This window comes from Malania oleifera, chromosome 2 (genome assembly GCF_029873635.1).
Source record: "Malania oleifera isolate guangnan ecotype guangnan chromosome 2, ASM2987363v1, whole genome shotgun sequence".
In the NCBI taxonomy this organism is placed as follows: Eukaryota; Viridiplantae; Streptophyta; class Magnoliopsida; order Santalales; family Ximeniaceae; genus Malania; species Malania oleifera.
Genome location: NC_080418.1, coordinates 21,094,033 through 21,238,211, shown reverse-complemented (window position 1 = coordinate 21,238,211; position 144,179 = coordinate 21,094,033).

Below are 144,179 nucleotides of genomic sequence, written 5' to 3'. Positions count from 1 at the left end.
AGTAGCAGTAATACTTAACCTAGGGTCTGGATATATACTCATAAACCCAAATGCGCAGATAAATGAAATGTGCGGAAATTAAATTATGCGCAGCATTCACAGAATAACATACATGTCCAAAAATGTAAATTTTGGAAATATAAGCAATGCACACACAATATGTTATCGGGGTTCAGCCAATATTGCCTATGTACTCGCCTTGACACACCCGCACAAGGATTACACTATAAGCTCACTTAACGGGTGGAGCGGCACCATTTACAACTAGGTCAATTAACGGGGCTGACCTCAACCTACATGTAAGAACCCGAACCGTGATATATGGATTAAATAAATAAGAGAAATGTAAAGTGGTAAATTGAGCAGGCTTCGTCGACAAAGCCAGAGTTCATCGACGAAGGCGTTCTGATGTTCGGCTACGAAATGTAGGTGCTCGTTAACGAGGAGAAGCCAAGAGGTATCGAGAATCCGAAAATCTCAAGCTCGTCGACAAGGCCACTACTTCGTTAACGAGCTATCTTCATTGGCTCATCGATGAAGATGCCAACTCGTTGACAAGGTTGGCCGAGTCAAAGAGCTATAAATATCTTTTCCATTAGTTCACAGCTAAGAATCAAGAAATCTTCTCTCTCTCTCTCTCTCTCTTTTTTCTAGGAACTCGAATTCCACTATCTCTCTCTAGATTTCTTTGCCATGCATTGCTGGAATCATCGATCCGATGTTACCACGAGGATCAGGGAAGGATTCTCTTCAAGATTTGTGGAATGGATCTTCATTCCAAGCATTTTTGGGTTTCGACTCGAAATCGAGGTAAGGTTCGATTTTCAATTCTATTTCAGTAGTTATGTAGGGAATAAAATTGTGAGTATGCTCTGTACTGTGGTTTATAGGTTTTGGAAACTTGGTTTGCAATTTAGGGGCTGTAGAGTTCGGGTTTGGAATTTAGGGGAAAGGTAAGTGGATTCTGTTTATGTCGATTATTTTCGAAATCAGACTCGGTAGAATTGTGGTTCACAGTCCTGTGTGTGTTTTGGTTACTCATTTAGGGAAATCTAATGGGTAAAATTATGGGTTTTTCATGTTACAGTTTTGGGAAAAAAGGGGCATTGGGTTGCATCTCTGGTCTTATTGGTATTGTGATATATATTATGTTATGGGGATGACCATGCGTTGACTTGTCTAAACTGTATATTTTTGAAAAATCATGATTTTAGATTACCAAATGGGTGTGGTTTGTTTGGTTATATGAACATGCATGGTCGTGTTTTGCTGAAATGCAATAGAAACGGGGTTCCGAATTGTTCTAGGTTGTGAAAGAGTGTACGACTCTATATCCGAGGGTGTGAGCCTAATCGGCTTATCAACGAAGGGTGTGGATCCACCAGTTGTACCGGTACGATGCCATGGGAGCCTGGGGCTATGCCATGTGTCGGGGATGCCATGTAATGCGAGTCGACTTTAGGTCGAAAGGTGTGACGACACCTGGTTACTTGATCATGTGTGTGTACATGATATGCACTGTACTGAAACTGTTTTGTAAAAATACTGGAATTGCATTAAACTGTGTATGTTTTATGTCATGATAACACTCATATGCCACACACCGATATAGCCTGGATCCGCCTTACTAAGAGGTGTTTCATGGAAAGACCCGAAAATTTAAAAGGATTAAAATAATTTAGAAAAAAAATAAATAAATAAAATAACAGATAAATAAATAAAAGGAATGGCGTGGGAAAAAAGAAGAAAAAAAATTAAAAATAAAGAAATTAAATAAAATTAAGGTTAATTAAATAATTAAATAATTAGTTATTAAATTAAATATTTTTACATTGGATTTAAAAAAAAAACTAATTGAAAGATATGTGTATATATATGTATTATATATATAAAGTAAAAGTTAAAGAAAGTAAAAGAAGAAGGAAGAAGAAGAAAGAAGAAGGAGGACAAGAACAGACGCAGACACGCCCCCCCCCCTTTGCAAAATTCCTGCACCAACTGCAGCCACCTCCGTCTCCGTCTCTCTTCTCTCAATTTCTCGATGAGTTTGCAGTGGATCGGGAAACGGAAGGTGTTGTTAGATTCCTAGTTTCGTTGCCGACATTTCTACTAGAGCAGATTTTTCATGGGAACGACTTATGCACTACTCTCGGGGAAAGGTAATTTTTTTCCCATTTTCTTAATTTTGCTGTTAATATGCGGTTCAATCGACGATTAGACACCACCACGGGGTCCTAGTCGTCGTCGTCATCATTTTGGGGTAGGTAATTTTTCAATTGAGATTTTCTACGCCTTACTCCAAAGTGAGAGTGGGATTTGGTAATTTGGCTATATTTAAGGGCTTTATTATTTATTTAGAAATTATGACCCTAGGAAATATTTAAATAATATTTTATTCAGGAATAATTTATTGGAACTAGGAATTTAATTTCAGGATCCGGGTGAGCGCCGTAGACATCTTTTCGGGGTCTCTGTTGGCATAGTTCAAGAAACCAGGTAAGGGGAAAAGTATATATTAAATCAGAATTTTTGTGAATTAAATGGAAGATAAATTGTGTTATATGTACGTGTAATTTTTCAATATGGGTAAAATGCCAGCCATTTAAATTATATATATATTTTTAAGTTTAGGGCTGTTTATTATATATGTATATGCAAAAATGAACAGATGAAAGTGAAAAAATATTTTCAGTATAATTATATAAGAAATGAAAGATATTTTCAGTATATAAACGTTAAATGTTGGTTGGCTTATTTTACAAGCAATGTATGAATTTTACTACTAAACTATGTGGCATGAGATTCTGTGCAAATTATATGTTAAATGTATGAGATGTAGGTTAAGTAAGTAAAGCAATGAAAATAAAATATGATATGAACAATGTTGTATGTGTATGTTAAATGCAACCATGTAAGGTACAACAGCTGAAAGTCGGGTTAGCAAATTCTAGCGTATTTCTATGTGGACTAACAAATGACAGCTAAAGAGCGGCTGTAGTACAAATAAATGAAATGAAAATGTTATGAAATGAAATGACAAGGAATGACCATGCAATGAAATGAAATGTGAAATGTGAATGATACAAATGGGAAAGAGTCACTTAAAGTGAAATGCAATACAATGTTAAACCATGAATATGATCAAATGTGTATGCTTGAATAATGATAGAAAGAATGATGTATTATGATATTAGAAATATGTATGTACGTAGAACATGTTACAATTGAGCAAGGCGTACCTTTCGCCTGAGGGCTTGTTAAGTAAGGCGAGTGCACTAGTAGCTATAGATGTGACAGTAACCGCACAGCATACTAAGGCAGAGGGAACCTACTTGTATGGGCAGGTAGATTTCCCTATCCTTAGGACCTTCGTCGGTAAAATTTTGTATGAAATGTGTGAGTACGAGATCAATTTATCACTTGAGGGCTTACTGAGTAAGGTGAGTGCCCTGGTATGCTTTAGCTGCTACCTTTGCGTTGCCTAGGTATCAGAGTAGAGGGGTGCTACTTGTATGGGCGGGTAATCACCCCTATCCTCGGGTAATCTTGTGGGTTAAAAATTTGCATGTGTTTGATTAGGTTCAGGGAATGATTTCAAAAATTATGTTAACGATTTTCAAATGTTAAATAATATGTCATATATAAACTCATGTTGGCCACACACTGTTTTAATATATTGTTTCTTCCCTTATTGAGATGTGTCTCACCAAAATATGAATTTATCTTTTTTTTTTTTCAGGATTTCCTCAAGATCGAGCTTTGAGAGCTCGAGGTTTTTATAGCATTATTGGGAAATAGAAAAAGAAAATGGTATATTTCTATGTTAATTTTGGGAAATGTAAATATTTATGTTTTATGCCTTTATGTTTTAAAGCTATTGAGTAAGGAATGATTGTGAAAATACTAAAATGTTTTGGAGATATATGTAATTATGGAAATGCAGGTGATGGATGATTTATTATAGATTATAGTTAGAATTAGTAAACTTTGGTATTATGGTATATGGAGATTATGATTATGTTTTCTGCTACCTATGTTATGGATCATAATTTATCAAGATATGATCAGGTATAACGCGCCGGACCCGGATTTAAGGGTTCGGGGAGTTACATTTCACCCCTATCGTACGTACATGTTTTTAAAGTCCTTCGAGTAACCAGAACTAGCGTCCTTGTGTTGGGAGCGTAGTGGTCGATGTACTACGGGAAGTACTTGACTAAGTACTAGGACTGTATCAAGTGGTCTTTTTGAGGTTTTGGCTGACATCCGAGTTTGTGTTTTATGTTATGGAGCCTAGACTCCTTTGGTATAGACTCTGGTATAGGACAAAATATGTATAGAAAGACCATTTTCCGCTGTGTTTATGTATTGTTTATATATGTGTATAAGGTATATAGGAACCCCATAAGGTCAAACCCTTATTCATTGTGGTGTATCATTATTGTTTTGTATAATACAAGGACATGTTAAATTACTAATTCACCCCTAGGTCCCATTACCAGGTTCGGGGCGTGACAGCTTGGTATCAAAGTTAACCAGGTTGTTAAGTCTTGTAGACTTGGTTAGGCATAACTGTGTGTACATACCAAAGTATAGGATGTTGGAAATGGGTAGAGTAGGTCGAGGGTTGTTTTGTTGCTAGACAGGGACTCGTTGGCGGTGTTATGTGTTTTTCCTAGAATGACGATTTCAGTAAAATCACGGCAAACCATTGATGATTTTCGTGTTGGTGTGATAGGATAGACCTGGACCCATTAGGTGGTAGTTAACATGATTAGTTTTAAATGATTGTGTTAACTGTACGTGATGTAGGAGTACTAATAGATTCCTATCGTTTTTCAGAACGGAGCCCAAGGATAATAACCTGGGTAGTAGCTTCGAGGAGACTATGAGCGATAAGTCTCCTTTTGTGCCTTAAGGGTTGATGAGGTAGGTCAGCGGGAGATCAAGCAGAGTGTTAGGAGATGCGAACGTTCTCCTACTACTGTAAAGTGCACCATCGAAAGGTTCACACGCATGCACCCTCCGACGTTCTCAGGAGGACACAACCCAATGATAGCAAAGGACTGAGTTGAGAAGACCGAGAGGATTCTGGAGGTCTTACACTATACAGATAAGCAGAGGGTCCTCTATGTTACCTTCCAATTGTCTAGGGAGGCAGGGCGATGGTGGACAACGGTGAGTCTGCTGGAAAAGAAGAGAGCTACTCCTATGGAGATGACATGGAGTCGTTTCAAGGAGGTGTTATTTGAAAGATACTTCCCGGCTTCCACATGGACGTTAAGGTGGATGAGTTTTCTACTATGACTTAGGAAGATATGACGGTGCAAGGGCATGCTGCTCGGTATATAGAGCTATCCCATTTCGCGCTGTGCTTGATTTCGAAGGAGTACGAGATGACTCGGAGGTTTGAGAAGGGCTTGAGGAAAGACATCCGTAGGTTAGTGGGAATGCTACAAATTCGTGAGTTTTCGATTTTGGTGGATAAAGCCACTGTGATTGAGATCGGCATCCGAGAGGATAAGGTGGATTAGGAATCGAAGAAAAGACCAATACCTTCTGGTTCTCAGTCTGGATCTCTCCAAGATTCATGAATGAAGAATTGTCTATAGCTACACCATCTGGGAGTGTATCATTCTGCATAAGGATGTTGGAAAACTACCCAGTAGTAATTCAGGGAAGATTGCTACCGGCAAATCTGGTGGTCTACGATATGTCGGGGTTTGATGTCATACTGGGGATGGATTGGTTCTTCTCCAGTTATGCTGTGATCGACTGTCGTAGGAAGGTGGTAGTGTTCAAAACTCCTGAGGAGCAGGAATATGAGTTTGTAAGACCATGTGTGCGTTCGATGCCACAGGTTCTATCGGCACTACAAGCGAGGAGGTTACTCTTGGACAAATGTTTGGGATACCTAGCTTGCGTGAGGGAACCACCGTGGGAGGAGTTGAGGCTTGAGGATATTCGGGTAGTTAGCGAGTTCGCAGATGTGTTTCTAGACGATTTACCTGGTTTACCTCCGTATCGTGAGGTGGATTTCGCGATAAAGTTGTTGCCTAACAAGGCACCGATCTCTAAAGCTCCGTATCGGATGGCTCCAGTAGAACTTTAGGAGTTGAAGGAGCAATTACAGGAATTACTAAACAGGGGTTTCATTCGACCTAGTGTTTTGCCCTAGGGAGTTCCAATTTTGTTTGTGAAGAAGAAGGATGGGTCGATGCGTATGTGCATTGATTACTATAAGATCAACAAGGTGACTAACCGTTACCCATTACCTTGTATTGATGACCTCTTTGACCAGCTACAGGGGACACATGTCTTTTCAAAAATCGATCTACGGTCAGGGTATCATCAAGTGAAGGTTAGGTCTGAGGATGTGGCGAAGACTACTTTCTGAACCAGATACGGCCACTACGAGTTCTTAGTCATGCCATTTGGGTTTAAGAATGCTCCGACAGAGTTCATGGATCTGATGAACAAGGTTTTCTATGGGTATCTGAACCAATTTGTAGTGGTTTTTATTGATGATATTCTGGTATACTCGAGGAGTTTGGAAGAGCATGAAAACCATTGAGGTTGGTATTGCAGATTCAGAGGGAGAAGAAGTTGTATGTCAAGCTAAAGAAGTGTGAGTTCTGGTTGAATCAAGTCACGTTTTTAGGCCATGCGCTGTCTAAGGACAGTATCTCAATTGATCCTAGCAAGATCGAAGCTATGGTCGACTGGGTGAGGCCGAAGAGTGTATAGGAGGTTCAGAGTTTTCTAGGACTGGTAGGTTATTATCGTCGGTTCATGGAGGGGTTTTCTAAGTTTTTTGGGCCTTTCACTCGATTGATCAGAAATGGGGTGAAGTTTGCATGGACTAGTGATTGTGAGCAGTGCTCTCAGGAGTTGAAGCATCGACTGGTTACTGCTCTAATTTTGTCCATTCCTTCTGGGGATGATAGTTTTGTGATTTATAGAGATGCGTCTCTGAAGGGTTTGGGATGTGTGCTTATGCAGCAGGGTAAGGTAATAGCGTATACTTCTCGGAAACTTAAGGATTACAAAAAGAATAACCCTACGCATAATCTGGAATTAGATGCTATAGTATATGCACTAAAGATCTGGTGACACTACTTGTATGGTGTGCACTGTGAGATTTTCACTGATCACAAAAGCCTAAGATACTTTTTCACGTAAAAGGAGTTGAATAAGAGGCAGAGACGGTGGCTGGGGACTCATGACAGCTATGCTGGATGTTCTCAGTGGTTGCAGACGAAGGGAGTAGAGGAAAAGCAGGGAGAGGGAAAGAGAAACTAAGGGAGAGACAGAGAGGATGTAACGACCTGCTCCTTTTTCACATATTTTTTTTTTATAAATAAATTATCATTACATTATACATCCCAGCTCAGCAGGTCACAATCCACCTGGGCCCATGGGCACTAGGGATATAACAAAACATACAGCAGAAGCCTGCGCAACAGAAAATATAAAATCATATACATCTCATCATATTGTGCATAACACATACTAGAGTCACTACAATTACTATCTCACAGTATATACATCTCAAAAATGAAATCTAGGGACAATCTCCCACAAAACCTAACCGTCCCTACCAAAAACTTACCCTTCCAAAGAGGGCAAACAACTGATCTAGATCAGCGGGGCTTTTCCCGCTCTCCTATCAGGGGCTCCTAAAAAATGTATAAGATTTAGGGGTGAGACACCTCTCAGTAAGGGAAATAAACTAATACCAGTGTGTGGCAACATGAGTATTCTGTGTTCTACATATACCATACATAACATATTCAATACTGTTTATCAAATATGGGAAAACATATGCATATCAACACATAGCAGAATATACTGCATTTTCATAAACATATCTCATCTCATACACTAATAATAACATAAAACAATCCTGGTAGGTTAGCTGGCTGTTGTTATGTATTACCCCCACATGACTGGGTTGTGTGGCCCGAAGGCGGGACCTGACAATGGTTGGCTGACCACTGCCAAGTCAAACAGTAGTCTGTAGGTCCGATGGGTCTACCCAGACTGGTCCGTACACCAGGGGCGATAACAGCACACTTCTTGAAAATAACCACATCGACCATCCAATCTCACACCACTCCGTACAGCGGCGTTAACACAGATATCATGATCACGAGGACCATGTACACATAGCAACGGTACCGTGCAAGTGCTAGCCTAGACCAAGCCAACCAGGTTCTGATATCATATACATATACTAAAACCGTGATACATAAATATCTCATATCATTTATTTTCACATCAATCATATCATTTTACATATATACGTGTATCATGAAAATCATCGGCCCGTACGCTGGTATTACACATTTTAACATAGCACGGCCCATACGCCGGCAAATCACATAGCACAGCCCGTACGCTGGCAAACCACATAGCACGGCCCGTACGCCGGCAAATCACATAGCACAGCCCGTACGCTGGCAAATCACATAGCACGGCCCATACGCCGGCAAATCTCATCCACATAGCACGGCCCATAAGCCGGCAAATCACATATACATATAAAAATATCTCGGCCCGTACGCCGGTTTTCCATTATAGAAATCCATATCGTTCCCATTCCCAAAAAAACAGTATTTCACAACATTTTTATACTCATGCCACACTAAACAAATTTTCTACGTATTCAACATATAATCATTTAAACAGTATTTTCCAAATATAAATCATATATATAAATATATTTATTTTTCCTGAAACCAGATGCTATATATATATACATACATTATCTCAAAACAAAACTAGCTTAGTTTATCCCCTTACCTGATTCCTGAAAAGCCCCTAAGAAAATCTTCCCCGTACCCACAAGGTTCTCAACTCAATACCCTGAAAATGAAAACTCACAGAATTAAAGTTTAGTATTTTCGTACGTACAATATTTTCTATAACTACCACTAAGTCAAATTCGACTTAAAAAGTCTTACCTCAACTTAGGGACGATTCCCAACGTTCCCAATCAATACCCTGGAACTGAAAATTTCCAGTATTAAAGTTCAGTATTTTTACGTGTATATTACTTTCTTCAACTGTCAAAAATCCAAATATTGAATATAAAGCCTTACCTTGGATTTGGGATGAAATCCAACTTTGTTTTCCTGACGATCCGTTCCGGCAGACTTGTAGAGAACTTCGCCAGGAGCGTCATGGTGGTTTCGGTTTGTCGATCCGGCGTAAAACTAACCCGGAATCGAAGAGAGAGAGTCGTAGGAGAGAGAGAGAGAGAGAGAGAGAGAGAGAGAGAGAGAATGAACTCACATCCACCAAAAATCCAATTAAATTTGGATTTTACCTTCAAAGCTTCTTAAAGAAGCTTGTGTTAATTTAATAATATATATATATATATAATAAACCTTAAGTAAAGTAAAGTAAAGTAAAGCTTCTTTAAGAAGCTTTCATACCTTTTATATATATATATATATATATACACACACACACACACACACATATATATATATATATATATATATACATGCTTTAATATTTATATATATATATTTGTTCCTTATCATACTGCTCATTTTACTTATTAATTTAATTAATTAATTTTATTTTATTATTTTATTATTATTATTATTATATTTTTTTTCCGGTTACTACAGAGGATAAGAGGAAGAGAGAGCTAGGGGGAGAGATGACTGAAAGAAAGGGAGAGAGGCCAAAGAAGGAACAGAGCAAGGGAGCAAGAGTAGGGAAGGAGAAGAGGGATAGTTGAGGGAGAGAGGGGGTGCGGGGGCACCACCAGAAAAAAAGGGAGAAGGAGAGATTTAAATAGAGAAGGGAAGGGGAGCCCTAGTGAGTCCCAGCAAGCTGACAGTTCAACCCGACCCGACCATGCATTTAATCCTTTTTGTTTCTTTTTTTTTTTCTCATTTTTCTTTCTGCGATCACATCCAATTTTGACCTTCTTAGAGTCCGTTTCTCTCAAATATCAAAACACAAATATTGTATATAATCCTTTCATATTTTTCTAAAAAACGAATCATCCCAATTGGAGCTCGAATAGGAAAGTTATTCGCAAATTACGAACTAGTGCTAGTTTTGGCTCCAAGGAATTTTCCTACAATAAAAAAATGCCAAAAATTCATAAATTGCTCAATAAAACTCAAAAATTATAAATAGGGCATTTTTTAAAAATATTGAGAGTAATTAGGCATTTAAATAAAAATAGAAGCCCAAATGACCGGAATAAGATGCCTAATTACGTAGTTTTAACGCATAATCACACCCCCAACTAACATTTTTCTAGTCTCTTGTAAATAACGTGAATGAATTTCAGGGTGGTGCCCACAACTGTGAACTCCAGTAGTCATGAAATTAATACACATGCGACACAACCATACCATTTCACATACAAGAATATAACTGAATTTCACACATGATCGTTCATATTCAATGCATGCAACTCCAAAGTACGTCACTCATGCAAGTTTCATTATTTATATGTCAGTTAAGAACAGTATACTCCTATGAAGTTAACCAGTGACACAATTCAGAGTTAATGCAATCATATAAGTTCGAGTATAAACAGGTAAACTCTCGAGGTGTGTGTAATGTGTGTAACCCAGTACACCTAGGATACCAGTGGACACCTACAGAATGGTCGCTTTGACTCGGCCTAACTACTATACCCTCAAGAATACTCAAAGAAAATGGGTTCACTCGTCATATGTGAGGGGGAGTGTCGCGATCAAACATCCCTCATATTGAAAGGAACAAACACTAAGTATATGGAGTGGACTAGTCTGAGAAGGATCTAACCTATCTATGAGGTGTTAGGTCCTTCACCCTATCATCTTCTCACCTACTCGCCATATCCAACTGAGACCACCCTAGATTAACTTATTCACAAACTTGTCGTGAATACATCTGAGGCATTAACCGATTGAAGACTCTTCGTACGTGGAGAACATGTGTCGTGTCCTTGACTTTGTTTATGATATTTATATGGAGCAGGCATTAGGATTTTATTTCATGTGCATTTCTATTCTTTATTCTTTCTTTTACTCATTCTTCATTTTCTGTCTTTTTTTGATCAATTAGGACAATCATTACGCTTCTTTTGTTATCTTCATACCATCAATGGGAATTGAGCTCGAATAGTGGTCCATGAATTAAGTATATTTCTAGGGGTGGCTCAACTTTCACATCTTGAGTAGGTTACAAGACTTAGGTTTTTATCTCCCCACTAGATGTCACCTCTAGGCTAGCAAATCAAAAACAGAGACTAGTGTACAAAGAATTATCCAGAAGAAAAGGGAACTGAGTTCCATGAATTCTGATTTGATGTTAACACTCAAAAGGATGATAAATAGCTCAAGGATATCTCACAAGGTGTCATAGTCGCCACAGGTGTTCTCTCAGTGCCCACAGGAAACCCTAAGTGCAATGAGTCACGTGAATGTGTTTATTCAGTCCCGTGAGATGTCGTGTAAATACAAGAAATTATATAGCCAGATTAACACGAATGTACTACCAATCAATTCTTCATGGGGTTATGAAGTCATATAAAGAGAAACTACGCATAATTGACTCAAGTGTATAATTCTTAAGTTATATGCAAGTATGTAAAGGGTATGAGTCAGTGTTAAGCATGACATAACTCAGTGTAATTCCTCACTACTCTTCTTTTCTTTCCCTCTTTTTGAATTTTTTTAAATTAATATATAAAACCCAGTAAGTATACGTGCACAGTGTCACATGGAAATGCTCACCCCCCAACTAAAGTGGAACATTTTCCTCAATGTGAAAGCATAAGGGAAATAGAAAAACTATGCACGGGACAAGTAGGGCGTACCTGGGTGGAGAAGTAATGGGAAAAGGAAAACTGAACTACAAGAAAATGTACCTAAAAATTAATTAAAAGTAAAATAAGGTAAAACAAAATGAAAACATGGAAAAGAAAAACATCACAGTTGTCTAGCAGAGGCTCTAGAGGAATTTCATCTAGTGGGTGTAGGTCTATAAATTGAATTAAAGGGTCTCCAAATTTGAGCCACCACAATGGATTAGTCATCATACCTGCACAAAAGTCAACCTCAAATGAATTAATGCTCGTCAAAATACCAGACAATCTGCTTACCCTCTTTATCGGGTGTGCCAATCATCTTACCATTGCAGGAATTTGTTTCAGCATTGGACTCCTTGACATCTAATTTAGTCGAGAGTGACAGTTCCACGATTGTCAAGCTCTGAGTATAAGGTACCACAGGTTGATACTCCTTATTAGTATCAGTCTCCTCATTAACTAACTGCTCCACTTCTAGGCTCGATTCCTCTGATTTTTCTTCAACTTTATCTGTTTCAACTGTACTTTTAGGTGCTAGGACAACTGATTGTTCGTCAATGAGCATTTCAGGTTGGGGAACTTCCTTTCTGCTTCTCGAAGTAATGTCGGCCTCCACTATCTCAAGAGAAACATCATGTATTTTTTGTTGTTGCTACTGGTATTCTTGGGGGCTAGGCTGAGGTTCCACGAGAAATTCCTCTTTTTCTAAGATGTCCAACTACGTGCTCATTGCATTAATGGTATCCCGCAATTCATTTAAGACTTGAGTATGTTGAGTATACTAATCGATCTAAATTTGCGTGAATTGTTGGAGTAGCCATCTATGTAATGCTATCATCAAGGAGTCCTGACGATGCATAGCTCTGAGGGATCTGTTGTGGCTGATATTGAGGAGGAGGATTGTCTGGATAGTATATTGGCTCACATGTATCTCTACCACTGATTGTGCTGATAGGGTGTACTGTCACGGGTGCCTGATGGTATCGTGTATTCCACTGTGGGACACTCTCAGCTAGGTAATCAAAGAATGATAGTACTTTATCCGGATCCTCGCTGAAGGGTTCTCCATTGCACATGGTATGAACAAAGTGCTTGCAAACAGGGGTAAGAGTAATATAAAAATAATTAGCTAACCTCTATGGGTCAAACCCGTGATGTGGACAAGTACTTAACAGATCTTTGAATCGCTTCCAGCACGCCCAAAATATCTCGTCACCCTACTGCACAAAATGAATAATCTATTCCTGCAAAAATTGAGTTTTTTGTTAGGGACAAAACGTATGCATAATTTCACGCTCCATATCAGCCCAATTAGTGATAGAGTGAGGTCTCATGGAATGAAACCACATCTGTGACCCATCCTGCAATGAAGCAAGAAATAAACGCAGTCTAATAGATTCATCTGTTATAGCATGAGTGAAAACCATATTGCAGGTTAACTCGAACTCTAACAAGTGCTAATAAGGGCACTTAGATTTCGTCCTGTAGAACTGGGGTAGCAATGACGTCCTCCCGCACTGCATCCTGAAATCAAGCTCTTCATTAGGCAAAACAGTGGAAGAGGGTGCAGTGGTGTATTCAAGTTGCAAAAAGTCCATCATTGTGCGCGGTGCCAGTGTAGCCATATTTATTTTATTTTATTTTTTCAAAACTCAATTTTTTTTTGTTTCGTTTTTTTTTTTCATAAGACTAATTAAAATGATTGGAAAATGCTAATTTGAGACTAAGACTGACATTCCCTGGCAACGGCGCCAAAAACTTGACTCACTCGAAAAATAAGCAGCTCGAAAGCTATCCCAAGTATAGGAGTTACGTCATGTAATATTTAGCCCAAGGGCTAGATCGCCTCCTTAGGGAATGCATTTTAATCTCAAATTTTAATTTTTCCCAATCGAAATTAAAATGTTACTGAACTAAATTCGGATTCGGGTTTCTAATATTGGTTGAGACTTATTTTGACAAATTAAACGAACACGCGTTAACTAAATACGATAACTTTAAACACGAAACTAAAACACGCAATGGCAAAACTCATTCAAACACATACCCAAACGATAAAAACCAAACCTTTAACAAGAATCAAGAACTCGAACCAAAATCACAATTTAAACACAAATTCAAACAAAAATTTAACACTTAAATGATAACGAAACAGAATAAAAACACGAGCTTTAATCAAACTGGCCCTAACTAAATCGAGCTTCAATCAAAAATTAAATTTTAAAAGAGAAAGACAACTAATTGAATTTATAAAAACAAAAAAAAAAACAATTTTTTCCCTTTTTGTATTTTATTCTTTTTTTCTTTTATTTTTTTCTTCAAGAACTAAATCGAACTTTAATCAGAAAAAAAATTAACTCAAGCAATATTTAAGTCTAATGCTAATTTTAATTAAAAGAGAGATAAATGAATAAATAAACTTCAATAACAAAAATAAAATCCCTTAAACAATTATTCAAAATCTAAAATTTTCAATAAACTTTAATAAATAAATAAAAAATATTTAGTTGCAATAAAAAAAAAAAAAAGGAGAGAGAGAGAGAGAGAAAAGTGTTCCCGAGTATGGTGAGGCCGCACTGAAGTCGCAGGGAGCCTTGCTGCTATGATGGCTGAGGATGGTGGTTGGCTGCTGGGATCTTCGGTTGCTGTAGAGGAGGGCCTCGAGTAGCTGCTGGTATGGAGATACGGCTGCAGATGGTCTGGTGGCTACCATGGAGAATTGCAGAGGGCTGCCGGCTGGTGGCTATGCTAGTTCTGTGGGGGCTGTAGACGGTGGTTCGTGGCTAGCACAGCTAGGGACTCATGGCAACTGTGCTGGATGTTCTCGGTGGTTGCAGACGGAGGGAGTAGGGGAAAAGCAGGGAGAGTGTAACGCCCTGAACCCTTAAACCCGGGTTCGGTGCATTATATCTGATATAATCCTGATAATCCATTATATACGTAGCGGAAAACATAAACATAATCTTCAAATAAACATATCACTATAATACCAGAGTTCACTATTTCCTATCTATAATCCATATTATCCATTAATCACCTGCATTTCCATACATACACAAATCTCCAAAACATTTCAGTATGTTCACAACCATTCCGTTCTCAACGGACTTAAAACATAAAGGCATAAAATATAAATATTTACATTCCCCAAAGTATATAAAAAATATACCCTTTCTCTTTTACAATCCTCAAAAAGGCTAAAAACCCTTGAGCTCTCTAAGCCCAACCTCGAGGATGTCCTGAAAAAGAAATAATCATATTCGGGTGAGACATATCTCAGTAAGGGAAGAAATAATATATTATTATATAAATATCATTTTAATAACATTTGCAAAGCATTTTCATAAACATTAAAATCATTCTCTGAATCCAAACAATCACATGCAAGGTTTAACACATGAGATTACTCAAAGATAGGGGTGATTACCCGCTCATACAAGTAGTACCCCTCTGCTTTGATACTCAAGCAACCCAAATGTCACAACTAAAGCATACCAGAGCACTCGCCTTACTCAGTAAGTCCTCAAGTATTAGATTGATCTTGTACTCACATAGTTCAACAATAGCTTAACGGCAAAGGCCCTAAGGATAGGAAAATCCACCCACCCATACAAGTAAGTTCCCTCTGCCCTAGTACGTTATGCAGTTACTGTCATATCTAATGCCACTAGTGCACTCGCATTTCTCAGCAAGCCCTCAGGTGAAGAGTTTGCCTCGCCCAATCGTAACATATTTTATATACTTCTAATATCATAATACATTATTCCTTCTTATCATTATTCAATCATACACATCTGTTCATGTTCATAGCTTAAGCATTGCATTGCATTTCACTTTATGTAATTCTTTAACATTACATCATTCACATTGTCATTTCATACCATGTTATTTCATTATCATTGCATAAAATTTTCATTTCATTTCCTTCGTACTATAGCTGGTCTCTAGCCATCATCAGTTAGTCTATAACTCATTTTAGTTGTCATCAGTTAGTCTACACAGAAGTGTACTAGATCTGCTAACATGACTGTCTTTCAACTGTCTTACGTTTACGTGGTTGCATTTAACATACACAAGCAACATAATCCATTTCATATTTTATTCTCAATGGTTTACTTACTTAACCTGCATCTCATACGTTTAACGTATATTTACACTGAATCTCATGCCACACAATTTAATAGTAAAATTCATATATATATATTTCTCGTAAAATAAGTCAACCCACATTTAACATTTATATGCTGAAAATACATTTCATTTCTTACATAATTCATCAGAAATTACTTTTCACTTTCATCAGTTTATTTCCACATATACATAGCTAAATACGTGGTCCTAAGCTCAAAAATCATAGTTTTACATGGTTGACATTATAATAATTCACACCAAAATATACATATATTATAACATAATTATTACCTTTAATTTCATAAAATCTGCTTTAATATATAATTTCCCCTTACTTGAATTCTAGAACTACACCGACAGGAATCTCACACGGATGCCCGCGACGCTCACCCGAATATTGGTTCAAAAACCCTAGTTCCATTAAATTAACTCTAAATAAAATGTTATTTTAATATTTCCTATGGTCATAATTTTCAAATAAATAGTTATACCAACAAATATAACCAATTTGCCAAATTTCCCAAATCCTACTCTCTCTTTGAAGTGAGGTCTAGAAAACCCCAATTGAAAATTTACTCCAGCCAAAATGACGACGATCGCGACTAGGACCCCATGGTGATGCCTGGTCGTCGATTTGACTAAAGATCTAAGGAGAAATTAAGAATTTAGAGGAAATATACATTTCTCCAAGAGTGGTGTTTACGCTTCCATGACAAATATGCTCTAGTAGAAATGTCGATAACAGAGTTAGGAATCCAATGACACCTGCTGTTTTTCAATCGGCGCTCATTAGACCGACGAAATCGAGGAGAAAGAGAAGGAGGATGGAGGAATGAGAGAAACTGAGAGTGACAAAGAGATTTGAGAGCGTGAAAGAGAGGGCATAGGTCTATTAATTCCAATTTTGAAATTGGATTGTATGTTGCTTCCTTAAGAAGTTTTAGGTAAAAATATATATAATATTATATCTACTTTAACCTATAATATATAATAACTTTACATATATATATATATATCTTTATTTAAATTTTTTTCCACACTATTTCTTTTATTTGTTTATTTCATTAATTAATTAATTAATAATTACTCTTAATTAATTATTTATTTATTTTATTTTTTATTATTATTATTTTCATACTATTCCTGTTATTTGTTTATTTATCATTTTTTTTCTAATTATTTTAATCATTCTTAATTTTCCGGGTTACTACGGAGAGGGAAAGAGAAACTAAAGGAGAGACATAGAGGATAAGAGGCTGAGAGAGCTAGGGGAGAGATGACTGAAAGAGAGGGAGAGAGGCTGGAGAAGGAACAGAGCAAAGGAGCAAGAGTAGGGAAGGAGAAGAGGGATAGTTGAGGGAGAGTGGGGGTGCGGCGGCACCACCAGAAAAGAGGGAGAATGAGAGATTTAAATAGAGAAGGGAAGGGGAGCCCTAGCGAGACCCAACAAGCGGACGGTTCAACCCGACCTGGCCATGCATGGCCGAGTCACATAAACTTAATCCTTTATTTTTTTTCTTTTTCTTTTTTTCTCATTTTTCTTTCCCGATCATGGCCAATTTTGACTTTCTTGTAGCCCATTTCTTTTGAAACTCAAAAAACATAAATTGTAAATAATCCTCTCGTATTTCTCCAAAAATTTGAATCGTCTCAATTGGAGCTCGAATGGAAAAGTTATGTGCGAATTACAAATTAGTATCGATTTTGGCTTCTGGGAATTTCCTACGATAAAAAAATGCTAAAATTCATAAATTTCTCAATAAAACTCAGAAATTATAAATAGGTCACTTTGTTAAAATATTGAGAGTAATTAAACATTTAATTAAAAATAGAAGTCTTAATGACTTGATTAAGATGCTTAATTACGCAGTTTTAGCGCATAATCAAATACTCCAAGTAATCTTGGGCAACATGGAAATACCTTTATGAGCCTATAAATACATATTTTAGAAAATTAAACTATACCAAGAAATTAAAAATTTGTTCAAAAGCTGAAAGCTCTCTTACTGTCTCAAAGATCTCTCTTGCTCACTCTTGCAACTCTGAATTGCTGAAGAATTCTAAAGTGCTGAAAGATCCTTCTTTGAGTTCTAAACTACTAAATTGTTGATTCTCATCTAGAGAATAAATTTGGTGAAATCACTCTTGAGTTTCAATCTATTTTTTTTTTATATTTGATATTGAAGTATATAATGCTTTCAATTACACTAATATACTCTTTTGAAAGTGTCATTGTATGCAGGAATTATTTCTTGTCTCTTGTAGTTGTTGACGATTCAAGGATTGTTTGAATCGTTGGACCAAGCACGGGGTATCGCTTGGAGAGGGGGCTCTATCCTTAAGGAGGGATTTGTAAAGGTTTGCTCCACCTAGAAATGAGTGCTATAGTGGAATCCTTAGGTGGTATTGGCCTAAGGTGAGGACGTAGGCTGGGGATAAGTCGAACCTCATAAAAATCTTGGTCTCATTCTTACCATTCTCTTTACTTTCAGCATGTCCGTTCCTTAGCCCTTACATCATCAGACTAACGACTCTTGATACTAATGTATTATGATATATCTGGTATGTCTCTATTTTGCAGGTACATGTTGTATTCTTACCATTACAAGAGATGTATGCTCATCTGAATGATCCAGCCAATCGAGGTTCCTTGCATTGGACTCTTTTTCAATGGTTTGACCCTCTACATACTTGGAAAGAAAGATTGACCACTCTTATGGGTAATCATAATCTTTGGAAATTGGAACCAATTGTGGCATCTTCTGTTCACTGTATCATCATTCTGCACAGACTATATTTCTACAATCCCGTTCGAAAGCTGCTATGGTCTCAGAATCAAGCCTATGAATGGGACACTTAGTGCAATTTTCCCAGAACCTGGCCCGGTTACAAGCCCTCACTATTAAATTACTTCTGTGAAATGAATGACCTACAGTTCTATTTTGAACTCATTCATGCTATTCCAGATGTGATTCCAGCTCCAAAGCCCTCATTCGACAAAGATTATCTACAAAATCCTCATGATCATGATCCAATGGACACTGATAATTATCCTTTTGATCCTCCAACGTATCACCATCCGATTCATGGAGATATCATGGATGAGGATTACATCAACCTCAACCTCTCTCCATCACATCACATGTAGCCCCATATGTCTTCCACTTTATGTTTGTTTTATTTGTAAAGATGTTTGCCACCAAAGTCTATAATGGTGAGCCTTTTGGAAGTTTGTATGTGTTAAGTCAAAAGTTTCAGCTTGATTGAAAGGTGGTGGGTCACTCCCACACAAATGCAGCCGCCCATTTGCTGTCACCTTTTCCAGCTATCTCTTTTTAGTCAAAAGTAAATTGCTTTATGTCTCTTTTAATTGTTTGTGAGTTGTTGGCTTTGTGTGTAAGTTTGGGGTCTTATACCTTTATATAAGGGATTGCCTTCTCGTTCGTAAGGTAGAAGGAGTTTGTAGAAATAAAATCTTTGTGTGCTTGTGTGCTTTCTTCCATGGCTTTGTAAAAACCTCTTGTTAGCTTTACTGTGATCCCAAGAGGGGAGAGTGAAATTGGTATTTTTAAAATTTGATCGCTAGGTCAATCTCTTAACACCAATATATTCACAACAATATATTCACAACCCTATGGTCAATCTAGTGCAAGTAAAGTAAATATATACCAGAAAGCAAATAAAGAAGTTTAATCAATCACACAAGCACCAAAGAGCAGTAAAGGAAGGGTGACACGCAAAAATGTTATCGAGGTTCGGCCAATTGCCTACGTTCCCACCTTGGCTAACAAGCACAAGGATTACCACTATCACTTGCTCACTTAACCGGGTGGAGCGGCACCTATACAAACCAGGTCAATTAGCACAGGGCTGACCTCAACCTTTACACCAATTCTTACCGGGTTGGATTACCGCCCCCTCAGGCCACATCTAGAATCACTCAAATTTACAATCAAATGGTACAAATAAAAGTGTTTTCAAGTAAAGCAGATATTTATCCAAATGCATTCAATCACATACATCACAAATGATTTAATACGTAAGCTCAATGTGGTCTAAATAGTTCAACTCTCAAATGTATTTTCTATCAGTGTAATGAGTACGTGAGAGTGTCAACAATAATCCATGTATCTCAAAATGTTTAATCAAACGTGTTTACACAGAATAGTGAGTCTCAAGTATGTCAATCAGTAGGATGTTTCAATCACGAATATAGTGTATATGCTTGGTTTGTAAAAGCTATGTGATCTTTGTATTCAACAAATGATGTATACTTGAATAAATAATACCACAAAAATCAATATTACAAACACAAATATATCAATGTAAATCCCACAAGATATTTGAGTAAGTTTGAAAATATTTTTGCAAGCCAAAAACAAATACAAGCTTCCTAAGATATTGCAATGCAAATGCAATACTCAGAAGCTTAGGAGAGTCTTCTTAGGATAGGCTTATGAGAAAAGCTCCCTAAGAACACTTAGGTTTAACTCTCAATGAAAATTGATTCAAAACACTCAACAATGAGAGAAAACCTTTTAATATCAACACTCAATGCACTTACAGATGATATAGAGATTTGAAGAAGGTAAGTTTGAGTGGTTTTAAAGAGAGTATGAGCAGTAGGAAGAATTTTGGCTTGAGAGAAAATTTTCACTTTGTTTTGCTAATCTATTCCTAATTTTTCCAAATGAAGGGGTATTTATAGACACTCTATGAAATATAACCGTTGGGAACCTATTGGAAATTATTATGAAAGTTTAATGACATTTTAGCAAATTTAACTTCGTTTAAAATATTTTAACCACTGTAAAAATCAGGGTAACCCGAGAGGTCCAGTTGACAAAAACCTATTCAATCGACCGAAGTTCATATGGGTCGGTCGACTGGGCATATTTTGAATTAGGGACTCAATCGATAGAATGTACATGCCCGGGGCGATTTTTCCAATTTACTGAGGTTTGGTCGATCAAGCCATTTTGAATTGGGTGATTCGGTCGACCAGATAGTTGAGATTTCTCCCGAGGTGTAAAGACCCAGAAATTTAAAAAGATTAAAATAATTTGGAAAAAAATAAATAAATAAAATAACAGATAAATAAATAAAAGGAATGGTGTGGGAAAAAAAAAAGAAAAAAAAATTAAAAATAAAGAAATTAAATTAAACTAAGATAAATTAAATAATTAAAAAATTAATTATTAAATTAAATATTTTTACATTGGATTTAAAAAAAAAAACTAATTAGAATGATATATATAAGTAAGTAATTATAATATATATATATAAAGTAAAGTTAAAGAAAGGAGAAGAAGAAAGAAGAAAGAAGAAGAAGAAGGAAGAAGAAAGAGAAGAAGATGTTAGAAGCAGGCGGCAACCCCCCCTGGAACTTCCTGCGTGCCTGCGCGTTCGTCTCCGCCTCTCTCTCTCATTCTCTCAATTTCTCGATGAGTTTGCGACGGATCGAGAAATGGAAGGTGCTGTTGGATTCCTAGTTCTGCTGCCGACATTTCTATTGGAGCAGATTTTTCATGAAAACAACTTAAGCACTTCTATTGGGGAAAGGTAATTTTTTCTTATTTTCTCAATTTTGCTATTAATATGCAATTAAATCGACGATCAGACACCACCACGAGGTCCTAGTCGTCGTCATCGTCATTTTGACGTAGGTAATTTTTCAGTTGAAATTTTCTAAACCATACTCCAAAGCGAGAGTGAGATTTAAGAATTTGGCTATATTTAAGAGTATTATTATTTATTTATGAATTATGGTCCTAGGAAATATTTAAGTAATATTTTATTTAGGAATAATTTATTGAAACTAGGAATTTAATTTCAGGGTCCGGGTGAGCGCCACAAGTATTTTTCGGAGTCCCTATTGGCGTAGTTCAAGAAACCAGGTAAGAGGAAAAATATATATTAAATCAGAATTTTTATGAATTAAAAGGAAAATAAATTGTGTTATATGTACGTGTAATTTTTCAATATGGGTAAAATGCCAGCCATTTAAATTATTATTTTTTTTAAGTTTATGGCTGTTTATTATATATGTATATGCGAAAATGAACGGATGGAAGTGGAAAAATATTTTCAGAGTAATTATGTAAGGAATGAAAGGTATTTTCAGTATATAAACGTTAAATGTTGGTTGGCTTATTTTACAGGTAATGTATGAATTTTACTGCTAAACTGTGTGGCATGAGATTTTGTGCAAATATATGTTAAATGTATGAAATGCAGGTTAAGTAAGTAATGCATTGTGAATAAAATATAATATGAACTGTGTTGCTTGTGTGTGTTAATTCAGCCATGTAAACAGTTGAAATATGTTGGGTAAAACAGTTGAAATATGTTAGGTAAAACTACTGAAAGATGCAGGATAAATGTATGACAGTTGAAATATGCTGTGTAAAACGGCTAAAAGTGGTTGGGTAAATGTGTGACAGCTAAAAGGAGTTGTGTTAGATTCTAACGCATTTATATGTGGACTAACAAATGACGGTTAAAGAGCGGCTGTAGTACAAAGGAATGAAATGAAAATGTTATGAAATGAAATGACAAGGAATGACAATGCAATGAAATGAAATATGAAATGTGAATGATAGAAATGGGAAAGAGTCACTTAAAGTGAAATGCAATGCAATGTTAAGCCATGAATATGAACAAATGTGTATGATTGAATAATAATAGAAAGAATGATGTATTATGATATTAGAAGTATGTATGTACGTAGAACATGTTATAATTGGGCGAGGTATACCTTTCGCCTGAGGGCTTGCTGAGTAAGGCGAGTGCACTTGTGATGACCCAAAAATATATATACGATTAAAGCACAATAATAATAAAATAATAAAAATGGTCATTAAGTTAATATTAATATAGAAGTGTTTTTTTCTATAAGATCCTTGATTCCATGTTTGATGTCTAAGAAATACCTTGTCTAAGCGAGTGCTCAGAGACCATTGCGGCTCAGTCGCTCCCTGGAGGTCGGCCTGGTCAAAATGGAATTTCATAGGATAAATAGGATAGACATTGTTTGTACACGTAAATAAGTATATATACATAAAATAGTGTTTTGACAGACATAATTTGTAGAAATACATAATAAGATAATAATAATAATATAGGTATCATATGTGGGGTCCACATGAGTTTCGGAGCCACAAGACACTATTTATATACGTAAATAAGTACATAAAATAATGTTTTGACTTATATAATTTGTAAAAATATATGATAAAATAATAATAATAATATAGGTATCCTATGCGGGGCCCATAAGACTGTGTGGGGCCCACATGAGTCCCGAAGCCGTGTGGAGGTTTACACGAGTCTCGAAGCTATGTGGGGCTCATAAAATCGTATGAGAATTATTGGAATTATGTAGGATCCATTTGGGTCTCGAAGTGGTGTGGGGCTCACAAGACCATGTGGGACCCACATGAGTTTTCAAAATTTAAATTTAATTCTTATTCAAAAATAAATAATAAAATAAATAAATACTAAAAATGGTTCAAAATTAATAACAATGATAATAATAATGATAATAATGATTAAGAAAAATAATAAAATAATTAATTAACTAATTGATTAATTAATTAGGTAAGTGATTAATTAAAAATTTATTTAATGGGAATGGTGGCAAGCACTCCCATATGGCCTCTATTCCCATCCTATACTCAACCCATACCTTGCCCATCCCTTGCCCATTCTTTTATTTTAAAAAAATTATAATTTCACCCATCTTCTCACACTTTTACAAATTTCATTTCTTCCCTAAAATTTTCCTATAAATATGGAGCTCTCAACCTTCATTTTTCACAACAATTTTTCAAGGAAGAGAAAGATTAGTGAGTGAAAGAAATTGTGGTGGAGAGAGAATTTTTGAGTAAATTCTCAATCACCCACTCTTTCCGATCTCATTTCTTAGAGATAGTTACAGTGTTCGTAAGGAAGAAGGTAAGTAAATTTTGATTATGTTAGTTTTTTTTTATTTAAAATTCATACCCGAGTTTATTTTATAAGTAAATTTCAATTATGTTAATTAGTTCCACAAAATTTCCACGAGTTTATTTTTACGCATATTTAATTATATCAGTTTTATCTTTAATATACTCACACCTATTTTTGGGTTAAGAAATGTTCTAATCCCCTCGGGTAAATTTTCAGCATTCTTTCTATTTAAAAATAAAATTATATATATTTTTAACACAAAAATTGTGTGGCATGAGTTTATTTCTACTTTGCATTTTTTTTTTATGAAAATATAAGTAAAGATGAGATTTTCACGATATTATATTAAATTGCATAAATTATAATAAGATGATTTTAAAACCCCTTATGGCAACGAAAGTTCAAAGTTACAGATGCTCAGTACCGTTGCTTAAAGTTTATACGGATCAGAGTGCACCCACATTGTTTATAGAGTGGTTATTTATATTAGTGGATTTCTCCTGAGTGCACACCTGGTTCCGGACCAGGACTTAATAAGGAAAATCTCACTTAAAGTTTACATATGTTGATTTAGTTTGGTCAGCTAGCCAGCTAAGTCCAGTCTTCGGACTGCACAATCCAGTCATGAGGGTAAACATGACTTACGGCAAACAGGCCTAAGGGTGATTTTTTTTACAATAAATGTTTATACATATTTAATTACGTGTACAAAGTTACTGATGATTTGAAGGAAAAGTGTAAGTTTATATAAAAATGATCATTCTAGTACTTAAATGACGATCTAAGGAAAACGTATAAGGAAAAGTATATGAATGTTTATCATTAAATATTTTTACAGTTTTAAAGTTAAAAGTTAATTTAACAGTTGTAGTATATGATTATAAAATTTTACTATTGTAATTGATGGTAAAAGTTTTATGTAGTAAATTTTAAATTTATATTTATTCTAAAAGCAGTTTTGAAGTTATAGTATTAAATATTGTTTTACGAAATTTTTTTTAAAACTCATTTTGGCCACACACTAATAATAATCTTATTTACTTATTGAGCGTCGTCTCTCTCTAATCATATTTTTATTTCAGATGACTTTGAAGAGCATGTCGGAAATCAGGCTTAACAAGCATGCGGGTGGGGATAGAAAAATAAAGATTGATTATAAATAATAGTATGATGTCAGATATTTATGTTTGTGAAATTTTTCTTTTTTTTTTTTAAAATAAATGATTGTAATATGGATAATTAGCGCTCTAGTTTGATAATAATTGAGTTTATTTGCTTCCACTGTAAATCAATGGTTAAAAGCTAATATCCCAGGCCCCTCGGGGTTGGGGTGTTACAGCACTAGTAGTTACACATGTGGCAGTAGTCGCATAACGTACTAGGGCAGAGGGAACCTACTTGTATGGGCGGGTAGATTTCCCTATCCTTAAGGCCTTCGCCGATAAACGTTTGTATGAACTGTGTGAGTACGAGATCAATTTATCACTTGAGGGCTTACTGAGTAAGGTGAGTGCCCTGGTATGCTTTAGCTGCGACCTTTGGGTTGCCTAAATATCAAAGTAGAGGGATGTTACTTGTATGGGCGGGTAATCACCCTTATCCTCGGGTAATCTCGTGGGTTAAACATTTGCATGTGTTTGATTAGGTTCAGGGAATGATTTCAAAAATTATGTTAACGAATTTCAAATGTTAAATAATATGTTTATTATAAACTCATGTTGGTCACACACTGTTTTAATATATTGTTTCTTCCCTTACTGAGATATGTCTCACTCGAATATAAATGTATTATTTTTTTTTTTAGGATTTCATTGAGATCGAGCTTTGAGAGTTAGAGGTTTTTATAGCATTATTGGGAAATAGAAAAAGAAAATGGTATATTTCTATGTTAATTTTGGGGAATGTAAATATTTATGTTTTATGCCTTTATGTTTTAAGGCTATTGAGTAAGGAATGATTGTAAAAATATTGAATTGTTTTGGAAGTTATGTAGATTATGGGAATGCAGGTGATGAGTGATTTAATATGGATTATAGTTAGAATTAGTAAACTCTGGTGTATTGTTATATGGAGATTATGGTTATGTTTTCTGCTGCGTATATTAAGGATTATGATTTATCAGGATATGATCAGGTATAACGCACCGGACCCGGGTTTAAAGGTTCGGGGCGTTACACGAGGACCCTCGGTCGATTAGACAGTTGCAATACAAATTGGGTTCGGTCGACTAGTTAGTCAAAATGTTGACCCTATGAGGTTTTGGTCGACCGGGAGACAAATGAACTATATGGTTTGATTGACCGAAAGTGCACAAAGTGTGTATTTTAGTCCTGATTCATTTCACATTCACCCTATTCTAGTGCCTAACATTTATGAGTGCAAAGGTGAGTGTCCTAGGGTCATTTCTGGGTCCTTGTGAAGACACCGAAAAAATTCGGTATCGTTCGTAAACCCTAAGGTCATTCTAAGGTCATTTGTATTATGAGCTTACGTATTATACTATGCATATGATGTGTGTGATTATTACATATAGAAAGCCCTAATTACTATTACAAACCCCTTTACATGAATGAATTTTATATATATTACAACGCAAAGTAATTAAGTTTTTAATTTTCACTTACTCTATTTGCATTAAGATCTGATATCTTAAGTTCCTGCACAAAATCTCAAATACTCATTAGATATATAATGAGTATTTGTCATAATCAAAACCGGGCGTGACCTATAAGGTCAACACCTCTCTTTTCCTAACACTATTTGTCCAATGGGTTTCTAAACTTCACTTCTATGAGCTTGTAATATTGTTATGATTTCACGAGGGATAACTTTACAGTGGATACACGTAACTTAGCCTTTGAGGCTTAAGCTCAAGTTTAACGAAGCTGTAATGGGCACTTCTAATAATCATTCATGGCGTTGAATATGCTATGTGCTTGCCTCTAAGGAGGATCCTGCACATCAGAAAGATTGTACTGTCCCCATTGATCTTCTTTAGTAAAGCGTTGATTGAAGACCCAAGTTCTCCATTTGATATCCGTGGGAAGGATTGTGTTGGAGAAAGGGTTGTAGATTGGTTGCTTTCCTTTAAATGATCATGGGGCTCCTGACTCTATGTGGTATCAGAGCCATATTCCTTGCTTGGAGTCTAGGAAAGTTAAGATCATAGAAGTGATTTTAGAAGAACGAGATACAAATAATTAAGGGAAACTTTATCCATGGATTCATTTATAAATTAATATAAATTGACTAAAATCATTTACATTATAAATAACACTTTGATGTAATTTTTTTTCTCACATGCATTTATTATTATGTTGAGAGTGTGAATATAAATTTGAAGACTTGTATTTGAATTTGTATTGATTAAAATAAAGTAAATATAAATTTGATGTTTCCAGTACCCTTTGCCACTTCCTAGTCCTAGTGATTAACAAATGACTTGGTTATAATGAAAAGAAAAAGCAAATAGTGTTGATGTCGACACCACGCAGAGGAGAGTTCACCTCCAAACTTTCCATGCATAGTTAGCTAATTAAGGCCCATTTAAAATTTGAAAAATATTTTTAAAATAAAAATTCATATTTTTATATTTGATTATTAAAAAAAATAAAAAAATAAAATAAGAGATGTAATAAATTTATGAATAAAATTTTGATTTTGCTCCTCATTAATATTTACTTTTCTTAATTTTTAATTGTAAAAAAAAAAAGATTTTATTTGAATAAAATTTAATATGGAAGTAAAATATAATAAAATTAACTAAAAAGTTCCATACTTATTTGAGTTAGAAAAGTGTTGGATGTTTAGATTCTTCCAGATTTCCCTATTATTTTCTTTTCCTAACTTTGGGTTACAAATGTTTTCAGAGGGAGTGCGAATGCGTGTGCGTGTGCGTGTGCGTGTGCGTCACATAGAAGCGAACTTGAGAAAAGAAGATGTCTTTTGTTCCCATCCCATTCGTTAGATTACATGCAGGCGAGATGCGAATATTTGGATCCGGCCGGCGAACCCGATAATCCAAAAAATAAAAAACAATAAATATTTTGACCAGGCAAGATTATCCGAGACTATTAAATAAAAGAAAAGCATTGCTAAAATTAGATGTACTGATTTAGATTTGAAGGGGCCCACGGGGAGCCGGCCACGGTGGCGCGCGTGATCTCACAGTTTTGGGAACTCGAAAAACTTTAAGAATAGGGAAGAGAAGTATTAAAAAATTCCACTATCAAAGATAATATAAAACAGAACAAAAAAAAATATATATCAAATTGATATACAAAAGTTTGATTTTATATATTATTAATATTTAATTTTGTATAGGTTTTAATGATAATAACATAAATATATATTTTTAAAAATATTTAATATAGAAAAAAATATAATTAAAAAATTATTTTTTTTCTTATTTATTTTTCCTTTCTCCAAGCAAATTGCTTAATCCAAATGGACATTAAGGTCACACTTAAAACTAAAAAAATATTAATCAAAGAAAAGGAAAATGTCAAGGAATTTGGTTTTCATGCTTGATTATGGACAAAATTAAGAAAAAAAAAATGTATCAAATTCATGAACAAGATTTTCATTTTGCATGTGATTAATATTTAGTTTTTTTTTTAATTTTAATTATATAAAAAAACTTTCATTTAAAATAAAAATTAATATAAAAAAAATAAATTTCCTCTTTATTTTCATTTCTTTTGTTTAGTACAATTTTTGATTCAAAGGGATAATAAGATATGTTTGAACTAAGGACTTTACTTGAAAAAAAAAAAGAGAAAACTATTTTCCCTTATATCTACCTTTTCTATTAAATACTATCAAAAATTAAATTATATTTTAATATGACAAAAAAATAAAAAATATTAAATATTAATAATATGCAAAGTTAAAATTTTACTCATAAATATTAATATTACACATAAATCCAAATGTGCTTTGGATTAGGTCCAATATTCTATTGTCTTTGTTAGACTGGAAAGGATTTTATCTGCTCTGATTTGGGAGGATGATCTTGTTTATCTTTCTCCTCTACTCTGCTTACTTGGCGTTCCTTTAATAAAGTTACTATTTTTAAAAAAAAAAAAAATCAAAATCTGCCATCTCATCAATTATCTAAAAATTCTATATGAATGGATTTCAAATTTAAAAATCTCTTTGACAAATAATATATATATATATTTTATGATTTTCTTTTTTTATTTATATTCTTGGGACTTATGGTTTGTACAATTGTGGAAAATAGTTTTAAATGTTACAAATACATTAATTATTATTATTTTATTTTTATAATTTTACAGCATTAATTTTTATGTAAAAGTAAAAAAAAATAAAAATCTTGGGCATCCTTTTAAGTTATGACACTAAATGAGTGAGTTTTTGGGTTTTAATAAAGCTTGGACTTTCTTCCAGGCGAAGGAAATAACCCAACGTAGCCACGTAGGCAACAGCAAATACCCAACGTTCTTGAGGATGACTGCACAAGGCGCCGACTACTGGGGCTAAGCTAGACTGAAAACACACGACACTTTGTAGGAATATTCTCTTTATTTTACTAAAACCAGAAATTGTGTAATGCTCTGCATGAAGAGGACGCAGCGTCCATGGCCTGTATATAAACTCGCCACACCATCCCCCCCTCCTCCCAATTCTGATCTATTTCAATTGAAAATCCTCCCTTGCTGTCTGCAGATACTCTGTATCTCAATCAAGAGAAGCAACCCCATTAGTTCGCTCTGCCTCTTCCACTGTAAACCCAACCCTTGCTCAAGCAATGGCTCCCTCAAACCCAAAGCCCACCAATCGAAAAAACACAAGCTTTCCTCCGATTCCGAAGAGAGGCCGCATCAAAGCTCAAATTTTCAAAGCCATCGTCAATTCACTCTTCTCTCGTCGGCGTCAAACGCTTGCAGAAACAGAGCACCAGGCGGCGAAGGCGAAGGCGAAGGCGGCAGCGGCGAAGGTGGCGGCGAAGGCGAAGGCGAAGGCGGCGGCGAAGGCGAAGGCGAAGGCGGGGGCGACGGCGGCAGCGGCAGCACGTGCAGAGGCGAAGGCGACGGCTGCACGGGCAGAGGCGATTGAGGCGACGGCCACGGCGGCACGGGCAGAGGCTATGGCTGTGGCACTGGCAGAGGCGATGGCGGCGGCGAAGGCGACGGTGGCGAAGGCCGCCGCTGAGGGAATTCTGTATGATTGTCTCATTTAGTTACTAGTTACTGGAAGACCACGCCATTGTTCTTTTAGTTCTTTAGTATGTGTCAGTGTCTGGTTTTAGCGTTCTACTACTTCCGAGCCTGTAGAATAAAAGAGCCTCTTCCATCCATTGCTCTGTCTCTGTTTTTCTCTGTGTCTCTGGTCGGAGCGATTGTGTTTTTGTTAGCTGATCATTTCTGTTTTTCATTGTTCTTTTACGTCTTTAGTATGTGTCATTGTCTGGTTCTGCTACTTCTGAGTCCGTAAAAGAACATGGCCTCTTCCATCCACTGCTCTGTCTCTGTTTTTCTGTGCGTCTCTGTTCGGAGTGATTGTGTTTTTATTAGCTGATCATTTCTGTGTTTCCAGTTACTGCGGGAAACAATATATATTTGCATTTACAGTTTGCTGGGAACTGATGAAATTGATGTTATTGGCTTGTGAATTTTATACTACTGGCTATGATTGCAGCAGTTCTTCATAATTTTAACTTGGATTGGAATGTGGGTCGACTTCTCCGCTGTTTTAAATAATCAAAGGCTAAAACCAGATTTATTTTTATTTTATCTCATTAAAACTAAGTTAATGAGTACTTAAATTAAATGTAAAGTGTAAATCGAGTCTTATTTACTGCCGCAATACTTAATTTAAATCCATGTACAGAGTTCCTGTCCAGTTGAACAACCATCCCGGCATTAAATTCTGATCATCCTCGCCATCGGATCTGTAATCCTTGCAATCCTAGCTTTCGCCGACCTGACAGACTCAACATGGGATTCGTCAGTGCCATCTGTACCGAGAGATCCAGATGCACACACATCTTGACATCCCATAATCTTTGTGGGTCTGTCGACGAACAGATCAAAAAAAGGGCCAGAGAACTTGAATTCCTACCGGATAAAAAAACAAAGATATCTTCGACCGTCCACGTCAGCGCGACCCGCGCCCAGTCTGCGCCCTGTCAGCGCCACATGGCACCGAGTAAGAGGCCAGTAAGCAGCCGCCTCACTGCCACATAAGCGACTGAGTCAGCTGCCACATCAGCCACGTCAGCAAGTGGGTCCCATAGGTGCTCACAGTAAGCGGACCCCACAGTGCCACGGCAACAGTGGCCCACACATTGCCACGTTAGCAAACGCATGCAGTTAACAGCGTTAATAATGCTGTTAGGGAATATTCCGTTAAAGTTTACTAGGTTTGACCAAAAGTTTGACCGAATTTTTCGAAACCATTTTGGGTCCGTTTTTCAAGCGAATTATGCCATTTCTAGGTTTTCGACAGTTATAGATCCAACCTTGCTGTCTGTTTGAGCTAATTCCATCTCTAAATTAGTGAATCGAGATTTCGAATGAAAAGAGCTCTCGAATCGAGATGTTTGACGGCACGAATTTCGATTTTTGGAAAATGTAGATCGATGAATATTTGTTTGGTAAGAAGTTGCACTTACCACTGATAGAGAAACCAGAATCCATGAAGGAGAGCGAGTGAAAGTTGCTTGACCGAAAAGCCCTTGAGCAATCAGAATGACGTTGTCAAAGTCCGTGACGCTCAATATCAAGCATATAACATCCACAAAGTCTCTGATGGATGCACTTTCTAATATTTACGAGTAGCCTTCAGCCGCAAATAAGGTACATCTCATGAAAATACTATTTATGATGAGCATGTCTGTAGGTGAAAGTTTCAGCAGACATTTGAATAACTTCAATAAGTTGTCTGATCAACTCGCCTCAGTTGGGATAACGTTTGATAATGAAATTCGGACACTACTAATTCTCAGTCAGTTGCCTGAAAGTTTGAATGGTGTCGTCACTGCCATTAGTAGCTCCGTAGGAAAATCAAAGCTCGTATACGATAAGGTCGTCGGCATGATTTTGACGGAGGAAATAAGAATGCAGTAGAACCATGACTCCACTTCGAGTTCATCCTTGAACATGGAGAGTCGAGGCAGAGGAAATAGGCATGGATGATCAAACAACTGCGGTAGATCTAAGCCTAGACGGTCTAAATCCAGAAATCCCAGAGATACTCAGGACACAGGTTCCCAGAGCACAAAAGTTATTGAGTGCTAGAACTATAGAAAGACTGGTCATTACAAGAACCAGTGTAGAAGTCAGAAGATAGAATATGAGACGAGGGCGAAGACAGAAGCAAATATTGCTTTCGAAAATAATGAGATGTTGATATGCTTTTTGGAGAGCAAGCAGGAGTCTTGGGTCTTAGACTCTGGAGCCTCGTTTCATGCCACTTGCTGCAGAGATTGTCTAGAGGAGTACACAAAAGGTGATTTCGGTAAGGTATACCTTGGCAACGATCAACCTTACGACGTAACCAGCAAGGGAGTTGTGAAGATCAATATAAACGGGTCAGTAAGGAAGTTGAAGGATGTCAGACATCTTCCAAACTTGAGAAAGAATTTGATCTCAGTTGGTCAGTTGGCAGATGAGGGATACACGACGAAATTCATTGGCGATGAATGGAAAGTTTCAAAGGGTGTACTTATAATTGCGCGAGGTAAGAAAAACGGAATACTTTTTCTAACCTCCAATGTCTTCATGTCTATTTCAGTTACTGCAAGAAATGACGATAGCAACATCTGGCACCAACGACTTGGTCACATGAGTGAGAAGGAACTTAGGGTGATACACTTAAAGGAAAAATTGAGTGGTCTACAGTCAGTGCAGATTGACATGTGTGAGGATTGTGTAGTCAGGAAACAGAAGAGGGTCAGTTTCTAGATAAACACCCGCGCCCCAAAGAAGTGTGTCAGGACACAATAACAGAATGCCGAGAATCCTCAGGCGGAGGAACCAATGAAGCAGATCGTCGCACCACCGCCTCCTACTGCAACTCTGGAGCTTTGGAGATCTACTCGACCTCATGTACCAGACGGAAGGTATATAGATTACTTACTTCTTATAGATGGAGGAGAGCCCAAATGCTGTGATGAAACATGTCAGGTGGCAGATACGAGTAAGTGGGAGCTTGCAATGAAGGACGAGATGAAGTCCCTCACCTCCAATAGAAAGTGGAAACTAGATAAGTTGCCCAAAGGTAAGAATGTAACGTCCCTTAATAAAATACAACATAATAAATAAAATGGTCAACCTAAACCCGTGGGTAACAGGGACACCTGTCGTACACAGTGAAAAACCTAGCAGCAGTAAACATAAAAAAATCCATACATCCATCCATAAAACATAATACCAGAGCTTTCTATTAACATCAATACACTGTTCATATGTACAATCTCCAAAAAGTCAAAATAACACTAGGACTATGCACAAAAAATCTCCTAGTCCTAGCTCAGGGCTTACCCTTCTAGTAGGGAAGCACCAATCACTCAACGGCGGCCCTGACCCGCCGGTCTCTCTGGGTTTCCTAAAAAATATATTAATGTTGAGGGTGAGACACTTCTTAGTAAGGGAAAGTAAATTAAACTTAGCTGTGTGGTAACATGAATATTTAAAGTGTTTATACATATACAGTACATTTCATAACTCTGGAAGTAATCATAATATCACGCTAGATAATCATGTATTTTCATATTCGTTAATAGATCATAACATACATAAACATCAGTTATAACTCGTAATACGGAAAATATACCCAGGATGAATAGCTAGCTAATGTCATGTATTACCCCCCATGACAGGTTGTGCAGCCCGAAGGCGGGACCCGATAATGGCTAGCCGACCACTGCCGAATCAAATATGTCTGTAAGTACGATGGGCCCGCCACACCCTGGTCGGACTGCCAGATGGATGTCCACACTCTACTGAAAGCCACATCGACTATCCATCTCCCATCCCCTCGTGGGATGGTTAGCACTAATACAGTCTCGTGCCAAATCTGATCTACCCAAAGCTACGGTACCGAACTCCTGGTCTGAACTAAACTAACATCTCGGTTGTGATAACATATAATACATGATCATACATAACATCATTACGGTCTCGTGCCGAAACATAGATACGGCCTCGCGCCGAAATCATACGTATGGCCTCGTGCAAAAATCATAGTAAATATGGCCTCGCACCAATAATATCAATACGACCTCGTGCCGATAGCATAAATATATGGCCTTGTGCCAAAATCATATAAATATGGCTTCGTGCCGATAACAAAATATGGCCTCGCGCCAAATAAATTTCAGGTATTTACATTTGAAAACAACTCATTTATCATATATTCGTCAACTCAATATAACATAACCCATCTTTCCAAAATACCTGAAAGTGTATTTTACTCGTAAAAGCATTCATATCATATTTCATTTTACGTGAAATAATATTCATGCCACACATGCTTTATTAAAAGTCATACTTCATATTTTAAAATCATGATTTTCTGACATCTCATACATACATATACTTTTTAAGCATCATAGCAGTATTTTCCCAATCGTACATTTCATTCATAATAAACGAATATATCATATGTTTTTCTGAAAATAAATCTACTTATAATCAATAATAGTTTGCATGGAAAAGAACTACTTTAATTTACTCCCTTACCTGTCTACTGAGAAAGCCCCTCTAAAATCCTAGCCTGACCCCCGTAGGATTTTCTACTCAATATCCTAAAACTCAAAACTCTCAGTATTAAACATCCATATTTTCATGCGTACATCAATTTTTATAACTACCTCAAAGTCTAATTTGGCTTAAAAAGTCTTACCTCAACTTTGGGATGATTTCCAACTCCGTTTTCCTGACAATCCGCTCCGGAAAATTCGTGGGGAACTTCGCCAGGAGCGTCGTGGTAGCCTCAGATCTTCGATCCGGCGTAAAACCAGCCCAAAATCGAAGAAAAAGAGTGAGAGGGCCGAAGAGGAGAGAGAGAGGAGCGTGAAAAATGATTAAAAATCGGGTTTTTACATATTTATACAGTGGATTTCGTCGACGAGCCCGACCTTCATCGACGAGTCCTTCATAAATTTCGTTGACGAAATCCACTCTTCGTCAACAAAATTCAGTCAGCTCAAAAACCCCTCTCGGAATTTCTTCGTCGACGAAGTCCTGTGTTCGTCGACGAAATCCTTAAAGCCTTTGGATACGAAACCCTGTGTTCGTCAACGAATTCAGGCAATCTCTTTAAAATTATTTTATTCCCTAAATGCATTGTCGTCAACGAAGTCTACGACCTCCTTCTGTTTCTGTTTCTATTTCTCTCCCTCTTAATTAGTCCAATTCCATTTTATTCGGGTCGTTACAAAGAAGGTCTTTTACAACAAGTGGGTGTATAGAATCAAAGAGGAGCATGACGACTCCATAAGGTACAAGCCTCGGTTGGTAATCAAAGGCTTCGAATAGAAGGAAGGGATTGACTACACCGGAATCTTTGCACTAGTTGTGAAACTGACAATCATCAGATTAGTTTGCAGAAATCTAGCAGACAGGAAGGTGGTGACTAGAGAGAAACTGAAGTTGCGCTCAACTTCAGTTGGTCTTCATGCTTGAAGACAGACATGAGCACATCATACGTCTATTACACTGGTTGAGATGCTACCTCCGTCTCCAAGTGGGAGATTGTTGGGATTGTTGGTGTAGAACCGTCGACAGCAGCACCTCCCCATGCAGCTTATGTTGAAAAGAAGACTAGAAGCCCTCCACCTACTCTGCCGGCTATGTTGACAATTAGCCACCGCCCTTTGAATTTATTGCTCTCCCTTGTGTATACATGGGCTTGCTGTGTGTGCCATGGATGTGCGTGTTGCAGTGTGCTGAGAGAGGTAAGAGAGAGGTGTGTGTAGTGTGAGCTGTGTATGTAGTGTTGCAGTGAGCAGTGAGTGGTGTATGTGTTGTGCGCAGAGTGTGTGTGTGCAAGAGAAGAGAATTAGAGGTGTGAGAGAGAGAGAGAGAGAGTTGAGTAGAGCAGTGAGGCTCCTTTGTAATATTCTCCCAATTTATAGTGCACTGGTGTGTGCTCCGTGGACGTAGGTCGATTCGACCGAACCACGTAAATCTGGTGTTCAATTGTGTTTATTTTTTCTTTGTATGTGATTGTTGCTCCAGGTTTATTCCCAACATCAAATACAAGTCTTAAAATATATGCTCTTAAACCCCCATTCGGAACTCGAAAAATATTAAGAATATGGAAGGGAAATATTAAGAAATCCACATTTTTATATTCGACTATCAAAAAAAGTGCGAAAGAAAACAAAAAAAGTATCAAATTGATGCACGAAAGTTTGATTTTACATATTATTAATATTTTATTTTTTTATAGCTTTTAATGATAATAGCACAAACATTTATTTTTAATAGTATTTAAATATAGAAGGAAAAATATAATAAAAACTAAGTTTTCTCTTTTTTTTGTTCTCCTTTTTTTTTTTTTTTTAGCCAAGCAAATTCCTTAATCCAAATGGGCACTAAGGCCCCATTTGGAACTCAAAAAATATTAGGAAAAGAAGAGAAAAATATCAAGGAATTTGCGTTTTCATGTTTGATTATAGAAAAAACTAAGAATAAAAAATAAAAAATAGATCAAATTCATGAACAAGATTTTGATTTTGCACATGATTAATATTTAGTTTTTCTTAATTTTAAATTATATAAAAAATTAATTTTTATTAAAATTCAATGTAAAAGAAAAATAAGTTTCCTCCTTATTTTCATTTTTTTTCTTCTTTCAAGTAAAATTTTTGATCCAATAGAATAGTAAGATCCATTTGGATCAAGAATTTTACTTGAAAAAAGAAAGAAAAAAAAAGAGGAGAAAATTGATTTTTCTTATACCTATCTTCACTATTAAATACTATCAAAAATAAAATTATGTTTTATTATGACTAAAAATTAAGAAAAACTAAATATTAATGATGTGTAAAATGAAAATTTTACTCATAAATTTGATATATATATATATATATATATATATATATATTAATTTTTTAAAAAAATAAATTGTTTTTTTAGTTCCATAGAGGCCTAAATATTTTAGGAGGAAAAGAGTAATGTGAATATATATGCAATGGGAGTTGTGGGCGGGTCGCTTGCTGAAGTGGGCGTAGGATTTTAGAATATGCGAGGAAGGTGGTGTTGTCGAGAATCTTGAGGTTCTGCCTCGGAAGCTAGGTCTAGGAGTCTAGGAGTGGGAGATTGCTGAACACAAAAAACTATTGACTATTTTTGAGGTTCTGCCTAGGAGTCTAGGAAGTAAAAGAAGAAATTTTTCAACCCCAAGGGGTTGCTCAAGTGGCAAGGCGGCATGCTTTCTCATGACAGGTCCAAGGTTCGAGTGTCATAGATGGATGCAGCTTCTACTGCTGAAGACATGATGGACTCAGCTTGTGTTGGATGGCTGTTGCTGAGTTATGCGGGATTAGACCCCCGGTTTTCAGAATTGATGCTGCTCAAGAAGGTCGGATAGAGGTTGGAGTCTTGGGTTATCAAAAAAAAAAAAAAAAAATTACTGCACTGTCCCTTTCAAGTTTTTTTCCTGTTTTATTATTAAATTAAATAAAATATTAAATAATACTTTATTTGGAAAAAAATTTCTCAAACTAATGCTCACGTAATCTCGCTTAGTGTTGCGAGATTTAAACAAATCTCGCAAGACCAAGCTGCGAGATTTGCTTCAAGTCCTGCGAAATTTATTTCCCCATTGGCTTTCTTATTCAATTAAATCTCATAGGATATTCTTGCGAGATTTGCCAGACACACACACACACACACACACACACACACACACACACATATATATATATATATATATATATATATATAATTAAAAATGCATTAAACCCAATTAAAGAAACAAAATATTTTTTACCTTCTAAAAAAAAGACAAGTATTTTTAGAAATAAACTCTATTTAATAAAAAAAATGTAAGCAAAAATATTATTACCTTCTAAAAGAAAGACAAATATTTTTAGAAATAATAATTTCAATAAAATTAGATAAATCAACTTTTAAAAAATTTATTTGAAAGACTAGACCTAAAAAAATCCATTTTATTCAAAAAAATAAGTACAAAAAATTTATAAATGTTACATAAAATACAAGCTACGATGTCCAATGAATGCTTAGTTGAGAATCTCATATATATATCTAGCTAAGATCTAATTTGTACCTTTTTTCACTTTTTTTTTTTAATTTTAGTTATATTTTTTAATAGCTATTTGATTAAAAAAAGCATCAATTTTGTAACGTCCCTCAATTTCTTAACATAAAATATCACATAATAAATAAAATGGTCAACCCGAACCCGTGGGTAGCGGGGACACCTGTCAAACACAGCGGAAAACCTAGCAGCAGTAAACATAAAATCTCAAACATCCAATCATAAAACATAATACCAGAGCATTCTATACATCCTCACATACATCCAAATATCTCTAGGGTCAAACACAAAATAACTCTGACGCTATTACAAAATTTTACCCTTCTCACAGGGTAATCTCACTAGCTCAATGGCGGCCCTGACCCGCCAGTCTCTCAGGAGCTTCTGAAAAATTAATTAAGTTTGGGGGTGAGACACTTCTCAGTAAGGGAAAATAAACTAAATACAGCTGTGTGGCAACATGAATATTTAATGCATTTGTACGTATACAGTACATTTCATAATTCTATAAACATAATCATATCGTACTGGGTAAACATATATTTTCACATCTGTTAACAAATCATATCATACATAAAATCATTTGTTATAACTGTAGTACTGAAAATAAACACAGGATCAATAGCTAGCTAGTGTCATGTATTACCCCCCATGACGGGTTGTGCAGCCCGAAGGCGGGACCCGACAATGGCTGGTCGACCACTGCCGAATCAAATATGTCTGTAAGTACGATGAGCCCGCCACACCCTGGTCCGGACTGCCAGGTGGATGTCCACACTTTACTGAAAGCCACATCGACTATCCATCTCCCATCCCCTCGTGGGACGGTAGCACTAATAAGGCCTCGTGCCAAAATGAACCCATAGCTACGGTACCGAGCTCCTGGTCTGAACTAAACTAACATCCTGGTTATGAAAACATATAATACATGATCATACATAACATCATTACGGCCTCGTGCCGAAAACATAGATACGGCCTCGCGCCGAAATCATACATATGGCCTCGCGCCAAAATCATAGTAAATATGGCCTCGCGCCAATAATATAAATACGGCCTCGTGCCGATAGCATAGATTCGGCCTCGTGCCGATAACATAAATACATGGCCTCGCGCCAATAACATAAATACGGCCTCGTGCCGATAACATAAATATATGGTCTCGCGCCAAAATTGTTTCAGGTATATATATACTGAAAATACATCATTTATCACAACATAACTCATATTTCCATAAATGCTTGGTTCGTAAAATCTTTCACATCATAATACATTTCACATAAAATAATATTCATGCCACACATATGCTGTTAAAAGTCATACTTCATATTCTAAAATCGTGAATTCCTTACATCTCATACATACATATACATTTTAATCATCATAGCAGTATTTTCCCAATCGTACATTTCATTCGAAATACACAATATAACATATGTTTTTCTGAAAATAAATTTACTCATAATCAATAATAATTTGTATGGAAAATTACTGCTTTAGTTTATTCCCTTACCTGACTATTGAGAAATTCCTTAGGACCCAAAATTTTACGCCCTTAGCGCCTGAAATTTAATTCCTGCAATTTACATTCTTCCCCAGATTAATTAATCTATTTCTCCAAAATAATACTCATCTAGCCTTCCTTAGGCTCCATATACCTCAAATTAATATTTAAACTATTATTTAATATCCCTACTTAATTTTTCCAAAATTTGCCTGCGGGTCCCAAAATTACACCCGCGGCGCTCACCCGAGCCCTAAATTTCAGAAATCCTATTTCAGTCGCAGATGCTTAATATTTTAGTATTTCTAAATTAATGCTAATTAATTAAAAATAAGCCCCTTAATAATCGCCGCACCACAAATTTGGAGTTTTGGCCCGACACCCCCATGAGAATTCCGTCCCACTAGACTTGTAGAGAATCATCCCTAGATTCTCGTGGTGGTGTCCGTTCGTCAATTGGGCTCATATTTTGTAAGAAATTAAAGAAAAAGGGGGAAATGGCTTACCCCAGGGAATATGCTTACGCCGCTCCTATCACCGATTCGCTTTGGTAGAAATGACGGCAGCAGCGAATGGAGTCCAGTGGTATCTTCGGATTTTCGATCGGGCAAAAATCCGTCACGAAATCGAGGAGAGGGAGAGAGAACGTGAGGAGAGAGAGAGAGTTCTGAGAGTTGCAGTAAACAATAAATAAATGAATGAATAAAGAAGAAGAAGAAGAAGAAGAAGAAGAAGAAGAAGAAGAAGAAGAATAGTATGAATTAAATCATACTGGCGCGTGAATTAACTTTAGGAATCCACCTGAAGCTTCAAGAAGCTTCAGGTGGTTAACATATATATATATATATATATAAAATAATATTTAATTAATATTATTAATAATAATATATTTTATTAATAGAAATAAAAATAAATTTTAATTAATTAATTAATTTTTTTTCTTTTAAATCCGATTAATTAATTAGTTAATTAATTAAATATTTAATTAATTAATTAATTAATTAATTATTTATTTTATTTTTTATTATTTTATTATTTTTATTATTTTTTTAATTTTAATTTTTTTTTTGGAAATCACACCACTAAATTTTTTTTTTTTTTTTATATCTCTGTTTTAGGGGTTTTTACATTCTCCCCTCCTTATAAAAATTTCGTTCTCGAAATTTGCCATTCCCCTGTTTTCCTTCCTTAGCGAAAACACTTCTTATTTTTATTGATTACCCTCACTTATGGCGGAGGAATACCGTGGTTACAACAAGGGCTCTAGAAGATTACAACTATTCAAAATTCTCCTAAAACCATTCACATTTTAAAACTAAAAACTCTATCTATCTTACGTTACACTATACAAATAAAAACTACACAATATTTCATTCACTTGACTGGCTAAACTCCACTGAATAAGTGCGGATATCTCTGGCGCATCTGATCCTCTAGTTCCCAAGAAGCCTCCTCAATGGCATGGTTGCGCCACAGAACTTTTACCAGTGGAATCTTCTTCGTACGTAACTCCTGTTCCTTCCAGTCAAGAATCTGCACTGGCACTTCCTCATAAACTAAAGTATCGCCCAATTCCAGTGCTTCATATCTAATCACATGGGAGGGGTCTGGGACGTATTTCCTCAGCATAGAAATGTGGAATACGTCATGGATCCTAGATAGGACTGGTGGTAATGCCAAACGATAGGCAACTGGACCCACTCTCTCAAGAATCTCGAATGGTCCAATATACCTAGGGCTCAGCTTACCCTTCCTCCCGAACCTCATAACACCCTTCAGCGGTGCCACCTTTAGGAACACGTGATCTCCTGTGTCAAACTCCAATTCTCGCCGACGAGTATCAGCATAACTTTTCTGCCGGCTTTGCGCTGTCTTGATCCTGTCTCTGATGAGTCTGACTTTATCCTGAGTCTGCTGTATCATCTCTGGCCCCAATACCTGTCTCTCACCAACCTCATCCCAGTACAATGGGGATCGACACCTCCTGCCATACAGTGCCTCATATGGTGCCATCCCAATGCTGGCCTGGTAGCTGTTGTTATACGCAAACTCAACTAATGGCAAATACTGCATCCAACGACCTCCAAAATCCAGCACACATGCTCGCAGCATATCCTCCAAAATCTGTATCGTCCTCTCTGTCTGTCCATCTGTCTGAGGATGAAAAGCTGTGCTGAACGACAACTGAGAACCCATGGCCCCTTGCAGACTCTTCCAAAAACGAAATGTAAACCGTGGGTCTCTATCTGAAACTATGGACACTGGGACGCCGTGGAGTCTAACTATCTCTTGGATGTATAACTCAGCCAATCTGTCCATGGAGTAGCTAACTCTAATCGGCAAAAAGTGGGCAGTCTTTGTCAATCGATCCACCACTACCCAAATAGCGTCCTGTCCATGCAATGCTGGCGGTAATCCTGAGACGAAATCCATCGCTATATGCTCCCACTTCCACTCAGGAATGTGGAGTGGCTGCAACGATCCCGCCGGTCTCTGATGCTCAGCCTTCACTTGCTGGCACGTCAAACATTGACCCACAAACTGAGCTATCTCCCTCTTCATGTTGCTCCACCAGAAGGAATCTTGGAGATCCCTGTACATTTTAGTGTTACCTGGATGTACAGTATATAGGGATCGATGTGCTTCCTCCAGAATGACCTTCTTGATCTCAGGATCGGCAGGAACACATAACCTGGTATGGAACCTCAGAGCTCCATCATCTGAAATGCTGAACTCTGGTTCTTGACCATCCTGTACCTTTCGCATAAGCTCTACTAGTTCTGCATCATTCCTCTGAGCTGCTTTAATCCTCTCCTGTAGAGTCGGCTGCAAAACCAAGTCAGCAATAAACACCTGGTGATCGCCCTCTACCAGCTCCACACCAAGCCTCTCCAAGTCCATCTGAATTGGATGCTGAATCTCCCTTGTAGATACAGATGATTCCACTGATTTCCGACTCAAAGCATCAGCAACCACATTAGCCTTTCCCGGGTGGTAGCTAATAGTGCAGTCGTAATCCTTTATTAGCTCCAACCATCTCCTCTGCCTCATATTCAATTCCTTCTACGTGAAGAAATACTTTAAACTCTTATGGTCAGTAAATATCTCACACCTACCCCCATATAGATAATGCCTCCAAATCTTCAGCGCGTAAACAACCACCGCCAACTCCAGATCGTGGGTAGGGTAGTTCTTCTCATATTCTTTCAACGGTTGTGAGGCATAGGCTATCACTCTCCCCCGCTGCATCAACAAGCATCCGAGCCCTTTATGGGATGCATCACTGTAAATTACGAACCCCTCTTCTCCTGAAGGAATCGTCAACACAGGCGCAGTGATGAGTCGCTGCTTCAACTCCTGGAAGCTCTGCTCACATTCATCAGACCACTCAAACTTCGCTCCTTTCCTAGTCAATCTGGTCAACGGGCCTGACAATCGAGAAAAGCCCTCAACAAACCTGCGGTAGTACCCAGCCAATCCTAGGAAACTCCTGATCTCGTGCACGTTCTTTGGTCGTACCCAGTCAACTACCGCCTCAATCTTACTCGGATCAACAGAAATACCACCCTTGGATACAACGTGTCCAAGGAAGGTAACCTGTTCCAGCCAGAACTCACACTTCTTGAGTTTTGCATATAGCTTCTTCTCTCGCAGCACCTGCAACACTATACTCAAATGCTCCTCATGCTCCTCTGCACTCTTCGAATATACCAGTATATCATCAATAAATACTACCACAAACTGATCCAAATACTGGTGAAAAACCCTGTTCATAAGATCCATAAACACCGTAGGAGCATTCGTCAACCCAAACGGCATAACTAGAAATTCATAGTGACCATACCGTGTTCTAAATGCCGTCTTCAGAACATCTTCCGCCCTGACTTTCACCTGATGGTACCCGGAGCGTAAATCTATCTTCGAAAAGATCTGTGTCCCCTGTAACTGGTCAAAAAAATCATCAATACGCGGGAGCGGGTATTTATTATTGATAGTTACTTTATTTATTTCTCGATAGTCGATGCACAATCTCATCGAGCCATCCTTCTTCCTCACAAACAAAACTGGTGCTCCCCAGGATGACACACTGGGCCGAATGAACCCCTTATCTAACAGCTCCTGCAACTGCTCTTTCAATTCTTTTAGCTCTGCCGGTGCCATTCTATACAGCGCCTTCGAAATCGTTGTTGTCCCCGGAACCAGATCAGTAACGAACTCTACCTCACGATCAGGAGGTAGTCCCGGCAAATCCTCAGGGAATACATCAGGAAAATCCCTCACCATTGGGATATCCTCCACCCTCAGTTCCCCTTCTGATACAGCCTTCACATAGGCTAAATATCCCTGACAACCTTCTGATAGTCATTTATGCGCCTGAATAGCAGATAATAACTGAGGTGGGGTGCGCACACGTGATCCTACGAATCTGTACTCCTGTCCCTTTGGAGGTCTAAATACTACCACTCTCTGATGGCAATCAATGCTAGCATAGTGGGCAGCTAGCCAATCCATGCCCAAGATTACCTCAAACCCATGTATATCTAAAACCACCAGATTAGCTAACAAAAACCTCCCCTGAATATCCACTGGATAGCCCCTGAGTACCTTTCTACATACCCCTACGGTCCCAGTCGGTGTAGCAACAGACAAACTAATTTCTAACTGCTGAGGCTCAAACCCAGACAATTTAACATAATTCCAAGCGATAAATGAATGCGTCGCCCCAGAATCAAACAAAACAGTAGCTTTAAATGACAATATTGAAACAGTACCTGTCACCACATCTCCTGCTGCCTCAGCATCTCCTGGTGTCAAAGCGAAAACTCTGGCTGGGGCCGTATTCCTCTACTGGCCTCCTCGTGGTGCCTGGTAACCTCCTCGTGTAGGTCTAGGAGCAGTACTAGTCTGTGTCGGACACTCCCTCATCATATGTCTTGGCTCCCCGCACCTGTAGCAGACACCTCGCCCAGCACGACACTCTCCCAGGTGTCTCTTCCCGCAAGATAGGCAAGCTGGAGATGGCTGCACACCCTGGAAACCATGATTCCCGGTCTTCTCTCTCTGGTTCCTATAATAGCCACCTCTCTTCCACGTGGCACGACCAACTCCCTGCTAGAAACCAGAAGGTATGGATCTCTTCTTCTGCCTCTGCTCCTCAGCCTCCAATCGCTTTCCAGTCTCTACTATAGTGGCTCTATCCACTAGTTCAGTAAAATCCTACAACTTCAGAATCGATACCTGCTTATAAATTTCTCTCCTCAAGCCTATTTCAAACTGTCGTACCTTGTTCGCCTCATCTGGAATAATGTACGGGGCAAAGCGAGATAGCTCGATGAACCTCGCAGCGTACTTCTGTACTGACAGCTGTCCCTGCTTCAGATTCAGGAACTCCGTAATCTTAGCCTCCCTGGAAGAGGCTGGAAAATACCTGTCGAAGAATATCTCTCTAAATCGCTCCCAAATCATCTCTACAGGTATAATCCTCTACTGCTCTAATACTCTCATCGTCGACCACCACCTCTCGGCCTCTCCAGTCAGTCTGTAGGTGGCAAACAACACCTTCTGCTCCTCTGAACACTGCAGTACTGCAAATATTTTCTCCATCTCTTGCACCCAATTCTCAGCGACTGCAGGATTCGTTCCTCCTGAGAAAGCTGGAGGATTCATCTTTATGAACTTCTCGATCGTACAACCGTGGCCTACAGACGGACCACTCTGTTCTCTCGAACTCCTGGCAATTTATGCCATAACCTGCTGTGCTACGCTGCGTAAGACTGCATCTAAGTCACTACCCGCAGCACTCAAGGATCCAGCACCCTCACTCCCACTGGTGTGGGCACTATTGCCACCAAGGTCCATCTTGAAAAACATGTAACTTAACTTAAAACCTCATTCTCTATACATATCACTCAACTCATATGGCATATTTTCCTAATTAACTCGTCACTCTTGATCTTAATTCAAGGTTCAATTCTGCAACCTAGATACCCAACCCGACGATAGTTTACAATGAATTTTCTGAAATCGTCACCCCAGGAAAATCATACAAACCACCACGGAAGTCCTGCATCTAGACTACAAAACCAGACCTCAAATCCTCTTATCCTATACTCTGGTATTATTACTGCTGCACTCTAGAGTCTACAGAACCTAGTATCCTAGGCTCTGATACCAAATGTAACGTCCCTCAATTTCTTAACATAAAATATCACATAATAAATAAAATGGTCAACCCGAACCCGTGGGTAGCGGGGACACCTGTCAAACACAGCGGAAAACCTAGCAGCAGTAAACATAAAATCTCAAACATCCAATCATAAAACATAATACCAGAGCATTCTATACATCCTCACATACATCCAAATATCTCTAGGGTCAAACACAAAATAACTCTGACGCTATTACAAAATTTTACCCTTCTCACAGGGTAATCTCACTAGCTCAATGGCGGCCCTGACCCGCCAGTCTCTCAGGAGCTCCTGAAAAATTAATTAAGTTTGGGGGTGAGACACTTCTCAGTAAGGGAAAATAAACTAAATACAGCTGTGTGGCAACATGAATATTTAATGCATTTGTACGTATACAGTACATTTCATAATTCTATAAACATAATCATATCGTACTGGGTAAACATATATTTTCACATCTGTTAACAAATCATATCATACATAAAATCATTTGTTATAACTGTAGTACTGAAAATAAACACAGGATCAATAGCTAGCTAGTGTCATGTATTACCCCCCATGACGGGTTGTGCAGCCCGAAGGCGGGACCCGACAATGGCTGGTCGACCACTGCCGAATCAAATATGTCTGTAAGTACGATGAGCCCGCCACACCCTGGTCCGGACTGCCAGGTGGATGTCCACACTCTACTGAAAGCCACATCGACTATCCATCTCCCATCCCCTCGTGGGACGGTAGCACTAATAAGGCCTCGTGCCAAAATGAACCCATAGCTACGGTACCGAGCTCCTGGTCTGAACTAAACTAACATCCTGGTTATGAAAACATATAATACATGATCATACATAACATCATTACGGCCTCGTGCCGAAAACATAGATACGGCCTCGCGCCGAAATCATACATATGGCCTCGTGCCAAAATCATAGTAAATATGGCCTTGCGCCAATAATATAAATACGGCCTCGTGCCGATAGCATAGATTCGGCCTCGTGCCGATAACATAAATACATGGCCTCGCGCCAATAACATAAATACGGCCTCGTGCCGATAACATAAATATATGGCCTCGCGCCAAAATTGTTTCAAGTATATATATACTGAAAATACATCATTTATCACAACATAACTCATATTTCCATAAATGCTTGGTTCGTAAAATCTTTCACATCATAATACATTTCACATAAAATAATATTCATGCCACACATATGCTGTTAAAAGTCATACTTCATATTCTAAAATCGTGAATTCCTTACAACTCATACATACATATACATTTTAATCATCATAGCAGTATTTTCCCAATCGTACATTTCATTCGAAATACACAATATAACATATGTTTTTCTGAAAATAAATTTACTCATAATCAATAATAATTTGTATGGAAAATTACTGCTTTAGTTTATTCCCTTACCTGACTATTGAGAAATTCCTTAGGACCCAAAATTTCACGCCCTTAGCGCTCGAAATTTAATTCCTGCAATTTACATTCTTCCCCAGATTAATTAATCTATTTCTCCAAAATAATACTCATCTAGCCTTCCTTAGGCTCCATATACCTCAAATTAATATTTAAACTATTATTTAATATCCCTACTTAATTTTTCCAAATTTTGCCTGTGGGTCCCAAAATTACACCCGCGGCGCTCACCCGAGTCCTAAATTTCAGAAATCCTATTTCAGTCGCAGATGCTTAATATTTTAGCATTTCTAAATTAATGCTAATTAATTAAAAATAAGCCCCTTAATAATCGCCGCACCCAAAATTTGGAGTTTTGGCCCGACACCCCCATGAGAATTCCGTCCCACTAGACTTGTAGAGAATCATCCCTAGATTCTCGTGGTGGTGTCCGTTCGTCAATTGGGCTCATATTTTGCAAGAAATTAAAGAAAAAGGGGGAAATGGCTTACCCCAGGGAATACGCTTACGCCGCTCCTATCACCGATCCGCTTCGGTAGAAATGACGGCAGCAGCGAATGGAGTCCAGTGGTATCTTCGGATTTTCGATCGGGCAAAAATCCGTCACAAAATCGAGGAGAGAGGGAGAGAGAACGTGAGGAGAGAGAGAGAGTTCTGAGAGTTGCAGTAAACAATAAATAAATGAATGAATAAAGAAGAAGAAGAAGAAGAAGAAGAAGAATAGTATGAATTAAATCATACTGGCGCGTGAATTAACTTTAGGAATCCACCTGAAGCTTCAAGAAGCTTCAAGTGGTTAACATATATATATATATATATATAAAATAATATTTAATTAATATTATTAATAATAATATATTTTATCAATAAAAATAAAAATAAATTTTAATTAATTAATTAATTTTTTTTTCTTTTAAATCCTATTAATTAATTAGTTAATTAATTAAATATTTAATTAATTAATTAATTAATTATTTATTTATTTTATTTTTTATTATTTTATTATTTTTATTATTTTTTTAATTTTAATTTTTTTTTTGGAAATCACACCAATAAATTTTTTTTTTTTATATCTCTGTTTTATGGGTTTTTACAAATTTAATTAGCTTTTTAATTTATTTTAGTTTTCAAAATACTAACAAAAAAATTTGCTAATTTTTAATTTTTTTTCTTCCTATTTCTAATTTTTCAGTTTTTGTTCTTAGTTTTTAGTTTGATAATTCTTGATAATAATACCAAACAAATTGAAGATTTTTCATTGTTACAATATTTTAATATGTAAAATTGAATTCTGGAGATTAATTTATTCATTTTATATAGAAATTTTATTGAAAATTTAAATAAAACGACCATGTGAATTTAAAATATAATTCAAATAAACATATTTGCAAAATTTTAAAGAATTTTAAAAATAATAAAAAATATTTTTTTTACTATACATGTCACGCCCCGAACCTCGAAATGAGACCCAGGGGTGAGATTGTAACCTAACCTGTCCCTGTATCATACAAATCATCACAGATACAGTACAAAGGATGAGGGTCCGACCTCGTGGAGTTCCCGGGTACTCTAAACACATCCAATCATAATCATATACGCAGAGGAAAACCATATATACATATGCAGTACCATACCAGAGTCTATACAAGAGCAGACACATTGCTCTATCAAAAACATACAAACGGGTGCCCAATACATCCCAAAATGGCAACCCACCAAAATTACTGTCCTAGTACTTACCCAGCGTTAAACGAAGTACACTGGCCACTGCGCTCCCTACACCAGGACACTAGTTTCGGTTACCCGAAAGACCTGTAAAAATGTACGTATAGCAGGGGTGAGACACCTCTCAGTAAGGAAGAACGCATGTTATATCGGTGTGTGACATTTGAGTGTTATCATGATACAACATACAGGTAGTTAAATGCATTCAAGTACTAATTCACACAGTGCATACACGCACACATACGGCGACCATTTATATGCAGCCCTGTCATAATATATACACATGATCAGTAATCCTGGTGTCGTCACACCTTTCGGCCCGAAGCCGGCCCACGACATACGGCATTGACCCATAGCCAACTTGCAAACATGGCGCCACCGGCACATGGCTAGTCCCCGACTCCCATGGCATCATACCAGCGCTAAACTGGTGGATCCACACCCTTCGGTCTGATCTGTTGGAATAGGCTCACGCCCTCGGATATAGAGCCAGACACTCGTACTTACATGGCAGGTGGTAAAATACACGCCCTCGGATATAAAGCCGAACACTCTCAGTACTTGGAATCATTTTGGAACTGCGTTCCTATTAGCATTTCAACATATCACACACACATGCATGTTCATATAACCAAAAAAACCAGACCCATTTGGTAATCTAAATCAAGGTTTTCCAAAAAAATACAGTTTAAACAAAGTCAAGGCACGACCATCCCAATATCACAGTATAAATCACATATATACTCGGTTTTCAACAAAACCTAGGATTCAGCCCGTTGCCCCTTTTTTCCCAAAACTATAATAACAAAAAACGCATAGTTTTCTCCGTTAGATCCCCCCAAATGAGTAGCCAAAACACACATAGGACCGTGAACCATAATTCCACCGAGTCTGATTTAAAAAATAACCAATATAAACATAGTTCCCCTTACCTTAACCCCGAAAGCAAATCCCGAACTCCTAGGCTCCTAAACAGCGAACCGAGTTCTAAAACCTACAAGTCATAGTACAGAATATATTCACAAGACAGTTACCTACAAAACTATTTAATCAGAAATGAAAACCGAGCCTTACCTCGATTTTTCGCCAAAACCCAAAAATCTCCAAATCGAGATTCCGATCCTTAGAAGTTGTAGAGAATCCTTCCACGATCCTCGTGGTAACTTCCATTTCCCGATTCTAGCAACGATCGGCGAAGAATTCTAGAGAGAAAGAGTAGGGAGAGGTTTAGAGAGAGAGAGAGAGAGAGAGAGATAAAATCTAAGTTTGCTTAGCTTAGAAGAAATGAGAATTTCCTTTTATAGCCCTTTGACCCGGGCAATTTTGTCGACAAAATGGTGTCCTCGTCGACGAATTTTACACAACCTTCGTTGACGAATTGGTGGCCTCATCGACGAATCCAGATATTTTCGTTTTCCGAAACTCCTCAGCTTCTCCTCGTCGACGAGCCTTTGAATTTCGTCGACGAGAAGAACAAAGGCTTCGTTGACGAATCTACTCTTTTTACCAAAATGTCCCTTTCTTTATATTTAAACCCATTTTTCATATTTCGGGTTCTTACAATCTCCCCTCCTTACAAAAATTTTGTACTCGAAATTTGCCATCTCTCATTCCCAGATTCGTACATACAATCGAACACATAGACACAACTCAAGAGCGAATTGACAATCATCACAGCACAGTCCCATCATACATATACACATACACATACATACCCTTACTTATGGCGGAGGAATACCGTGGTTGCATATACAACAGTCTCAGGAGTTCACAATACATACACATTCCTATCGACTAACTACCTATCCCAACCCACAGTGTGCTCAAAACAACTGTGGATACTTCCGGTGTATTTCCGTTTCCAATTCCCAAGAAGCTTCCTCAACCTCGTGATTTCGCCACAATACTTTCACTAACGATATCTCTTTGGTGCGAAGCTTCTGAACTTTACGGTCCAGAACCTGAACAGGTATCTACTCATACGCTAAAGTATCCCCAATTTCCAACTCGTCATAGCTAATAACATGTGAAGGATCCAACACATACCTCCTCAATATGGAGACGTGAAACACATCATGAACCCTCGAAAGTGCTGGAGGTAATGCAACTCTATAGGCTACTGGACCCACTCGCTCAAGTACCTCGAACGGTCCGAAATACCTCGGGCTCAGCTTGCCCTTCCTCCCAAATCTCATCACCCCTTTCATCGAAGCGATACGCAGAAATACCTTACCGCCCACCTTGAACTCTAACTCACAGCGGCGAACATCTGCGTAACTCTTCTGCCGACTCTGAGCTGATCTAATCCTCTCCCGGATCAAACCCACCTTCTCAGATGCCTGCTGCACAAGTTCAGGTCCTAACACCTGACGTTCACCAACCTTATCCTAGCATAAAGGAGATCGACACCTCCGACTATACAAAGCCTCGAATGGTGCCATCCCGATACTAGATTGGAAGTTGTCGTTATAAGCGAACTCCACAAGTGGCATAAACTATATCCAACTACCACCAAAGTCTAACACACAAGCTCGCAACATATCTTCCAATATCTGTATCATCCTCTCCGACTGTCCATCAGTCTGGTGGTGGAACGCTGTACTGAAAGTAAGCTTCGTCCCCAATGCGTCCTGCAAGCTCATCCAGAATCGAGAAGTAAACCTCGAATCTCGATCTGACACAATGGACACTGGTACTCCGTGCATTCTCATAATTTCATGCACATACAAATCTGCTAGCCTACTCAAAGGATAACTAACTTTCATCGGTATGAAATGAGCAGATTTCTTCAATCTATCCACAATCACCCAAATAGCATTCTGCTCATGAAACGCTGGTGGAAAACCGGTCACAAAATTCATGGAAATATACTCCCATTTCCACATTAGAATAGGCCAAGGCTGCAATGGCCCTACCGGCCTCTGATGTTCAGCTTTCACCTGCTTACATGTCAGACACTACTCCACGAACTAAGCAATCTACCTCTTCATACCAGACCACTAGAAGGTCTCGCACAAGTCCCGATACATCTTTGTACTACTAGGATGTACCGTATACATAGAACGATGCGCTTCCTCTAGAATCGTCCTTCTGATCTCATCATCGTTCGGAACATACAGTCTGGTCCCAAACCTCAACACACCTCCTTCAGAGATGTTAAACTCTGTAGCTAATCCCTGCTGTACCTTTTCCATAACCTCTACCAACTCTGCATCACTAGCCTGCGCGGCTTTTATATGCTCAAATAAGGTCGGTTGGATCATGAAACCAACAAAATAAGCCTGATGATCACCAACCACCAACTCCACACTTGAGCTCTCCAAATACCATCTGATGTGACACTGAGTTACAATCGCAGATACAGCTGTAGGTCCTGCCTTCCGACTCAACGCATCAACCACCACATTTGCCTTCCCCGGGTGATAACTGATCGTGCAATCGTAGTCTTTAATCAACTCTAGCCATCGCCTCTACCTCATATTCAACTCCTTATGTGTGAAGAAATACCTGAGGCTCTTATGGTCAGTGAAGATCTCACACTGCACCCCGTACAAATAATGTCGCCAGATCTTCAGTGCATACACAACAGCAGCCAACTCCAGATCATGCGTAGGGTAATTCTTCTCATACTCCTTCAGTTGCCGAGAAGTATACACCACTACCTTACCCTGCCGCATAAGTACACATCCCAAACCCTTTAGAGACGCGTCGCTATAAATCACAAACCCACCATCCCCCGAAGGAATGGTCAACATTGGAGCAATAAACAGTCGGTGCTTCAACTCCTGAAAGCACTGCTCGTAATCACTGGTCCACTCAAATTGCACTCTTTTCCTGGTTAATCGTGTCAAAGGTCCAGACAGTTTAGAGAAACCCTCTACGAACCGATGATAGTAACCTGCCAGTCCTAGAAAACTCCGAACCTCCTGCACATTCTTCGGCCTTACCTAGTCGACCATAGCCTCTATCTTGCTAGGATCAACTAATATTCCATCCCCAGTAACCACATGGCCTAAGAACGCGATCTGACTTAACCAGAATTCACATTTCTTCAGCTTAGCATACAACTTCTTTTCCCGCAGAACCTGTAATACTAACCTCAAATGTTCCACATGCTCTTCCGTACTACTCGAGTATACCAGAATGTCATCAATGAATACCACCACGAACCGATCCAGGTACTCATGGAAAACCCTGTTCATCAGATCCATGAACACTGCTAGAGCATTCGTCAACCTAAAAGGCATGACTAAGAACTCGTAGTGGCCATATCTTGTTCGGAAAGCAATCTTCGCTACATCCCCCACTCTAACCCTCACTTGATGATATCCTGACCACAAATTGATCTTTGAAAATACTCGCGTCCTTTGCAACTGGTCAAAAAGATCATCTATACAAGGTAAAGGATAACGATTCTTTACAATTACCTTGTTAATCTCACAGTAATCAATGCACATCCGCATCAACCCGTCCTTCTTCTTCACAAACAGTACCAGAGCTCCCCAGGGCGAAACACTAGGTCGAATGAATCCCCTGTCCAGTAATTCCTGCAACTGTTCCTTCAACTCCCGAAGTTCTGCTGGAGCCACTCGGTACGGAGCTTTAGAGATCGGTGCCTTATCGGGCAGCAACTCTATTACAAACTCCACCTTACGATTCGGAGGTAAACCAGGTAAATCATTTAGGTACACATTCGGGAATTCACTGACTACCCGAATATCCTCGAGTCTTAACTCATCCCACGGCGATTCCTCCACACAAACTAAGTACCCCTGACATCTGTCCAAGAGTAGCCTCCTTGCCTGTAGTGCCAACAGAATCTATGGCGCTGAACGCATACACGATCCCACGAATTCGTACTCCTGCTCCCTAGGAGGTCTAAAAACTACCACCTTCCTACGACAGTCAATCACAACATAATTGGAGAACAACCAATCCATCCTTAGAATGACGTCGAACCCTAACATGTCATATACCACAAGATTCACCGGTAACAGCTTTCCCTAAATTTCCATTGGGCAGTCTATCAACATCTTCCTACAAAAAGATACACTCCCAGATGGTGTAGTAACCGATAACACCTCATTCATGTCTCGAGTTTCAACCCCACACCGTCCTATAAAATTCACAGACACAAAGGAATGGGTTGCACCCGAATAAAAAAAAACATAAGCTTTATTCGAAAGCAATAATAAGGTACCTGTCACCACGTTACCTGCATGCTCAGCATCGACTGGAGTAAGAGAGTATACTCTGGCCAGAGCTGTATTCTCCTGAACGGTCTCCCGAGGTATCTGGTTGCCCCCTCGGTCCATACTAAATGCAGGCACATCTCGCCTCGGTGCCTGACAATCACGAGACATGTGGCCTGGCTGGCCACAGTTGTAGCAACTACCCCCAAGTGACCGGCACTCACCCTCGTGCCACCTGTGACATCTAGTACAACGACCAACAGTCTGGCTCACCTGAAAGTCCTGACGCCCGATATTTTGGTGATAAACTGAGCCTTTACTCCTCTTCTTCCACGAACCCTGATGAGATCCTGTTTGAGAACCAGAGGTATCGTCCTCTTCCTCGATTCTTAATCCACCTCGTCTTCTCGGATACCACTCTCGATCACCATGGCTTTATCCACCAACACCGAGAATTCGCGGATCTAAAGCATGCCCACTAGTCTACGGATATCCTTCCTCAAACCCTTCTCGAACCTCCGAGTCTTCTCATACTCGCTCGAGATCATACATGGTGCAAAGCGGGATAGCTCTACGTATCGAGCCGCATACCCCTGCACCGTTAAACTCCCTTGAGTCAGTGCAGAAAACTCATCTGCCTTCGCATCACGTACGGAAGCCGGGAAGTATCTATCAAAGAACACCTCCTTGAAACGGCTCCATGTCATCTCCTCTGAACCGGTTCTTTGCTTCTCCAGCAGATTCACCGCAGTCCACCATCGACCCGCCTCCCCAGACAGCTGGAAGGTGGCATAAAGGACTTGCTACCTATCCGTCCAGTGCAGGACCTCCAAGATCCTCTCAGTCTTTTCCATCTAGTCCTCTGCTATCGTTGGGTTAGGTCCTTCAGAGAATGTCAGAGGATGCATGCGTGTGAACCTTTCAATGGTGCACCCCGCAGTAGTAGGAGAGTGCTCGCGTCTCCTCACACTCCGCCCGATCTCCCGCAATACCTGCCTCGTCAAACCTCGAGGCAGAGAAGGAGACTCATCACTCGCAGTCTCCTCGGAGCCACTTCCCAGGTTATTATCCTTTTGCTCTATTCTGTAACACAATAGGAATCTATCAGTATCCTTACAACACACATACAGTTAACACAAAGATCTACACTAATCGTGTTAACTACTCCCTGCCAGGTCTAGGTCTGTCATTTCATATCGACATGAAAGTCATTAATGATCTGCTCTGCTTTTACTGGAATTGTCATCCCAGGAAAAACATGGAATACCGTCGACAAATTAGATCTTAGTTAGATATATATGAGATTCTCAACTAAGCATTCATTGGATAGGGTAGCTTGCACTTTATTTAATATTTATAAATTTTTTGCACTTATTTTTTTGAATAAAATGAATTTTTTTAGGTCTAATCTTGCTGGATTCAAATAAATTTTTTAAAAGTTGATTTATTTAATTTTATTGAAATTATTATTTCTAAAAAATACTTGTCTTTCTTTTGGAAGGTAATAATATTTTTGTTTACATTTTTTTTATTAAACAGAGTTTATTTTTTATTAAATAGAGTTTATTTCTAAAAATACTTGTCTTTTTTTAGAAGGTAAAAAATATTTTGTTTCTTTAATTGGATTTAATGTATTTTTAATTATATATATATTTAATTAGATAAGAAAGTCAATGGGGAAACAAATTTAATAATAAAATGGGAAAAAACTCCGTCCCTTTCTCTTCCTGTCGTAATAATATAATATTGTTCTTTTACTACCGGAATATTTTAAAGGAAGCAGTGTCCATGACAAGGAAGCAGTGTCCATGGCCTTTATATACTCACCACACCATCCCCCTCTCCTCCCAATTCTGATCAACCACATCAATAAAAATTCCTCCCCTGCTGTCTGCAGATACTCTATATCTTAATCAAGAGAAACAACCCCATTAGTTCTTTCTGCCTCTTCGACTGTTAACCCAACCCCTGCTCAAGTAATGGCGGCCGCTGCTCCCTCAAACCCAAAGCCCACCAATAGAAAAAACACAAGCCTTCCTCCGATTCCGAAGAGAGGCCGCATCAAAGCTCAAATTTTCAAAGCCTTCATCAATTCAGTCGTCTCTCGTCGGCCTTAAACGCTGCAGCAGCTGCCCTGCAAGGCAGAACCAGAGCACCAGGCGGCAACGGCGAAGGCGACGGTGGCAGCGGTGAAGGCGGCGGTGGCAGATGCTCTACAAGTTTGCTCAACCCCACCGGCTAGGCCCAACAACTCATCCGCTGAGGGAATTCTGTATGATTGATTCGTTTAGAACTATTGATCCGCTGTGGCTGTGCATAGGAAGTGTTTTGATCTCCCCTGCATAACTTCTATTTTCGTACTGGTTACTAGAGGACCACACCATTTATTATGAATTGTTTGTTAGCAGCAGCAACAACAGAGCAGTAGTTAGAGCCTGCAACAGTTTATTTGCAGCAATTTGTTACCAGCGGCAGTAGGCAAATTTAGTTATAGTTATAATTTAGTTATTAAATTGATAAGTTTTTCATATTACCTTGTTGTATATGTATATACCCTATTGTAACCTTTTTGTTGAAAATGTAAGGCAATTGAAATATTTTCATAAAATTTGATATGGTTTCAGAGCAATTTTAGAGTATTTTTCTCAAGCCTCTCAAATGGCCGATGCTTCAATTTCATCCTCTCTTTCTCCATCTATCATTCCTACTTCTTCTTCATCATCAACCATTGATGCTCCCGGTACTATGTTTGTTTCTCATGTTTTAAACCGAGATAACTATCATACATGGAATCAATTGATGCTCACTTCTTTGAATGCAAAGAATAAAATAGCTTTCATTAATGGATCTCTTCCTCAACCATCAATTTTTGATTCCCTTCACTATCCATGGAGCCGATGTAATAGCATGGTTGTGACATGACTTCTCAATTCAATTTCTAAGGAGAATGCAACCAGTGTCATCTATGTAACCACAACTCGTGTAATTTGGTTGTGTTGGTGTGAGCTGTCATTGTAAACAACCAAGAGAGATTTGAGGCATTTGAAATTTGTAACATCCCATAAATCAAGGGTGGTTAGCTTGAGTCTAGGAGATGAAAATTGTATAACAAAGTTAAGTTTTTTTGTATATAAGAAAGGACAGTCAGCTGAAAAAAAATAAAAATAAAGGTGTAGAATACAAAAGACAGATTTTTTACCTGGTATCAGAGCCAAACGAGTTCTGGCTTCCTGTATTGCATCCTAACCATACCTCTATTCATGGCGGACTCCGATGATCTGAACTCTTCTGGCGACATGTCCAATCTCTTTAATTCTATCCTTGAATTGACTACAAGGATGACCGAGGTTTTGAACAACACTCGGACCCCGACCATCACCATTGAAACATCCGCTACTCCGATCGGCATTAAGTTGGATGGTTCCAACTATGCACTGTGGTCCCAGGTTGTTGAGATGTATATCTCTGGCAAGGATAAACTGGGGTACATTAATGGCGACTTTCCCCAACCGCTATCCACTGATCCCTCCTTTCGCAAGTGGCACACCGATAATGCCATTGTTAAAGGTTGGTTAATTTCTTCCATGGATTTGTCCTTGATTGGCAATTTTATTCAGTTTCCTACGACAAAGGCGATTTGGGATTCCATTGCCACTACCCTCTTTGATGGTAGTGATACATCACAAGTGTATGATCTTTGACGCTGTGTGACACGGCTGAAGCAAGCCACTGGCTTGCTGGAAAAATATTATACTGAGTTGCAAGGTTTACGGCGTGAAATTGATTTCCGTCGGTCAAATCCTATGGAATGCTCTGTTGATATTTTGCGTTATAATCGGATCATCCAAGAAGACCGTGTTTATGTGTTTTTGGATGGTCTTGACGATCGGTTAGACAAAATACGGGCTGATGTTTTGCGGATGAAACCATTTCCTATTGTCGAACAAGCGTATGCGCGTGTTAGACGGGAGGCTATTCGACAACAGGTTATGACTACCCATGACCCCGATGGGCTCCAGGGGGCTGTCTTGGCCTCAAAATCACTTATGTTAAGCACCTTTGCCCCGGGTAACTCTTCCAAGCCCCAAAATTCCACTAATTCGAAAAAATGTTCTCATTGTGGAAACCAGAAGCACACACGTGAAACCTGTTTCAAATTGCATGGGTACCCTGATTGGTGGCATGACCTTCAAGCCCGTAAATGTCCTGCTAGAAAAATGAATGGAAATTCAGGCACAGCTGCTGTTGTTGCTGCAGAGCCTCATCTCTCCCTTATACAACCAGCTGCAACGTCCACAGATGCTCCTCCTAATTTGAACTCAGGTATCCCTGGTCTTGCTCTTCCTACCTCCCACCGAGATGCAGACTGTAGTGCATGGCTTCTTGACTCGGGGGCCACTGACCATATGACTTTTGCTGCCTCGGACTTCTCTCGTACCTCTCTTCCGCGACGCACCAGCATAGTCAATGCAAATGGTGTTATCTCACCAATCACTGGCGTTGGTTCTGTGACTTTATCTCCATCCCTGCATTTATCTAATACTTTACTTGTTCCGTCTTTATCCCATAAATTGTTCTCTGTAAGTCAGCTTACTGCAGACCTTGGGTCTCTTGTGCTTATTTATCCCAATTTTTGTCTTATTCAGGATATTCTCACCAAGGAGATAATTGGATGTGGTACTAAGAGGGAGGGATTATATTATGTGGAAGACATTAGTATCGGCCAGGCCAATCACATGAACCATCCTCATGCCGATAAAGAGACACTACTTTGGTTGTGGCATCGACGCTTGGGACACCCATCTTTTCCTTATTTGAAGTATGTTTTTCTTGATTTGTTTAAGCATTTACAGACTCCTGATTTGAAATGTGACACTTGTATTTTGGCTAAGAGCCATCACGCTACTTATCCTTTAAGCATGAATAAAAGTGACACTCCATTTACGTTAATTCACTCTGATGTATGGGGGCCCTCACCTGTTACTAATATGTCTGGCTTTCGTTGGTTTGTGATTTTTGTGGATGATTGTACTCGTATGACTTGGCTTTATTTGATGAAACACAAAGATGAGGTTCTTAGTGTATTTGAAACATTCCATGCTATGGTTGGTACTCAGTACGGTGTTACCATGAAGGTTCTCTGCTCTGATAATGGTGGTGAATATGTCAATAAGCATCTTCAGAAATAAACTCTATTTAATAAAAAATAAAATCTATTTAATAAAAAAAATGTAAACAAAAATATTATTACCTTCTAAAAGAAAGACAAGTATTTTTAGAAATAATAATTTCAATAAAATTAAATAAATCAACTTTTAAAAAATTTATTTGAATCCAGCAAGACTAGACCTAAAAAAATTCATTTTATTCAAAAAAATAAGTGCAAAAAATTTATAAATATTAAATAAAATGCAAGCTACCATATCCAATCAATGCTTAGTTGAGAATCTCATATATATATATATATATATATATATATATATATATATATATATCTAATAAGATCTAATTTTGTGTTTTTTTTTACATTTTTTTTAATTTTAAATATATATATATTTAATTAGATAAGAAAGTCGGGGAAACAAATTTAATAATAAAATAGGAAAAAACTGCGTCCCTTTCTCTTCCTGTGGTAATAATATATTTGTTGACCTTATAGGTCACGCCCTAATTTTGATAATGACAAATATGATTGCATTTAATAAATATCTAGTTTATGTGCAGGTTCATACTAGCATATCATCAATGGCACGTGTAAGCTCAAAGCTTGAAGACAATCTCATGCTCTTAATTGTAATAATTATAGTGAAATTTGTCTGTAATAGTAATTAGGGTATTCGGTTTGTAATAAGCACACACATCACATGCATGATCTATTTTGTAAGCTCAAACCGAACCATGAATGAGAAAGGACCTTAGAAAGACCCTAGGGTGTATCCTTCGGTCGACCGACATCGGATTCTTTCGGTGTCTCTATTTTTGACCCAAGTGCCTCTAGGACACTCACTCTTTCACATATACTTGTTAGGCACTTAAAAATAGGGCTTTATTGTATTAAGATGGGACCGAAATGCACACTTAGTGCACTTTCGGTCGACCGGCCAAATCAGTTCATTTTTGGCCTGGTCGATCGAAATCGGTCTGGGTCAACTGTTGACCAAGGCCCCGGTCGACCGAGCCCTTACAGTTCATTTGACCTTGGTCGACCGAACCACCTGGGAGTCAACATTTTGACCTCCCGGTCGACCGACCAACTTTGTACTCCAACAACCTGGTCGACCGGAGGGTCCTCGGGAGGATTCCCAACGATCTGGTCGATCGAACCATACAGTTCAAAAAGGCTTGGTTGATCAAATCTCGGAAATTTGGAAAATCGCCTTGCCTCGGTCAACCGACCACTCAGTTCAAAATACCCTTGGTCGACCGAGCCACTTGAGTCCTGGTCGACCGAACCATTTCTAATCGACCGGACCTCTCGGGTTGCTCATATTTTTTTACCGCGGTTAATAATTTTAAACAGGGTTAAATTGATTTAAACATCATTAATCTTTTCCAATAATCCCTAATAGGTCCCTAATGGTCAAAATTTTCAGTATATCTATATATACTCTTTCATTTGGTGGATTAAGCAGGGATTAGCAAAAAGGATTAAAAAAATATCTCTCAAACAAAAATACTTTCTTTTGATTCCCATTTACTCATACCTTTCCTAAAAACACTTTAGCTTACTTCTTCAAGTTCCAAATAATTTGTAAGTGCTTTTGAGTGTATGTTCTAATAGGTTTTGCTCTCATTGTTTGAAATGGTTGAATCGATTTTTCTCTCTAGAGCATAACCTAAGTTCTTTTAGGAGGCTTTGCTAATGAGCCTACCCTAAGAAAATTTGTGGTAAACTTCCGAGTGTTGCATTATCATTGCAATATCCTTGGAAGTTTATATTTGTTTTTGGTTTGCAAAAACATATTTCAAGCTTACTCAAATATCTTGTGGAATTTATTGAACTATTTGTGAAAAGATATTTATGCTTGTTACACTAATCTTTGTGGTAATATTTATACGAGTATTTATATCATTTGCCGAAAACAAAGATTATCTATTTTGCAATCCAAGCATATACACATTTGTGTGATTGAGATATTCTCTGATTGATATTCTTGATGCTTGCTTGGTGGTATGTGTAAACATGTTTGATTGAATATTTTGAGATACACAGATTATTATTGATACTCTCACGTACTCACTACATTGATAGAAAACATCTCTGAGAGTTAAACTGTTTAGACCACATTGAGCTTACATTATTAAATCATCTGTGGTGTATGTATTTGTGCGCATTTGTGGTACAAATCTACTTTACGTGAAAGCACTCATATATTGTACCGTTTGATTGTATACCTGAGAGATTCCAGGCATGGCCTGAGGATGGCGGTAATCCAGCCCGGTAAGGATTGGTGAAGGTTGAGGTCAGCCCTATGATAATTTAACCTAATTTGTATAGGTGCCGCTCCACCCGTTTAAGTGAGCAAGTTATTGTGATAATCCTTGTGCTGGTTAGCCAAGGCGGGGACGTGGGCAGTTGGCCGAACCTCGATAACATATCTGCGTGTCATCCTTTCTTTACTGCTTTCTAGTGCTTGTGTGATTGTCTAAACTGCTTTATTTGATTTCTAGTATATTTACATCATTTGCACTAAATTGACCATAGGCTTGTGAACTTACTGCTGTTAGGAGGAATACCTAGGAGATAAATTTTAAAAATACCAATTCACCCCCCCTCTTGGGATCACGGTAAAGCTAACAATATTGTTCTTTTACTACCGGAATATTTTAAAAGAAGCAGTGTCCATGACAAGGAAGCAGTGTCAATGGCGGCCGTTGCTCCCTCAAACCCAAAGCCCACCAATAGAAAAAACACAAGCCTTCCTCCGATTACGAAGAGAGGCCGCATCAAAGCTTTAATTTTCAAAGCCTTCATCAATTCAGTCGTTTCTCGTCGGCCTCAAACGCTGCAGCAGCTGCCCTGCAAGGCAGAACCAGAGCACCAGGCGGTAGCGGGGGGGCAACGGTGAAGGCGACAGCGGCAGCGGTGAAGGCGGCGGCGGCGGCAGATGCTCTACAAGTTTGCTCAACCCCACCGGCTAGGCCCAACAACTCATCCGCTGAGGGAATTCTGTATGATTGATTCGTTTAGCACTATTGATCCGCTGTGGCTGTGCATAGGAAGTGTTTTGATCTTCCTTGCATAACTTCTATTTTCGTACTAGTTACTGGAGGACCACACCATTTATTATGAATTGTTTGTTAGCAGCAGCAACAACAGAGCAGTAGTCAGAGCCTGCAGCAGTTTATTAGCAGCAATTTGTTAGCAGCAGCAGACTAATTTAGTTATAGTTATAATTTAGTTATTAAATTGATAAGTTTTCTTATTACCTTGTTGTATATGTATATACCCTATTGTAACCTTTTGCAATTGAAATATTTTCATAAAATTTGATATGGTATTAGAGCAATTTTAGAGTATTTTTCTCAAGCCTCTCAAATGGCCGATGCTTCAATTTCATCTTCTCCTTCTCCATCTGTCATTCCTCCTTCTTCTTCATCATCAACCATTGATGCTCCAGGTACTGTGCTTGTTTCTCATGTTTTAAGCGGAGATAACTATCATACACAGAATCAATTGATGCTCACTTCTTTGAATGCAAAGAATAAAATAGCTTTCATTAATGGATCTCTTCCTCAACCATCGATTTTTGATTCCCTTCACTATCCACGAAGTCGATGTAATAGCATGGTTGTGGTATGACTTCTCAATTCAGTTTCTAAAGAGAATGCAACCAGTGTCATCTATGTAACCACAGCTCGTGCAATTTGGTTGGATATTCGTGATCGTTTCTCTTGCAACAGTGGTCCTCACATCTTTCAACTCAAAAAAGCTATCTCAAATTTATTTCAAGGTCAATTTTATATTCCTCAATATTATACTCAATTGAAGGGTTATTGGTGTGGCGACCTGATTTCTCTATCATTTTTTTTTTTAGTAAACAACAATAATAAACAATCATCTGTCAAATAACTCTAATACCATATATCATACATAACTCGACCTGTAGTGGGTACTGGGTAATCAGTCCATCAAACCTACTATCCATGGAGTGGAATACATACTGCGTCTGGGTCCAAAATACAATACCATTCAAAATACAATACAATACCAGAGTGCTATGATCTTCACACACATATACACGTACATCCCCAAAAATACATAGGTACTCTAAGGGTTACATTGCATACCCCAACTGTATTGATCCTAAAAAAAAATAATAATAAATTTTTTTTAAAAAGTATTATTAAAATTATAAAAATAAATAAATAAATAAATTATTATTATTATTAATTAAACAATATAATATAATAATAACAAATACATATATATCTTATAACTTGAAGGATCCTAAGATCCTTCAGGAAGAAGAACAGAGGCGCCCCCCCTCATGTCTCCTCAATCCCCTCTCTCCCACTCTCCTCAATCTCGTCTCCGATATTCGATCAATCGAAAATTCGGAAATGCCGTTGGGCTCTATTCGTCACCACCGAAACTTGTACTGGAGCGGATATGTCGTGGGAGCGGCGTAGATATATTTCCTAGGGTAAGGTCAATTCTTCAACTTACATCAAATTCTCTTAAACTATAAGCCCAATTAATGAACGGAAATTGTCAGGAGATTCGTGGATAGATTCTCTACAATCTAAATGGAGCGGGTTTTCGAATTGGAGCCCCGAGGTACCAATCCTAAATCAGGGGTAAGTTTAATAATTTAGGCTTTATTAGGCTATTTAGGGTATTTAGAGCTTAAGAGAATTTTAGGAAAAATTACTCTAGAAATTGTGATAAATAATGTAGTGAAATTTGAATTTTAGGGTTTCAGGGATTTGGAACATCGTGGGGCGTAGGTCGGGGTGTTAGCAGGTTTATTTTTCAGGAATCAGGTAAAGGTATTAAGTTAAGTCAGTAATTTTATGAAATTTGAATCAATTTAATTGTTATGTTTATATAAATATTTATTCATTTGAGAATTTAAAGGTTATTTTGAAAACCAACCATTTGAAATGAATTTTACAAACTCAGGATATATGGTATGGTATTTTTGAATAAAATGAATGGTGGAAAGCTTGTTTGCTTATATGGATATGTTAAAATGTGGAAAATCGTGTTGCAGATTATTTAATTGGTATGAATTATTGTATATCTGGATTTGGAATGTTGAAATACTGAATTGTTTGAGAAATATTGGAAATGCTTGCAAAAATACTGGAATTGTTTACGAAATGCAGGAGTTTGAAATAACGGCTAGTGGACGGGTATTGTTTGATTAGTCAAGGGTCAGGATTATTATTTGATGGTCGAAGGTTGAGTTTTAATTAGCAGCTATATGTCAGATTGTATTTGACGGCCGAGGGCCGAGTTTTAATTAACGGCTATACGCCGGGTTGTATTTTGTGGCCAAGGTCAGGTTTTTGGAATAACAAGAAATATATATGAAATGATGTTTTAAATGGTATTTTCTATTATCTAAATTGCATGATATGCTTTAGGAACCTTAGGGACTAGTGTATTGTGAGCACGGTACCGTTGCTAGAGATTTTTTATGAGGCCGTGTGCACCCACACCTGTGGTGAGAGGTGTAGAGTGGCCTTATCCGATTTGCCTACGTGAGACGAATGCACCCCCCCTGGGCGAGGGCAATTGGATCAGTAGTTGGAGCTACATATAACTGCGGAGTATTTTAGCAAAGAGTACAGATGACTATTGTCTAGGTGGATCCCCCAGTACATTAGTCTAGCCTTCGGGCCGCACAACCCATGTCATGGGGGAAGTAAATGGCATGTTTGTCACATGGAGTATCTTATATGCATATCTGTTAATGTATGTGAATACGAATAATTAATAAGATAATTTTGAGGACTTGCTAAGAAATGTGAGTGCCCTAGTAGCAGTAATGGTATTGGAGCAGAGGGAAGTTGCTTGTATGGCCGGGTAATCTTCCCTATCCTTGGCTAATTGTGTGTGTGAGTGTAAAATAAGAATGTTTTCATAAATATGTTTATCTACTTAGTGAACTAATTATTTTCCATACACTAAATGCATGCTGACCACACACTGACATTAACTTAGTCTTTCCCTTACTGAGCTGTGCCTCACCCTTACTTTACAAACTATCTTTTCACGTAATCCTAGAGATCGGGTCTAGCGGGCTAGAGGAGCTGTAAGAACCCGAACCGTGATATATGGGTTAATTGTGTAAAAGAAGTGTAAAATGGTAAATTGAGCAGAATTCGTCGACGAGGCCAGGGTTCTTCGACGAAGGATGAAGGCTCCTCGTCGACAAAATTCAGAGACTTGTCGAAGAGGGAATACCGAGAGGTTCAGAGGAATTGAAAAATCCGGCTCGTCGACGAGGCCACCGACTCATCGACGAAGCTAATGGCGGACTTGTTGATGAGGACGCCAATTCGTCGACGAATCCACCCGGGTCAATGGCCTTTAAAAAGATATTTTGGGTTACTTATTTGCTAAGATTTGGAATCCTCTCTCTCTAGAATTCGGAACTCTCTCTCTCTCTCTTTCTCTCTCTCTCTCTCTCTCTCTCTCTCTCTCTCTCTCCTTGATTTCTTTGCCATTCGTCACCTGATTTGTAAATCGAACGTTACTGCGAGGATCAGGGAAGGATTCTCTACGTTTCTAGCGGATCAGAATTCCGTTTAAAAGGTTTTCGGATTTCGGGCTAAAATCGATGTAAGACTCGGTTTTCATTTCTGATTCAGTATATGTGTAGTAGTACAGATTGTAAGTATGTATTGTACTGTGGTTTGTAGGTTTTGGAGTCTCGATTCGTAGTTTTGGGGACCGTAGAGTTCGTAGTTGGAATTCGGGTTAAGGTAAGGGGATTATGTTTATATTAGTTTTGGCTACTTATTTTGGGAAATCTATCGGGTAAAAATGTGGGATTTTCGGGTCATAGTTTTCGGAAAAATTGGGGATTTCGGGTATCATCTCTACTTTGTTTGGAAAATTGTTAGTTATGTTGAAATTGTATTATTGAGGTGGCCGTAATCCATATTTGCATAAACTGTATACTTGAATTTGTAAACGATATGATTTTCCGTAAACCAAATAAGTGTGGTATGTATAGTTGTATGTAATTGTTCCAGGTATGTTGTAAAACAGCTATGTGGCGGCTTATTACTGTACGATGATATGTATAGGAGTATGAGCTCCAAAATGATTCTAGATTTTATGAAATCGGCTAAGGCCGGCTAATTACCGTACGGGGAAACAACTATGTGGCAGCTAATTACCGTACGCTGCGCCATGTACCGGTTAACTACTGTGAGTGAGAGTGGCCGACTCTATATTCGGGGTGTGAAATATCACCAGTATGTTCCGGCTGGTCACTGATGGATGTGTTCTACACCGTATGGAACAATGTAATCACTGTTGGGCCTCGGTCGTCGCAGCGTAGTTGCATGTGTAGCAATGTAATCGCGGTGAGACTTAGGTGACCTTGTTTAGTTGCATATGGAGCAATGTAATCACTATTAGGCGTCGGTCGTCGCAGCGTAGTTACGTGTGTAGCAATGTAATCGTTGTGATACTTAGGTGACCTTGTCTTGTTGCGTATGCAGCAATGTAATCACTATTGGGCCTCGGTCGTCGCAGCGTAGTTGCGTATGTAGCAATGTAATCGCTGTGAGACCTAGGTGACCTTGTGTAGTTGCGTACTAGTGTGACGACACTGACTGTATGTTTTGGGTATCATATGTACTGGAATGGTTTTGTGAAAACACTGGAACTATATGAAAATGTTTTGGAACTGTATCGTATTGTATAGTGTTATATTTTATGTACAATAACACTGGTATGCCACACACTAATATAACTTGCTTTCTTCCTTACTGAGAGGTGTCACCCCGAATGTACGTATAATGTTTTTTTTTTTTTTTTTTTCAGGTCCTTCTGGTAGCCGAAACTAGCATCCTAGCATCCGGAAGCGAGGGGTGTCGTTTAGCTACTACTAGTGCCTGATAGGTATGAGTTTTTGTAACCGGGTTATCGTGATGGATTTTGTTGACACCTGTAGTATGTATGGTATTCATAGGGACGTATATCCTTGTATGGTATAGACTCTGGTATGGTACCGTTTATGTATAGAAAGACTGTATTCCGCTGTGTATTTTGATGAGTATATATGTTTATGTGTATGTATATAGGGCATCCATTCACCACATGGGGTCGGACCCTCTTTTTGTGTTGTATCTTGTATGTTTTAATTGATATAGAGACAAGTTAGGTTACTATATTCACACCTGGGACCCACTCACGAGTTTGGGGCGTGACAGCTTGGTATCAGAGCTAATCAGGTTGTTAGGTCTTGTAGACTTGGTTAGGAGTATTGATGTGTACATACCAGAGTATAGGATGTAGGAAATGGGTAGTGTTGGTTGAGGGTTGTTCTGTTGTTAGATCGGGATGTGTCGGCGGTATTCCGTATTTTTCCAGGAATGACGATTCCAGTAAAGGCAGGGCAGACCATTGATGGATTTATGTCAGTGTGACGAGGCAGGCTTAGACCTATGAGAGTAATAGTTGACATGATTAGGTCTATGATTGTGTTAATTGTGTACGATATAGGAATTCTAACCGATTCCTATTTTGTTTTCAGAATGGAGCCTAAGGATAATAACTTGGAGAGTGGCTCCGAGGAGACGGAAAGTAATGAGTATCCTTCTGTGTCTCGTGGTTTGGCGAGACAAGTGATCTAAGAGATTGGGCGGAGTGTTAGGAGACGCGAGAGCTCTCTTACTGATGCGGGGTGTACTATCGAAAGATTCACACGCATGCACCCTCTGACATTCATATGAGGACCTGATCCGATAGTGGCAGAGGACTGGGTTGAGAAGACTGAAAGGATTTTGGATGTCCTCCACTGCACTGATGGGTAGAAGGTCCTTTACGCTACTTTCCAGCTATCTGGAGAGGTTGGGCGATGGTGGACGTCGGTGAGTCTGCTTGAGAGGCAGAGAACTAGTCCATCTGGTATGATGTGGGGCCGCTTCAAGGAGGTATTTTTCAAGAGATACTTTTCGGTCTCCACTCGGGATCTGAAGGCTGATGAGTTTTCGGGCCTGACGTAGGGAACTTTGACGGTGCAGAGGTATGCTGCCAGATATATCAAGTTATCACTAGACTCATTTTTATCTCCATAGCCATGGCCTCCATGTATCCTATCATATCCTATATTATCCTTCCCAATGTGACCATTCAAATCAACTCTTATGAATGTCTTTTCAGACATTGGGATCCCTTGTAAAATATTATCCACATCTTCCCAAAATATTCTATTCAGATTTTCTGCTAAGCTTATTTGGGGAGCATATGCACTAATGGCGTTCACTATCTCTAGGCTTAAAACTAACTTGATTGTAATGATCCTATCCCCTATTCTTTTAACATCTACTACAATGTCTTTTAGGCCTCTATCTACAACATGGTTCAAAATCGCGGTCGTGAGTATTGTCGCGTAATGGTCGCGGGTGTCGCAGGACGCGGGAGACGCGAGTGTTACGTAACGGGAAACGGGCGTAATAGTCGTGAATTTTTTCCATGCATGCACAACCATGCCAAAATTGAAAAATAAGCATGAAATCCATTAATGCATGATTTTTAATGAATTTTGATGGCTTTTATTCAACCTACAAATGCTTTTTAATAGGTAATATAATTTTTATATTAATTTTAGTGCGTTGTTTACAAAAAAAGACATATTTTTATAGTTTGCATTACTTTAATGGGTAAAAAGATGTAGAAATGTAATTAAAAGGAATAATCAATTAATTAAAGACATAAAGCTACTAAAAATGAGTCAATACTTAATATACACATATATGAATTTGAAAAATGATTGGTATCAAATTCAATAGTTGAACACATGAATACAATTTTACAAATTTATAACATAGCACATGTCATCACCAAAATGGATGATATGGAGAGTATTCATAATTTACATCTCTATCTTGAGATTGGGATTGAGAATTATCTCTCCACCCTTGTGGAAATACATAGCTGAAGAAACCCATGTTTGTGTCATTTTGTTGTTGCTCCTAAAAATGTACTAGTGGTGAAGACGATCCAACTGATATAAGAGGTGCATAATCTCCTCCTTAACCATATCCTGAATAATATCTATAAGTTGGGGCTGGAGCTAACTCTGAGCAGTGTGTAGAAGAAGACTCACTAGATCCTGAAATTCCTGATCCACTAGGATAAAAACATGAGTCACGAGATGCATAATGTGGATATGCTGGATGAGATCCATATAATTGTGATGATGAACTATCCAAACCAAAGTAGCCAAAACTGCGAACCACACCATATGAATCTTCAACAGAATCACTAGGGTCGCCACTAGCACTCCTTCTCTTGGGTTGAGAAGATTGGTTCCCTAGCGGAATACCCAAGTCATAATTTTTAGGTATATCATGTAATCCATAACGATTAGAAGGATATATATCCCTTATAAATGATGTCCCTGTGTCATATCCATAATCATATTCTACACTGCCGCCGCTACCACCACCACTATTACCCTCCTAACCCCAGCTCCAACACCACTACCGCCATCATCATCACTTGGTGGGCTTAAACCAAGATTGTCATCACTTTGTGTACGTTCAGGGCTTAAACTTGAATCATCATGGACGTTTATTGGTGGTTGATCACCTCCTTCTGCAGTACCACCAACTTCTTCATTTAACCAATTTGAATTATCCTGACCATCGAGTAGTGGTGTCTCTCTCTCCTCTAACCATTGACTCAAAGGATGATCTTCTTCGAAAAATGTAGTCCAAATTGATAGGATTGAAACCATCTTCAATTTCTTGTTGGCTTCTTCTCATTATACGTCTTAACTTTAACCTCATGTTGTAATGTACGAAAACAAGTTTTTGTAGTCTCATGTACTTTAATCTATTTCTTGTTTTCATATGGATGAGGCTAAAGCTGCTCCAAATATGCTCACAGTTCGAAGTTGATGTGGTCTGGTTAAGAACTTTGATTATTACTCTTTGGAGCTCAGGAGCACACAAGTCATAATGAATCCATCATTCAATTGCATGAATAATTAAAAAGAGTTTTATGTCAGTATAACGTATTTTCAAAAGTCAAATTTGAACAGAACGAGAGAAAATCGAGTCATTCATCCATTATTTAGCTTATATTTACCAGGATTTGTTTGATTCACTGCCCTTTGAGCCAACGGGGTTCCAAATGTCTCCTGCCTATCTCGTTATAGCAACAACTAAAAAAGGATGATTGTGAAATATAATTAATTAATTAGATGTATTAAATTTTTTTTAAAAAGTAATACAAAATACTAAAAAAATTCATTAATCAATTTAATGGAATCAATACTTACTTTATTAATAGTCCGAATTTGAGTATCTATATCGAGTACGAACTTAGTTATCACTTTTTTAATCCCATCAATGACTTCTCTAACAACTTCAGAAGATGGTGAGGCACCATAAAGAAATTGTTGGTTCAAAAAATATCCTAAAATTAAATTTAGAAACATATTAATCATTAGTTTTTTAATGCAACTATGCATAATTTAAAAGTTAAAATAATAAGAAATTGTATTTGATTTACATATACCAACAGTGTGCAAATCCTGATGCAATTAAAAACTCCCTCGATTATCAATAATTTTCCAATAGCCTTTGTAGAACCGAATCTTTTTGAATGGTCAATTTCGCCCTATCAATTGTCTCGTATATAAAACTCATGGTTGGTTTTTCATCACCATCAACCAATTTAAGAACTTTCACTAAGGGTTCCTGCACTTTAATTATATCAGAGGTCTTTTGCCAAAACTCTTTGCCTAAGATAATCTTCTTCGAATCATATGTTGGGACTGATTTTGCCATTCGAAACCTTGAATTTTTCCAAGAATCAGATGTAAACATTTCTTTTAATGATTGTATATGCCTAACAATAATCTTCAAAGCAATGAAGTTGGTGGCAAATCGGGTGATGGTAAGGCGAAGTAACTCTCTAATATTTGTGAATTTCTTTATGAAATTCACTGTCCATGTGTGGTTATAAATAAATGAGGTTATTGTTCTTGCATCTTCTAAGACCTTCTTCACGTTACTTTTCTTACCAATATCTTCAAAAATAAGGTCTATGCAATGAGCTACACATGTTGTCCAATAAAGATTGAGTCTCTTCTGCATTAATAATTTTCCTCCTACCTTCATTGCAGCTTCATTATCAGTCACTACTTAGACAACATTCTCCTCTCCAATTTCTTCAACCACCTCGTCCATTAATCTAAAATGAAATTATAGATTCAATAATTACTACTAATTAATTAAAAACATACAAGTTCATAATACTATTTGCATATACAATTAAAATTATAAAATTACTTGAAATAATATTCAGTTGTTCTGCTTGACACATCAAAGGCATCAACTAACTTATGAACATAGTGTCTCTATTGTAATAAACTAAAAAGTTTAAAATGTGTTTTCTAGTTGGTCATGACCAACCATCACACATAAGGGTTAGACCTCTCTCCTTCCAAATTCTAGCAAAAGATATATAATTTTTTATTTCTCAATACTCTTGCTCTAAATAAATTTCAAATACCTCGTAGGGTGATGGACCCTTCACCGCCTTTCCAACCTCTATAGTAATATCAAGCATAGGTTGCACAAATGAAGAGTCAGCTACATTCACTGGAATCCGATTATAAATTAGGAATTTTCCAACTGCTTTTCCTAATTTATTTCTTAAACCTTTCAGCAACTTAGTGTTGATTTTTGGTTGTTTTGCACTCTTACTTCTTTCTAAAATAGGATCCATTAAAGTCTAACTTCAGGGGCATCGGGATTGATCCATTGTCGTCCACTACCTCTAGCTTCTTGACCATTATAAGAACGAGCTCCTGCTTTACTGAAACCATTGGTAGCACCACTGCCAGAGCCACCTCCCTCTTCATAAATATTACCCCCTCCAGTTGTTCTTGCTCGAAATCTCTATCTCTCTTCCCATTGTTGTTGTGATCGTATGCTTTCTTGACGAGCAAATCTCATACTTTCTTATTCCAAGTCTTCTTCATCGCTCAAAATCTCCTCTAATTTGGGTTTCTGCTTCATCTTGCCTTTTTTGTTTATCTTTTTTCTTCTCAGCATACTATTGTAAATGTTTCATCATTTGTTCTCTTACTTGTGTGATCACATTTGAACATCCAACTACTTGACCGTTTTTATGTGCCAAGTGTTGTTTCAAGTGTGTAATGTCTCCTTTAATTTTATTCCCATACAACTTATACATAATAACATGTCTGTTACCATCTACCGCAGTACTAAAATGTCATCCAATATCCTCACTAGGTAAGTTCTCATTTCCTTTCTCATGAGGCATCTTGATAGACTTGATTTGATGATCTCTATACAAAACACAAAGAAAATACAAAGTTATAGCCTTTATAAAAAAAAAAAAAAAAAGGTTGTACCCAGTGTACGAGGCTCCCACTTTATAAAAAAATAACAAGTATAATGTAATTAGTAATTTAGTAAAAATTAAATAGTTAGTACTAAATATAGTCATTCTAATTTTAAATACTTATTACGCAAAATTAAAATATAATATTTGATTAAAAATAATAAGTAATGTTTATCTAAAATATTTAAATAAACAAAATTATAAAATATTAGATATTTTATTTATTAATAAAATAAGAGTGTTTATGCATATAATTAAGGGATGTGTTCTCTTTGTTGAAAGGATTTCAATAAATACATTTCTTTAAAGTGAGCAAATAATTACAAAAAAATATATTCCTTTATCTTTAAAAAGATATTTTTATTATTTTTTATAACTTGATTTTATTTTCATTTATAACTATAAGAAATTAACATTGCAATTTTAAAGGTGAAACAAACTTTTGCTCTACTTTCATATACATCACTAATAGAGATCCATACAATACAAATTGACTATTTAACTTTTTAAACATTTTCGTAGTATATGGATTAAAATATTTTTTTTTTCTAGAAATTCTAATAGTTAAAATCAGAATTATTAATGTATTAACTATTAATTTTAAAAAAAATTATTAAGTTATCAATTTTTACTTTATTTGATAACTAAAAACAAAAAAAATAGATCATGTAAAGATTTTTTTTTTTACCTAATTTCAAATTTAAGATCAAAATGATGTTTTAAAACTTAAAAAATATTAAGAAAAAAGAAATATGTGATGGAACTAGATTTTCATAATTACTTTTCAAAAAAAATAAGACAATTAAAATATTCATAAATTAAGAAAAAATTATTTACATATGATTATTATTAATTTCTAATTTTTTACTCAATTAAATTACTTTTTTTTATTCAATTTAAAATACATGATACAAGGTACAATTACAACAAAAAATAATTTTTTTAAAAGAAAAATATAATGAAAAGTTTAAGTGGCCAGTGGGTCTTGACTTATCTCATATGTGTGCTGGAGAGTGGAGAAGTTGAGAGTGGAGTGCTGAGCTGGGACAGAGAGGAGCCTCGAAGGAGTCGAAGCACGAACGGCCGATGACTCCAAACTCTAAAGGCCAAATCGAAGGCTGGCGGCTAGCGAGCGACAACTGGAGGAGGGAGCTGTTGAAGGGCTATCGGCGACTCGCGAAAGAGGCTGAGTTGCTGCAGGGTTGACTCGCAAAACTGCTACAAGTCTACAACTCCAACAAGGCTGCGTATGCGACTGCTTGATGGGGTAGATGAGTAGATTTGATCTTACTCTCAGGCTTCGAAGTGAAGCCTTCTTATTTAGCTTCTTCCAACAAAAGTTCAAGTATGATTTTTATTTTCCTCTTTCAATGTTAGATTGAATGGCTGCCAAGGATGGGTGGTTGGGAGAGGGGGAAAGCAGCGGAAAGCCTGGATTTAGGGATTCAAGAATCGTCCTTCGATTGGCAAGTTGTCCGCCAGTGTAACAGATCGTTACGAATTGTAACGTTGGGCAATGGCTGTTACGGACAATTACGATTGTGAATTTTTTCCGAACTGCAATATCAGCTTGTATTAGTTTCGAAGACTTCAATTTCCGCCATGTAACGGCCATTACGCTACGTAACGATCGTTATTTAAAACCATGATCTACAATAATAACCACCTTGTTTTTATGTTTCTCTTTGCCATTGTACCAAAGTTTAAATCTTGATTTTTCAATTTCCCTACGTAATGGGTTACGATTGGCATGTGTGTGACTCATTTAACTTTGACTTGTTTATGACCCAGTCCGTTAATGACTCGCCTGGACCTGGCCCGCCCGCTCGTTTTCCCACCCCTATTTCTCCCTTTTATACTGACCCGGTCTATTCCTTTGATCTAGGTGATGTTGGTAAGTATTCATGATAAAAAAATATGACAAAGTTTTACGTCGGCTGTTAGCTACCTAACACAACTCTACTCCTTTATCAAGGCTTGGGACCAGCTGTGTGTACAAAGACTTTGTGTTACACAAACGAAGTACACATTTGCATTTTTTTTTCTTTTTCAGCAAACTTATCTCACAAAGACATTTTTCTAAGTTACACTCTACAACTTGTAGAAACTACTCACACAATACAATGCATTAAAAAAAAAAAAAAACTTAAGCATACAATTTTGAATGTGCATCCAAGCTAGACTAAAATCCACGCAATAGTACTTTTTTAAATAAAAAATAAAAAATAAAAAAAATATTTTGTTATATTCCAAGACTTGCAAATGAAAACACAAAAACACCAAAAAAAAAAAAAAAAACAAACAAACAAACAAAGAAATATTAAGCTTACAAATCCTAGACACAAAAATCACCACCGCTAACCAACTACTGAAAAAAAAAAATTGTATTTATTCAATAACAGTAATAAGAAAAGAAATAACAAGAGAGGAGAAGATCTCATCGGTGGTTGAAACTAAAAAGGTGAAGACAATTGCTTGAAAAATACCCTTTGATGCAGGAAAATTGATGCTGGTAACAAGAATCAATTGAAGAATATTTAAGCAACAAGGAATTGTAAGAATTCTTCAATCTGCCCAAATAGGAGTTGGGCCAGAAAACGAATATGAAGTTTTGGGTCAACCAGGATTTGATTTTCTATGGCTTTGGCTGCTATATTCTCCTCTATGCCGCAGGAAATTTGATGCTGCTAATGAAAATCAATCGAAGAATATTTAAGCAACGAGGGATTGCAAGAATTCTTCAATCTAAATTCAAGATTCAAAATCCAAGACTACTGAAGAAACAGGATTTCTTAACCCATAAATCTTTATAGCTTTTTCATGATTTTAGGGAAGAAGAAACTAGGGTCCTTTAAAAAATATTAAAATATAATACTTTTAAAATATAATATATGATATAATATTAATAATATAGTTAAAACAAAATAATAGTAACACAAAAATATGATAAAATATAATACACAAAGTGCAATCAAGTACATGATTATGAAAATGATTTTATTGTAAATAATATTTATCATATAATTTAATAAAATAATATTATACAAAATTATATATTTATAATATTATTATTCCATATTAAATTAATTGAATAAATTATACTATAATGACATAATTGATAAACTAGACTCCTATCCTATTCCTATGTCTATATATACCAAACATTATGATACAATTTCGATTCTGATTCAATGCTCAACCAAACATGAGAAAGGAATCTGACATTCCATTTTTGATCCCAATGGATTCCAATTCTAATTGGGAATCGAACGCTACCTTATTGACTTTCGTTTTTATCTACAACAACAACAAACCCTTAATTCTGACTAGGTGGGGTCAGCTACATCCTACATGAACCCTCCTCTGCCATTCTGTATTATCTAGGGCAATGTCTCTGAAAGTTGGGAGTATTATTAAATCCTTACTATTTCAATCTAACTTATTCTGCCACTAACAACAATTAACCAACCCTTCCTTGCTGGTGCATTACCTAGCTGATGTTGCCAGTGCTCAAACCACTGCCCTTCCTATCTTAAGTTTTTTCTCTAAAAAAAAGGATCACTTTGTGAGGATCCATTATGATCATTACAATAGCTGATTCTACAGTCAAGTCAAATACGAGGATCTCATTGACCATAACTAATATCAAGTTTATAAAGCAATGATACGGGAAAGATTTAATTATCCTGAAACAATGGCAAACAAGCTATTTATCATAGGAACAACAATTTCATCTGATTGTGAATGGATAGTTTGAAATGAGTATGACTAGACTATTATACATTATTACAGAAAATTTGAGCTTACTCCGAAACAAGAGCAGCCATGCTATCAATGACAAGCAACTTCACTTGTTTCTGGAGAAGTGAAACCTTGATTTGTTGCAAGCTGGAAGTGAATAACAGGCAATCTACACATCAAACATAGCAGTCTTGGTGCAATAAGATCACACAACAAAGATTCTATAGAACTAAAAGTTGATGAAAAGAAAAAGCATTGGATAACATCCATTCAAAGCAGAGTAACGAAACATTGTCCAGACACCAGAGCCCGTGCGACTATACATGGACTTCAGAGACTTCGGCTCCATGACCCAGAATTAGAAGCAAAAAATTGAATTACTAACAAGAATCAGACTCCCAATCAGTTGATTTCAAATGGATTTATAAACGATTCAGCATTTATGACAGTTCTTAAGGAGATAATTTCTATAATCCTGATAAAAGCTAATTTCATAATTCAATACTCTATATATTTTGTAAAGCATCGCAAAGATATGACAGACCTTAAACAAGTAATATCATTAAGTCACGCTTCATACCTTCTTGAACAGGATTTAGATTCCACATCAACATAGATTATGCGGCCATCTAAGCCACCGTATCTCGCTGGTGGTGAAGCTAATAATGAGAACTTCAAGCAAAACTACAAAACTTAAATTTCATCAAACAATACACCCAATAGTTGGATGCTACCCTAAAAAATATACACTCCAAATGCATAGCCTCCGTATTTTGCTGCAACTAAAAGAGGCAAGAAGGAAGAATGCGATGAATGTAACACCTCCTTATCCTAATTAGAGAAGGATTCTTCTCAAATGCATAGCCTCTAAAACAAAATGCAAAAAAGTTTTGTTTTGTGTCATCTAACAAAGTAGTCTTTACCTAGCAGGGTAAGCTTTTAGGTAAAGTAGTAATCTAACAAAGAAGAAAGAAGTTTCATGTTGGTGCAGCTTTATATGACTAACCCTTGAGCCTCACAACTCGCGTCCTTGACAATCCAAAGCATTGGCTTCTAAAGCAATGGACCCAGGTATACTGAAATCATAAACAACTATGCTGCCACATGCAAATGACATTTCATATTTTTGACAATCAAACAATATCTCAGTGACCATGTAGTCATCATAATGGTTTGAATGATATAAATAAGAATGCAAATGATTGAGTGACTAAATCAATATCATTTTCATCGCATTTGGCATGATTATTCTTTCAAATAAAAAACAGATTACTAAGCTCAATCAAACAACTTGTCACTGCATAGGCTTCAAAAAAAACCATTCGATGCATTTATCACTTGTCACACTAACAATATAGGAGAATCAGAGTCGGAGATGATGAATGGCAATCTGCACATTTACTTATAATAGGAAAAGACACACTTGCGCAAACAAAAAAAAAAAAACTTCTAGGTTCGACATTAAAAAAAAATTTAAAAAATATATCCAAAAAAGTCAGCATGTTGTTCAAAGATAAGTTGATACAAATGTGTTAATCTTGTTCATATAAGAAAATTAAATTCTACGCAAAGAAGTTAGATTTCATCTTATACATATAAAATTTAATTATCAAACTTCATTTAATCCTCATCCAACCAATAAAATAATAAAAAGAAATGAGTTAATTTTAAACAAAGTCTTGTTGTGGAGGAATGCCACAAGAATGGAGGAAAAACACTTTAATATCTAAATACAAAAATAAAGAAGATATTCAAAATTATAATAGCTCTTGTGGAATTAAACTTATTAGTCATACAATTAAACTTTGGAACAATGTTTTAAAAGGCTACGGCGTAAGGCAAGGTGTTTTAACCCTTAAGAGGCCAAGTGTAAGCCTTACATAAATCATGACAAGACATAGCTATACTATTACAAAGTTCAAACTATCTTCATGATCGAAGATACATCTCTCAATTATTTTGGAAAGATTGAGGTTCAAGACTTTTAAAAATCAACTCATATTATGACATTCTTTTTATAAAATCGTTTGAGCCTTCCGCCAGCAAGAGAGCCTTCGAACAGCCTTTGGACAAGTGAGAGGCTTCGATTCAGTGAGATGTCATCGCCGGTCTTTGTGAGTCATCAGTCTAACAGTTCGGTTCAGTTAACCGTTGGATATTGGTATAAAATTTGATTAACCAAATTTCGGTTAACCATGAACCGAAAATTCGGTTTGGTTAACAGTTTGGTGGTCCGAATCGCCCACCCCTAGCCTCATCATGTAATGCATTAGTCTCAAGGCATTTTAGGCATGCTGATCCAAAAAAAAAAAAGTTATGTAGAATCATCCTGAAAAAAAATTAATTAATTAATTAATTTTTATTAAATTAAATTAATTAAATGAATAATATAATAGATATATATATGTATATATAAGGATAAAAGTAATATAAATATATATATTTATATAATATGAATATAATATAATATTACTATTATAACTATTTAGTTATATATATATATATATATATATATATATATATATATATATGAATCTTCCTAAAGGAAGATTCAATTGAAATTTTCAATTGGAGTACCCCCCACAAAACCGATTTCAGCTCTCTCTCTCTCATCATGCTCTCTCTCTCTCTTTCTCTCTCCTCAACCACTCTCTCTCTCTCTCTCTCTCTCTCTCTCTCTCTCTCCTCAATTTTTTCCCCGATTCTCTGCCAATTGAAGAACGAAAAATACCATTAGGTTTTATTCTCGGCCATCAACATTTTAACCAGAGTGGATTCGTGATTAGGGCATCGTAGGCACCACTCCTGGGATAAGGTAAACTCTCTCTTTCTCCTCAATTTCTCTCAAATCTTTAATCGAATCGACGATCAGACACCACCACGAGGTCCCAACTTCATCTGAGCAAGTTAATCGGAGTAGATTTTTTATTAAGGGATCCTAAGCACCACTCCAAGGCTAAGGTGAGGAGTATAAATTATGTTTGTTGTTTTAAAAATTAACCGATTAAATTGTAATATTTGATTATATTGGATTTTTGGAAATATTCCTGAGATTTAATTAAACTGCATGGATTTGATTAAATATAATTTTTGGAAAATATGTTGGAATTAAGTTAAATTACAGGGATTTGATTAAATTATATTTTTGTGAATATTTTGGAATTAGATTAAACTACGGGGATTTGATCATATTGGTGTTTTTAAATATGTTAGAAATTAAATTTAAATATGGGAAGTTGATCATACCCGCGTTTTTTGTTAGAATCTAACCGGTTAATTGGAGTACGTGGGCCGAGAAAATGTTAAAATAATTATAATTTCGGGGTAGAGCTAATTAAACCTAGGCATGTGAATACAGGGATTTGTGCGAACGCCGCGGGCATCGGTTTAGGATCCTTGCAAGCATGTTCTCAGTAAACAGGTAAAGGAAATTAAATTATGTCAGGAATTTTTGGAAATTAATTGATTAACTTAAAATATGATATGAAAATATTATATGTGACATTCTGACTTATGAAGCATATATGAAATAATAGTTTTGGGACTATCCTATATTTTTCTGGATAATTATTATATTGTTAAATATTACTAAAAAACCTGTGTAGCATGAGAAAGGATTTTGATTATTGTAAAATGAATATGTGAACATATTATATGATGAGACGTGAATTATGTTGAGATAAAAACACATATGTTTTAAATAGATATGTTGATATGAGATATGTACAAATATATTTTACACTGATATAATGATATGAGTTATATACAGATATGTTTAATACAAATATGTTGAGATGAGATATATACAGACTAGTTTTATCAGATATGATGAAATATGATATATATATACAGATGCGGATTTCATTGATATGTTAAAATGAGATATACACAGACATGATGAAATATGATAAACAACCATGAGTTATAGACAAGATGTGTTATTTACACATGGATACTCATGAGCTTGAGCTTGTTTATGAGAAATGAAAGCTTTTGAAAAGATATTATTATGTATACTGAGTGGTGGAAATGAGAACTCAGTTGGTTAATGATATGAGAGCATGGTACTGTTGTTAGTGATTGAGTTAGTGCAACCACACAGCTCGGGGAGCGTGTTGGTAATGGAAGTCGATTGAACCTTCGGAGAGATGTTGGCTGTCCCTAAGTCCGGACGAGGCTGCAGTGGGTCAATCGTACTACAGACAAGGTATTTTGACTTAACCTGGTAGGTCAACCAGAGTTAAGTCCCGCCTTTAGTCGCACAACTTGGTCATGTGGGGTTATTACATGACGGTGATATGAATGAGTTCCTCATTACAAACGCGATACACTCATATGATTGTACTTTGGCAATTATGTTGTTTTGAACACAAAAATATTTACTGAGCATGATCATATTTACGAGAAAAATATATAGATGCAAGCGTATATATATATATATATATATATATATATATATATATATATGTATATGGATATGAGTACAATTTCTATGATTTCTCAGTTAATTCAATTTTTATACGAACATGATATGATACACTAAAACTCATTTGCCACACACTGATAATAATTTATTCCCGCTTACTGAGAGGTGTCTCACCCCAAGGATTTTTAAACATTTCAAGAAGTCCAGGATGGCGGAGCGAGCTCTGAGATAACAGAAGCTTAGATTTCCATAGTTCAGGGTATGTTTTATTTTTGGGACTAGGGTTATGTTGGTATGACCCTTAGGATAACTTATGGAATATTGGGAGTTATATGTACTTTTGTGGAAACTCTAGGACTCTGGTATTGTACAAAAGGGTTAGATGTGTTATGTTTTTCTGCTGCATGGATAGTTTACATGTATAGACAGGTGTATTCCCCGGTACCCCACCTTGGGCCCGAGTTGACTTTATTATTATTATTATGATTATTCTGGTATCAGAGATATATGATTAAAAGAAAAAATGGTAGAGAAAATTAGGGCGTCACACCTTGCCTTGAGGCGAGCCTTGATCGAGCCTTTTTAAAACACTGCTTTGGAAAGGATAATTAAACATAGAGCAAGTTTAGAACCAAGGGTTTCAAAAAATCAGTTTGATTTCATGCCCAAGATCAACTACAAAAGCTATAAAGCTATTCAACAACAACAACCCATGAGTCCCACTACGTTGGTTGGATACATGAATCCTTTTTCGCCAATTCACCCAATCAAGAGGATTTTCCTCTGCTAGATTAAAAGCTATTAAATCCTTCCTTACTACCTCATTCCAAGTTATTTTAGACCTATCCCTACCCCTTGTCAAGCCAAAAACTGTAACTAAGTCACTCCTCCTCACCGGTGTGTTACTAGGCATGCGTTTCAAATGCTCAAACCATCTAAGTTGCCGCTCACTTATCTTGTCTTCGACTGGTGCTATGCCTAGTTTATTGCGTATATGCTCGTTAATTTATCTTTTAATGTTATACCACTCATCCACCTTAACTTTCACAGTTCAACAAATTTTACTTTTTGTACATGTTGTTTCTTTATTGCCCAACATTCTAAATCATAAAGCATAGTTGGCCTTATAGTTGTCTTATAGAACTTCCCTAATAATTTTAAGGATATTCTACTATCACACAGCACACCTAACACACTCCTCCATTTCACCCAACTTGCTTTAACTCTATGTATTACATCCTCTTCAATTTCTCATTCTTCTTGCATTATAGATCCAAGATATCGAAAATGCAACTAGTTTCTTGATTATCAGGTTTAATCTTCTATCCACTACTCCTCTTTAACTTACTGAAATTACATTTCATATATTCTGTCTTATTCTTACTTATTCTAAAATCTTTAGACTTTAAAGTGGTTCTCCAAAGTTTTAACTTAGATTCGACTCCACTCCTGCTTTCATCAATCAAGACAACATTATCTCCAAACAACATACACCAAGGGATCTTGTTTTGGATATTCTTAGTGAGTTCATCAATCACTAAAGTAAAAAGATAAGGACTCAAAGTAGAACCTTGATGTACACCTATTGTGATTAGAAAATCTCTAAATTCCCCTTCTACAGTCTTAACGCTAGTCATTACGCTATTATACGTAACCTTAATGGCCTCAATATATCTACTGCATACTCCCTTCTTTTCTAAGACACACCAAAGAACTTCCCTAGGTACTCTATCATATGTTTTTTCTAGGTTAATAAAAACCATATGCAAGCCCCTTTTCTTTTCCTATAACTTTTTCATTAATCTTCTTAAAATATAAAAATCTCCCAACCATAAAACCAAATTGATTCTCTAAAACTCTCTTCTCTAGTCTTCTTCTTTGTTTTTATATAAATGTATTAACGCGTTTTTCCTCCATTCTTCCGACATTTTCTTGGTTTTTATAATAGTCTTAAATAGATTAGTTAGCCATATACATCCTTTATTCCCTAAACATTTCCAAGCTTCAATGGCATGTTATTTTTTCTGAAAATATTCTTTATTTTATATATATCTTAAATTTTCCTTTTAAATAATAATAATAACAATAAAGGTTGGTCGGCCAACATGCCCATCAGTGTTTATGAGAGAGAGCGAGAGAAATACAAAGGGAGAGAGAAAAGAATTATGTTATTTGGTCCTATAGATTTGCCACTTTTAATCTTTTTTTAAGTCATCTTAACTTCAAAGACTCGGGGAATGCTTTGTTCACTTGGTCAATTGAGGGGGCTAGAGTGGTAGCCATGACATTGGATAGATTTTTGTTCTGCAGTGAGTGGGAGGATGAGTTCCCTAATCTATCTCATATGACTCTTCATAAGAACACTTCATATCACTTCTCTCTTTTGTTAGAGTCCAGTAAGGTATCGTGGGGTCCTACACCTTTCAGATTTGAGAACATTTGGGCATGTGGCTTAACCATGCGACTTTTAAGCTTTTGATTAGGGATTCATGGGGAGAGTATGTGGAGAGGGGTTAGGATGGGTTTAGATTTATGAGGAAGTTAAAAAGGCTTCAGGAAAAACTAAAGGTTTGGAATAACAAGGAGTTTGGTGATGTTAGGCTTAGAAAATCTGGTCTTTTGAGCAAGTTGGTAGGCTAGGATAGAAAGGAGGAGGAAGTAATGTTTGTTAGACAGTGAAGAGGCTAGAAGAGTCTCTATTAATAACAAGTTGGAAGAGGTGATCTTTTAGTAAATGAGCAGTTGTACTGTTGGAGACAAAAGACCAAATTTAAGAGGGTAAAAGATGGTGATTGCAATTCCTCTTTTTCCCATAGATTAGCCAATGGTAGTAAGAGGAAGAATTTGATTAGGGAGTTGGAGTTGGAGTTGGGGGATGGGAGGAGCACTAATGAACAGCGTCTGATATCTTCTATCATAACTAACTTCTTTTCACAATTTGTATTCACAGGGTAGTCTTAATAAACCTATGGTTGAGGGTCTAGATTGTGATCCTATCTCTGTTGATCAATTGCTTTGGGTAGAGAGACCTTTTGATAAGGAAGTGAGGGAGTGGTTTTCGAGATGGATAAAGATAAGGCTTCAAGTCCGAATGGATTTAACATGGCATTGTTTGAAGATTGTTGGGAGATAGTTAAGGTTGATTAGATGAAAGTTTTTAATGAATTTTATGGGAATGGGATTTTAAGCAAGAATATCAACTAGGGGTGAGCAATTGGTCGGTTTGAGTTAACCAAAAAAATTCGATTAAAATTTTTCTAAAACCGAACTGACTGAATTAGTTATATTAATCGAACATTACCCGACCGAACCTAATTTTTGGTTAATTCAGTTAACCGAATTTGACCGAACTAGCTTTCAATTGATAGTCGACTTATTGATTTTTCAAAATCATTTCTATTGCATCCATGTTTCTATCTGTGGCAAAGTACAATCACTATGGCTGCAATATTATCTTTAACAAACTGCAGAGCTTAAATGCTTGATAAAAGAAATGATACCATTAATTCAAGGCTGACTCCAAGCTTTGAGAGTTTTTATTTTGGGTCTTAAGAGACGATATCAATAGTTCACGACTCATCAGAGTAGGGGAAGGGGAAGTCAGTCATCTGGGAAGGGAAAGTTAGCCGAGCGCTGAGCGACGATTGCCACAGCGAGGAGGGCAACGGCAAGGGCGAGGGACGTGAGGCCACGACAAGGGCAAGGGCAGCAATGCGACGGCAAGGGCAACTGGAACCTGGTCTGGCAACGGCAAGAGCGAAGGCCGCGACTCGCAAGACGACTCAGGTGACAGCTAGGGCAACAGCAAGGTCAAGGGCCGCCACGCAATGATAACCTGGTTTGGGGACGGCAAGGGCGACTGGAATTTGGTCTGGCGACAGCAAGGGCAACTAGGCAAAGAGAGGCTGTAAATTGGAAATTTGGAATTGCAGAATGGAATCCTAAATTTAAAATCTAAAGGATAACTGATTAGAGCTAATTTATATAAATTATATATAATTATTAATTATTATTAATACATAATTCGGTTAACTGAAATTAGATAATTCTCAAATTGAACCAAAAACTGAAAATCGATTTTTACTTGAAATTAAAAACCGAACCGAACCGAACCGAATTATTTTTTAACCAAACCGAACCGACCGAATTGGCTCGGTTAATTCGGGTAATTTGGTTTTTATTGAATTTTGCTTACCCCTAGTATCAACTCTTAACTTTAAAGCTTTAGTACCTAAGAAAGATAGATCTTCTACGGTGGAAGACTTTAGACCTATTAGTCTTGTCTCTGGCTTGTATAAGATTATCACTAAAGTCTTAGCTAATAGGTTGAGTGCAGTGCTCAAAGGTTCTATTTTTAGAGCCCAGAGTGCTTTTTGGGGAACGATGAAAAAGGTTACGACAAAGTGAGCTGGAGTTTACTAGATAAGGTCTTCATGAAAAAGGGTTTTGGGGAATGATGGCGTAGGTAGATTAGGGGCTACCAGTCTAATGTGTGGTATTCAGTTATTGTTAATGGTGAACCTTAATCCTGGTTTACTGCATAGAGAGGCATTAGACAAGGTGACCCATCATCCCCTATTTTGTTCGTAATTGTAGCTATATTTTAAGTTGGATGATGGATAGGGCAGTTAATAGAGGGTTGGTTAAAGGATTAGGTGTGAGGAATGAAGGGGTGGTAGTCTCTCATCTTCAATTTGCTAGATACCATTTTCTTTACTGACGACTATAATCTTTTATTTAGAAGAATTTTGGGCATTCTTAATTTTTGAGAGAGTTTCAGGCTTAAGATAATATATGGAGAAAAGTCGTTTAGCAGTCCTAATGTATCCAATGAGAGGATTAGAGTTGGGCCAGCAAACGTGGGCTATGGTTTATTGGAATGGTCCTAACTTATTTAGGGGTTCCACTGGCTAGGAATCCTAGAGGGGCAAATTTTTGGAATCCAGTAGGGGAGAGGATTACGAAGGGATTAGACGGTTGGAAGGGTGCCCTTTTTTCGGTAGTAGAATTATGCTTATCCAGGCTTGTCTCTCTAGTATCCCTTTGTATTTTTTATCTGTCTTTAGATTTCCGGTGGGAGTCGAGAGCAAGCTTGAGAGCATTATGAGGGATTTTTTGTGGTCTAGTCTGTGGGGTCGTAGGGACCATTTAGTAAACTAGACAGAGGTTAGTAAATCAAAAGAGGAGGGGGGTTGGGTCTTGGCAACTTGGTGTTTAAAAACACCGCTCTTTTGGTTAAATGGTTGTGGCGCTTCCCCTTGGAAGATAATTCCTTGTGGCATAGAGTTATTCGCAGTAAATTCAGGTTTGATGAGATTAAGTGGGATACCAACGCTAGCTTGAGATGTTCTTTGAGGATTCCATGGAGATCTATTTCCTAGATTTACTCTAGTTTTACCCCTCCCACTAAATTTGTAGTAGGGAGGGGATCCCAAATTCGTTTTTTTGAAGATCCATGGCTCAGGAATGATTCCTTTTTCATTTATTTTCAGCATTTTTTTATTGTGCTTTGAGCCAAACAGAGTTATTTCTTTCTTTGTGGATAATGGGAGGGGATTTCCAGTCTCTTGGAATCTTCATTTCAGGAGACATCTGAATGATAGGGAGATGGTGGTGTTGTCTTCTTTGTTGTCCATATTGAACAATTGCAAACTATCCCCAGGTAGGGATATGCTCGTTCTTGGTGTCTGGATCATTCGGGGCTGTTTTCTTGTACATCGTTCTTTGAATTTTTGGCCTATTCAAATTATCCCTTTCCTCTTTGTTCATTGATTTGGAAGGTTAAAGTTTCCCCAAAAATTAAAGCATTTACTTGGTTGGTTGTGCTTAACAAAATTAATACTACCAATAACTTGCTGCAAATTAGGAGACCTTTGAAGGCTCTCGCTCCAGATGTTTGTGTGCTCTGTTTTAGGAATTCCGAAACAGCCTCTCATTTCATTTTGCATTGTGATTTTGCATGGAGGATTTGGAATAAATTGCTCAGTGTTATGGAAGAGAGTTGGGTCTACCTTTACTTAGTGGAAGGTTTATTAACCACTTCCTATGCAGGCTTTGGAAGAAGGAAGGAAAGGGCAGCTCTATGGAAGTGTATATGTATGCAGTTTTATAGTGTATTTGGTTGGAACATAATGCACGGATTTTTTTCCAGGAAGAAGTTGAATTCATATTTGGTATGGGAAAAGATTCAGTTCTTGACTTCTTTATGGTGTATCGAGTGTGGAATTTTCAGAGAAGCTAGCTTTCAGGATTTAAATAGAGATGGAGGAATTGGTTCGATTGATTTCAGTTTTTTGATGTTTTCTGGTCAGTTCCAGATTTTTTTGGGAGATGCCTTTTCTCCCCTTTGTTAATTCTCTTCCTATTAATGAATTTATTTTTCTATAAATAAAAACAAAAACAAAAACTTCAAGGACTCTAATTTTGCGAATAAGTCTACTATTTTTGGTCTTTCCCTCATTTGTCACTTCCAAGTTCAAGCTTTCATTTTGCTTTTTATTAAACAGCTTATCAAAGTATATCAGCCACCTCTCTTTTATATCTTCCTCTTTAGTCAAGACAATATCATTCTTGTCCTTTATACATTTTACATTACCTAAATATTTGCATTTTTTTTTCTAAGTCCGTCAAGTTTATAAATGTCTCTTTCTCCTCCTTTTGTACCTAGCCTAGTATATAAATTATCATCAACTCTAACTTTAACTTCACCAATGGTCTTTTTGCATTTTTTCTTGTCGCTTCATGCTTTTCAAGGTTTTCTATATATATAACACTTGGCCATGTTTTATACCGGTTTCTTTTTGTCTTAATGACTTTTTGGACTTCTTGATCCCACCATCAACTTTCTTTACTACCCAAGTATCTTCTTTTGCACTCACCCAAAATCTTTTTTTCTTTTTTAATGATAGAGTTAGCCATCCTATTCCAAACAGTATTTTCATCTACCTTGCCCCCTATTGTCCAATCACACTCTTTGCTCATTTTATCTTTAAATTTACTGTATTTCTGCCTTCAAGCACTACCATCTAGTCCTCTTGCGTTGATTTATGTTACTCTTTCTCTTCCATTTTTTAGCATGCATAAAGCTATTAAGAAGATTAATTGAAAAGTTTAAGGGAAAGAAGAGGGACTTGCACATGGTTTTTATTTTCCTAGAGAAAGCCTCTGATAAGGTACCTAAGAAAGTTCTATTGTGGATTCTTAAAAAAATAAAAATAAAGAAAGGAGCATTTCTTATGCATATATATGTAATCATGAATATGTATAAAGTAATGACTAAGGATTTTCCAATCAACATAGCTGTACATAGGGTCTGCTTTGAATCCTTATGTTTTTGCATTAGTGATGGATGAACTACTAGGAGTATTCAAAATGAGGCTACATGGTGTATGTTGCCTGCAAATGATTTTGTCTCAGTTGATAAAACTAGAGATGGAGTAGAATATATGTCAGGATTATTTTTGATAAACAAAGAATTTTATTAGAAAGGAGAAAAATGTACAACAGAAAAAGAAAAAGAGAAAAGGAAAAATAAGGAAAGAAGGGGGAGAATAAGAAATCCTCCCTTTACATCAATAGCCAAATAAAATGCAGCATAAATCAAAACCGAACTCAACGAAGCAAAGCCAACCAATCCTGCTACAAGTCTTCCAAAGAAATGTGACAAAGACATTAGCCAACATCCACTATGATGCAAGATAAACCACTCAATTCCAAAGCAAGTTAGTAGCAGCAGCTGCTCCTTTCAAAATTCTAGCATTCCTCTCCAAACAAATGCACTAAATAATAGCCATGACAGTGCATCACCACAAAGCTTTCCTACCCTTTCCCTTGAAAAAACCCCTAAGTGATAATACAAAAAGCTTCAAAATGGAAGAGAAAACCCAATTTTTCACCAAATATACCAAATAATTTATTCCAAATAGCCAAAGTAAAAGGACGCTGAAGAAACAGACATGAACAAGTCTCTCCACCCTTTAAATAGAGAACTCAACATAAGTTGATTGGGCCTTATTTGGCCTTCTCTTCTGAAGCAGTCTCTAGTGAATATGTGTCCTAATGGAGACTGGTTTTTTCTCATGTGAATCAGTCTCTAGCGACATTGTATCATTAGGCAACAATGCAGCCTATAAAAAAATTGTTGGGATTGGAACGATATAAATCAAAATGCATGATGGTGTTGTGAGAACTCTCACCCAAGTTTGGCACGTTCCAGATCTGAAGAAGAATCTTGTTTCTCTTGGTTCCTTTGATGCCAAAGGGTACAAGTACTCCACCTTTCTCTTGGTTCCTTTGATGCCAAAGGGTACAAGTACTCCACCGAAGGTGGAGTTATGAAAGTTAGAAAAGGCACACTTGTTATTCTAAAACCAAAGAAATTACCTCCTAATTTATATGTCTTGTAGGGTACTATAGTTCCAAGTGCTGCTGCAGTTTCTCAATCCTCTATGTCAATTTCTGTTATTACCAAATTATGGCATATGAGGTTAGGACATATGGGCAAGAAAGAGCTAACATTACCGAGTAAAAGAGGTCTTGTTTGTGGCCAAGTACAGGAAAGATGGAATTCCTGTGAACATTGTGAGTTTGGAAAGCAAAAGAGAGTCACTTTCAACACCAGCATCCATAGAACCAAAGGTACTTTGGATTATATTCATTCTAACCTCTAGGACCTTTCCATGTTCCTTTTTAGGATGACACCCGATCCATGCTTACCTTCATCAATGATCAGTCAAGAATGATTTGGGCATTCTTTTTGAAGCACAAGAACGAAGTGTTGAAATATTTCAAGCAATGGAAAGCAATGATTGAGAAGCAAACTAAAAAGAAGGTCAAGCGTCTCAAAGCTAATAATGGATTGGAATTTTGCTCATCGAGTTTGAAGAATTTTGCAAAAATGAAGGCATTGTCAGGCATAGAGTAGTCAGACATACACTACTGCAAAATAGGGTAGCTAAGCGTATAAACAGAACCCTCTCGAAGAGAGCTCGTTGTATGCTCTCAAATGCTAAATTGTCAAGGGATTTTAGGGCAGAGGTTATTTCTACTGCTTTCTATTTAATAAATAAATTGTTCTCTAGCCTCAAGTTTAGAGTTCAAGACCCCAGAAGAGGTATGGTCCAGTAGATATATTGAGTACTCTAATATGAAAATTTTTGGGTGTCATGCCTATGTACATGTTAGTGAAGGAAATTAAAGCCAAGAGCCAAGAAATTTATTTTTATTGGTTATGCATATGGGGTGAAGGGTTACATACTTTAGTGTCTTGATTCCAAGTCACCCAAGTTCATTGTGAGCAGAGATGATATTTTTGATGAGTCGTTAATACTTAACCCAAAGAACGAGGAAGATAATTTGGTAGAAATTAACCTAGTCAGTAACATCAAGAGGTGGAAATAGAAGAAGGCACTACCCCTTTGAAAAAGACTACTACTAGTCAACTTTTCTCAATTGAGAACACTAGTGAAGTACAAGAGATGCCACGAGAGGAATCATATAGCATTGCCAAATACAGGCCTAGACGAGAGAACAAATTACCGTCAACATATAGTAATGTTGTACAGTTTTGTCATTCTAATCCTATTGGCTATGCTTTGGAAGTTGCATAAGAAACCAATGAAACTAGAGAAACTGTTTCATATTGTCATATTTAGTAGCAATTTATTGTGTTGATTCCGCCAAGTAGTTAGTGACTATACAAGAGAAGATTGAGTTTTTACACAAAAAAACACACTTGGGAACTAGTAAGCCTCACATGGGAAAAAAGACGATAGGTTGCAAATGGGTCTTCAAGAAAAAAGAAGGTATTTTAGGAGCTAAGGATGCCAGGTATAAGGCACGATTAGTTGCTAAATGTTATAGTCAAATTGCAGGACTAGATTTTAATGATGTTTCTTCTCTATTTTATAAACATATATATATATATATATATATATATATATATATATATATATATATATATATATATATATGTGTATTATTATCTTTTGTTGCGATGCATGATTTGGAATTGGAACAGCTAGATGTTAAAACAGATTTTTTGCATGATAGACTTGAGGAAAAGATTTTCATGGATGAGCCTGAAGGTTTTATTATTGATGGAAAAGCATGTTTGTTTATTAAAGAAATCATTATATGGATTGAAGCAATCTCCTCAACAATGGTATAAAAAATTCAACTCATTCATGTTGGACAATGGTTTTAAGAGGAACAAGCGTGATAGGTGTGGGTACTTTAAGAAACATAAAGATGATTATTTTATTTACTTGCTATTTTATGTTGCTGTTATGTTTGTTGCTTCTAAAGACAAATCTGAGATTGACATATCAAAGGCTTGCTTGCCAAGGAATTTGAAATGAAAATTTTAGGAGAAGCCAAGAAGATTCTTGGCAGGGAAATTCATAGGAATCGAAAGGAAGGATACATGCATTTGACACAAAAAAAATATGTTGAAAAAGTTCTAAAGTGTTTTGGCATTACAAAATGAATAAGGTGAGGGAGAAACTATTACTCGTTTGTTTCTTATAAAATAACGAGAGGGCTTTTGGGGAAGTCAAAATAGATTGAAATGAAAATTTTAGGCGTATTTGGACATGGTTGTTATTTTTTTTTTTTTTATATTAAATAAATAGATTGTAAAAATATATTTATTTATGTTATTAATTTTCTATTTTTATTGTTGATTTTTAATTATTTATCAAAAAATTAAAAATCAGATCTTACGATTTTTAATTGTTTTGACAATCTATTGTCAAAAATTTTAAAATCAAAATTAAATGATCATATGAATTTAAATTTAATTAATAATATATATATATATATATATATATATATAGAAATTTCAAAAAGTAATAATAAAACTAATTACAAAATAATTTTACTATTTTTCAATTATCATATCCAATAAAATTTTAATTATAAAGTATATTTTGAAAGTATAAAATTAAGTAAAATAATTATAATAAATTTTATTTTTATTATAGTATTTTTAAGGTATATTATTTCTATTTTTTTATTTTAATAATATTTTTATAATATTATTTGATTTAAATATGAAAATTAGCATTTTTTAATTAAGTTTTTAATTTGTATTTGTCTTATAAATGTTAACCAAATAGGTTATTGGTTTGAAGTTTTTAATTTTTGTTTCTGCTTTTTTGTTTTCATTTCTAATTTTTGTTTTTTAAATTTTTTACGGTGATAACAAATGATCCCTTAAAAAATAGTAACTTACATAATTAAAATATAAATAAAACATTGATCAATAAATATTTATTTTTATTCTTGAATTAAATCATAATTAAAAATATGCTTAAAATAATATAAATATAAATGTGACAAATCAATATATGATAATGAAAATAAAAATTACCATAGATATTTACTTAATTAATATATTTCAAATCTTCATTTTTAGTGTTATTATAACAATCTTATTGTATCTAAAATTAAAAAATAATAAAAATATTTTCCAAAAGATTCATCATTTTTCAAATTTATAAAAAAATATAAATATTTTTATTTTAATTATATTTTAATTCACGTTATTGTTCCTTTTATTTTAATTAAAATTATTCACAAATGAATAATGCAATTAACACAAGTTAATTTTGAATGACAAATAGTTAGGAAACAAGTTATAAAAAATAAAAAAGAAATAAAAAAATATCCATAAAATTATTTTTTTTTTCTTGAAACTATTTGAAAATCAACAACAGAAACAAAAAACTAGTAATGTAAATAAATGTGTTTGACTTATGACAACAACAAAAATAAAATTTTAAAATTATAATAATACTACAAAACCCTAAGTTTCTCGAAAAATTAATTCTAAGAATACACGCGGTGTGGGTGTATTCACTCATATCTCACGTCTTCTTCAAATACTCCCAAAATTTAAATTTGAAAAGTATAGCTAAATTTTTTTTCCTCACAAAATTGCATCTACTGCGTCATATTTTCTTCTCCTCTCTCTCTATTTTATAATCATGCTTTATGTATTAGAAAAAAAAAAGCATTATTATGTTTTCATAAAATTCTGATCTCTTATCAGTTTTGAATGATTTTGAATAAAATTAAAATATAAAAAGATTTTCCCAAAAAAAAATGTATAAATCCTCTATTATGAGGCTTGGAGTTATGATTTTAGATTTGAACCCGAGCAAATTTAAACAAAATAATATAAAATTACATTAAATTTTATCCAAAATTATGCAAATTAAAATTTAAAATGTGAAATTCATATTATTTTCAAATCCAACATAAATATAATTGCAGGACATTTGGTCTATTATATTATCCATATACCAATTTACAAGAGAAAGACCCTACTTTACTTTAATATAGTAAATACATTTATTAAATAATAGGAAAGAGTTAAATAAAATCCAATGATCCCACCTAAAACAATAAAAAAAAAAATTGGAATGACTCATCCTTCTTCACTATGAACAGTCCGATTGTCATTTGAAGCTTGGAAAACTTCAATTTTTGGATCCATACAACAGTCTCATTGCCGCAGCAAGGGTGCCTGCGCAGTCAGTTTGATCCAAACGATTGGGTGATGAATTCTAATTCGATTGAATTGAATTTTTTTTCAAGTTGTATATGACTTACCCTTTTTAATTTTTATCCGTTAGATTGTTATTTATAACTTTTAAACTATGGTTTTATGCCTTGGATTACAACTTCATGGTAGCAGCAATTTTATGATTTGAAGTACCTACGCAATCAACTTGATTCAGCCAGTCGAATGGTGATTTCTCCTCCGATTAAGCTGCAAATTTTACAAGTTGTGCATGACCAATCCTTCTTAATTTTGACCAGTTTGATTTTTATTTAAAGCTTTGAAACTTTTATTTTGTGGTTCAGACAGAAGTCCTATTGCAGCAACAACTTCAAGATTGGAGGCTTGCACGATCAGCTTGATCTAGACGATTGAATGATGATTCCTTATTTGATTGAGTTGAATTTTTTACAGGTAATTCATGATTCACCTTTCCTAATTCTGATATGTCAGCTTGTTACTTGAAGTTTTATAACTTCGGTTTTCTGACTCGAACAGCGAGCTCATTACAACAGCAACTTCAGGTAAGAAATTTTTTTTTTAAAGTCCTACATTTTTTATAGACTAAATTTGAAAAAATCAAAGGTAGGCCTTAGAGAGTGACACGTGTCATGGTGACACGTATCAAGGTGATGTTGTGCTAACGTCATCCTGTTACAGTATTTCTAAAAAATACCAAAAAAAATGAACAAAAATGCCACATGTCACTTTTGAGAGTGGACACGCGACACCCACTCATTGAACTTGGTTCATTTGAATGAACTAGCTGACTCGGATAACCATTTTATTTATTTATTTATTTATTTTATTGTATATATTATTTTATTTAATATTTTTAATTATTTTTAAATTTTAGAAATTAGAGAAAAAGAGCTGAAAATCATAAAAAATTAGGAAAATGGTGAAAGTTTTTAAAAAATACAAATTTTGAAGTCAAGAAAAATATTTTGAGTTATTTTGACTCAGAATAAAAAAAATATAAAATAAAATACCCAAAAAAAGAGAAAACTCTTTAAAAATCTCAGAAATGTTTAGAAAAAAAAATATTTGAAAAATTCTAGAAAATTTTTACAAGGATTTTAAAATATGGGAATATTTTTAAATATGATTTTTTTACGATTTTCTTGATTTTCATATGGGTGCATCCCGATGATTTCAAAAAAAGGTAAAGAGGTATTTCGGATCTCACCTGTATCAGTTCTGAGGGGTGGTTTATCTAACAAGATACCCTCATTTGAAGGTCTTATTAGACATGTCTAAATCGCACTTTGATTTATTTTTTATTTATTTGTTTGTTTATTTTAAATGAATTAATTAAAGACCATCAAAATTTAATTTCGGGATAATTCATAACTAATTAGGTATCGTTCATAAAGTGGATATGTAGGGGGTGCTAGTACTTTCCCCTCGCATAACTGAACTCTCAATCATGATTCTGATAAAGCATACTAAGATTAGGTGTTCTAACCGCACCAAGGCAAATAATAGGTTAGTGGCGGCTCCATTTCAAAATTCAAAATCTATTATCCCTCGCCATTTCGAATCCTTTCTCTGGGACATTGCGACATTTTGGCAACTCCGCTGGGGATATAGAGAGTTGAACCATCAATTAGTTTTGAATTATCGTTGAAAAACTAAGGTGTAGTCCCAAGAGGAGAGTGAATTGGATTTAAAAATTTTCTTTTAATTCTTTTCAAGAATTCTTGACTTTTTGTTAATTCATCTAATACACAACAAATACTTAATATTCAATCCATAACCATATACCAACAAAGTAAATCAAGACTTAAACATTCAGCTAAACAATCAACCAAAGTGTTCAACTCACAAAATTCAATATTCAGCACTTTACCGATTCTCAACTTTTGCAGCCCTGTGTATATGAAATTGATTTAAGCCTTGTGATTAATGCAAGCCCTGTGAATAATTGATTACTCAATATGAAGCACAACACTCTTATTAACAGATACTGTTTTAGTTAGTTTAGCTAATTGTTAGATTAGTTGTTAATTCAGCTCTTAATTCAATTTTTAGTTGAGTTAGTTCATGTACTAGTATAAATACTGATACTCTGTATATTCATTTTGTAATCAATAATACAATTTTATTTATTTAACATGGTATCAGAGCGTTTTCCGCTACGGCTCTCTGTGATTCTCTTTGCAAAGCTTCCTTCAATCAAGGTCTCGTTTGTGTTGTGATGAAGCTGTGCAAAGAATCGAACTCCGGAATGGCGATCGAGTACATGGATGTCGCGCTGCTGCCAATGCTTAACACCAATCTGGACATTGATGGCAAGTACCCAACGGTCATCAAGGGCTCCGACGGCGACGATCAGCAAATGACGGGATTTTCATCCTCTCTTAGGCGGATTGGAATTCCGACGCTCGTCCAAATCTTTTGACGAGAGCACCTCCATTATTGCTCTATTTTATTTACTTATTTTGGGAGTACATTCTCTGTTGGGCTGTAATTTGCTAGTCTTATTTGTTTCTTACTTTCATTTTTATTAAGTACCGTCATCATCCATCACATTTGCCATTTATTCGTCTCTCCTTTTGCTTTGGGCAACCACCGGCGGATCTCGATGTATGCTTCAAGCTACTGCTCGTCTACGATGCCATCGCTGCAACCGGCCCTCCCCATGTCGCCACCGGAGTTCCCCGACTTGTATAGCAAGCGCCGAGAGCTCGCCAAGATTCAGATGCTAGGAAAAGAGATTGGGTTTCTCGAGGAGGAACTAAAATCCATTGAAGGCCTTCCACTTGCTTCAATACTCGGTAAAGAGGTTGCTGATTTTGTGGTCCCAAACCCAGATCCTTTAATGCCCAAAAATCATTAGAGTCGTAAAGCTTGTCATTTCCGGAAGTCGTTATGTGGGATGTCCTGTTTCAAATCCTCATGGATTTGCTGTTGTGCTTGTTGTTCTCTTCATTTGGAAAAACCAATTTGCTGTGACTGCAAACTCTGTAGCTGCAATCCATTAAACCTTTGCGACTACAATTCTTGCAATTGCCCTTCTTGCATCAAATGCTCGTTGCCAAAGTGCAGGTGCAGGAGGAGGTGTTTCTTTTGGCCTTCCTGCTCCTACCGCTCTAAGATCTCTTGGAGAAATTGATGCTTTAGATGATTATTTGCCATCATAAGTCTGGGTGTTGCAAGCCTCCAACAGTTTGTGGATATACTTTCATGAACCCAATTACATGGGTGAATCCAGTCATCTACTTCTTGGTCTTGTTTGGTTTTTTATTTGAAGTTTGGATGGAATTTTGTTTTATCTCTTGCTGATTGTTGAGCAGAGATGTTGTTTGTTGCTATTAGTTTAAAAAAAAAATGGTTGCAATTGGAATTCTAGAACAGGTCTTCAGGAAATCCCTTCCATATCTGCTGTTCCATTATCTCAATTGAAGTTGATTCGGTAATTTTACTCAATGTCTCACAAAAAGAACATCAGTGTCAAGATTCTCTTGCAAGCACAGGCTTTTCGACCACTTCTCCGGCTCCGATGTCCTAATTTTGGCACCTGTTTTAGAATGCGACTCGGTATATCTATGTTTTCTTTGATTTGTTTTTAGTTGCAGTGATTTTCAGTCCTGAGCTTCGCACTTTAGAGTGACTTCGCAGCTCTCCACTTTCATCTCTGGTTTGATCTGCTAGTTTGTGTCGTCGTCTCCATCTTGTCTCTGGCTCACTCGTATTGGGTCTGATTTGCTGGTCAACCATTCCTGCTCTGACTATGTTGTGTTTCGTCACTCCTTCTGTAGTGACCCAAAGATTAATAATATTCTAATAATAAAAGGGAGAGAAAATGGGAACAGGAACAGAAGGAGGCAGTAGACATCGCATTTTGGAGATAATAGTAATAATAAAGAATTCAGGAAAAATTACCAGACTTCGTCGACGACAAAATACCAAGAAACGGATTCGGGTTGCTCTAAATTTCATCGAAAAATACAGGGATTTGTCAACGAATTTACTTAAAGACTCGTCAACGAGGTGATATGTCTCGTTGACGAATCTGGCCCTATAAATATCTAAAAACCATATTTTTATTCAAATTTCACGCTCCTCTCTCAGTCCCACGAACTCTCTCATTTCTCTCTTTGTTTCGGCCCCGCCAGATGCCGGATCGATGATCCGAAACTACCATGACGCTCCTGGCAGAGTTCTCTGCAAGTTTGCCAGAGCGGATCGTCAGGAAAACGAAGTCAGAATGCATCCCAAATTCAGGGTAAGGCCTTTTAGCCCATTTTTAGCCTTATGACAGTTATAGAAAATGATGTAGGTGAATAAATACTGATATTTAGTTCTAGCAAATGTTGTTTTCAGGGTATTTTGTAAGGGACCCTGCGGGTGTTAGGCTAGTAAACCATAGGGGCTTTTCAAAGTTAAGGTAAGGGAAATATGCTATGCTAGGTATATTTAAAAAAAATATATTATACAGTTTATTTAATTATGAAAATTATGTATTTAAGCATGGTGTGGCTTGTGAACATGAATATAGTACGGGGATATGTTTTACGAATTTTAGTTTTACGATTTTACGCATTTCAGTACTATGATTATATGAATTTCAGTACCATGATTTTACAAATTTTAGTACCATGATTATACGAATCTTAGTACCATGATTATACGTATTCCAACATTATGATTATACAGTTCTCAGTATTATGATATATGATTTACAGTACAGTTTATGCAGTATCATGGTTATTACAGTTATTTTAGAATCATGGTAAATTAGGTAATTGTATATAGAGATATGTTATATTGTATTAAACCCTGTTGGACCATACGACAGAGCACGGTACCGTTGCTATAGATATTATGTTACGTTATGAGTGCAACCACCTATTTAGATAATACATGGTAGGTCGATCACCTAGGCCTTTGACGAGGTAGGCTCCCCATCAGATATGAGTTGAGGTGGGCAGATTAGACCGTTGGAGTCTAGTGATTTATTCCTGGTTGGCCAGTCAGGGTAAATCCCGCTTATGGGCCGCACAACCCTATCATGAGGGGCTATGTCATGACACACGGTTATCCACAGGGAAAGTTTTCAGTTACTATTACGTATGTACAGATTTACAGAAACAGGGAACATAATTATGTAAACTAGAATTATTTTGAGTAGTAACCCACAATACTATTATGTTAAACAACAAGGAAAGGGGGCGAATTTTATTACTTATATTGTAATTACATATTCAGTTATACATGTTTATATGGAAATAGATTTTCTTAATATTGTAGCTCATCTGCCACACACTAGTAATAGCATATTTTGCCTTATTCAGCGTTGGCTCATCCCAATGTTGAATCATTTTTTAGGTGATCTAGGTAGGCAAGCAGACCAAGCTCGCAGATAGAGGGGCTACAGTAGTACCCTACTAGCAAAGTGAGTATTGTGGAGGATTTTTGTATATCCTAGTATAGTTGAGGGTATTTTGGGGAACATATATATGTGTATATTTTGGGAAACCTGTTAGCACTCTGGTATTGTATTGTATATAATTATGTATGGATATGTTCTTTTGATTATTGCTTCTCGCTGCTTAGGTTAATATTATGGTATCAGAGTATGTTAATTGCTACAGTGCAAAAAAAAAAAAAAAAAAAAACTCGAGTTTATTAAGCATGTCGTTACACCTTCTCAGAGACAATTGATCTCTTGGAGTTTCTTGATTTTTTGAAGGAAATTTTTTATAGGATTTTCCTTCATTTTTTGGCCATATTTTTTGTCTTCACTTCGCAGCAATTTTCATCTTCGCCAGCGCGTCTCGCCTGCTCTATGCATCGACATCTTCTCCGGATCATCTTCGCCACTGTTGCCTTCTTTGCTGCTCTCATGCTTCTCATCAATGGATGTTTTTTTTACTCCAAGATGGAGATGTTAAATCATTATTCACCATCTCCATCTTGAGGGGGTGTATTAACAAATACTATTTTAGTTAGTTTAGCTAATTGTTAGATTAGTTGTTAATTAGTTGTTAATTTAGTTCTTAATTCAGTTTTTAGTTGAGTTAGTTCATGTACTAGTATAAATAATGATACTCTGTATATTCATTTTGTAATCAATAATACAATTTTATTTATCTATTTAACAACTCTTTCCAAGAATTTAGACTATAAACAAACTTTCAGTTAAAGAGTCTTTGGATGTTTCGCCAATCAACGTACTTCCTTACAGTTTCTACAAAGAATGAATCAACCAACATACTCCCTTTCGATTTTCGCAATCCCAAAAACAAATTAAACTTAAGTTTATTTAATATCTAATCCACGTAGTGTGTATGATTAAGGAATGTAAAACATCCACGCAGTTTATATATGCTGAATGTAAAAAGAGTAAGGGAAAAGGAGTGACACTAGGTTTTTATGAGGTTCGGCTTATCCCCAGCCTACGTTCTTGCCTTTGGAAAACCACCAAAGGATTCCACTATACCAATTCCTTACCGGGTGGAACAACAATGTTACACACTCCTTCAGTAGGCTAGAGCTTGCCTTTCCAGGTGATACCAATCACTCGGTCACTCCTTCAATTAGGCTAGAGCTAAACCTCTCTAAGCAATACCCCACGCTTAGCCAACAATCCAAAAACCTTGAAATCGTCAAAAATACTGCAATAATACAAAAGAGTAGCTACATGCAAGAACACTCTCAAACAGAGTAGTTTAGTACAAATTCAGCACTATGTACTTCAAGAATTTAAATATCAAAATGTAATAGGATTGAAGCTCAAGTATAGAATTCACCAATATTCTTCTCAGATGACGATTAGCAGTAGGAATAAATTAGGAAGATCAACTCTTTCAGAAATTTAGCAATATTAGCTAGGCAAAGATTCGAGCAAGAGATAACAACCGGTTTGCAAGATAGCTTTCAACAGATTTTTCAATTCCTTGTCTCTTTTTTTAACTTGATTTGTAAAACCATGTATTTATAGAGGTTTTAGGAAGAGTTTCCTTGTTCCCCACGTTGCTTGGAGTGTCCCTCAAGTTTTTATAACGTTTACCTTTAAAAAACTAATTTTTAGAAATTTCTCGTTGAGTTAAAAAATTCAAATTCCTGTAGAATTAGTCGACTGAACAGGCGACTGAGTAGGCAATTTTCACAGGGTCAGTCAGCTGGACAGACGACTGAGGCTTTTCTATCTGCCAGAAATTAATTCCATTAAATCATTAGTCGGCTGACTCAACCACATTCAAAAATGTCAGTCTGCTAAACAGACTAGGTTGTCAGTCGGTTGATTGAATTCAATTCATTTAGGTCAGTCGGCTGGGCAATTTATACTGGCCAATGTAGTTTTGTCAGTCGGCTGAGGAAACCATGTGCAAACTGGTCAGTCGGCTAACCAATTCATTTTTAGTTTTGCTCTCTTGCTTTGATCTTTCATAAAAAAATTTCAAGATTTTAAAATAGGTCTCTAAGTCTATAAATATCCCCTAAAGATTCCTTAAAGAGCTTCAAAGTATTTCAAATGATATTTAAACATTAAAGCACTTACATAAAGACTTCTAAGACATTTGAACATTCTTGGTGCTTGAGTCTTTATGTTTTTCTTTTGAGCTCTCTCTCTTTGCATTTCTTTGACTCTCTTACTCTGTTTTTCTTTGGCTCTCTTCTCTTCAAGCTTTAAGCTTTTAGTACATTATCTTTAACATTCACACTCTCATATTCTTCAAGCTTTAAAATATATCATCTTTGCATCCATGCTTTGATGTTCTTTAAGCTTCATTTAATCATCCTTGTATACATATTCTTGAGCTTCAAAAACATGAATCCTGAAATATCATTATTTAACCAAATATGTTAAGTTCTACTTGTTTGTTAGCATCAAAACAGGATGTTAAGTCTTGTAAGACCAACAATCTCTCTCTTTTTGATGATGACAAATAAGGAGCAAAAAATTTGAGTAAGCCTTAAAAAACTTCCCCTTACAATAAGCATCATTTTAACAATATTTGTAGTTTCAAGATCAATATCAATACCAATTTCAATATCATACAATATCATGCTCATTACATCATTCAAGTTCAAGATCATTCCATTTCAAGATCATCATTCAAGTTCAAATACTTCTCCCCCTTTTGATGCATATATCATGTTCAAATATTTTCAAAATTTTCAATACCAAGCTCAATTTTTGCTCAAAACTTCTTCCCCTTTTGACATCAATCAAAAAGAGTAAAATATCAAAAATGATTAAGTTAAAATAAAATCAAATTTTGAGCATATGAACATCAAACATGCATATCAAGCGTATGTACACACTCAATTCATTATTTTTCAATATGGCATGCGTGGTGTGCTTTAATAATCAAATAGTCATGATACCAATTTAAAATTTTTTATTAATTTATGATGCCAATTGAACTTTTGAATTTGTGATTCTAATTAAAACATTAAAGAATAGTACTAATTAACAATTTCATTAATTCATGATACCAATTAAAAAAATAACTCATGGTAGCAATTAAAAATTAGGGAGAAACAAAGCATAGTATAAGCAATGAGTCATATGGCTCCCCCTGAATTTAATACATTCATATTTTGTTAGCTTTAGCGTATTCCCAAGAGGGGGCTGAATTGGGTATTTAAAATTTCTTCCTAGGTATGTTCAAATAAGCAACAGTAATACTTAACCTAGGGTTTGTTTATATACTCATAAACCCAAATGCGTAGAAAAATGAGATGTGCGGAAATTAAATTATGCACAACATTCACAGAATAACGTACATATGCAGGAATGTAAATTTTGGAAAAGCAATGCACACACAATATGTTATTGGGGTTCAGCCAATACAACCTATGCCCCTGCCTTGGCATACCCGCACAAAGATTACACTATAAGCTTACTTAATGGGTGGAGCGGCATCATATATAACCAGGTCAATTAATGGGACTGATCTTAACCTACATGTAAGAACCCAAACTGTGATATATGGATTAAATACATAAGAGAAGAGTAAAGTGGTAAATTGAGTAGGCTTTGTCGATGAAGCCAGAGTTCGTCGACGAAGGCCTTCTGATGTTCGGCTACAAAATGCAGGTGCTTGTCGACGAGGAGAAGCCGAGAGGTATTGGGAATCCGGAAATCTCAGGCTTGTTGACGAGGCCATTGCTTTGTCGATGAATTGTCTTCATTGGCTCGTCGATGAAGAAGCCAACTCGTCGACGAGGTTGGCCGATTCAAAGGGCTATAAATATCTTTTCCATTACTTCACAGCTAAGAAATTAAGAAATCTTCTCTCTCTCTTTCTAGGAACTCGAATTCCACTCTCTCTCTCTAGATTTCTTTGCCATACGTTGCTAAAATTGTTGATTTGACGTTACCACGAGGATTAGGGAAGGATTCTCTTCAAGATTTGTGGAATGGATCTTCATTCCGAGCATTTTTGGGTTTTGAATCAAAATTGAGGTAAGGCTTGGTTTTCAATTCTGTTTCGATAGTTATATAGGGAATAGAATTGTGAGTATGTTTTGTACTATGGTTTATAGGTTTTGGGAACTCGGTTCCTAGTTTAGGGGTCATAGAGTTCAGGTTTGGAATTTTGGGGAAAGGTAAGGGGATTGTGTTTATGTCGATTATTTTCGAAATCAAACTCGGTAGAACTATGGTTCACAGTCCTATGTATGTTTTGGTTACTCATTTGGGGAAATCTAACAGGTAAAATTATGGGATTTTCATGTTACAGTTTTCGGAAAAAAGGGGGCATTGGGTTGCATCTCTAGTCTTGTTGGAAAACCGTGAATATATTGTGATATATATTATGTTATGAAGATGGCCATGCCTTGACTTGTTTAAACTGTATATTTTTGGAAAATCATGATTTTAGATTACCAAATAGGGGCGGTTTGTTTGGTTATATGAACATGCATGGTTGTGTTTTGCTAAAATGCAATAGGAACGGGGTTCCGAATTGTTCCAGGTTGTGAAAGAGTGTTCGACTCTCTATCCGAGGGTATGAAATATCATCTGTCATGTTTGACAAGAGTGTCTGGCTCTATATCGAAGGGCGTGAGCCTTACCGGGTGATCACCAAAGGGTGTGGATCCACCAGTTATACCGGTACGATGCCATTGGAGCCTGGGGTTACGCCATGTGCCAAGGACTCCATGTAAGGCCGGCTTCGGGTCGAAGGGTGTGACGACACTGGGTTACTTGATCATATGTGTGTGCATGATATGCGCAGTACTAAAACTGTTTTGTGAAAATACTGGAATTGCATTAAACTGTGTATGTTTTATGTAATGATAACACTCATATACCACATACCGATATAACCTGGATCCGACTTACTGAGAGGTGTCTCACCCCTAGCATACGTACATGTTTTTCAGGTCCTTCAAGTAACCGAAACTAGTGTCCTTGTGTTAGGAGCGCAATGGTCGATGTACTGCGAGAAGTGCTTGAGTAAGTACTAGGACTGTATCAGGTGGTCTTTTGAGGTTTTGGTTGACACCCAGGTTTGTGTTTTATGTTATGAAGCCTAGACTCCTTTGGTATAGACTCTGGTATGGTACATACTATGTATAGAAAGACCATTTTTCACTGTGTATATGTATTGTTTATGAATGTGTATAGGGTATACAGGAACCCCATGGGGTCGGACCCTCATTCATTTTGGTGTATCATTATTGTTTTGTATGATATAGGGATAGGTTAGATTACTAATTCACCCCTAGGTCCCATTACTGGGTTCGGGGCATGACAGCTTGGTATCAAAGCTAACTAGGTTGTTAGGTTTTGTAGACTTGGTTAGGCATAGCTATGTGTACATACTAGAGTATACGATGTTGGAAATGGGTAGAATAGGTTGAGGCTTGTTTTGTTGCTAGACAGGGACTTGTTGGCGGTGTTCTATGTCTTTCCTGGAATGACGATTTCAGTAAAATCATGGCAAACTATTTATGATTTTCGTTTCGGTGTGATAGGACAGACCTGGACCCGTTGGGTGGTAGTTAACAGGATTAGTTGTAAATGATTGTGTTAACTATACGTGATGTAGGAGTACTAATAGATTCCTATCATTTTTTAGAATGGAGCCTAAGGATAATAACCTGGGTAGTAGCTTCGAGGAGACTACGTGCGATGAGTCTCCTTCTGTTCCTCGAGGGTTGACGAGGCAGGTCATGCGAGAGATTGGGTAGAGTGTTAGGAGACGCGAACGTTCTCCTACTACTGTAGGGTGCACCATCAAGAGGTTTACACTTGTGCACCCTCCGACGTTTTTAGGAGGACATGACCCGATGATAGCAGAGGATTGGGTTAAGAAGATTGAGAGGATTCTGGAGGTCTTACACTGTACAGATAAGCAAAGGGTTCTCTATGCTACCTTCTAATTGTTTAGGGAGGCAGGGTGATAGTGGACGATGGTGAGTCTGCTGAAGAAGGAGAGAGCTGCTCCTATCAAGATGACGTGGAGCCGTTTCAAGTAGGTGTTCTTTGAAAGATACTTCCTGGCTTCCACATGTGATGCTAAGGCGGATGAGTTTTTTGCTCTGACTCAGTGAAAAATGATGATGCAGGGGTATGCTACTTGGTATATAGAGCTATCTTGTTTCGCGTTGTGCTTGATTTCAAACGAGTACGAGAAGACTCAGAGGTTTGAGAAGGGCTTGAGGAAAGGCATCCACAGGTTAGTGGGAATGCTGCAAATCTGTGAATTTTCGATTTTGGTGGATAAGGCCACTGTGATCGAGACCGGCATTCAGGAGGATGAGGTGGATTAGGAACCGAAGAAGAGGCCAGTACCTTCTGGTTCTCAATTTGGATTTCACTAGGGATCATAAATGAAGAATTGTCTGTAACTACACCATCTGGGAGTGTACCATTTTGCATAAGGATGTTGGAAGACTGCCCAGTGGTAATTTAGGGAAGATTGCTACCAGCGAATCTAGTGGTCTACGATATGTTGGGGTTTGATGTCATACTGGGGGTGGATTGGTCATTCTCCAGTTATGTTGTGATTGATTGTCGTCGGAAGGTGGCAGTGTTCAAAACTCCCGGGGAGAAGGAATATGAGTTTGTAGGACCGTGTGTGCATTCGACGCCATAGGTTCTATCAGCACTACAGGCGAGGAGGTTACTCTTGGATGAATGTTAGGGGTACCTAGCTTGCATGAGGGAACCACCGTAGGATGAGTTGAGGCTCGAGGATATTCGGGTAGTTAGCGAGTTCTCAGATGTATTTTTAGACAATTTACCTGGTTTACCTCTGGATCGTGAGGTGGAGTTCGTGATAGAATTGTTGCCTAGTAAGGCACCGATCTCTAAAGCTCCATAGTGGATGGCTCCAGCAGAACTTCAGGAGTTGAAAGAGTAGTTATAAGAATTACTGGACAGAGATTTCATTCGACCTAGTGTTTCGCCCTGGGTAGCTCTAGTTTTGTTTATGAAGAAGAAGGACAGGTCGATGAGTATATGCATTGATTATCGTTAAATTAACAAGGTGACTAATTGTTACCCATTACCTCATATTGATGACCTCTTTGACCAGCTACAGGGGACGCAGGTCTTTTCGAAGATCAATCTACGGTCAGGATATCATCATGTGAGGGTTAGGTCTGAGGATGTGGCGAAGACTGCTTTTCGAATTAGATACGATTACTACGAGTTCTTACTTATGCCATTTGGGCTGACAAATGCTCTGGTAGAGTTCATGGATCTGATGAACAAGATTTTCCACGAGTACTTGGACCAGTTTGTAGTGGTGATATTCTGGTATACTCGAGGAGTTTGAAAGAGCATGAAAATCATCTAAGGTTGGTATTGCAGATTCTGAGGGAGAAGAAGTTGTACGCCAAGCTAAAGAAGTGTGAGTTCTGGTTGAATCAAGTCGCGTTTTTAGGCCATATGGTGTCTAAGGACGGTATCTTAGTTGATCCTAGCAAGATTGAAGCTGTGGTCGACTGGGTGAGGCTGAAGAGTGTGTAGGAGGTTCAGAGTTTTCTAGGACTGGCGGGTTATTATCGTCGATTCGTGGAGGGATTTTCTAAGTTGTATGAGCCTCTAACTCGATTGACCAGGAAGGGGGTGAAGTTTGCGTGGACCAGTGATTACGATCAATGCTTTCAGGGTTGAAGCACTGGCTGGTTACTACTCCAGTTTTGACCATTCCTTCTGGGGACGACAGTTTTGTGATTTATAGCGACGTGTCTCTAAAGGGTTTGGGATGTGTGCTTATACAGTAGGGTAAGGTAATAGCGTATGCTTCTCGGCAACTTAAGGAATACGATAAGAATATGAGAAGAATTACTCTAGCGAGAACTAGCAAGCTAACGGTTCAACCCGACCTGGCCATGCATGGTCGGGTCACATCAACTTAATCCTTTATTTTTTTTCTTTTTTTTTTATCATTTTTATTTCAGTAATCATGACCAATTTTGACCTTCCTAGAGCCCGTTTCTTTTGAATCTCAAAACACATAAGTTGTAGATAATCCTCTCATCTTTCTCCATAAATTCGAATCGTCTTAATCGAAGCTCGTACGGGAAAGTTATGCGCGAATTAAGAACTAGTGCCGATTTTGGCTCTTGGGAATTTTCATGCGATAAAAAAATGTCATTCATAAATTGCTCAATAAAACTTAGAAATAATAAATAGGGCACTTTGTTAAAATAAGGAAAGTAATTAGGCATTTAATTAAAAATAGAAGCCCTAATGATCGGATTAAGATGCCTAATTACATAGTTTTAGTGCATAATCACACCCCCCCCAACTAACGTTTTTCTAGTCTCTAGTGGTGCCCACAACTATGAACTCCAGTGGTCATGAAATTAATGCACATGTGACACAACCATACTGTTTCACATACAAGAATATAACTGAATTTTGCACAGGCTCATTTATATTCAATGCATGCAACTCCAAAGTACGTCACTTATGCAAATTTCATCATTTATATGTCAATTAAGAACAGTATACTCCCATGAAGTTAACCAGTGGCACAATTCAAAGTTAATGCGGTCATATAAGTTCGAGTATAAACAGGTAAACTCTCGAGGTGTGTGTGATGTGTGTGACTTAGTACACCTAGGATACCAGTGGACACCTATAGAACGGTCGCTTTGACTCGGCCTAATTGGTATACCCTTAAGAACACTCAAAGAAAATGGGTTCACTCGTCATATGTGAGGAGGAGTGTCGCAACCAAACATCCCACATATTAAAAGGAACAAACACTAAGTATATGGAGTGGACTAATCAAGAAGGATATAGCCTATCTATGAGGTGTCAGGTCCTTCACCCTAACATCTTCCCACCTACTCGCCATAGCCAATCGAGACCACCCTAGACCAACTCATTCACAAACTTCTCGTGAATACATCTAAGGCATTAACCGATTGAAGAATCTTCGTACGTGGAGAACATGTGTCATGTCCTTGACTTTGTTTGTGATATTTCTGTGGCGCAGGCATTAGCATTTTATTTCATATGCATTTCTATTCTTTATTCATCCTTCTGCTCATTTTTCATTTTCTTTCTTTTCTTGATCAATTAGAACAATCATTACACTTCTTTTGTTATCTTCATACCATCAATGGGAATTGAGTTCGAACAGTGGTCCATGAACTAAGTCTATTTCTAGGGGTGGCTCAACCTTCACATTTTGAGTAGACTACAAGACTTAGGTTTCTATCTCCCCACTAAATGTAACCTCTAGGCTAGCAGATCAAAAATAGAGACTAGTATACAAAGAATCATCTAGAAGAAAAGAGAACTGAGTTTTATGAATTTTGATTTGATGTTAACGCTCAAAAGGACGATAAATAGCTCAAGGATATCTCACAAGGTGTCATAGTCGCCACGGGTGTTCTCTCAGTGCTCACAGGAAACCCTAAGTGCAATGAGTCACGTGAATGTGTTTATTTAGCCCCTTGAGATGTCGTGTAAATACAAGAAATTATATAGCTAGATTAACACGAGTGCACTACCAATCAATTCTTCATGGGGTTACGAAGTCATATAAAGAGAAACTACGCATAATTGACTCAAATATGTAATTCTTAAGTTATATGCAAGTATGTGAAGGGTATGAGTCAGTGTTAAGCATGGCATAACTTAGTGTAATTCCTTATTACTCTTCCTTTCTTTCCCTCTTTTTGAATTTTTTTTAAATTAATATATAAACCTAGTAAGTATATGTGCACAGTGTCAATTGGAAATGCTTACCCCCCAACTAAAGTGGAACATTGTCCTCAATGTGAAAGCATATGGGAAATAGAAAAACTGTGCACGGGACAAGTAGGGCGTACCTTGGTGGAGAAGTAATAGGAAAAGGAAAACTGAACTACAAGAAAATGTACCTAAAAATTAATTAAAAGTAAAATAAGGTAAAACAAAATGAAAAGAAGGAAAAGAAAAACATCATAGTTGTCTGGCGGGGGCTTTGGAGGAATGTCATCTGGTGGGTGTAGGTCTATAAATTGAATTAGCGGGTCTCCAAATTTGAGCCCCCACAATGGATCAGTCGTCATACCTGCACAAAAATCAGCCTCAAATGAATTAATACTCGTCAAAATACCAGACAATACGTGTGTAGATCGACTTTCTTGTTTTAACAAGAAAGAGTCTTTATTCATTATATTTTCTAGTAAATTTACTTCTTTACGAACTAGTGTTTGATAGAAAGTTATTGGAACAATTACCTTTAGTTCTTTAGAAGCATTAGCATTAAAAGGTTTACCTGATTCCTTGAAAATTAGATTCTCACCAGTCTGCTTACCCTCTTTATCGGGTGTGCCAATCATCTTACCATTTGCAAGGATCTATTTCAACATTGGGCTCCTTGACATCTAATTCAGTCGAGAGTGACGGTTCCATGGTTGTCAAGCTCTGAATATGAGGTACCACAGGTTGGTACTCCTTATTAGTATCAGCCTCCTCATTAACTAACTGCTCTACTTCTAGGCCCATTTCCTCTGATTTTTTCTTTGACTTTATCTATTTTAACCGTACTTTTAGGTTCTGGAACAACTGATTATCCGTTAATGAGCATTTCAAGTTAGGGAACTTCCTTCCCACTTCTAGAAGTAATGTCGGTGTAACGACCTGAAAAATAACGACATTTAAATATTTAAGAGAGAGAAAAATGGGAAAAAAATGGAAGAAGGCAGCAGGCTTCATCGACGAAGTTACGCCTCATCGACGAGAAAATACTGAGAGAGGTTTTGGGGCAGCTTGAATTTTTTCGACGAGGATGCAAGGTTCGTCAACGAAGGCCGCAGTATAAATAGTATTTAATCCAAATTTTTGATGAAAATATCGCCAAAAAGTCTCCCATTTCTCTCTCTACGTCCCTCTCTCCTTCTCATTTTGTTTCCGAGCCTGTTTCTCGCCAGATCAAAGATCTGAGGCTAGCACGACGCTCCTGGAGAACTTCTTTGTAAGTCTACCGGAGCTAATCATTGGAAAAGTTGGGTTGGATTTCATCCCCATCTCAGGGTAAAGCATTTTATTTAGTATTCGCCCTTCCCTCAGTTATGAGAAATGTTGTTGGTAAGAAAATACTGATGTTTTGTTCTTGGGGATCTTGTTTTTAGGATGTTGAGTTAGGAACCCTGCGAGTATAGAGCCAGAATTTTATAAGGGCTTTTCAAAGTTAAGGTAAGGGAAATATGCTATGCTAGGATTTTTCATAATACTATCAGAGATTTCATAGACACATATTTATACCGGTTTAGTATACAGTATTTACAGGATATGAGTTTAAATGCTTGTGTGGTCTAAGTAGATTTTCATGTGATGAAGAAATTTATACAGCTTTTATAATGTATCATACTATATAGAATACACAAATATAGACAGTACATATAGTTTAAATAGTTTTTCTCAGTGTATGGAGTTATACAGAATATACAGATATAGATACATATTCACAGAGATTATACAGAGAAATTTACATGCATATACAGATTTTATACGAATAGTTTCATGAAACAGATATATATATATATATATATATACATGTATAAAGTTTTATTTAGATCAGTATATATATATCACAGCTTATTACAGAACAGTATATACAGTGTTAAAGCATGTCATGTTTCCTATTACCATAACATACAGAGTATACAGAAAGAGTATATATACAAAGTATACAGAAAAATATACAGAGGAAGCATCAAGATGCTACAGATACAGTATACAGAGATTACAGTATTTACAGTACAAAAAGATAGCATTATGGTAATTTTGGAAACATGATGAAAACAATAAAAGAGTATATATGTATATAGTATTAGATCCCTGTGGAAAGATTATAGACAGATATAGTACAGATATAGAATACAGAGCACGGTACTGTTGCTATATACAGATAGAGTGCAACCACATATCTCAGACAGTGTGTGGGTACCATCAGTCGTACTCGGAGAGGTTGCAGCTCCCCAGTTCACTGGGTGGAGGTGGCTGGTTTGACGAGGTAGTAGCTAGTCCCGAGCCTAGGAGTGGATGCAGTTTGGACGGACTGAGGTAGTGTAGAGTATATTGACTTATCTGGAGGGCCGACCAAATGAAGTCCAGCCTACAAGCTGCACAACCTCTCATGAGGGGTCAAATCATGACGTATAGAGTCCTAGAGATAAAGCACAGTTATATATATGTATACAGTTTTACAGTATATAATGAGTATAGTATGATATTACAGTATGAAAAGTAGAAAATACAGACGATACAGTATATTTTAAATTGAGGAAGAAAGATATGTTTTACCCATTATTTGTTGCATTATCAGTATGTCTCGTCACCTTACTACACAAAATGAATAATTTGTTCCTGCAAAAATTGAGTTTTCTGTGAGGGACAAAACGTATGTAGAAATTCGCACTCCATATCAGCCCAATTAGTGAGATCTCAAGGAATGAAACCACATCCGTGCCCCATCCTGCAATGAAGCAAGAAATAAATGCAGTCTAATAGATTCATCAGTTCTAGCATAAGTGAAAAACATATTGCAGGTTAACTCGAACTCTGATAGGTGTTGATAAGGCACTCAGATTTCGTCATGTAGAACTGGGGTAGCAATGACGTCCTTCTGCATTGCATCCTGAAATCAAACTCTTCATTAGGAAAAACAATGGAAGAGGGTGCAATGGTGTATTCAAGCTGCAAAAAAAATCCATCATCGTGCGCGGTGCAGGTGTAGCCATATTTATTTGTTTATTATTTTTTTTCAAAACTCTATTTTTTTCCTTTTTTTTTTTCTTCTTTTTTTTTTTTCATGAGACTAATTAAAATGACTGAAAAAATGCTAATTTGAGACTAAGACCGACATTCCCCGGCAACGGCGTCAAAAACTCGACTCACTTGAAAAATAAGTAGCTCTATTTTAAGTATAGGAGTGACGTCACGTAATATTCAGCCCAAGGGCTAGATCGTCTCCTCAGGGAATGTGTTTTAATCTCAAATTTTATGTTTTCCCAATCGAAATTAAAAGGTTACTGAACTCAATTTAAATTCGGGTTTTCAAGATTGGTTGAAACTTATTTTGACAAAATAAACGAACACGCGTTAACTAAATACAATAACTTTAAACACGAAACTAAAACACACAATGACAAAACTCATTCAAAGACATACGCAGACGATAAAAACCGAACCTTTAACAAGAATCAAAAACTCGAACCAAAATCACAATTTAAACACAGACTCAAACAAAAATTTAACACTTAAATGATAACGAAACAGAATAAAAACACGAGCTTTAATCAAACCGACCCTAACTAAATCGAGCTTCAATCAAAAATTAAATTTTAAAAGAGAAAGACAACTAATTTAATTTCTAAAAACCAAAAAAAAAAAAAAACAATTTTTTTCTTTTTTTCTTTTCTTTTTTTCTTCAAGAACTAAATTGGACTTTAATAGGAAAAAATTAACTCAAGCAATATTTAAGTCTAATGCTAATTTTAATTAAAAGAGAGATAAATAAATAAATAAACTTCAATAACAAAAATAAAATCCCTTAAACAATTATTCAAAATCTAAAATTTTCAATAAACTTTAATAAATAAATCAAACAATATTCAGTTGCAATAAAAAAAAAAGGAGAGAAAGAGAGAAAGTGAGAGAGAGAGAGAGAGAGAGAGAGAGAGAGAGAGAGAGAGAGAGAGAGAGAGAGAGAGAGTGTGTTCCCGAGTTTGGTGAGGCTACACTGAAGTCGCAGGGATCCTTGCTGCTATGGCGGCCGAGGATGGTGGTTGGCTGCTGGGATCTTTGGTTGCTGCAGAGGAGGGCCTTGAGTGGCTGCTGGTATGGAGATACGGCTGTAGATGGTCTGGTGGTTGCTGTGGAGAGTTGCAGAGGGTTTTCGGTTGGTGGCTGTGCTGGTTCAGTGGGGGCTGTAGATGGTGGTTCATGGCTAGCACAATTGGGGACTCACGGCAGTTGTGGTGGATGTTCTCGGTGGTTGCAGATGGAGGGAGTAGGGGAAAAGCAGGGAGAGGGAAAGAGAAACTAAGGGAGAGACAGAGAGGATAAGAGGAAGAGAGAGCTAGGGGGAGAGATGACTGAAAGAGAGGGAGAGAGGCCGGAGAAAGAACAGAGCAAGGGAGCAAGAGTAAGGAAGGAGAAAAGGGATAGTTGAGGGAGAGTGGGGGTGCGGGGGCACCACTAGAAAAGAGGGAGAAGGAGAGATTTAAATAGATAAAGGAAGGGAAGCCCTAGCGAGACCCAGCAAGCGGACGGTTCAACCCGACCCGGCCATTCAACTTAATCCTTTATTTTTTTTCTTTTTTTTTATTTCCGCAATCACGACCAATTTTGACCTTCCTAGAGCCCGTTTCTTTCGAATCTCAAAACACATATAGATAATCCTCTAATATTTCTCTATAAATTCGAATTGTCTCAATCGGAGTTCGGATGGGAAAGTTATGTGCGAATTAAGAACTAGTGCCGGTTTGGCTCCCGAAAATTTTCTTGCGTATAAAAAATGCCAAAAATTCATAAATTACTCAATAAAACTAAAAAATTATAAATAGGGCGCTTTGCTAAATATATGGAGTAATTAGGCATTTAATTAAAAATAGAAGCTCTAATGACTGGATTAAGATGCTTAATTACGCAATTTTAGCACGTAATCAAATACTCCAAGTAATCTTGGGCAACACGAAAATACCTTTATGAGCCTATAAATACATATTTTAGCAAATTAAGCTATACCAAGAAATTGAAAATTTGTTCAAAAGCTGAAAGCTCTCTTACTCTCTCAAAGATCTCACTTCCTCACTTTTGCAACTCTGAATTGTTGAAGAATTCTGAAGTACTGAAACATCCTTCTCTGAGTTCTAAACTACTGAATTGCTGATTCTCATCTAGAGAATAAATTTGGTGAAATCACTCTTGAGCTTCAATCTATTTTTTTTTTTTAATATTTGATATTGAAGTATATAGTGCTTTTAATTGTACTAATTACTTTTTTGAGAGTATCATTGTACATAGGAATTGTTTCTTGTCTCTTGTAGTTGTCTTCGATTCAAGGATTGTTTAGATCGTTGGACCAAACATGGGGTATCACTTGGAGAGGGGGCTCTATCCTTAAGGAGGGATTTGTAAAGGTTTGCTCCATATAGAAAGGGGTGCTATAGTGGAATTCTTAGGTGGTAATGGCCTAAGGCGAGGACGTAGGCTGGGTGTAACGCCCCACCCCCTAAGTGGGCTTGGAGTGCTACTAATTAATTCATTTACCTAATAATCCACATTCTAATATCATTTATGCAGCAAAAAACATAACTAAAATCTTTCAACAAATACAACACCAGAGTTTTCTACATCCATTTACATTCTAACATACATCATACATCTACTTGTATTCACATAAATACATATCTCCAAAACATAATTCCCAAATATCAGTATGTTTTACCACCATCCATCACTCAGAAGACTTAAACATAATGCATAAAATATTTACATTCCCAAAAACATCAAAATTATACCCTTTTCCTCAAAGGTGCTATAACAACTCGAGCTCCCTAAGCTTGATCTCGTGGAGGTCCTGAAAAAGAATAGTTCATATTCCGGTGACACACATCTCAGTAAGGGAAGAAACAATATATTAAAACAGTGTGTGGCTCACATGAGTTTATAAATATCATTTTAGTAACATTTGCAAAACATTATCATAAACACTGAAATCATTTTCGGAACCTAATCAAACACATGCAAATGTTTAACCCACGAGATTACCCGAGGATAGGGGTGATTACCCGCCCATACAAGTAGCACCCCTCTGCTATGATATTTAGGCAACCCAAAGGTCGCAGCTAAAGCATACCAGGGCACTCACCTTACTTAGTAAGCCCTCAAGTGATAAATTGATCTCGTACTCATACAGTTCATACAAAAGTTTATCAGCGAAGGCCCTAAGGATAGGAAAATATACCCGCCCATACAAGTAGGTTCCCTCTGCCCTAGTACATTATGCGGCTACTGCCACATCTGTAGCTACTAGTGCACTCGCCTTACTCAGTTTGCTCTTAGGCGAAAGGTACGCCTCGCTTAATCGTAACATGTTCTACGTACATACATACTTCTAATATCATAATATATCATTCTTTCTATCATTATTTAATCATACACATTTGTTCATATTCATGACTTAACATTGCATTGCATTTCACTTTATGTGACTCTTTCCCATTTTACATTGTTCACATTTCACATTTCATTTCCATTTCATTCATTTCCCTTTTCATTTCATTTCATTTCATACCCAGCATCTTTCAGCTGTTCTACCTAGCATCTTTTAACTGTTTTACCCAACATTTTTCAGCTATCATACATTTACCCAACATCTTTCAACTGTTTTACCCAGCATATTTTAGCTATTTTACCCAGCATTTTTCAACTGTTTACCCAGCGTATTTCAGTTGTTTTACCCAACATATTTTAGCTGTTTACATGGTTGCATTAACATACACAAACAACATAGTCCATGTCATGTTTTATTCACAATGCATTACTTACTTAACCTACATCTCATACATTTAACATATATTTCCACACAACATTCTATTTACTCATGTCACACAATTTAGCAATAAAATTCATACACCGCCTGTAAAATAAGCCAACCAACATTTAACGTTTATATACTGAAAATACCTTTCATTTCTTACATAATTACTCTAAAAATATTTTTCCACTTTCATTAGTTCATTTTCACATATACATATCTAATAAACAACCCTAAACTCGAAAAAAATACAATTTAAACAGTTGGCATTTTACCCATACCGAAACATATACACGTACATATAACACAATTTATTTTTCATTAAATTCATAAAAAATCTAATTTAATATATATTTTTTCCCTTACTCGATTTCTTACACTACGCCAATAGGGACCCCGAAAAGATGCCTGTGGCGCTCACCCGGACCCTAAAATTAAATTCCTAGTTCCAATAAATTATTCCTAAATAAAATACTATTTAAATATTTCCTAGGCCATAATTCCCAAATAAATAGTAATACCCACAAATATACCCAATTTTCCAAAATTTTCAAATCCCACTCTCGCTTTGGAGTGGGGCCTAGAAAACCCTAATTGAAAGTTTACCTACGTCAAAATGACAAAAATCGCGACTAGGACCATGTGGTGGTGCCTGATCGTCGATTTAACAACAGATTTACAGAGAAATTTGGATTATTGGGAAAACTTACCTTTCCCTAAGAGTAGGGCCTAAGCCGTTCCCACGATAAATCTGCTCTAGTAGAAATGTTGGCAGCAGAACTAGGAATCCAATGATACTTTCCGTTTCCCGATCCGCTGCAAATCTGTCGAGAAATTGAGAGAAGAGGGATGGAGACGGAGGCGGTCGTTGGCCGTAGGAATTTGCTGAGGGGGGGGGGGGGCGTGAATGCTCTGTAATTTCAATCCTTCTTGAAGAGTCAGGAAGGATTTTTAACTTATATATATATATATATATATATATATATATATATATATATATATATATAAAACTTAATATATTATTTTATTTTATTATATTATATAATTTAATTAATAATAAAATATTTAATTATTTTAATTAATTTAATAATAATTTTTTTAATTTAATTAGATTTAATTATTTATTGATTCACTTATTTATTTATTATTTATTTATTTTTATTTTTTATTTTTATTTTTTATTTTTGGAATCATTACACTGGGGATAAGCCGAACCTCATAAAAATTTTGATCTCATTCTTACCATTCTCTTTACTTTCAGCATGCTCGTTCCTTAGCCCTTAGATCATCAGACCAATGACTCTTGATACTAATGTATTATGGTATATCTGGTATGTCTTTGTTTTGCAGGTACATGTTGTATTCCTACCATTACAAGAGACGTATACTTATCTGAATGATCCAGCCAATCGAGGTTGTCACGACCCGCTCATTTTTCACATATATATATTTATTTATAATAATATCAACATCAAACATCACAATTCAGCAGGTCACCATCCACCTAGACCCGTGGGTACCAGGAATATAACAAAACATACAGCAGAAGCCTACGCAGCAGAAAGTATAAAATCATATACATTCCATCATAATGTGCATAACACATACTAGAGTACTACAAACACTATCTCTCAGTATATACATCCCAAAAATAAATCTATGGACAATTCCCACAAAAATCCTAACTGTCCCTACCAAAAATTTACCTTTCCAAAGAGGGCAAACATTGCTTTAGATCAGCGGGGCTTTTCCAGCTCTCCTATTAGGGGCTCCTGAAAAATGTATAAGATTTAGGGGTGAGACACCTCTCAGTAAGGGAAATAAACTAATACTAGTGTGTGGTAACATGAGTAATTCGTGTTCAACATATATCATATATAACACATTTATTACTGTTTCATCAAATCTGGGAAAACATATATATATATATATATATATATATATATAAATCAACATGGCAGAACATACTACATTTTCATAACATATCTCAACTCCTATCATAATAATAATAATAACATAAAACAATCCTGGTAGGTTAGCTGACTGTTGTCATGTATTACCCCCACATGACTGGGTTGTGTGGCCCGAAGGCGGGACCTGACAATGGTTGGCCGATCACTGTCAAGTCAATAGTCTAGTCTGTAGGTCCGATGGGTCTACCCATACTGGTCCGTACACCAGGGGCGATAACAGCACACTCCTCAAACATAAACACATCGACCATCCAATCTCACACCACTCCGTACAGCGGCGTTAACACAGATATCATGATCACAAGGACCATGGACACATAGCAACGGTACCGTACAAGTGCTAACCTAAACCAAGTCAACCAGGTTCTGATAACATATACATATACTGAAACCGTGATACATAAATATCTCATTTCATTTATTTTCACATCAATCGTATCATTTCACATATATTCATGTATCATAAAATCATCGGCCCGTATGCCTGTATTTCACATTTTAACATAGCACGACCTGTACGCCGGCAAATCACATAGCACAGCCCGTACACTGGCAAACCACATAATCACATAGCCTGACCCATATGCCAGCTACCTATAGCACAACACATACGCTGGCAAATCACATCACATAGCCTGGCCAGTACGCCAGCTACACATAGCACAGCCCATACGCTAGCAAATCACATTACATAGCCTGGCCCGTACGCCAGCTACACATAAAAAAATCTCGGCCCGAACGCCGGTTTTCACCATAAAAATCCTTACCATCCACATTCCTAGAAAACAATATATCACAACATTTTTACTCATGCCACACCACCGATTTTCCACATATTCAACATACGTTCATTTCACAGTATTTTGCAATATAAAACATTATATAAAACATTTACATTTTCTGTAAATCAAATGCTAAGTATATATATATATTATATATATATATATAAGCATTTTCTCAAAACAGAACTAGCTTAGTTTATCGCCTTACCTGATCCCTGAACAGCCCCTAAGAAACTCTTTCTTACACCCGCAAGGTTCTTAAACTCAACACCCCTGAAATTGAAAACTCGCATAATTAAACCCTAGTATTTCAACGTGGTATAACAATTTCTTATAATCTACCATTAAGTCAAATTTGCTTAAAAGCCTTACCTCAACTCAGGGATGACTCCCAACGTTTCTAATCAGAAGACCCTTGGAAACGAAAATTTCCAGTAATTAAACTTTAATATTTCCATGTGTAGACGCTTTTCTCAACTGTCAAAACTCCAAAAATTGAGTAAAAAACCTTATCCTGGATTTGGAATAGTTTCCTTCCTCCTTGCTTTCACCGATGATCCGCTCTGGTAGATTTGGAGAGAACTTCTCCAGGGCGTCGTGGTGACTTCAGATTGTCGATCCGGCGAAAATCTAGCCGGAAAATCGACAAAAAGAAGGAGAGAGAACACCGAAGAGGAGAGAGAGAGAATGAAAATTTCCCCTTAATTGTTAGGTTAAAATCGGATTTTTTTCATGATTTATAAACTACTCAATAGCTCGGCTGGACTCATCGACGAGTCTGACCTTCGTCGACGAGTCCTTCACAAATTTCGTCGATTAATCCACCTTTCGTCGATGAAATTCATCGACTCAAAAAAAAAACCCCATCTAGAATTTTGCTCGTTGACGAAGCCATGTGTTCTCGCCGACAAATCTCTTAAGAAAAAGCCTTCGCAACGAATCCCTGTATTCGTCGACGAAATCCTGCTGAACTCCTCCCTTATTGTTTTTCCCTTTTTGAAATGCAATGTCGTCGATGAAGTCTACGACCTCCTTCTATTTCCGGTTTCCATTTCCTCCCCCCTCCTTATTTTTAAATTTGTCATTTTTTAAATTTTAGGGTCATTACAGAGGTTCACTGTATTGGGACTCTTCTTCAATGGTTCGACCCTCTACATACTTTGATAGAAATTAACCACTCTCTGGGTAATCCATCATCTTGGAAATAGAACGCACTGTGGCATCTTCTATTCACTGTAATCTCATATTATTCCACCTCCAACAACAAACCAATATTTCTACCACACCCTTTTTCGAAGCTGCTATGGTCTCAAAGCAGCCTATGAATGGGGAACAAACTCTATACAATTATCCTTGCACCTGGCCTGGTTACAAAAGCTCTCACTGTTATTACCACTGTGAATGAATTGACCTACATTTTTTTTTCTAACTCATTCATACTAGTCTAGATGTGATTTTTTCCAAGCTGCCAAAACCCCAATTCACAAAGATTAATCTACAAATCCTCATGTAATATCCATGGACACTTGATGATTATCCTTTGATCCTCCACAACGTATCACCACCCACATCTTATTCATGAGATATCAAATGATGGGGATTACTCACCTCAACCTCTCTCCATCACTCATCATGTAGCCCCCATGTCTTCCACTTTCTGTTTGTTTTATTGTGTAAGATGTTTTGCCACCAAAGACTAATAATGTTGAGCCATTTGGAAGTTTGTGTGTGTTAAGGAGTCAAATTATTTCAGCTTGATTGAAAGGTGGGTGGGTCCGCAACACTACATAAAACGACTCTCCCACTGTACTCCAAATCCCGCACAAAATGCATTCGTCCATAAAGTTATTGTCACCTTTAACCAACTGGTCTCGTCAACGTCTACTTTTTAGAAGAGTCAAAAGTTAATTGCTTTATGTCTCTTTCATTGTTTGTTATTTGTTGCTTTGCGTGTAATTTGGCTCTCATGAACCTCTAATGGGACTTTCCTCCGTTTGTAAAAGCAAAGGATATTGCCAGAACTAAAATCCTTGTGTGCTTTTCCTTCCATGGATTTGTATAAAACCTATCTTCCCAACACTATTTGTCAAAGGGCTTCTATTCTAACTTCACTTCTATGAGCTTGTATAATAGTGTATTATTTCATAGGGATGCTTTACAGTGGATCCTGGAACCTCGCCTTTGAGGTATAAACTCTCGGTTTAACTTAAAAAACTAACCAAAAAATCGAGCTACGAACTTGACCTGTGGAATATGTTAGTTCATTAATTAAAATGAGGGGTAAAGGGTAATTAAGACAGGTCCCCTCAACGACGATCCATAGTTCGTCTAACGAAGTCCTTAAAGAAAATTGGCGACTATTTAGGACTTGTCCGACTAGGAGCAGGTGAGGGGTTTTTGAAAAATTTGGGATCCTAGGCTTTGTCGATGAGGTTGTGGTCTTGTTGACAAGAAATATAAGTCCTCGTCGCCGAGGTGCGCAATTTCTTCGACTTTATAACTGCAGTGATCAGGGTACTATAAATCTCGATTACATATCCATTTCATTACTTTCTCAGCTAGATGTCTCATTTCTCTCTTATCCTCTCTAAAACAAACCTCAACCTGCTCTCCATCTCTCTATATTTTTTTTTTTCACACCATTCTCATGAGTCGTTAATTTCAAAGTTACCAAAGGATGGGGAAGATTCTCTACACGTTGTCAAATCGATTTTTTGTTTTGGCCTTTTTTTGGGTTTTAGGTGTAAATTTGTAAAATTGGGTAGTGTCTCGCGTCTTCGTCTTTTTTCATTCTGATCCGGTAATTTGTTTTTGAGAGAGCAATCTGTAAGCATTTTCTCTAGCTGTGCGTGTAGGTTTTTGAACGTGGTTCTCTATTTTGGGGCCCTTGGAGTTTAGATTTGACCATTTTCGGGAAAAAGGTCAGGGAATTATTTTATGATGTTCGCGTTATCTTTCAAAAACAACACTCGGTGGGAACTGTTGTCCACGGTCTTGTGTCGTTTTGGCTAGCAACTTCTTTCGGGGGGTCTACCATAAAACTATGGTATTTTTTCATGATTACAATTTTAGGGAAAATGGGGTATGGGTTGCCATCCCTTGTTTTGTTAGAAAAACCGTCTTATATGTTGATGATTTATATTATACTGTGTACCCGGGCTTATCCGTGCCTTGACTCGTTTGTGACACTGTTTAATGTTTGAAAAAAACCCATGATTTTAGATTAACCAAATGGGTGTTGTATGTTTTGGTTTGAGCATGCATCTTTGTGATTTGTGGAAGGCAATTGGAACTGGGTTTTGAGTTTTCCAGTACTGAGAGTGTCTGGCTGCCTATATCCGAGGGTGTGAGCCTTCCCACCGGCTGATTCACCGACCGAAAGTGTGGATCGACCATTTGATCGTATGAGGCCTAAAAATGGAGTAAGGGACTTTGCCACTTACCTGGGGACCCCGAATTTGTGGGTCGTGGCTATTTCCTGGACACGTGTATACGTCGGGGCTTGCTTCAGGCTAAGCGGTGTGACTAACATCAAGAGCGTATTTGATCATGTGTTGTGTGCGCTTCGCTTAGTAGGCACTGTGTGAAACTAGTACTTGTAACTACATTTAACTGTGTAGTTATTTTGTCAATCATTATACACTCGAAGGCCAACACCGATATAACTTGTATCTTCTTATGAGAGGTGTCCTCTCACCCCTGGCTGTATGTACATATTTTCATCCTTCGTGTAACCGGAGCAGCTTCTTGTTGTAGGATGTATTGGTCGGTGGGTTACCGCGGTAGCGCTTGGGGTTAAGTCTAGGAACTGTGGTTTTCAGTTGTCATTTTGGGGGTATGGCAATTAACAAACGATACGGTAGTTTTTGGTGTATGGAGCTTGACTCCTATGTTTCGCCTCTGGTTGTATATTATGTTAAAAGAATCTTCTTTTTCCACTGCCATATATTTCTGTTGGGTAATAGATTGTGTAATAGTGCCTGAGAACTCACGTGGTTGACCCTATTCATTGTACTGTATCTGATGATTTATGATACAGGGACATGTTCGATTATCATTCCAACCCTTGGGTCCTAATACCCCAGTGTCGTGCGTGATAACTTGGTATCAAACTAACCAGGTTCTTGGTCTTTTAACCTTGGTAGGCTTAGGCCTTGTGAGTGCAATACCAAAGTAAGGATGCTGGATGTGGGTCGAGTTGGTTGAGGGTTTGTTCCCTTGCTAGACCCGGGACTTGTTGGCAGTATTTCGTGTTGTTCGCCTAGAATGTCGCTTTTAGGAACAGCAGGCAAACCATTGATGGGACTTTCGTGTTCAGTTTGAAGGATAAATCTGGATAAATCTGTACCTGCAAGGGAGTAGTTAACATAATTAAGGGTAGATATTGTGTTACTTTTTTTTTCCCACCTGCTGACAATGTTATAGGAGTCTTGATAGAACTCACTGGTGGTTTTCCAGAATGAAGCCCCCACGATAATGACCCTGAGTTAGTGCGCCAATGAATTGGCGAGTGATGATCTATTATTGTGCACCCCTGCGGGAATGATGAGGCAGAGGAGTTTTTGCAGATATCAGGTGAGGTTGTCAAGAGACACAAATGCTCTTTTGATGTTGGGGGGCGGTGTCACCATTAATAGGTTTCACCAACCATGCAATCCCATGCTCCTCCCTCGGACATTCTTTAGGGGAGGATGACCCAGACGATAGCAGAGGACTGATGTGAAGACGGAACAGAATCTTGGAGGTTTTGCACTAATACTACATGGATAGCAAAGCGAGTTCCTCATATGCTACCTTCCACCTCACTCCACCAGCTTCTGGGGAGGGCGAGTCTAAATAGTGGACTACGATGAGATGCTAGGATTCACCGCGCCCAAAGAGGGGTTTCGTTCTTTGATTCCAGAATTGGGAATAATTAGTTATCCAAAGGACATATCAGCGAACACAGCTCCGCATAATGAGGTCTTCGCTTAGTCCAGTGGATGCCCCGAGCATGCGATGCGTGGATGTGGTGACATTACTTTGATGTTGCTTTTCAATAAAACTGTAGTTTTATAAAATCTTGATTTCAGTATGCGAAGATTTGCTACGACCGCACTCCTTTATCCCTCTGTAATTTTATTTATTAATTGGTGTGTAGTGGAGCCCTAAGTCCATTGTATGAAGAGTTGTTCTGTACGACATCATTTGGGATCGTATCATTCTGTAGGAGGATGTTTGAAGGACTGCCGCTTTTAATTCGAGGGAACTAATATACTATAACTACAGGAGGACCCTTGTGGTATACACATGTCGAGGTTCGTGTTATTTCTGGGGATGGATTCGGTTATTCTCTAGTTTATGTCTGTGATCCCCGACTGCATGAAAGGTGGTAGTGTTCAGGACCACCAATGGGGAGTAGGGTACGTGTTTATGGAGCATGTGTTCTTCGACACACCTATCTATAAATCAACATGTCAAGCTAGGAAGCGCCGCTACTTGGATGGATGCCAGGGGTACCTAGCTTGTGAAGGAACGTCGCGAGAGTTGGAAACTCGAGGATATTCCGGGTAGTCCAACGCGTTCCCAAGACGGTTCTATCTCTAGATGATTACACGACACTCCTCGTTAGAACCTTCATATCGTATCGTGAGGTGGAGTTTGCAATAGAATGTCTGCCTGGCCAGGCCTCAACTCTCTAACTCCTAAAGCTTCGTGACCAGATGGCTTCAGACAGAACTTTGGGAGTTGAGGAGTATTGCGACAGGAATTACTGAACAAAGGGTTTTTTTTTAATATTCAATTCACCTATACTGTTTCACATCACCCCTGGACTCCAAGTCTATTTGTTAAGAAGAAACACGGTTGATGCTTATGTGCAATTGATTACTAGCTGCGATTAATAAGTTGAATGTGCAAGATCCCCCCTTTTCTTTGCCGCCTACACTTTGCCTCTACACTTTTGCCTCGTTATAGATGATCTCTTTTGACCAGCTGCAGGTACGGCAGATGTCTTTTTATCAACAAATAATCGACCTAAGCGTCAGAGGGTACCATCAATGAGAGGGTACGATCCGAGTGTGTTGCGAAGACTGCTTTCCCTCCAACCAATTATGGTCCTATGATTCTTAGTCATACCTTTTGGGTTGACAAAATGCTTCCGACCGTAGTTTATGGATCTTATGAACTAGATTTTGCCATGAGTACTTGGACCCGGTTCTGTAGGGTGGTTCATTTGTGAGTTTCTGATTTGTTCAAGATTCAAAAACAAAAAGCATGAAAATCTACCTAAGTAGTATTACAGATTTCGGGGGAGAAATCTGTTGCTCTAACTAAAAAAGTTGTGATTTTGGTTGAGTCGATTGCATTCCTACCTAGGTTCCTAATTGCCTTAGGCCAGATGGAGCTGTAGACGGTAATATCATTGATCGCTACCAGATTGAAGTTGTTAGGACGGGTTTTCAAAGGCCGAAATAAGGTTCGGCGTTTTCTAACTAACTCTAGTACTGGGTGGGTTACGAACGCGGTTCGTAGAAGTTGGTTGCTGTTGTATCTGCACTGGAAAATCGAGTGACACTAAACTGACTTTTATAGTATGCTGTGTCGAGATCTTTACTAGACCACAAAGCCTCAGGTATTTCTCATTCAGAAGGAGTTGAGAATATGAGGCAAAAGACGGTGGCTGAGGGGGATTAATGACTACAATTGGCACCATCAGTTATCACCTGGGGAACGCTAACTGTGGTGGCAATTTTTTGATTTGGAAATTGGACCAAACCTACCGCTGTATGTATCTGCAGTTGTAGCTTAGCGTCACACAACAAGATCTGAAATCTCAGGTACTGATTTTGTGCTGGTGATTCATTAGGCCTCTTTTCTTTGGCTAATTTGGTGGTCCACACACGCAACATCACAAACAAGCCGACTTTGTGTGGAGCGATATTAAATCCGACTCAAGCTATGATGCGAAATTGTTGGAAGGTTTTGGAAAAGTACACAAGGGATTGACCTTTGCAGAGTTTAACATCTCTGAGGAGGTTACTAAGGTTTTTTGGACTTTGGCTGTGTGTTTCTGATGACGACGAGATCTAAGAAGGACAAAATTCTGGAAAGTCAATAGTTCAATTATACGTACCAAAAATTCCGTGGTAGTACAAAAAGAATCCTCCGGATTTTGCTCGAATACCTTCTGGTGGAGTGGGTATGAAGAGGCAGCAGATTGCTTATTTTTGGTGGAGTAGTATCTGATGTGTCGTACGGTGACCGCTAAACTTCAGAGGGTCAGTAGGAGGTCCATTCAAACCCTTAGCTTTTTGGAGTGGACAATGGGATTAGATGATTTCTATGGATTTTGATGACCTACCACCGCAATTACGCGGATTTGGCCACCCAGAGGACCTTCAGGGGAAAATGTCAATCTGGGTGATCCCGTGGATAATTGACAACATCTGTCTCATCTTCAATATATACTCAATACCGAGTAAGGTTACTGTCCTTCTTATTAGGTTGGTCAGACATATATGATCGTTGATTTGTGAGAATGCTCGATTACCTGTTTCCATGTATCATATCGAGAATACGAGGTTACATCTCGATTATAGTCAAGCTTGTAGGAGGCAGCGTCAGGTTCGTAGAGAGAGGGGTTGGGGGCAGCTCAGCACCGTAGGGCAAAATAAAGGTGTGGTGAGAGTACCACGGGTATGTAGACAGGAGACAGAGTGGGCTGAGTAGTAATGTATATTAGTTAAAATCTGTAAAATTCATGACCCTGAGGTATGGTATGGACGTGACTAACAGGCAAGATGGGTGAGTGAGGTGCAACAAAAGTCAGAGGGTAGGGGGGAGGCACAGTGAATTATACCAGGTCGAGCGCCAAGAGACTTGATTTAGTTTGGGGTTACGAAATTGTTTAATCCCGCCTCGGGTAAATTTTCAGCATTTCTTTATATTAAAAAATAAATAAATTATATATATATATATATATATATATTTTAACACAAAAATTGTATAGCATGAGTTTATTTCTACGTTGCATTTTTTATAAAAATATAAGTAAAGATGAGATTTTCACGAGATTATTTTAAATTGCATAAATTATAATAAGATGGTTTTCAAACCCCTTATGGTAAAGGAAGTTTAAAGTTACAAATGCTCGGTACCGTAACTTAAAGTTTAAACAGATCAGAGTGCACCCATACTGTTTACAGAGTGGTTATTTATGTTAGTGGATTCTCCTGAGTGCACACCTGATTCCAGACCAGGACTTAATGAGGAAAATCTTACTTAATGTTTACGTACGTTGATTTAGTTTGGTTGGCCAGCCAGTTAAGTCCAGTCTTCGGACTGTACAACCCAATCATGAGGGTAAACATGACTTACAACAAACAGGCCTAATGGTGGTTTTTACAATATATGTTTATACATATTTAATTACGTGTATAGAGTTATTGGTGATTTAAAGGAAAAATATATGTTTATATGAAAAGGGTCATTCTTGTGTCTAAATGATGATATAAAGGAAACGTATAGAGAAAAGTATATATATGTAAATAATTAAATATTTTTACAGTTTTACAGTTAAAAGTTTAATTCAACAGTTATAGTATATGATTATAAAACTTTACTATTGTAGTTGATGACAAAAGTTTTATGCAGAAATTTTTAAATTTACATTTAATTTAGAAGCAGTTTTGAAGTTATAGTATTAAATATTATTTTACGAAATTTTAAAAGCTCATTTTGGCTGCACACTAATAATAATTTTATTTACTTTCTAAGTGTCGTCTCACCCAATCATATTTTTACATTTTTAATAACTCTGAAGGACATATCGGAAATCAGGCATAACAAGCATGTAGGTGGGAATAAAATAGAAAAATAAAACTTGATTAAAAATATGAGTATGATTTCAGATATTTATGCTTATGTAATTTTTCTTCTTTTGAAATAAATGATTGTAATATGGATAATTAGCGCTCTGGTTTAATAATAATTGAGTTTATTTACTTCCGCTGTAAATCAATGGTAAAAAGTAAATATCCTAGACCCTTTGGGGTTGTGGTATTACAAAACAAGTCAATATGTTGACTTTGTGTTCGGGCACCCGAACCTGTGTCAGAACATTTTTCAACTACTCGGGCGACCGAACGATCATAATCAAAATGGGCTCGGGTGATCAAATTGTTTGGTTCGGTTAACCGAATGTAGCCTGGGGCACCCGAACCTGAGACATTTGGCTATTGACTTTGGTTCAGCCAACCGGTCCTCAATTCGGGCACCATTAAAATTGGTTTTTTGATTGAGTATGTTCGGTCACCCGAACCTCAAGCCGGGCACCCGAACCTCACGGGTTAAAATATTTTTACTGATTTTTTAAAAGGGGTAAAATAGGTTAATTTTCCAAAACCATTTTGAAACAAATTTAATTATCCCCATTCAGTCCCCAACGATCAAAAAATTATCCTTGCCTATAAATACCTGTTCATTTCTCATAATTAGTAAGGATTAGAAAATTGATTAGGGCCAAAATTCTCCCAAAATCAAAAATCCTCTTTTAGCCTATACTACTCCTAAACACTCCAAAACTTCATTTTCCTTGATCTCTCAAGTGTTGTGGATATATTTAGAGTGCTTGTGCTTAATCCTCAATTGCTCACACTCTTATTGGTTGTGCTTATTGTTTGATTTTATTACTGAGAGTAAAGCTTAAAGTTCTCCCACTGATTTTATTTGATAAATCTTGTGTGGGAAGACTTTGAGGCTTGTGGTTTTTGCATAGATATTGCAAGGTACCTTAGTCTGTATTTTTGTGTACAAAATATTTTACAAAAGCTTGATTTCAAACAACTCTAGTGCTTGATACAACTTGAGAAAATATTTTTTGAGTTCGTTTGAATGTTATTGATAGCATCTTTGAAACACTAATATGATATTTGGATTTGATATACTTTACTTTCAAAGATTAGCTTGTTAGAACACTCTGCGCATATTTGAGATTATACATCTTATTGAGTGTTGATTGCACACGTAGAGCACTGAACTTATAGTTCATACATACTTTAGGTGCATTGATTATACTGTTCTTAGTGGTGCATAATCTGCTTAGTGTAAGAAGCAATTCCGTGTACACAATATTTTAGACACATTTGTTGTATTCTAGGCGTGGGCCTGAAGAGGGAAATTAGCCCTATTAAATAGTTCCAAATTGGCTTAGACCCAGTTAAAAAAAGTAGGTGTGCCATTCTAGTAAGGCGTGTTAGTTGAGGTCAGCCCCTTGAATTGGCCTGGTTGTAATCGGTGCCGCTCCACCCGTTAAGTGAGCATTAGTGGAATCCTTGTACCGGTGTAGCCAAGGCAGGGACGTAGGCACAGTTTTTCGAACCCCAATAACATGTTGTGCATGTTCTTTATATTTTCGTAAATTTATTTTCTGCACTTTTATTTTCAGCACATGTATGTTGCATGCTTGATTCATTATATGTAGTACATGTGTTGATTGGGTTTATAATTATATAGAAAGATCCTAGGTTTATGTAATGCTACTGCTAGATTGGTTAACCTAGGGACAAAATTTTTAAATATCCAATTCACCCCCCCTCTTGGGAATACACCAAAGCTAATAGAGTGGTCCGCCAATTTTAAGATTTATTGAAGACTATACAGGGGTTTTGGTGATAGAAGACTTATAGCAGGTTTTGTGTTTACTATTGTGGGAAGACCTTGTTGGAAGCCTAGGGCGCAGTCTCAAGTTGTTACATCTACAACTGAATCGAGGTTGTTGGCAGAAGCTGAAACTGCCATAGGCAAGTTCAAGGCTTGCTTGGATTTAGTTTTTGTCTCTCCAATTGCTAGATAGGAAGCGGTCCCAACCTAACGTCCCAATGTCAAAGTGGAGCAGCGAGTTCATGTTTTTAGTTTCTCCTAAAGGGCGTACGTTCGCTGAGGTGGAGATTGTTGTGAAATGTGGCTCACATACTAAATGAAAATCATGCATATAGAGAAAGCATGAAAGAAATCAAGCAGCAATAGGGGAAACTGTCGATAAAAAGGCTCTAATCGTCGACGGTTTAGAGTAGTGTCTCAGACAACTTACATTCTATCTAAAATCGTCGACGGTTTGGCTCGAGATACCTGGCACAAATTTCAAATTTTGAAAAAAGGACGTTAAAATGGTTGAGGTTTGGAGGGAAAACCTCCGGAAACTCTATTTATATGTCATATCATATGTATTTGTAGAGGATTGTTTCAAAAAGAAGAGTGTTGTACATTGTTCATGTCTTTTGGACAAAAAGATAGTGAATTTTGCTGTTTGCTCCCGTGGATGTAGGTATTACCGAACCACGTAATTTCTTGTATTATTATTACTTCTATATACTTGTTGTGGTTGTGGATTGTTTTGTATATTCATCATTGATGACTGCATTGTGTTTTTGATCCTACATACAAATATATTCCGCTGTGCAATTCATTTTTCCCAGTAACAATGGTAACAAAATGGAATATCATATCGTTACACCCTCACAGATGATCACCAATGTGTATTTATTTCCACCATTAGTTATAACCATTATTTCATCTCAAAATGAAATCCAAAAGCTCCCAAATCACTAAAATGAACATGAGAAAAGGATCTAAGAAATAGAAGGGAGGGAATAATTATGAACTTCATATTTATATTAATGAGAGATTTATTTCTTTTCCTTTATATTATTTTTTTTAGCTAACATACCAAGGGGAAAGAGAGGTGATTGAAAGGAAAGAATGAGGGTTTGTTCAATAAAAAGCTTGTTAGAGTTGTCACATTCTCTAACGCTATTGATCAACAACAAAAGGAGTTGATGTGAATAATGCTCCATAAAAGTAATCAAGTAAGGAGGAAATCAAATAAGTAATAAAGTAAGATAGTGGATTTATATTTTTTTTAAAAGCCTTTAATGATAAAAGGAGATGAAAGATTTACAATCTTAATTAGGTTTAAAACCTTTCAATTGTCATTAATAGATTCAAAACCTTAAGGATAAAAAGAGATGGAAGATCTACAATCTTTATTTTTGTTTGAAACATTTCAATTGCCACTAATATATATATATACACACGCATCATGGTTCCAAGGAAGCATTTATATTAAAGTTCTTTAGAAAAATCAATTTAATAGGTATTTAACTTTTAAAAAGTGTTAAAAAGTACAAATATTATTTAATTATATTTAATAATTATTATTATTATAAGTATTAATTAAATAAGTGGTATTTAAATTAATACTTACTTTTATTATAAGAGATGTATAAAATGATATTTATTATAATATAATAATTTATTATATTTTGCCGAATACACCAAATTAATATAGTTTTATTATATTTCCATGGTCTTGACGAGTACTCATAGGTGGTGAAACAATGATCCAGGGGAAACTTGTGCATGGAAACACGTTAAATTAATTTAGACCCATTAAAGTATTAGAGGACCCATATTAAATTGTACCTTTCACTCGTGTGGGTATAGTGTTAAAATGACATCTTATGATTGATAAGTTATAAATTTTAGGTAGAAAAATTTTCCTTTTTTTCCACGTATACAGTTAGGCATAGTTCAATTAATTAAATCATACCCTTCAAACCATAATTGAACTTAAATTTTGATTCATCATAAAATGTAAACGGTAACTAAATCAAATTAAACAATTAATTGAATTTCAATTAATCAATTTTTAGGTTGATATCTAATGGCTAGTCGAATTGAACCCGTTAAATTCAATTAAAAACCTTAAAGTCTATATAAATTGACATTTTTCTTCCATTATAATCAACTTGTAAAATTTAAATTTTGATCAGTGAAATTCAAGCATCAATAAAAGTCTTACGTTTATAAAGGCACCCTACATAAGTTTGAAAACAGCCTCCCATGAATTAAACAAAAATAAAATCCGTAAATCCAAAAAAAAACTATGACAGTCCATCCAATTATAATTATATTTATTACCCACTCCACCCCAATTGATTCAAATACATGTGAATATTTTAAATATATTTTATGCGTATTTTATATGATGGTCAAACCCCAAAGAAAAATAATGGGGTAGGCAAAATGGGAGTTAAGATTTTAAGAGCTCAATCCCAAGAGCAGAAAATAAGATTTGGGAGTTCATCTTATAACTGCAAAGCACTGCAATTTCAATAGTCACGGTAACAGTTAATGTGCAACTTTGGTTGAAACTTAAAATTATTTATACTGGGGAATCCAAGTGGTTGATCAATGAAAGAAGAATTGATTATGTAAAATTTAAAAATATAGATTGTCAGGATAGATTTGAAACATTAGATTGATATTTACGATGAATTTAGAATATTAAAAATCATTATTCGGATAGTAAGAGGACATAATTTGTATGATTTGGAATGAAATAAGAACGTCAATGACGATAGCAATCATCCCTTATGCATCCTAACTCCACGCCTTTTTAAAAATGTACGAAAATAAAAATAATGTTTAAAAAAATAATTTTTAAGTTTCATATTTAATTAAATCTATATCAATTTAAGATAATTTTATTGTTTAATTTTTTATTCAACCGCTAATAAATCCATAGCCAAAACAAGGAGAGAAAAAAGAAAAAATTAAAGAAGGAAAAAAAAAACAAATAAATAAATATAGCAGAGGTTCGGCAAGTTTGAAGCTATCATTGTTCAAAACAATCGCATGTCGATTTGCCTTAAGTTGAAATTTGGTAAAGGGGATTGTTTAAATTATTATTTAAATAGACGTTAAAAAATAATTTAAAAAGTAAGCAAAAAGAAAAAAAAATTTAAAGTGTGTATTTTTTAATTAGTATCCTTACCAAATTAATTGCTATAATTTTAAATATGATTTTGAATTTGAATTTGTGTAAATTTTTTTAAAAAAAAAAGTAATATAAAATTATGTCGAGTATGATTTGTAAAGAATGACTTTTGATTAAAAATGATTGAGCAATCAGTGAGGAACAATTTATTTTTAATCCAATTTGGATTTAATCTGTACCTAGAAAAAGTGGGAAGGGACTCAACTCATTAAATATATTATTTTTAATTTATAAAGTGTCCAATCCCTTCTTCCAGGACGAATGAAGAAAGTTTTCCGAGAAAGCCAAACTTCCAAAAAAGAAGGAGCTATCAGTCGAGTCAGCGAGTTAGAGAGAGAAGCTCTCATTCGTCCCTCTACTATGGGATGCAAATCCTGCAAGTCTGCAGTGAACCTCACAAAGATTTCAATCCTGAAAAAGGATATTGATTTTGCCTTGGATTTCATCGAGGGTAAGGGAGAAAATCGATCCACTTGGATCAAGAAGAAGCCGAAGCATGTATTTGCGGAGGTAGTTGGAATTCCAGCGGAAGGAAGGTTTCTTTGGATCTAGGCTTGAGGAAGATCCAGATCGGAAGGAAAGGAACGATGGAGTGTTCTGAAGATATCTTCTTCATTCTTGCAAGCTCAAATCGGAATGAGTGGAATGGAGAAGACAGAACGCAAATCGTTTTTTGATTCTCATGTTTCGGAGGCCCAGATTGCTACGGCTTGCAGTAGCAGTAGCAGTAGCAGACCTGTTCGAACTGAGGAGCTGGTTGTTTGGCGAGATTTCGAGTTCCGATTTGCTTTGGGGTTGAATGAATACCCCTCTGTTGATTTATTCAAGTTCTCTGCCCCTTTTTTTGATCTGTTCGTTGACAGACCCACAAAGATTATGGGAAGTCGAGATGTGTGCGCATCTGAATCTCTGGGTACAGATGGCACTGACGAATCCCATGTTGAGTCTGTCAGGTCGGCGAAAGCTAGGATCTGCAAGGATTACAGATCCGAAGGCGAGGATGATCAGAATTTGATGCCGGGATGGTTGTTCAACTCGACAGGAAATCTGTACATGGATTTAAATTAAGTAATGCGGCAGTAAATAAGACTCGGTTTACATTTAATTTAAGTACTCATTGACTTAGTTTTAATGAGATAAAATAAAAATAAATCTGGTTTTAGCCTTTGATTATTTAAAACAGCGGAGAAGTCGATCCACATTCCAACCCAAGTTAAAATTATGAAGAACTGCTGCAATCATAGCTGGTAGTATAAAATTCACAAGCCAATAACATAAATTTCATCAGCTCCCAGCAAACTGTATATATATATAGTTTCCCGCAGTAACTGGAAAAACAGCAGAAATGATCAGCTAATAAAAACACAATCACTCCGAACAGAGACGCACAGAAAAACAGAGACAGAGCAGTGGATGGAAAAGGTCATGTTCTTTTACGGACTCAGAAGTAGTAGAACCAGACAATGACACATACTAAAGAAGTAAAAGAACAATGAAAAACAGAAATGGTCAGCTAACAAAAACACAATCGCTCCGACCAGAAACACAGAGAAAAACAGAGACAGAGCAATGGATGGAAGAGGCTCTTTTATTCTACAGGCTCGGAAGTAGTAGAACGCTAAAACCAGACACTGACACATACTAAAGAACTAAAAGAACAATGGCGTGGTCTTCCAGTAACTAGTAACTAAACGAGTCAATCATACAGAATTCCCTCAGCGTTGGCCTTCGCCAACGTCGCCTTCGCCGCCGCCATCGCCTCTGCGAGTGCTGCCATCGCCTCTTCCAGTGCCGCCATCGCCTCTGCCAGTGCCGCCACCGCCGCAGCCGCCGCCGCCATAGCCTCTGCCCGTGCCGCCGTGGCCGTCCCCGCCATCGCCTCTGCCCGTGCCGCCGTCGCCTTCGCCTCTGCACGTGCTGCCGCTGCGGCCGTCGCCGCCACCTTCGCCGCTGCCGCTACCGCTGCCGCCTTCGCCGCCTGGTGCTCTGTTTCTGCAAGCGTTTGAGGCCGACGAGAGAAGAGTGAATTGATGATGGCTTTTAAATTTTGAGCTCTGATGCGGCCCCTCTTCGGAGGAAAGCGTGTGTTTTTTCTGTTGGTGGGCTTTCGGTTTGAGGGAGCCATTGCTTGAGCTGGGGTTGGGTTGACAGTGGAAGAGGCAGAGCGAACTAATGGGGTTGCTTCTCTTGATTGAGATACAGAGTATCGGCAGACAGCAGGGGATCGGAGGACTTTCAATTGAAATAGATGAGAATTGGGAGGAGAGGGGGATGGTGTGGCGAGTATATATATATATATACAGGCCATGGACGGTGCTTCCTTTTCACGCAGAGCATTGCACATGTTCAGTCTAGCTTAGCAGATTCTCGAACCATCTTCGGAACCTTCCTCGCATATTCATCTACAAAGTGTCGTGTGTTTTCAGTCTAGCTTAGCCTAGCCCCCGGATTCTCAAACCACCTTAGCATATTCATGTTACCCATTTCCTCCTAAAATATTTAGGCATCTCTTTTTTTCAAGTAAAATCTTTAGTCCAAACAGTTGTTATAATCCCTTTAATTAAAAATTTTATTAAATAAAAAAAATAAAAATAAAGCAAAAATTTATTTTTTATATTGAATTTTATTTTCAATGAAAGTTTTTTTATATAATTAAAAATTCAAAAAAAAAACTAAATATTAATCATGTGCAAAATAAAAATTTTGTTCATGAATTTAATATATTTTTATTTATTTTTTCTTAGTTTTGTCTATAATCAAGCATGAAAATGCAAATTCCTTGACATTTTCCTTTTCTTTGACTAATATTTTTTTAGTTTCAAGTGGGCCTTAATATCCATTTGGATTAAGCAATTTGCTTGGGAAAGTAAAAATAAATAAAAAAAATTATAATTTTAATTATATTTTTCTGCTATATTAAATATTTTTAAAAATAAATATTTATGTTATTATCATTAAAAACTATACAAAATTAAATATTAATAATATATAAAATCAAACTTTTGTGTATTAATTTGATTTTTTTATTTTTTATTTTTGTTTTCTTTTATACTATCTTTGATATCATAGTGGAACATAAAAAGCTGAATTTTTTAATATTTCCCTTCCCTATTCTTAAATTTTTTCGATATGAGATCACGCACGCGCGCCACCGTGTTCGGCTCCCCGCGGGCCCCTTCAAATCTAAATCCGTACATCTAATTTTACTAATGCTTTCTTTTATTTAATATGTTTTCAAGTCTCTGGATAATCTTGCGTGGACCAAGACATTCTTTTCTCAAGTACTTGTGGAGATGAATTCTCCTCTGCGTGCCCAAACTCAACTACATCCAAGTCATTTGTTAATGAAAAGGGTACTCCAAACATCAAATTTATATTTACTTTATTTTAATCAATACAAATTCAAATACAAGTCTTCAAATTTATATTCACACTCTCAACATAATAATAAATGCATGTGGGAAAAAAAAATTGCATCAAAGTATTATTTATAATGTAAATGATTTTAGCCAATTTACATTAATTTCTAAATAAATCCATGGATAAAGCTTCCCTTAACTATTTATACCTCGTTCTTCTAAAATTACTTCTATGATCTTAACTTTCCTGGACTCCAAGTAAGGAACATGGCTCTGATATCACACAGAGTCAGGAGCCCTTGATCATTCAGAGGAATTCTAAATAGAATCGGCAACTACTAGAACGCAACCCCATCACAATAGATACATACTCTCACTTCTGACGGAGGAATATCGTGATTACATGTACAACCATCTCAGGAGTTCACAATACACACACTCCCAACGACTAACCACCTATTCCAAGCCAAAGTAGGGAAATGTACACATACTCAGAACAACTGTGGATACTTCCGACGTATTTCCGTTTCCAGTTCCCAAAAAGCTTCCTCAACCTTGTAATTTCGCCACAATACCTTCACTAATGGTATATCTTTGGTACGAAACTTCTGAACTTTACGGTCCAGAATATGAACAGGTATCTCCTCATACGCTAACGTATCCTCAATTCTCAAGTCCTCGTAACTAATAACATGTGAAGGATCCAACACGTACCTTCTCAACATGGATACGTGAAACACATCATGGATTCTCGAGAGTGCTGGGGGTAGTACAATCCTGTAGGCTACCGGACCCACTCACTCAAGAATCTTGAATGATTTGATATATCTCACGCTTAGCTTGTAAGAACCCAAACCATAATAATGGGTTTATATATATAAAGAGAGGGACATTTTTGTAAAAGAGCAGCTTTCGTCTACGAAACCAGAATTCGTCGACGAAGGTAGAAGGCTTCTCGTCGATGAAATTCAGAGCTTCATTGACGAGGAAAAGTCGAGAGGCAGAAGTTGAAAATATCAGGGTTCGTCGACGAAGGCACCATTTCGTCGATGAAATTCTCGAAGATTCGTCAACAAAGACACCATTTCGTCAACGAAATTGGGCTGGGTCAAGGGCTATGAAATATCAGGGTTTGTCGACGAAGACACCATTTCGTCAACAAAATTGGGCAGGTCGAAGATCTTGTCGACGAAGGCAGAAGTTTCCTCTGCCTCGACTCTCCATGTTCAAAGCTAAACTCGAAGTGGAGCCATGGTTTGACTACATTCTGATTTCCTCCGTCAAAATCATGCTAACGACCTCATCGTATACAAGCTTTGATTTCCTGCGGAGCTATTGATGGCAGTAACAACATCATTCCAACTTTCAAGCAACTAACTGAGAATCAATAAGACCCGAATCTCATTATCAAACGTTATCCCGACTGAGGCGAGTTGATCAGACAACTCATTGAAGTTATTCAAATTCCTGCTGAAACTCTCACCTGCAGACATGCTCATCGTAAATAGTATTTTTATGAGATGTACCTTATTTGCGGCTGAAAGCTGCTCGTACATATTAGAGAGCGCATCCATTAGAGATTTGGTGGATGTTATATGCTTGATATTGAACGCCACAGACTTTGACAACGTCATTCTAATGGCTCCGAGGGCTTTTTAGTCAAGCAACTCCCACTCACTCTCCTTCATGGATTATGGCTTCTCCATCAATGGTAAGTGCAACTCCTTACCAAACAAATAGTCCCTGATTTGCATTTTTCAGAAACCGAAGTTTGTGCCATCAAACATCTCAATCCGAAAGCTCTTTTCATTTGACATCTCGATTTGACTGATCTATAGATGGAATTAGCTCAAACGGATAGCATGGTTGGATCCAGAACGGCCGAAAACCCTAGAAATGGTTTAAGTCATTTGAAAAACGGACCCGAAATGGCTTCAAAAAGCCCGGTCAAACTTTTGGTCAAACCTGGTCAACTCTAGTCAACTTTAACGGAATATTCCTCTCACAGACGGAATATTCTCTAACGGTGTTAGTGACGCCGGTAACTGCACCGTCTACTGACGTGGGCATGTGGGGCCCACTACTGACGTGGCATTGTGGGTCCCACCTACTACGAGTGACTGTGGGACCCACTTGATGATGTGGCGGTGACGCGTCTACTGATTGGCTGCTTACTCAGCGCGACATGAAGCTAACGTGGCGGTTGGCTGGCGCTGACTGCGCACGGGTCTTGGCTGGCGTGCACTAACGTGGAGGACACTAGCTAACGCAGCGCTGACGTGGCTGATGACGTCACTGTCTTCAACATCCGGATTGTGCGTCGAACATTCTCCAACGCGTGGGCGCGCGTGAGGAGCCCTTCCGATCTGTTGCCGGCGCGTGTAGGAGCATGGCACCGCAGTCTTTATGCCGGTGGCGCGTGTGAGTGCGTGCAGCTTCATTCGAGCTCCGTTCAAGCTCCAGTTACCGCCGTTGGCTTCGTCTCGGTGAGAGGAGTTTGATGGTAGCCTCAAAATTAAATTTTGAGCTACTAAACAGAGTCTCAAAATTCGGGAATTTTTTCTCCGATCTGGCGATTGTACTCCAACCAAAGCTCTGATATCAATTTTTAGGGATAAACCTAGAGCAACAATCACACACGAAGAAAAATCAAACACACATCCACACCGGAACACCAGATTTACGTGGTTCGGTCCAACCTGACCTATGTTCACGAAGCACACACCTAATCACTATACTGGGAGAATATTACAGAGGAGTCTCACTGCTCTACTCAACTTTCTCTCTCTCTCTCACACCTCTAATTCTCTTCTCTTGCACACACACACACACTCTGCGCACAACACATACACCACTCACAGCTCACTGCAACACACACTTATAGTAGACTTCGTCGATGAAATCTAGCTTCATCGACGAAGCTTGCTCTTTTACCAAAATGTCCCTCTCTTTAATTATTTAACCCCTTTTTCCCGTTTCGAGTTCTTACAACCTCCCCTCCTTACAAAAATTTATTCCTCGAAATTTGTCATCTCTCATTCACAAACTTACACATACAATCGATTACGCAGATAGAACTCTAGAGAAAACTGGCGACTACTACAATGTAGCTCCATCACGATACATACATACATACTCTAGAGAATACGGCGGCCATTTATACGCAGCCCCGTCATACACATACACATACATACCCTCACTTGTGGCGGAGGAATACTGTGGTTACATATACAATAGTCTCAGGAGTTCACAATACACACACACTCTCGACGACCCACCACCTATCCCAACTCATAGTAGGATCATGTACAAGTGCTCAAAACAACTGTGGATACTTTCGGCGTATTTTTGTTTCTAGTTCCTAAGAAGCCTCCTCAACCTCGTGGTTCCGCCACAATAGCTTCACTAACGGTATCTCTTTGGTACGAAGCTTTAGAACTTTATGGTCCAGAGCTTGAACAGGTATCTCCTCATATGCTAAAGTATCCCCAATCTCCAACTCATTGTAGCTGATAACATGTGAAGGATCCAACACATATCTCCTCAACATGGATACGTGAAGCACATCATGGACCCTTGAAAGTGTTGGAGGTAATGCAATCCTGTAAGCTACCGGACCCACTCGCTCAAGTACCTTAAATGGTCCGATAAACCTCGGGCCCAGCTTGCCCTTCCTCCCAAATCTCATCACTTCTTTCATCGGAGCAATAGGCAGAAATACCTTACCTCCCACTTCGAACTCTAACTCACAGCAGCAAACATATGCGTAACTCTTCTACCGACTCTGAGTTGATCTAATCCTCTCCCGGATCAAACCTACCTTCTCAGACGCCTACTGCACCAGTTCAGGTCCTAAAACTTGACGTTCATCAACCTCATCCCAACACAAAGGAGATCGACAGCTCCAACCATACAAAGCCTCGAACAGTGCCATCCCGATACTAGACTGGAAGCTGTTGTTATAAGCGAACTCTACCAGTGACATAAACTGTATCTAGCTACCACCAAAGTCCAACACACAAGCTCGCAACATATCTTCCAATATCTATATCGTCCTCTCCGACTGTCCATCAGTCTAGGGGTGGAACGCTGTACTGAAAGTAAGCTTCGTCCCCAATGCCTCCTGCAAGCTCATCTAGAATCGAGAAGTAAATCTCGGATCCCGATCCGATACTATGGACACTGGTACTCCGTGCATTCTCACAATCTCATGCACATACAAATCTGCTAGCCTACTCAAAGGATAGCCAACTTTCATCGGTATGAAATGAGTAGATTTCGTCAATCTATTCACGATCACCTAAATAGCATTCTCCCCGTGAAGTACTGGTGGCAATTCGGTCACAAAATCCATGGAAATATGCTCCCATTTCCACACCGCCATTTCCACACCGGAATAGATAAAGGCTGCAACGGCCCTGCCGGCCTCTGATGTTCAGCTTTCACTTGCTAACACGTCAGACATTGCTCCACGAACTGAGCAATTTTCCTTTTCATACCAGACCACCTAAGGGTCTCACGCAAGTCCCAATACATCTTCGTTTTACCAAGATGTATCGTACACAAAGAACGATACGCCTCTTCTAGAATCGTCCTTCTAATCTCATCATCGTTCGGAACACACAGTCTGGTCCCAAACCTCAACACACCTCCTTGAGAGATGTTAAACTCCGTAGCCAATCTCTGTTGTACCTTTTTCATAACTTCTACTAACTCTGCATCACTAGCCTGCACGGTTTTTATACGCTCAAACAAGGTAGGTTGGACCACCAAACCAGCGAGATAAACCTGATGATTACCAACCACCAACTCTATACCTGAGCTTTCCAAATCCCGTCTGATGTGACACTGAGTTATAACCGCAGATACAGCCGTAGGCCCTGACTTCCTACTCAACTCATCAGCCACCATATTAGCCTTCCCCGGGTGATAACTAATCGTGTAATCGTAGTCCTTAATCAATTCAAGCCACCGCCTCTGCCTCATGTTCAGTTCCTTCTGCCTGAAGAAATACCTGAGGCTCTTATGGTCAGTGAAGATCTCACATTGCACCCCGTACAGATAATGTCGCCAGACCTTCAGTGCATACACAACAGCAGCCAACTCCAGATCATGCGTAGGGTAATTCTTCTCATACTCTTTCAATTGACGAGAAGCATATGCCACCACCTTACCCTGCTACATAAGCACACATCCCAAATCTTTCAGAGACGCGTCGCAATAAATCACAAACCCACCATCCCCCGAAGGAATGGTCAACATTGGAGCAGTAACAAGTCGGTGCTTCAACTCCTGAAAGCACTGCTCACAATCACTGGTCCATTCAAACTGAACTCCCTTCCTGATCAATAGTGTCAGAGGTCCAGATAGTTTAGAGAAACCCTCTACGAATCAACGATAGTAACCCGCCAGTCCTAGAAAACTTTGAACCTCCTGCACATTCTTCGACCTTACCCAGTCGACCACAACTTCAATCTTGCTAGGATCAACTGATATACCATCCCTAGTAACCACATGGCCTAAGAACGCAATCTGATTCAACTAGAATTCACATTTCTTTAGTTTAGCATACAACTTCTTCTCTCGCAAAATCTGTAACACTAACCTCAAATGTTCAATGTGCTCTTCCGTACTCCTCGAGTATGCCAGAATGTCGTCAATGAATACCACTACAAATCGATCCAAGTACTCATGGAAAACCCTGTTCATCAGATCTATGAACACCACCGGAGCATTCATCAACCTAAACAGTATGACTAAGAACTCGTAGTGGCCATATCTGGTTCGAAAAGCAATTTTCGCTACATCCTCCACTCTAACCCTCACCTAATGATATCTTGACCGCAAGTCGATCTTTGAAAAGACCCGCATCCCCTGTAACTAGTCAAAAAGATCATCTATACGAGGTAAAGGATAGCGATTCTTCACAGTTACCTTGTTAATCTCACAGTAATCAATGCACATCCACATCGACCCATCCTTCTTCTTCACAAACAATACTGGAGCTCCCCAGGGCGAAACACTAGATCGAATGAATCCCCTATCCAGTAATTCCTATAACTGCTCCTTCAACTCCTGAAGTTCTGTTGGAGCCATTCGGTATGGAGCTTTAGAGATCGGTACCTTACCGGGCAGCAACTTTATCGCAAACTCCACCTCACGATCTGGAGGTAAACCGGGTAAATCATCTGGAAACACATCCGGGAACTCGCTAACTACCCGAATGTCCTCGAGTCTCAACTCATCCCACAAAAGTTCCTTCATACAAGCTAGGTACCCCTGACATCCATCCAAGAGTAGCCTCCTCGCCTGTAGTGCCAATAGAATCTGTGGCGCTAAACGCACACACGATCTCACGAATTCGTACTCCTGCTCCCCAGGAGGTTTGAAAACTACCACCTTCCTATGACAGTCGATCATAGCATAACTGGAGAATAACCAATCCATCCCCAGAATGACATCGAACCCTGACATGTCATATACAACAAGATTTACTGGTAGTAGTTTTCCCTAAATTTCCACTTGGTAGTCTACCAACATCTTCCTATAGAAAGATACACTCCCAGATGGCGTAGTAACAGATAACACCTCATTCATGTCTCGGGTCTCAACCCCACACCGTCCCACAAAATTCACAGACATAAAAGAATGAGTTGCACCCGAATCAAACAAGACAGAAGCTTTATTCGAAAGCAACAATAAGGTACTTGTCACCACGTTACCTGCATGCTTAGCGTTGGCTGGAGTAAGAGAGTATACTCTGGCCGAAGTTGTATTCATCTAAATGGTTCCTCAAGGTATATGATTACTCCCTCGGTCCCCACTGAATGCAGGCGCATCTCACCTCAGTGCCTGAAAATCACGAGACATGTGGCCTGGTTGGCCACAGTTGCAACAACTACCCCCAAATGACCGGCACTCACCCTCGTGCCACCTGTGACATCTAGTGCAATGACCACCAATCTGGCTCCCCTAAGAATCCTGGTGCTCGGTATTATGACGATAACCCGAGCCTTTGCTCCTCTTCTTCCATGATCCCTGACGAGATCCTGTCTGAGAACCAGAAGGTACTGACCTCTTCCTCGATTCCTGATCTACTTCGTCCTCTCGGATATCGGTCTCAATCACCGTGGCCTTATCCACCAACACCGAGAACTCACGGATCTGAAGCATACCCACCAGTCTATGGATATCCTTCATCAAACCCTTCTCGAACCTCCAAGTCTTTTCATACTCGCTCGAGATCATACATGGTGCAAAACGGGACAGCTATATGTATCGAGCCGCATACCCCTGCACTGTCAAACTCCCTTGAGTCAGAGCAGAAAACTCATTTGCCTTCGCATCACACACAGAAGCTAGGAAGTATCTGTCGAAGAACACCTCCTTAAATCGGCTCCACATCATCTCCTCAGGACCACCCCTCTGCTTCTCCAGTAGATTCACTGCAGTCCACCATTGACCCGCCTCCCTAGATAGCTGGAAGGTGGCATAAAGGACAAGTTGCCTATCCGTGTAGTGCAAGACCTCCAAGATCCTCTCAGTCTTCTCTACCCAATCCTTTTTTATCGTCGGGTCAGGTCCTCTAGAGAATGTCGGAGGATGCATGCATGTGAACCTTTCAATGGTGCACCCCACAGCAGTAGGAGAGCGCTCGTGTCTCCTCACACTCCGCCTGATCTCCAGCAATACCTACATCGTTAAACCTCGAGGCACAGAAGGAGACTCATCACTCGCAGTCTCCTTGGAGCCACTTCCCAGGTTATTATCCTTGGGCTCCATGCTGCAACACAATAGGAATCTATCAGTATCCCTACAACATATACAATTAACACAATGATCTACACTAAACGTGTTAACTACTCCCTACCAGGTTTAGGTTTGTCCTATCACACTGACACGAAAGTCATCAATGATTTGCCCTACTTTTACTGGAATCGTTATCATAGGAAAAACACGGAATACCATCAACAAATCCCAGTCTAGCAACCGAACAACCCTCAACTAACTCTACCCATATCCACATCCTATACTCTAGTATGTACTCACCACAAAGCCTAACCAAGTCTACAAGATCTCGTAACTTGGTTAGCTTTGATACCAAGTTGTCAAGCCCTGAACCCGGAAATGGGACTCGAGGGTGAAAAAGTAACCTAACCTGTCCTTGTATCAAACAAATCATCACAGATACAGTACAAAAGATGAGGGTTCAACCTCGTGGGGTTTCCAGGCACCCTAAACACATCCAACCACAATCATATACGCAGCGGAAAAACCATACATACATATGTAGTACCATACCAAAGTCTATACAAGAGCAGATACAATGCTCTATCAAAACATACATACGGGTGCCCAAACTGTCACGCCCCGAACCCGAAAATGGGACCTGGGGTGAAAAAGTAACCTAACCTATCCCTGTATCATACAAATCATCACAGATATAGTACAAAGGATGAGGGTTCGACCCCGTGGGGTTCCCAGACACCCTAAACACATCCAACCACAATCATATACGCAGCGGAAAAACCACACATACATATGCAGTACCATACCATAGTCTATACAAGAGCAGAACAATGCTCTATCAAAATATACGTATGGGTGCCCAACACATCCCAAAATGGCAACCCACCAAAATTACAGTCCTAGCACTTACCTAGCACTAAACACGGTACACCGGCCACTATGCTCCCTACACCAGGATGCTAGTTTCGGTTACCCGAAGGACCGGTAAAAATGTACGTACAGTAGGGGTGAGACACCTCTCAGTAAG